Source organism: Manihot esculenta, chromosome 14 (genome assembly GCF_001659605.2).
Source record: "Manihot esculenta cultivar AM560-2 chromosome 14, M.esculenta_v8, whole genome shotgun sequence".
NCBI classification, from domain to species: domain Eukaryota; kingdom Viridiplantae; phylum Streptophyta; class Magnoliopsida; order Malpighiales; family Euphorbiaceae; genus Manihot; species Manihot esculenta.
This window is the reverse complement of record NC_035174.2, coordinates 12,285,849-12,396,637: the sequence shown is the minus strand read 5'-3', so window position 1 is coordinate 12,396,637 and position 110,789 is coordinate 12,285,849. Positions and strand designations below refer to the sequence as shown.

Sequence of the window (110,789 nt, the reverse complement as noted above, 5' to 3'; positions counted from 1 at the left end):
GATGGTAAAAGTCCCTTGGAATCACCTTAAGATGAAAAGTGCACCTGGGAGACCGGGAGTTCATACTCCAGTGGTACCGTGTTTCTTTATAGACTAGAGTTTATGTGTTGTTATGATTGCATTTATGTTAGGTATATGTATGTGCTAGTTGAGGAACATTCGGGGACGAATGTTCTTAAGGGGGGAAGAATGTAATACCCGGCTAGATTCCGGCATCGGAATCCCTATCTTCCGGCGGAGTCTCCGTTGGAATCTGAAATTCTGAAGATGCCAGAGTCTTCTAGAAGGGTAAAGTGAGTTTTTAAAATGTTTTCACATGATTTTATGGTTTTAAATGAAAAAGAAATGAGTTTTGAAAAGATTAGGCCAAGGAGGCATTTGCCAGGTTCGGCCGCCGAAAGTGAAGTTCGGCCGCCGAACATGGGAGGGTTTTGGGAGCACTTTTGGCCTTCGAAAGCTTTGTTTGAACGAACCAAGATTCGGCTGCCGAACATGCATGAGTTTAGGGGGCATGTTAGGCTGCCGAAGGTGGTTCAGCAGGCCACCTATAAAAGAGCCCTCAGATCGGAAATGGGCGAGTTTTCTCCCCATTCTCGAGCTCAGGTGAGTTTTGGTCCTCCTTTGGTCGTTTTCATGCTTTCTTTACCCATCCCTCAAGTTTTCATGAGTTCTACCCTTGTTTTAAAGTTTTGAAGCTTAAATAGAAGTTTTGGAGCTTGGAGGCTTTAAAGCTTGGATCCTCCACACCTCCGAGTTAGGGATCGCACCAACCCTCGATCTTCAAGAGGTAAGTGTAGATCCTTGCTTCCCTTGGTGTTTAATGAAGTTTTAAGAAGTTTTAATGGTTGAGTATGGGTAGATTTGCATGTTAAGATTTATGTGGGTTTTGTGCCCAATGTATGTTTATGTGCTGATTGTTGGGGGCCTGGACTAGTGTTTATGCCCTATATGCATGTGGGAGAGTGTATGCATGATTGGGAGAGGGCAAGTGAGATTATGGGTTGTTTTAATGGTTTTGGCTTATGTGGGTCATAAGCTATTTATGTGTGCTTTTTGATGTTGTTTTAGGAGTTTAATCTAGTTGTTAAAGCTCCTTGATGCATGGTTAAGGATTTATGCATGTTTTTGAGAAGTTGTATGCATATTTAGGATGTTTGGAGGCTTATTTGTGCATGAGGCTGAGTTTTGGATGAACTCAGGTTCGGCAGCCGAAGGGACTTTCGACCGCCGAACCTGCCTGTGGAGGCAGCTTTTGGCTGCCGAACTTTGCCCCTGAAAGTTGGACTTTCGGCTCTGGAGGGGAGGTTCGGCCGCCGAAGGTGCCGCCGAATATGCATGAGTTTCGTCTCTGAGAAGGACTTTCGGCCGCCGAAGGTGCCGCTGAAAGTGGCTGAGTTTCGGCTCTGGAGGGACTTTCGGCCGCCAAACCTGCTGCCGAAAGTGCCCTGTCCAGCCTTTTCTTGGGTATTTTTATGCATGCTTTGATGATGTTTTAGGGGGTTTTTGGAGAGTTGTTTATGAGTTGTTTAGAGTGTGTTTGGTCCCTCATTTGAGTCCACCTGTGTAGGATCGGACCCGAGAAACCGAGGTGTTCAGCAGTGAGTTAGCTGCTTCAGTGTTAGCCCAGAGCTAGTCAGAGGTGAGTAGAACTGAACCTTATGTTTTTATTAAATTTAAAACAATTGATTTAAGCATGTTCATGCATCACGAATACCATGTTATGTAATAGGTTGTTTGCATTAGAATTCACGAATATGATGCATTGCATAATACGATGATGATGATGTGGATGAATATTGAATGATCCTCTAGCCCTCAGTACGATATGATATGATATGATATGACATGGTATGACATGAGATGGAAAGACCAGGTGTGGCCTAATCGCCCCTGGCAATACATTATATGTAAGAAAAGACCAGGTGTGGCCTAATCGCCCCTGGAAATACATTATATGTAAGAAAAGACCAGGTGTGGCCTAATCGCCCCTGGCAATACATTATATGTAAGAAAAGACCAGGTGTGGCCTAATCGCCCCTGGCATGTTGGACATGTTATGATATGAGTTATGTAAGAAAAGACCAGGCGTGGCCTTATCGCCCCTGGCACAGTTGGACATGTTACGATTTGTGGAGGGCTATTGGTGACAAGTTCATCCTTGATGTGATATGTTTGTGATGTGATGCATTTCATGAAAGCATATGTTCAAATGATTTTTTTTATTATCGTTCTGCTCACTGGGCTTTATAGCTCATCCCTCTCCCCTAACCCCAAGTTTGCAGGGTCAGAGATAGTTCAGGAAGTCAACAGGATATGGCTATGGTTATGATATGTAATAGAATAGTAGTGGACATGATGTAATGTAAGGTTATGTAATAATGTAAAAGAGTTGTATTGTAAAATGATATTATGTAATGTGTTCAGAGTTATAGTATTGTGCTTGGCCCGAGTTGGATAATCCCTTTGTACATGAGTTTTATATTATGTTGATATATGTGTTGGACTGAGTTTGATATAGGGTATGCTGACCCTAGGGGTTCTATGAGTTCAGTCATAGTGCATACACAGGTCAAGCTTGATAAAGGTAAAGTTTTAAATGTTTTATGGAAATGTTTGATCATGTTTGGGATTATACCAACTGTACAGGATGCATAGTAGGCTTGCTACGGGTCCCGGCTGCCTTATGCCGATCTGGATCCTAGCGCCGATAGCGGTCTGGTTTCCGGGTCGTTACACTTAAAAATAACCTAAACATGCATTTCTACCCCACAAATCTCATAAAACTTGTTTAAAACATAAAATGAGCTAAGGATCTACTCTTACCTCTTGGAGAACGAGAGAAGAGACGATCCAACTCGGAGATGGGAGAGATCTAGCTCTTTGAACCTCCAAACTCCAAAACTTGCTTTAAACTTCAAATCTCTTCAAAACCAAGTTAAAACTTGTTAAAACTTGAAAGATTGGAGGAAAACATCAAAAATCAACCATGGAAGAGCATGGACTCACCGTTGGCCGAAAATGGGGAGAAAGCTCGCCCGTTTCGGTCATGGAGCCCTTTTATAGGGGCTGGCCAGACCACCTTTCGGCAGCCTAAAGTGCCTCCAAAACTCATGCAAGTTCGGCGGCCGAACCTGAATCACTTTTGGAAGCCTAACTTGCCCTCTAAACTATCCCATGTTCGGCGGCCGAACTTGAGGTTCGGCGGCCGAACCTGGAAATGCCTTCATGGTCTTTTTCAATAAAAACTCAACTTCTTTCTTACTTAAAATCATAAAACACATCAAAACATTTTATGAAAATATGATTTTACCCTTCTAGAGGTTTTCGATATCCGAGATTCCACCGGACGGTAGGAATTCCGATACCAGAGTCTAGCCGGGTATTACATTGTTCCCCCCTTAAGAACATTCGTCCCCGAATGTTCACCAAACAACACATGCATAGCATAAAACATCAACACACATACAAAGCACATAAAACTCACCTTAGAAGAGATGAGGATATTGCTGGAGCATGGACTCCCGTGTCTCCCAGGTACACTCCTCAATATTGTGGTGATTCCAAAAGACTTTCACCATCGAGATTTCCTTATTTCTCAACTTTCTGATCTGGGTGTTAAGGATCCGTACTGGCTGCTCAACATAGGTGAGATCTTCTTAGATCTCCACATCAGGCTCACTAAGAACCTTGCCCGGATCTGACACGAACTTTCTTAACATGGAAACATGGAAAACCGGATGGATTCTTTCCATAGAAGTAGGTAAGTCCAACTTGTACGATATGTTCCCAATCTTCTGCAAGATCTCAAAGGGTCCGATGTACCGTGGAGCTAGCTTACCTTTCTTCCCGAACCGAATCACCCCTTTCATTGGAGACACTTTGAGCAATACCAAATCTCCCTACTGAAACTCCATTTGCCTTCTGCGGATATCTGCATAACTCTTCTGCCTGCTCACAGCAGTCTTGATTCTTTCTCTAATTATGGGCACCACTCTGCTGGTGATCTTTACTAGCTCAGGCCCCGCCAAGGTCCTTTCTCCAACTTTTTCCCAACAGACAGGCGACCTGCACTTCCTTCCATACAAAGCTTCATATGGAGCCATCCCTATGCTAGCATGATGGCTGTTATTGTAGGCAAACTCCACCAAGGGTAGATGCTGCCTCCAAGAATCGCCAAAATCTAGCACACACATTCTGAGCATATCCTCTATTGTCTGGATGGTCCTTTCTGATTGTCCGTCCGTCTGTGGATGGAAAGCAGTGCTAAAATCCAACCTGGTACCCATGGCATTCTGCAGACTCCGCCAAAACTTAGAGGTGAACTGAGGTCCTCTATCAAACACTATTGAAACAGGAACCCCATACAACCTGACAACCTCATCAACATACACCTGCGCCAACTTGTCCACAGAATAGCCGCTCCTGACAGGGATGAAGTGAGCAGATTTGGTCAGTCTGTCCACAATCACCCATATGGAGTCCAATCTGTTGGACGTTTCCGGTAACCCCACTACGAAGTCCATAGCTATATTCTCCCATTTCCACTCTGGAATCGGCAGTGGGTTAAGCATTCCAGCCGGCTTCTGATGTTCCAGCCTCACCCTCTGACATACTTTGCAGGCTGACACGAACTGTGCCACTTTTCTCTTCATAGCTGGCCACCAATAAACTCTTTTCAGATCTTGATACATTTTGGTGGCTCCTGGGTGAACACTGTATCTGGCATTATGAGCTTCCCTCATAATGTCTCCCTTCAGACCCACGTCATCTGGTACACACAATCTATTCCCATAGTGGAGGATCCCTTTGCTGTCAAATCTGAACTCTTTATTCTTGCCTGACTGAACAGTCCTGGCAATCTTCACTAACTTTGGGTCCTCATGCTGTTTCTGAGCCACCTGCTCCAGAAACACAGGTGTTACTCTCATCTGGGCTATCAAAGTACCTGTACCAGACAACTCTAACTGTAGACCTTCATTAATGAGCCTAAGAAACCCCCTCACCACCGGTCTCCTCTCTGCTGTGGTATGGGACAAACTGCCAAGTGATTTCCGGCTTAGGGCGTCTGCCACAACTTTCGCCTTACCCGGATGGTACTGAATCTTGCAATCATAGTCACTAAGCAGTTCTACCCATCTCCTTTGCCTCAGATTCAACTCTCTCTGACTCAAGATGTACTGCAGGCTCTTATGATCTGTAAAGATCTCACATTTAACCCCATAAAGGTAATGCCTCCACATCTTGAGTGCAAAGATCACAGCTGCCATCTCTAGATCATGTGTAGGGTAATTCAACTCGTGCTTCTTCAGCTACCTAGAAGCATAAGTAATCACCCTTTCATTCTGCATTAGCACACAACCCAGTCCCACACGGGACGCATCACAGAAAATCGTGAAGTCTTCATTACTAGTTGGCAGAGCTAACACCGGTGCCGACGTCAACCTCTTCTTTAGCTCTTCAAAGCTCTCTTCACACTAGTCGGTCCACACAAACCTCTGGTTTTTCTTAGTCAGTCTGGTCATAGGAGCTGCAATCTTAGAGAAGTCCTGAACGAACCTCCTGTAGTATCCTGCCAAACCCAAGAAGCTCTTGATCTCTATCACTGTAGTGCGTCTAGGACAGTCAGCTACAGCTTCCACTTTCTTGGGGTCCACCTCTATTCCATTTTCTGACACAACATGCCCCAAGAATGAAATGCTCCTCAGCCAGAATTCACACTTGGAGAACTTGGCATACAAGCCATGTTCCCTCAAGGTCTGCAGAACTAACCTCAGATGATGGGCATGCTCCTCTGCATTCCTGGAATACACTAAGATATCATCTATGAAGACAATAACAAAGTGATCCAGGTATTGACTAAACACTCTATTCATGAGATCCATGAATGCTGCAGGGGAATTGGTTAACCGGAACGGCATCACAAGGAACTCATAGTGCCCATATCTTGTAATACCCGGCTAGACTCCGGTATCGGAATTCCTACCGTCCGTTGGAATCTCGGATGTCGAAAACCTTTAGAAGGGCGAAATCATGTTTTTATAAAATGTTTTAATGTATCTGATGGTTTTAAGAAAGAAAGGAATTGAGTTTTCAATGAAATAGACCATGGAGACTTTTCCATGTTCGGCCGCCGAACCTTATGTTCGGCCGCTGAACGTGGGATAGTTTAGGAGGGCAAGTTAGGCTTCCGAAAGTGGCCAAGGTTCGGCTGCCGAACTTGCATGAGTTTTGGGGACACCTTAGGCTGCCGAAAGGTGGTCTGGCAGCCCCTATAAAAGGGCTCCATGGCCGAAATGGGCGAGCTTTCTCCCCATTTTCGACCAACGGTGAGTCCATGCTCCCCCATGGTTGATTTTTGATGTTTTCCTTCGATCTTTCAAGTTTTAACAAGTTTTATCTTGGTTTGAAGATATTTGAGCAAGTTTTGGAGCTTGGAGACCAAAGAGTTGAGATCTCCCCCATCTCCAAGTTAGGATCATTTCTCCTCTAGATCTTCAAGAGGTAAGCTTCGATCCTACCATTCTTATGTGTTTTAAACGAGTTTTATGAAGTTTTTGGGGTAGAGATGCATGTTTAGGTTTTATTTGAGTTTATGGGTTTATGTTGTATTTATGAGCAATGTGGGTTGTTTATGTGTGTTTGATGTGGTGTAGTTAGGGTTTAGGGTAGTTTGAAGCCCCTAGGGACTTATGTATGTGTGTATGCATGCTTTGGAAGTGGTTTGGTTGAGTTGTGTAGTTTGGGAGGCATTTGTGCATGTAAAGGGCTGGGTTCTGCCACTTTGGAGGACCCAGATTCGGCAGCCGAAGGCCCTTTCGGCCACCGAACCTGCCTATGGTAGCATGTATCGGCTGCCGAACCCTGCCCCCGAAAGAGGACTTTCGGCTCTAGAAGGGACTTTCGGCCGCCGAAGGTTCCGCTGAACATGCATGAGTTTCGTCTTTGGAGAGAACCTTCGGCCGCCGAAAGCGCCGCCGAAGGTGCATGACTTTCGGCTCTAGAGGGACTTTCGGCCGCCGAACCTGCCGCCGAAAGTGCCCTGTCCAGCCTTCCTTTGCATGTTTTCTATGATTGTTTTAAGGTGTTTTAGGGGGTTTTTGGGGAGTATTTTAGAGTCATGTTCATGTATGTTTGGTCCCTCATTTGAGTCCACCTGTGTAGGTTCGGACCCGAGGAACCGAGGACCCCAGCAGTGAGTCAGCTGCTTCAGTGTCTTGTCATAGCTAGCCTAAGGTGAGTTGAATAACTCTTTATGCTTTAAAGTAAATAAATCAGTTTTTAGCATGATTCACACATCATGAATGCCATGAGATATATTAGGATGTTTGCATTAGAATTCACGAATATGTTGCATTGCATAATATGTTGATGATGTGGATGAATGTTGGATGATCCTTTAGCCCTCACTATGATATGATATGGTGATGATACGGTATGGAAGACCAGTGAGGCCCATTCTACGCCCCTGGCATTAATGGAATGTTATGTTATGTTATGCTATGTAAGAGAAAGACCAGAGAGGCCCATTCTATGCCCCTGGCACTATTGGAATGTGTAGAGGGCTATAGGTGACAAATTCATCCTTGATGTGATTTGTTTGTGATATGATGCATTCCATGATATCATATGTTTTAAATATAATGTTTTATTATTCTACTCACTGGCCTCTAGTAGCTCACCCCACTCCCTTAATCCCCCAGGTTTGCAGGTACGGGATAGAGCAGGAAGTCAAGAGTAAAGTTATGTTCTATGTAATAGTTAGCTGTGGACATGAAAATGATGTAATGTAAAGTATAGTACAGTTATGTAATGTAATGATGAGTATTGAGGTTTAGAATTGTGCTTGACCTAGTATGTTGTTAATCCCTTTTTGGTTACATGATCTTTTAATGAAACGTTTTATGATGTTATGTAAACCAAACTTAAAATATGTTATGTTACCCCATTGGAGCATTGATGAGGACTCCAGTGTGGGGGTTTGATACCTATGATTATGAGTTGTGCATGCACAGGTTGAGTTTGGAAATGAATGTGAAAGTTCAAAATTTTTATATCATTGTTGATCATGTATGGGATTAAACAGGTTTACAGGATGTATGTCAGGCTTGCTACGGGTCCCAGCGGCCTTAAGCCGATCTGGATCCTAGCGCCGGTAGCGGTCCGATTTTCAGGTCGTTACATATCTGGTCCTAAATGTTGTCTTCGGCACATCCTCTTCTCTTATCCTTAGCTGATGGTACCCGGATCTCATATCTATTTTGGAGAAACAACTCGTTCCTGCTAGCTGGTCGAATAGATCGTCGATCATCGGCAACAGGTACTTATTCTTGGTAGTGACCTTGTTCAACTGCCTGTAGTCGATACAAAGTCTGAGGGATCCATCCTTCTTTTTTACAAACAGCACTGGAGCACCCCAAGGTGAGATACTCGGTCAGATGAAGCCTTTATCTACCAACTCTTGCAACTGCTCCTTAAGCTCCTTCAATTCTGCTGGTGCCATCCTGTAGGGAGGGATAGAGATCGGTCTAGTTCCAGGCATCAATTCAATTTCGAACTCTATCTCCCTAGCAGGTAGTAAACCTGGCAGCTCATCTGGGAAAACTTCTAAGAACTCGCTGACTACGGGCAGTGAGGCGGGCTATCTGACATGACTATCCAGCTCTCTCACATGAGCTAGAAAACCCTGACAACCCCTCCTGAGTAGCCTACGAGCCTGTAGGGCTGATATCAAACCTTTAGGTGTACCTCTCCTGTCTCCTCTGAAGACAACCTCTGACCCATCCTGACCTCTGAACCTGACTACCTTGTCTCTGCAGTCCAAGGTAGCACCATGGGTATATAGCCAATCCATCCCTATAATGACGTCAAAATCTGTCAAATCTAGAACCACAAGGTCGGTTGAAAGGCATCTCCCCTCAACAAAAACTGGACTACACTGGCAGACTGACTCTGCCACTGACGGGTCACACTTGGGTCCACTGACCCATAGGGGACACTCTAACCCAGAGACCATCAAACCCAACCTCTTGACGGCCCTCGGAGCAATGAAAGAATGAGATGCACTAGGGTCCATTAAGGCATAAACATCTGAACAACCAATGATGAGATTACCTGACACCACAGTGTTAGATGTGTTTGCCTCCTGCTGAGTCATCGTGAAGATCCGTGCTGGAGCTGATGGACCTTCACCCCTGAAACCCGCTGAAGAAGAGGCTGCCCCTCTCCCTCTGCCTCTGCCACTAGCCTGAGTCGCAGCTGGAGCTACTGGCTGAGCCACACTATCAGAAGCTGTCTGCTGAGACGGTGCCACAAAAGCTGCTCTAGGACACTCCCGTGCCATGTGTCCCTCCTACCCACATCTGAAGCAGGCTGTCGTCCCAAACTGACATACTCCCTTGTGCGGCTTCCCACACTTCATGCATACTGTGTTATCTGCACCCGAGCTCGAGCCACTCCCTAATCCCAGACCTGACTTGATCTTGCTCCAGAACTTGTTCTTTTTGGACTTCCTGTGGCCTCTGTCCCACTTCTTACTGCCTGAAGCTGCTGAACTCAAGGAAGAAGAATCCAACTTTCCCCCACCTGGGGTCTTGGAACCAGAAGACTGTGCCACTGACTGCTTAACTCTTCCCTCGATTATTGCACTAGCCTCCATTCTCCGGGCCATATCCACTATCGCATAGAAACTCTCCCTCTCTGCTGACTGGATCAAGGAGGAATACCTGGAATGAAACTTTATGATATACCTCCTTGACTTCTTCTGATCTGTGTCAAGATTCTGCCCAGCAAACGGCAACAGCTCCAAGAATCTGTCTGTGTACTCATCCACACTCATCTCCTCTGTCTGCCTCAACTGCTCAAATTCAATCATCTTCAACTCCCTTGAACTGTCAGGGAAAGCCCATCCTGCAAACTCATTAGCAAACTCTTCCCATGATAGGCTATCCAACCTCGGGTTCACATAGTTTTTAAACCACTCTCGGACCTTCTTACATTTCAATGTGAACCCCGCCATCTGAATGGCTCTACTATCATCAACTCCGATCTCATCTGTAATCATCTTGACCCTCTCTAGGTACACAAACGGGTCATCACCTATTTCAAACTGGGGAGCACCCAGCTTCATGTAATCGGTCATTTTGACCTTGCTCCCTCCAGATGAGCTAGGCTTAGGTACTTGGGTTTCTGGGACCATGGGTTCTGCTGGTGGTGGAGGAGGTGTAACATTCCCCGGAGTAGGGTTTGCTATACCTGGGTAGAAAGATGGGGGTGGATACATAGGGTACTGCGAGTATGGTGGGTAGAAAGGTGGGTATGGCATGTGAGAAGGGTAAGGATTAAAGCTGGGGTAATCCGATGTACCTCCCATCGAATACCCGGGATTCTGTGAAAAAGGTGGGTACTGGGGTGGCTGAACAAATCCCGAGGCCTGAGTGCCTCCTTGGGACTCTCCTATACCCTCTTCCGACATACTCACTCCAAGACTGCCATCCCTCCTTTGATCCACATCCATTTCATCCCCCATATCCTTTGACATTCCTCCTTGTACTGTTCCTCTTCTGCTCACATCAAAAGACCTTCTAGGGTCCCTCGATGTTCTCTCCCTGCTAGACCTGCAGGACATTGCCCTAGGCAATGCAGGAGGACGGACATCCGTGCCCTCGTCCTGGGGTGGTACTCCAATCAATCGTGCAAATCGACGAGTTCCTCTCATCACGCTTACTGAAAAATAGCACACATCACATAAAACATTAGTATCAAATGGTTCATGTGCAAACACATGAACCCGCATCACATACATCACATACATAATATATCATCAATGCACATGTATAAAATCATGGCATTTCACATCAATATTCAAGACATAACTCTATATCCTATCCTAGTGGACATGATTTTCCTATTGTGCTTGACCTTCTAGAACATCTATGAGCCCGACACTCTAGGTCCGACCATATAAACCTAGGGCTCTGATACCAATCTGTAACGACCCGGAAATCGGACCGCTACCGGCGCAAGGATTCAGATTGGCTTAAGGCCGCCGGGACCCGTAGCATACCTATTTAATCCCATACATGACCAACACATACATAAAAAATTTTAACTTTCACATTCAATCACCAAACTCAACCTGTGCATGCACAACTTATGATCATAAGCATCGAACCCCACACTGGAGTCCTCAACAAATACTCCAATGGGATAACATAGCATATAATGAGTTTGGTCTACATAAAACATCATTAAACCATTACATTTGAAAGATCATGTAACAAAAGGGATTAACATGCCAACTAGGGTCAAGCACAACTCTAATCCTCAATGATATCATTATATTACATAACTGTTCAATACTATACTTTACATTACATCATTCTCATGTCCACTTCTAACTATTACATAGACATGACTTTACTCTAGCTGACCTCCTGGTCTAATCCATACCTGCAAACCTGGGGAAATTAGGGAGTGGGGTGAGCTACTAGAGCCCAGTGAGCAGAATAATAAAACATTGTATTTAAAACATATGATATCATGGAATGCATCACAGCACAAACAAATCACATCAAGGATGAACTTGTCACCATTTAGCCCTTTATACAGTCTAATCATGCCAGGGGCATAGTGCAGGCACGCCTGGACTTCCATATCATATCATACATATCCAATCGTGCCGGAGGCGTAGTGCAGGCACGCCCAGACTTTCTCTTACATAGTGCCAGGGGCGTAGAGCAGGCATGCCTGGACTTCCATATCATATCATCATGTCATAACATATGAGGGCTAATGGATCATTCAACATTCATCCACATCAACAACATAATATGCAATGCAACATATTCGTGAATTCTAATGCAATCACCCTAATATATCTCATGGCAATCGTGATGCGTGAATCATGCTAAAACTTTCATTATTTGCTTTGAAACATAGAGAGTTATTCCACTCACCTCTGGCTAGCTTTGACAAGACACTGAAGCAGCTATCTCACTGCTGGGGTCCTTGGTTCCTCAGGTCCAAACCTACACAGGTGGACTCAAATGAGGGACCAAACATACAAGAATATGACTCTAAAATACTCCCCCAAAACCCCCTAAAACACCTTAAAACAATCATAGAAAACATGTAAAGGAAGGCTGGACAGGGCACTTTCGGCGGCAGGTTCGGCGGCTGAAAGTCCCTCCAGAGACGAAAGTCATGTTCCTTTGGCGGCACTTTCGGCAGCCGAAGGTTCCTTCCAGAGACGAAACTCATGCATGTTCGGCGGCACCTTCGGCGGCCGAAACTCCCCTCCAGAGCTGGAAGTCCACTTTTGGGGGCAGGGTTCGGCAGCCAAAGGCTTGTCTCCACAGGCAGGTTCGGCGGCCGAAAGTCCATTCGGCTGCCGAACCTGAGTTCTTCCAAAGGGCAGAACTCAGCCTCAACAATGCACATTTGCCTCCCAAAACATTCAATCATGCATTTACCTATTCTACAACAAGCAAACTCAAGCCAACAAGCATATAGGGGTTTCAAACTATCCTAAACCCCAACTACAACACATCAAACATACATAAACAACCCATATTGCTCAAAAACTCAACATTAACCCATAAACTCAAAAATAACCTAAACATGCATTTCTACCCCACAAATCTCATAAAACTTGTTTAAAACATAAAATGAGCTAAGGATCTACTCTTACCTCTTGGAGAACGAGAGGAGAGACGATCCAACTCGGAGATGGGAGAGATCTAGCTCTTTGAACCTCCAAACTCCAAAACTTGCTCTAAGCTTCAAATCTCTTCAAAACCAAGTTAAAACTTGTTAAAACTCGAAAGATTGGAGGAAAACATAAAAAATCAACCATGGGAGAGAATGGACTCACCGTTGGCCGAAAATAGGGAGAAAGCTCGCCCGTTTCGGTCATGGAGCCCTTTTATAAGGGCTGGCCAGACCACCTTTCGGCAGCCTAAAGTGCCTCCAAAACTCATGCAAGTTCAGCGGCCGAACATGAGGTTCGGCGGCCGAACCTGAATCACTTTCGGAAGCCTAACTTGCCCCCCTAAACTATCCCATGTTCGGCGGCCGAACTTGAGGTTCGGCGGCCGAACTTGAGGTTCGGCGGCCGAACTTGGAAATGCCTCCATGGTCTTTTTCAATAAAAACTCAACTTCTTTCTTACTTAAAATCATAAAACACATCAAAAGATTTTATGAAAACATGATTTTACCCTTCTAGAGATTTTCGATATCCGAGATTCCACCGGACGGTAGGAATTTCGATACCGGAGTCTAGCCAGGTATTACACTAGCGGTTACCCGTCTTGTGGTGCTTTTTAGCAGAAACTTGCATTTGTCTTTTGGGACTAACACCCGAAGACTCGCTTAGCGATTGCCTGCCTTGTGGTGCTTTTTGATATAAAATGCCTTGAAAATTTTTATTAATCGAGACTGACCCTCGGTCATGAGCCTAATAGATACCCGCCTTATGACTTTAGCATAAAATGCTTCAATTAACGGGACTAATACTCTATCATCAGTTTGGCGGATTCTCGCTTTGTGACTTTGGCATAAAATGCCTTAGTTAACGGGACTAGCATCCAATCATCAGCCTGGCGAATATCTGCCAAGTCTTAGCATAAAATGCATCAAAAATTTTTATTAATTGGGACTGACCATCGGTCATGGCATGGCAGATACCGGCCTTGTGATTTTAGCATAAAATACCTCAATTAACAGGACTAACACCCAGTCATAAGCCTGGTGGATACCCGCCTTGTGGCTTTGGCATAAACTGCCTTAGTTAGTGGGACTAATACCCGATCATAAGCCTAGGGGATATGTGCTTTGTGGCCTGGGTAGGCAGATACCCACCTTATGGCCTGAGCATTAAATGACTTAGTTCGCAGGACTAACACTCGGTCATGGACCTGACGAACACCCACCTTATGGCCTGGATATAAAATGCCTTAGTTAGCGGGACTAACACCCAGTCATGGGCCTGATGGATACCCGCCTTATGGCATGAGTATAAAATGTCTTAGTTAACGAGACTAACACCCGGTCATGGGCTTGACAGATACTCGCCTTGTGGCCTGGGTATAAAATGTCTTAGTTAGTGAGATTAATATATGGTCTTAGGCCTAGCAGATACCCACTTTGTGGCGTGGGCATAAAATGTCTTAGTTAGCGGGACTAACACTCGGTCATGTGCCTAAGGGATACACGCCTTATGGCGTTTTTCTTGTCTTCATGCGTTCATCCATCCAATGTTTACGATTTAAACACCATAAAAGTTTAAAGAATACATCATAGTTTTATTTATGACATTTCCATAAAATACAAATATTCTTTCAAGAATAATTTAAAAAACTCGATCATCTAACTTAACCAATTTCAAAAACTCGGGGATTGACTCAAGAGCTAAATATTTGTGTCATTCTACCTCTATAGACCCTTATTGCCACTCAGTCCTCCTGAAATTACGTAAATAACCCCTATATGTTCATTTTTATCAGGATTGACCGGTACTTTTACCTCAGATTCTGACCTCTTTTCTTCTTTATCTTTTATAGCAAACTTTCGGAGTATGCTGTCTCTTATCAGTCTCTCAATTTCATCTTTTAACTGTTAGCATTTTTTTGTACTGTGCCTATGATCCTCATGAAATCGACAATACTTCATTATATCTCGTATGGCTGATTTATTCAGGTTAAGCTTGACGGGACATTTGACCTTTTTGTCATTTTTCCTGATCCATATAAGTATGCGTGTTCATGAGTCATTTAATGGGATATAGTAACTTACCTCAGTCATTCCTACTGTGTAACACTGGATAACTCTTTTCACTTTCATAGTTTTTCTTATATGATTTCTAAGTTTTATTTTGACTCATCCTCTTAGCTTCTCTCAGTGCTTAGACTTCATCATCCAGCCTTATGTATTTCTGGACTTTATCCATTAGTTGTTGATACGTAGTGGTTGAGTTCTTGATTAGAGAATCCGTGAACTTGATGTTATGCGTTCCTTTTTTTTAACGTTTCACATGCTATCTCATGATTTAATTCTTCCATCAGTATTACTTTTGCATTAAACCGTGAGATAAAACTGCTTAAAGACTCGCCCTCTCCTTGGTAGATTTTTTGCAAGTCAAAGGAAAGCTTTTTAAAAGGTATACAAGTAATAAACTTGGATTTAAATAATTTAGAAGGTTTTAAATTGAATCTGAGCTCAGATGTTGGTACCATTTCTTAGCCAAATTTGTGAGTGTTGATGGAAACACTTGGCACAACACAAAATCGTTAATATCTTGAAGCTGTATTATTGTCCTAAAGATCGTCAGGTGACTTTTGGAATCTGTTGTTCTGCCGTATTTGTCCAAACTTGGAAGTTTAAACTTGGCAGGAAATGTCTTTGCCAAGATCTCTTCTAACAGGAGTGAGGCATCGTCCAACCCATAATCCTCCTCCTGCTCCTTTTGGTGCCTTTGCACGGCTTGTATAAGCTTTCAATCGACATCCTTTAGAGCCTTGTCCAACGAATCCTCTTCCTCCAGCTTGGTCTTTCCCTTGGACTGTGTTTGGATTGCCTCTATCCGAGTTCTTATAGTGTTGATGGAAGCCTCCTTCCTTATCCTGGGAGCCATGAAGGAGGCCTCCTCCCGAGCTTTATAATGCTCAAGAGTGGCTTGTAGCCTTTTTATGTATTGAAGCATCTGCTTATTATTTAGGTTACTCAGATCAGCATCATTGACCATCGATGGGGAGTTTTGTCCACTATCAGGAGGGGAGAAAATGATTACGTCCTTGTTGGCAGCAGTCTTAGCAGCAGCTCGTGAATTGTCAGCCATTTTAGAATATAGAAGAGGAAAAACATTGCTTTTTAAGAGAAAATGAAAGATCGATTTCTACTCTAATTGAATAGAGAAAATCCAATGGAATCCCAATAATGGAACCAAATGATGTGGCTGAAATGAAACTGTGTTGCGATTGGTCAATTTGCAGGAAAAAGAAAGTGAAGTGATTGGCACCTATAGCAGCCACTCCGATGCTCAAGTGAGTAAATTGAAAAAGGGCGAGTGTAATGAGATGCTTTGAACTCAAGAGTAGTTGTGTTAGAAGAGTGTACCTTGATCTATGTGGTTATTAGTTTTTATACTGTAAGAAGATGGAGTTAGTTATTGCATTTCCTGAAAATCCGACTGGTACCGGCCAATGATATGGGATCCCGCGATTATAGGTGTAATAGAGATTTGTTGGATTGTTTCCGCTAACGGTAAATTTATATAAAGACTCGACCTATTCAGGAGATGGTGAGTATTGATATTCTGAAAACACCAAGTGTTACGATGCCCTAGCCTTCCTTTTTAGGAGTGAGACTTCTGCAACAACGTGTCATAACTTATTAGGGTCTTGCTACGTGACCCTATTATATAGGGACAACTCCTGACATACTTTATATAAATATTGTGTCATATTAAATATAGTAATAACAATTGATAAATGAGATAAACAGGGGATTTTAAATAAGATAAAAATATATAAAAACAATAAAAAACAAAGTATCAACCCGTCAGTAAGATAATTCTATCTTTTGATATGGTTAAGTTGTTAGACCGCATAAACGAGTTATAAAACTATTATTAAGCCAAAAAAACTTACTTTTCCATTAAAAAAAAACTTATTATCATTTTTATATGATTTAAGAAAATGTAATTTTTTTAAATAATTTTAAAAATAATAATTAATAAATTAATATGAAAATTTTAAGTAAGACCTACGAGCACACCATAAAATTAAATGATTTGATATTTTTACTAGTGTGTGAATCGTGTCGTAATTGATTTATTAATTTAATTTAATATATTTATGACAATTTATTATTCTTATTATTTATTTACCCACATTTAGATATAAACTTATTGTTACTTGCTAACCTACAAATAGCACCATTAAAAAATAAAAAACCAGTAAACATGAATCTAATTTATTTAGTTATTAGAGTTTTACTAATTTGGAATGGTGACCTGAGATTTAGGGTCTTCATCCGAGCCCCTTGATTTTTTCGCTTTCTTCTTTATATCCCTTTCTTTTGTCTTCTAGTCACATGTTATTATCATACATGGTTATACGTATAGACGTCCCCCTTTTTTCATTGTCATACGACTATTTAATTCCCTTATACGCTTGTATGGGCCTGGTTTTAGATGCATTGGAATCAATAGCCTTATTGACCCATCAAATCGAGTAAGCTGGACTTTGACTTCTCGGACCCTGACCGTGTCAGGTTAGACGTGTTAACTTGAGGTATGGGTCGCGCCCAGGAAAGTGAATCGGTGTGCTGGGTTGTCATGAGATTCTGGCATGGCCCTCTCTTATGGGCTTAGTAAGGACTGGGTGTCCAAGGCCCAACCGTTATCAAGTGCCGCCCGCTCGTTAATTATTCCATAATTAATGAGAGGGAAATCCCGATGCCTCAATTATTACCACAAGACCCTATGAACGCTTTTATCAAAACATCTTTTCTCTTCCTTTACTCCTTTTTAAACTTTCACTTCTAATTTCACTCGCTACTCTGCCTCTTACACTGCTTCTGCTATCTTGCTCTCCTTCTTCCCTGTGACCCTTGCTTTTTCAATCTGAGGTACGTCTTACTCCCCTATGGATTCCGCTAGAATTCCTCATGTTGTGGGTCTGGTGTCTTCTGTCACCCCTTCTTTCCTTTCTCGTTATTTCTCTAGCGACTATGCCGATACCACCATCTATAGAATTAGGGCCCCTCTTCCTAATGAGAGGATTGTACTTTCTAATCCCCCTCCGACAGGTCTAATAGACGCCTAATAGGGGCGTAGCTTAGTCTTTTTTGTCAAGCAGTGTGACCTAGGGCTGACCTTCCCCTTCACGCCCTTCTTCATCGAGGTCTTCCATCACTTTAGGGTGACTCCTCAGATGCTCTCTCCAAACTCCATCTTGTTCATTTGTTGCTTCGAGTATATTTGTTTGTGTTGGGTTTTGCCCTCTCCATCGAGTTATTCTATACCTTCTTTCATTTAGTTCGGTCCAATAATGGGTTTTACTACTTTGGTTCTCGAGCTGGGTTATCTATATTTGCGAGGTATAAGGACTCAATCAAAGGCTGGACTGATGCTTTTATGGTAATCGAGTTGAAAGAAAGCTCAAGGATTAGCTGGGATGTCGATCTTTCTTGGGGGGAAATTCCCCAGGGCTATAATGACTTTCCAGATTAACCCTAATGGACCAAATATGCCTCCTTCGACTGACCTCTGCATCAAGGAAGTACAATTTTGAGAATTGTATGTTTATGTCCAGCCTTCGAGACTGTCAGGAAGTTGGTATTGTTATTTCTCTATTTTTCTTTCTTGTCATGTTTTTTCTCTTGTGGCTCTGAATTTTAACTGGGTTGGTGTTTCTTTTTTCAGCTTCTACTGTGTCCATAGATAAGATCAGACTGCCCAAGAATTTTACCTTATCCCGGAAGGGTATGAAGGCGACCCTAGCGACCTTCAAGGCCAACAAGTCCGTGGTCGATGTGACTTGCGAGGTTTTCCACACCATTGACTCTACACCCGCAACTCGCCGTGCTACTCCTGCCTTAGCACCTTCCCGGGCTCTGGTGCCTATTGCCGGGGGCTCTCGCTCCTCCGCGTCTAGGACTTCTATCCCCGCTAAAGCCCAAGCTTCAATCTAGACTCCCCCTGGTCCCAAGAAAGCCATCAGGGAGCCCATTGCACCCAATGAGTCTGTGGGAAGCAACTCGGAAGAAGGCATCAGAGCGGCTCTTTTGGATATCCCGCCTATCCAGGCCATGGGGGCCGTCATAATTGGGGGCCAGGCTGCCAAGCGAGCCCGAACTGCCGAGACTACAATTGAGGGCAGGACTGCTAAACGCACTTACACTTCTGAACCCATAAAGGCAACCCCCTCTCCTTCAGCCAACAAAGGGAAGAAAGTAGTGGAGCACCTAGCGTCTGCCCCAGACACGAGCTGTTAAGTGCTGCCGAGGTGACTGCTGAGTCTACTCTGCCTTCTATGGCTGAGATGCTGCGTGAGAAGATGTTTGGGGGGTCTCTGATGTTTTTGATCCCCGCTTCCTCGTTCTCACCAGCCATCTGGCCTACTCTACTAAATAGTAGGCTACCTTCAGTTTACGGTCTTAGGAGGACCTAAGGGATAGCGTAAGAGAAATGCTCCTCATGGTAAAGTCGTCTGCTTTCCTTAAATGCATTTCTATTTTTTAGTCTCTTTGTAACTTTTTTTGCTACCTTTCCTTGACAGGTGTTGGATGTGTTTATAGAGATTGATGCTTGAGACCAGTCCCTCCAGAGCTCAATGGACCAATGTATTGCTGAAGCGCACCGTGAGGAGAACATTGTGGTCACTGGTGAGGCCTGCGGACATATCATCGAATTTCAGAATCAGATCAAGGACCACACAAAACGACTGGGAGACATGAAGGAAGAGGTCGGCAGTGCTTCTCAACGGGCTTCTGTGGCAGAGTCTCAGCGAGACAAAGTCTGAGCGCAATTGTTTGCTTTGAAGGAGTCATGCCGCCAGCATAATAAGGCAAGGGCTCAGCGCGATGAGACTTTAGCCCATGCTGCTGTCCTCCAACAAAAGCTTAATAAACACATTGAGGATCTGAAAAGTATGGCTTCCGAGACGGAGGAGTCTCGCGTTCAGCAACAACTCCATTGAGAGATTTTTGTCATGGAGGAAAGGTGTACTTTATAATAATACTTAAATTATTTTTGCATTTAATTTTTAAATTTATTAATACTAATTTAATTTTGATAGGGGTAAATTGGAGTGAGTATTGAATTAAATTAATTGAAAATTTTGATTTTATTTTTCTTTTAAAAAATTTTGATTATTTCAGTTTGATTTAATTTTAAACACAAAAAAATTAATAAAATCAAATTGAAATAAATAATAATATTTTTTTAATAATATAAAGATATTAAATCATAATCAATATCTTAACTAAATTTTAAAACAGGAAATAAAAAAGTCTATTAAAGTTAACCGATCAAAATTATTAACTCATTACATAAGCAAGCTGAGAATGCATCCTTATTGTAAGTTAAAAAAATAGGTTGGTTTTATATGGGCCTTACGTCCAGCTTTTGCCAAGCCCACAATTTTGCATAAACCACATCGCAGCCTAATGTTCTAACGTATAAACGGTGTCGTTAAGCCTTTCCTTCCCATAAAAGGACTAAACTTTTCATTCTAGGGTTTCTATCCGCAGGGTTTCCATCCGCAGCTTAGAGCCTGTAGCCTCCGAGCTCCGAAGTCGTGAAAATGGTACTGTCTCCCTCTTTTGCGTCTCATGTATGAACTTAGATCTATGCTTGTTATATTCTGATATGGCGTGTGTGATTGTAGCCGTCACACAAGACCTTCATCATCAAGAAGAAGCTGGCGAAGAAGATGAGGCAGAACAGGCCCATCCCTCACTGGATCCGGATGAGAACCGATAACACGATCAGGTACATAATGTTCTTCGATTCTTGGGTTTTTGTGGCATTGGATATGTTCTTCAATGCTGATTTTTTTGGGGGGTATTCTTTATGCAGGTACAACGCGAAGCGCAGGCACTGGCGCCGCACTAAGCTAGGGTTTTGAGGTGGAAGAGCTGATTTAAGTTTGAACTCTTATGAATTGTTATTATTTTTAAGTTTGATTTGGCAAGACTTGAAACTAGAAATTACGTTTTGGAACTTCTAGAGGAGTTGTTTAGAAGGGATTTTTTATGATATTGTTGTTCAATTTTCAGTTTATTTTGATATTCGAATTGATGGTTTAGGTTTTGTTCTTCTTTAATTTCGTCTTCTTATGCATTTTTGTTGATGGTTTCATCTGGTTGTGATGCCTGTTGAACTTACTTTATACTTGAAGGAATTATGATATTTAATATTGTGGTTTTGGAAGAAAAGCTGTTTCCACATACTGAAGGTATCTTGTTTTTAGCATCTTTGCAGTTTTTGGAGTAGCAGTCAGATGTTACTGTTTCAGGTGTCTAAGAATGTGCTTGTAGGAAAACTTTATTTCCACTTGCGGAGGATAGAAAATAAGTTATTTAATTGATTTATGGGGCTAGAAGAGGTCCTTATAGATAGCTTTAGTGGACAGGTGTAATAGTGGAAAATTTTCTGGTGAATTGGGTGTAAGACTATGTATCCTAGGAAGTTTTTGGAGGCAAGGAATGTGTTTTGGATGGCAGTGGGACCTTTTCTACTAAGGGAATGCTTAGTAAAGGCAAACTTGCAGAGCTTATTCTTTGAAATTCCAATGCATCCAGTTATATATTCTATTGATCAATGGTAAGTTCCATTTATCATGTAGGGTTGGGTTGGATGTAGTCAATGAGGATTAATAGCTTGATGATCACAAAAAATATTGATCTGTTGGGAACTTTTCTGGTATTTGTAGATGGAGAAGAGATTAGCCAAGTTGATGGGAAAGGATCCTTTTAGCTGTGTGCGAGAGTGAATTTTCTTGAATAGTTTGTGGTGGGTGAAAGTTTGTGGAGAGGGGTTTTCTCGCTGTCTCAACATGTTGATGATTTTCGTTTATTTCCCTAATTTGGTGATTTGACAGTCTCTTTTTTTTGTTAAATTCGCTGGAGTCTGGAGAACTCCAGAACAATAGGAGTCTACTGTTTATTTTATCAAATTCGTTGCTTAGCATAAATTTGTTTTAATATTAAATTATTATTTAGTACTGTAGAAAAAAGATGTTAGTATTGTAATTTTAATTAGACACTTTAGTTTGTTAAAATTACATGGATAAATAGTACGAATAATAAAATTGAAGTACTTAATTATATCAAAATTTAAAGTAAAAATAAGTTGATTAGTTTAATTTAAACTTAATTTTAGAATATAATTTTAAGAAATATGAATAGTTAACTTGTCAAAGTGTAACTGTGCAAAGACTTGATAGTTATTTACCTTTTTGGTTTGGTTGCTTTTTCGCAAATGGTTTGGTTGCTTTTTAAGTATTCATAATTCCACTTACCAAATGGTTTGGTTGATTTTTCGCCAATGTGGTGTGTTAAGGTGCGAAAAAAAGGAAAGAAAAAGAAAAATAAGGTAAATTGTGCAACGACAGGCCAAAATTCGAAAATTTTGATCTTAGAATTTTGAAATTCATTGTAAATATGCATTATTGGACAGCATTTTAAATTTAGTATATCGACTTCTCATAGATTATATTGGGTGCTTAAATTGTTGGGAAAAAAAAATGTTACTAGTTCATCTACTGCTTAGCACACTGGATTATGTTAGTAAATGTGTTGCTAAATTACTTCACATTGGATTTTGAATATTTCTCAACAATTTTTTTCTAAAAAAAGAGAACATGTTCTAAGTGGTACGTGTATTGAGGTGCCTCATTTGCAATTGTTATACAATTTATATGTCGGTTAATGTTGGCTATAAAGCCCGATTTATTGTAATACATATCCTTAACACGAAACTCTATCAGGTTATAAAATTTCTTTTTTTTTTTATTAAAAAAAATCATATATTAATATTCTTAAAAGTGGTGACATATTTTGTTTCACTTCCATAAAATTTTAAAATGCAATTAAAAAGGGGAAAAAAAAATCTAAAAAGACACCACGCCCTAAAAAAAAGGTTGGTGATAGAAATTAAAGCAAGAAATTCAGTAGAATAAAAATAAAAAATGGTTAAATAATTTGACAATGTATGTAAATGAGTCAAAAAGGAAGAATCAATAATTGACTACCTTCAGTTTTGAGTTGGCATCCTAATTTTCCTACTAGCAGCCGGAGACTTTGCCAAGCCACAAAAGCAACACGACAACACCCGAACTGCTCGAGCTTTCACTGCTTCCTTTACACAGATTTGTTATAAAAGCAAACTACATCTCAACAATTGACTGCCTTCTTCTAATCTTATTCAGATACAATCTCTCCTCTTTATCCCTTCTTAGGTTGTCTCTATTTAACTTGACCTATGGGCTATGGCAATGCAATAGAGGCCCCCTCTATGCTAAGCTCTCTGTATTCATATTGAGAAAATTACTAACTTTTCTAGGTGCTTTCTAATTATTCGTTCTCGTTTGAGCTTTTCTTGTGTTTAATTATGGTGGACATTTCCTTGAAACACATGAAAAATGAGAATGTTGATTTTGTAAAGATTTTCCTTTAATATTTACACGTAAAAAAATATGAGCTAGTGAGAGTAATTTTACCATTACACCAAGCCATCCTTTGCTTTTTATATGTATGTGTGTGTGAGGAGATGAATTGATGCCATTCATAAAGGTTTAGAACCATAATTTTAGTCCTCAAAATGATTCTACTAATAAGCCAAAGCTTAGTGATTCTTTTGAGCCATATATGAAATTCATTGTATAAATTATTAATTCTCTATTATTTTATAAAAAATACTTTTACCTTTTCTAACATTTAAAACGCTCATAAAAATTAGTAAATTAAAAAAATTTTCCCAAAGAAAAAAATTAAATCAGTTTTAATGAAAATACCTTTTATTTTTAAAAGAGAGCCATTTCATGAATTTTAACAGTTGTCATTTATTTGTAATATTATAATTAAGCAATGAAAAATTAGTTTTCTTAAAAATTAATTTCATGAAAAATATTTTTTTATAATGTCTTTCCTACCTACAAACTATTTTCCAAAAACAAATGGAATCTAAATGTTGTATTTATATGTGTGGTTGTGTAGGAGAAAAACCCTGTTGAAGAAGTATTTCAACAGCTGAAATGTACAAAAGAGGCGTTAACTCCAGATGAAGGTGAGAAGAGACTTCAAATCTTTGGGCCTAACAAGCTTGAAGAATAAAGGAGAACAAATTCCGCAAGTTTTTGGGTTTCATGTGGAATCCAATATCATGGGTTATGGAGTCGGCTGCTATTATGGCTATTGTTTTGGCAAGTGGAGGAGGCAAGCCACCAAATTGGCAAGATTTCCTTGGAATTTTAGTATTGCTTCTCATGAACTCCACCATTAGCTTAATTGAAGAAAATTATGCAGGAAATGCTGCTGCTGCTTTAATGGCTGGTCTAGCCACTAAAACGAAAGTACATTCTTTCTGTGTTTGTTGTTTTGCTCGACCAATTGCTTCTTCATTTTGTTAGCAACTCATGTAATGTGTTCATTCTGTAGGTAATAAGGGATGGAAAATGGAGTGAACAAAAAGCATCAATTTTGGTCCCAGAAGACTTGATTAGCATCAAGTTAGGGGATTTCATCCCTGCTGATGCTCGTTCATGGAAGCAGATCCACTTAAGACACAGCTCTATTTATTTGCACGCGAATACGAAATGATGAATTTAATCTGCAATTGATTTTTTGTCTAAGTCCCGTGCGCGTTCTAAGTCCTGTGCGCGTGAGTCTTGCTTCTATTACTTGCTCTTTACAAGTTCAATTACAAAAAATCATTTATAAATTAAAGGTTCTCTTACTTGCTCTTTTGCAAGATCAATAATAAAAAATTATTTATAAATTAAAAAAAATATTTATATTTTCTCCATGTGAGACAATTCTTTTGAGATATAACTTTTACGACCCAACTTGTAAATAAGGTGAGATTGAGATTGAGGCTGTGTATTGGAACTGGTGTTCATACCTTCTTTGGCAAAGCAGGTCACTTAGTTGACAACACTAATAATGTTGGTCATTTTCAGCAGGTATATCATTATTTGCTTCATTTTTTACTGCAAGCAATCTATATATATTGTTTTGTCAATCTCACTTGAGGCTCAATTTATTGTTAGGTGTTGACTGCCATTGGTAACTTCTGTATATGCTCAATTGCTACAGGCATGATAATTGAAATTGTAGTCATGTACCCAATTCAGCACAGGAACTTTAGAGAGGGTATTAACACCTTTTTGGTACTTCTCATTGGAGGTATCCCAATTGCCATGTCTACGGTCTTGTCGGTGACAATGGCTATTGGGTATCACCGTTTGTCGCAACAAGGTGCCATCACCAAGAGAATGACTGCCATTGAAGAAATGGTAGTGATAAGACTGGTACTCTCACCCTTAACAAGCTTTACAGTCGATAAGAACCTCATTGAGGTCTGTGATTTTTGCCAAGTCTTTCAAGAGGACCAAAGAACATAAAATGTTGTATGATACTGTTGGTGATTGCAGGTGTTTGCTAATGACATGGACAAGGACACTGTTGTATTACTTGCTGCTAGAGCTTCTAGAATTGAAAACCAGGATGCCATTGGTGCTTCAATCGTTGGGATGCTGCGAGATCTTAAGGAGGTGGTTGTTCAATTCTATATGAACACTAGTGATTATGTTAATCCATATTTTCTTATTATAAGATAAATGTTTTTCTAATGAGCTTTTTAGGCAAGAGCAGGATTTACAGAGGTGAATTTTTTGCCTTTCAATCCTGTGGACGCACAGCGATCACTTACATTGATAGTAATGCCTATTGGCATAGATGCAATAAGGGAGACCCTGAGCAGGTGGATTTTTCAGTATTGCATTTCAAGATTAACCCTTAATGAGACAATACTAAACAAGTATTCAAATGCTAGATCATTGACCTATGTGAGCTCACGGGGGAGATGAAGATAAAGGCCCATGAAATCATTGACAACTTTGCCGAGCGTGGCCTTCTTTCTCTTGCTGTTGCTCGTCAGGTAGATACTAATTTGGTGTATATACTGAGGTAGGTAAGAGTTATTTGGTTATAACGTGCTTTTCCTTTCTGTTGTTCAAAAGATTATTCCAGAGAAGACCAAGGAAAGTACTGGAGGACCATGGGAGTTTGTGGGTCTATTGCCTGTGATTTATCCTTCAAGGCATGACAGTGCAGGGACTATTCGTCGAGCCCTCACCAAGGTTAAGATGATAACTGGTGACCAACTTGCTATTGGTAAAGAGACTAGTCGAAGGCTAGGCATGGGCAGTAACATGTACCCAGCGTCCTCCCTTCTTGGTGATAATAAGGATGAGTCAATTGCTAGCATTCCAGTGCATGAGCTCATTAAGCAGGCTGATGGATTTGCTGGAGTCTTTCCTGGTAATGAGATTCCAATTTAGATTTCCTAATTACAAAAAATATACTATGGTGTGAATGATTCCCCTGCATTAAAGAAGGCAGACATTGGTATAGCTGTAGCAGCTGCAACTGATGCCGCTAGGAGTGCTTCAGACATTGTTTTGACAGAAGCAGGATTAAGTGTAATTGTTAGAGCTGTAAAGCAGAGCCATCTTTCAGAGAATGAAGAACTACACAATCTATGTTGTTTCTATTACAATCCGTACTGTAATGGGATTCATGCTTGTTGCACTTATCTGGAAATTCGAGTTCTCGCCATTCATGGTCTTAATCATAGCTATTCTCAATGACGGTACCATTATGACCATCTCCAAAGATAGAGTCAAGCCATCTCCTATGCCTGATTCATGGAAGCTCAAGGAAATTTTTGCCACAGGCATTGTTCTTGGAGCTTAACTAGCAATCATGACTGATATTCTTTTACCATGTTCATGACACTGACTTCTTCCCAGTAAGTGGACTACTCTTAAAGCAAACAGAAAATAGTAGAAATTTGCTCAGTCTTTTGAGTTATCAAGAATAACAATTTGATCTCTTTATTTTAGAAATTAGATGATTTAGTCCCTTGATTCTTCAATAATACTCTTAGGTTCTTCTAGCCATTACTTTGTGAAACTAAATTACTATTTAATCATTGTTATTCTTGATTTTGAGTTATCAAAATCACTAGACCTAACTCCGAGCGAGACCAAAACAAACTTGGGGAAAAGGATGTGGAGGCTCAGATCCGCCTTTCATCAGACAAGAAAAAGGAACACAATGGCTGAGGCTGCAAAAAAGAAGCTCCCTATGAAGTCAGGCAAAGCCATCTCCATAGAATACCTCGATATCGCCATGCCAAACAATCAAAGCGTCCTTTAACGTCCGATTTTCGCACTCACAAATAAAATCATCACAGCCTCTTCCTATTCCGTTTCGCAAATTAAGCAGCAGCAGCAGAGGCAAAAAAAGAAAAAGAAAAAAAAAGAAAATGATGATGATGAAAAAGATATATATATATATACACATACGAACAGATAGGGCGGTTGATTTTACAGAAACGGCAGAGAAATCATCGGCTCCGCAGTCATTCGGAGAGGGAGGCGACCGCCCTACCAAGAAAACCCATCAGCCTCTCCGAGAGCAAAGCCTCATTCTTAAACTAATGAGTGCTTGATCCCTGCATGTGATTCATCTTCCCCTTATAATGGCCTCTTCTTTCCGTTTCATTCCCAAATTACCCTTGTAGGTGCAAATGGTGGTAATTTTCACTCAGGTCACTGAATTTAAATTACTGTACCATTATTATAGTTACTAAACTTTCATTTATTTTATAAAAATTATTACTTCCATTTATTTCATAAAAATTATTTTTTTTTGAATCAAATTTCATAAAAATTATTAACTTTTAAATTTTTTTCTGAAATAGCTAATTCAATAAATTTTCAATTGGTTTTTTGACATAACACACACGTATGATTTAAAATTTTTTATAAAAGAGTACCTCTCCACATCAGATAATATAGTTTTTTTTGCTGCATGTAGCTCTAGGGTCATCTGCACTAAAACTCTCACATCTCCAGCATGTAGCTCTAGGGTCACCCATACTACAACTCTCGTATCTTTTTAGCAAACTAAAAAACTTTCTCACCTTACCTCCTCTCTCTACACCAACCATGAACAATCCCAAAAGTGTACCCAGCCAAGCACCACTCTCTATGCAGCAGTGGAAGAAGAAGCAGCACTTTAACTTTTCCCGAATTTACGTTCTGGATGATCCGTAATTCATTTTTTCGGGAATTCGAACTACAATCTGCGGATGAATTCTTTGTTAACGGAGGAAGATTAGACCCATTATAAGAAACGAAGTTAAGCAGTACAGATAAACAGGTCCAAATCTGACGTGGCTGTGTCGAAACGATAGATAAAGTGGAAGGACGAGAGGAAAAGCAATAAAAAAAGTGAGTATACATACTTAAATGTTCACTATTCATTAAAATTTGTGATGGATAGGTAAAACGTGAATTACCTGAAAGAGATAAAAAAGTAAAACATTTAAGTAACCCCAGCCCAGCTGAAATAGCAATAGGCGACTTATAATCAAACTAATTAATCAGCCCACAGATTTATTGATGAGCAAGAAGCCACCACGCAACACCAAACCACTAATTTTCCAGGAGGAATGACTTACAACGATCAACCGAGTGGGACTCTAGACCAGTTATTTTTATTATTTTCATTTTATGAGATCCTTTAATTATATATTTTTTTTATTAAATCGAATCAAATCAATTCAAATTTAATAATAAATAATGAACAAACTTCAAATTGCACATCCATAACACCCTTATAAATAACATAAAAATTATAAATAATCGATTATGATTCATAAAATTTAACATAATCAATGAATATGATATATCATGTTCAAACGGTGATGTATTTTTCACTATGAGGGTAATCTTCTGATCAAATAGAGAAATGTTCCTTCACCAATTAGACACAGCACATTTTTCCTTATACAAGCAAACAATCCTTCTCTATACATCTATTTCTAGAAAAGGTTTTGTATTTAGACATATTTGTGGGTTATACATTTACATGGTGGTGCCCAAAGTGCACGACAAAAAATGGGTTTATATTTACTTGGCTTACATAACAATCTGCCATTAATGTATAGGCACAAAATTCTCAGCTTTGCAGGGGGCAAAAAATCTCACATCAATTTTGTTTCGCTTTAAAGTATGCGTCTGTTATGTTTTAAGTACCAAAGTGAAAAAGAGAGATATCTTTAGAGACAAATGCACACCAATAAACACAAGCAAGCTTCAGTTGCCCTGCAGGACTGTCAATTTACTAATGGTGGATTTCCACCACTTCTAATAGAAGGCTAATTACACGTTGAGGTGTTCATGTATGTGACAGGAGAGGGAGAGGGAGAGAGATCAGGGCAAAATAATGTAATCTGTTAAAAAATGCCCATTTAATTTCAAAAGATAACTGGGTTTTAGACCCTTCCTCTGAGATTAGTCTCGCCTCCGTTCCGTTTTGGGATCCTTTTGCTCGGCTTTCCTTTCCTTCTTCCTTTTCTATTCTCTTTTCACCTACACCTGTTCTGTCTCCTTTGTCCTCCTTGTTACCTTACCTAATCTTCCCCTACCTTTATGTCGACTTGTGTTGAGCATTTAAATGAATTGATGGCTCTTACAGAGAATCTTAATTGCAATGAACCTTTTTTATCTCTTGAAGAAGATAATGATATGAGCAAGATCTTACAGAAGAAGTGTTTAGTAGGAAAACTTATCACTGCAAGACCGTTCAGTGCCACCACAGTCAAAACATTTCTAACCAAGTCGTGGTCTTTCAAGAATGACTTCTCAGTTGTCTCCAAGCGTAACAACATTTTTCTTTTCTCATTTGAGGATGAAGGAGATGTCCAGTATGTCTTGCAATTTCGACCATGGTCGATCCAGAACATCTTGCTGGTTATCAACAAATGGCCCCATCAAATAGCATTTGATGAAATTAAGTTCCATGACTCTCCTTTTTGGGTACAGGTTTCAGGCCTCTCTCCTAACAAGATCACAACTCAAAATGGCCGTTCTATTGGGAATTTCTTGGGTCATTTTATAGATCTGGATACTGACTTCATGGACAAATCCAGTATGGCTATTCAGATGCGTATTAGAGTTTTGGTATCTATTCAGAAGCCTTTTATAACTGGATTTCATTCCAAAAGCTCAGATGGATCTATTCAATGGGTTTCTATAAAATATGAGCGATTGCCGGATATCTGTTTTAATTGTGGGATGGTGGGGCATTTCAACATTAACTGTTCCAATCCCAGAGATTGCCGGATATCTGTTTTAATTGTGGGATGGTGGGGCATTTCAGCATTAACTGTTCCAATCCCAGAAAGCAGCCGCTACTTCTCTCAGCTGGGAAAAGTGTAACGATCCGAAAATCGGACCGCTACCGGCGCTAGGATCCAGATCGGCTTAAGGCCGCCGGGACCCGTAGCAAGCCTGACACATAACCTGTAAACCTGTATAATCCCATACATGATCAACAACATGCATAAAAATTTAAACTTTTCTTTCATCATACACCAAACTCAACATGTGCATGCACTAAACATAGTATAACTTTAACATTTATCCCTCAGTGGGATCTCATCAATGCCCCAATGGGCGGTACATCATAAGTTGAGTTGGTTAAACATAAATATCAATAGACATTAAGATCATGTATATGACAAAAGGGATTACAACATCTATAGGGTCAAGCACAACTTCTAATCCTCAACATCATTATACATAACATACTGAAATCTCTTACATCATCTTACAATTTATCATAGTACAATTGTCATGTCCACAATCTAACTATTACATAAACATACTTCAAAACTCTGGCTAACCTCCTGGTCTACCCTGTACCTGCACATCTGGGGTTAGGGGAGAGGGGTGAGCTACAAAGCCCAGTGAGCAGAATAGTAGAAAACAATATTTAAAATCTCATGCCATTATGTAATGCAACACATCACAACTAATCACATCTCGGATGATATTGTCACCAATAGTCCTCTACATAGTCCAACTGTGCCGGGACGTAGAATGGGTACAACCGGTCTTTCTCTTATCATAACATATCATAACATACCAATGTGCCAGGGACGTAGAATGGGTACAACCTGGACTTCCATACCATATCATGCCGTAACATCATCATACCATATGAGGACTAAAGGGTCATCCAATAACCAATCCACATCAACATCATAAATGCAATGCAACATATTCGTGAATACTAATGCAAACAACCTACTATATCTCATGGCATTCATGATGCATGGATCATGCTCAAAATTCATATTTCATTTATTTTAAAACTTAAGGTTTATTCCACTCACCTCTGGCTAGCTCCGACAAACTCTGTAGCAGCTGGCTCACTGCTGGGGTCCTCGGTTCCTCGGGTCCGAACCTACACAGGTGGACTCCAATGAGGGACCAAACATACATAAACATAACTCTAATATGCCCCCCAAAAACCCCCTAAAACATCATAAAACAACTATACAAAAACATGCAAGAAATGGCTGGACAGGGCACTTTCGGCGGCAGGTTCGGCGGCACCTTCGGCGGCCGAAACTCCTAGACAGAGGCGAAACTCATGCATGTTCGGCGGCACCTTCGGCGGCCGAAAGTCCCAGACAGAGACGAAAGTCTCTTTTCGGGGGCAACTTCGGCAGCCGAAAGGCCTGCCTCCCCAGCCATGTTCAGCGGCCGAAAGTGCCTTCGGCTGCCGAACCTGGTTTCTGCCAAAGGGCAGAAACTTGGCTCCTTTATGCACATTTGCCTCCTAACTCTTCCAACATGCATATAACTCATCCAAATCATGCAAAAATACATACAATGGTTCCTAGGGGCCTCAAACTAACTTAAACCCCAACTACAACACACAACAACAACACAAACCAACATACATTGCTCAAAACATATCATTAACTCAAAAACCTAACTATGAGCTAAACATGCATTCTACCCCATAGATCTTGCATAAAACTTACTTTAAACATGAAATGAGCTTAAGATCGGCTCTTACCTCTTGAAGATCGAGAGAGAGACGTCCTAAACTCGGAGGTGGGAGATTTTGAGTTCTTGAACCTCAAAGCTCCAAAACTTGCTTTAAACTTGAAAATCTTCAAAACGATGTAAAAGCTTGTGAAAATCTTGAAAGATTTGAAGGAAAGAACTCAAGAATATTGAAGAATGGAGGAAGGACTCACCTTGGCCGAAAATGGGGAAAAAGCTCGCCCATTTTCAGCTAAGGGACCCTTTTATAGTGGCTGGCCAGGCCACGTTCGGGGGCTGAAAGTGGCTCCGCATGCATGCCATGTTCGGCGGCCGAACTTGACTTTCGGCGGCCGAACCTGGACTTCCCTCACTCATGCTTTCGGGGGCCTAACGTGCCTCCAAAACGCATGCATGTTCGGCGGCCGAACTTGACTTTCGGCGGTCGAACCTGGGTTTTCCTCCAAAGACTTTTCATGTAAAAACTCATTAAATTTTCATACTTAAAACCATGAAATACCTTAAAACATTTTATGAAAACATGTTTCTACCCTACTAGAGGCTTCCGACATCCGAGATTCCACCGGACGGTAGGAATTCCGATACCGGAGTCTAGCCGGGTATTACATTCTCCCCCCCTTAAGAACATTCGTCCCCGAATGTACCTCAACTAGCACACATAGCATGGCATAAAACATAACATACTTACATAACACATAAACACATAGAGATCTAACCTTAAAAGAGATGAGGGTACTGCTGGAGCATAGACTCCCGTGTCTCCCAAGTGCATTCTTCCAAATTGTGGTGGTTCCACAGGACTTTCACCATCGGGATTTCCTTGTTTCTTAACTTTCTGATCTGGGTGTCTAGGATCCGTACTGGCTGTTCAACATAGGTGAGATCCTCTTGGACCTCCACATCAGGCTCACTAAGAACCTTGCTCGGATCTGACACAAACTTCCTCAACATTGAAACATGGAAAACCGGATGGATTCTTTCCATTGAAGCAGGTAAATCCAACTTGTACGACACATTCCCAATCTTTTGCAAGATTTCAAAGGGTCCGATGTATCGTGGGGCTAGTTTACCTTTCTTCCCAAAACGAACCACTCCTTTCATTGGAGACACCTTGAGCAATACCAGATCCCCCTCCTGAAACTCTAACTGTCTCCTGCGGACGTCTGCATAGCTCTTCTGCCTGCTGGCAGGAGTCTTGATTCTCTCTCTGATTATGGGTACTACCCTGCTGGTAATCTCTACTAGTTCAGGCCCTGCCAAGGCCTTTTCTCCAACTTCTTCCCAGCAAACAGGTGATCTGCACTTCCTCCCATACAAAGCTTCATATGGAGCCATCCTGATGCTAGCATGATGGCTGTTATTGTAGGCAAACTCCACCAAAGGTAGATGCTGCCTCCAAGAACCGCCAAAGTCCAGCACACACATTCTAAGCATATCCTCGATAGTCTGGATGGTCCTTTCGGACTGTCCGTCCGTCTGGGGGTGGAAGGCAGTACTGAAATCCAACCTAGTACCCATGGCATTCTGCAGACTCCGCCAAAATCTGGAGGTGAACTGGGGCCCTCTATCTGACACTATCGAAACAGGAACCCCATGCAGTCTGACGATCTCATCCACATATACCTGCGCCAACTTGTCCACAGAATAGCCACTCCTGACAGGGATGAAGTGAGCAGATTTGGTGAGTCTGTCCACAATCACCCATATGGAGTCCACTCTGTTGGACGCCGCCGGTAACCCCACTACGAAGTCTATAGCTATATTCTCCCATTTCCACTCTGGAATAGGTAGCGGGTTAAGCAGTCCAGCCGGTTTCTGATGTTCCAGCTTCACCCTCTGACATACTTCGCAGGCGGACACAAACTGTGCCACTTCTTTCTTCATAGCTGGCCACCAATAAACCTTCTTTAGATTTTGATACATCTTGGTGGCTCCGGGGTGAATGCTGTATCTTGCATTATGAGCCTCCCTCATAATGTCTCCTTTTAGCCCTATGTCATCTGGTACACATAGTCTGCTCCCATAGCGGAGGATCCCCTTGCTGTCGAATCTGAACTCACTATCATTGCCTGACTGAACAGTCCTGGCAATCTTCACTAACTCCGAGTCCTCATGCTGTTTCTGAGCTACCTGCTCCAGAAACACGGGTGCCACTCTCATCTGGGCCACCAAGGCACCTGTACCAGATAACTCCATCTGTAGACCTTCCTCAATGAGCTTGTAGAACTCCTTCACCACTGGCCTCCTCTCTGCCATGATGTGGGATAGACTGCCTAGTGACTTCCGGCTTAGGGCGTCTGCCACGACATTTGCCTTACCCGGATGATACTGAATCTTGCAATCATAGTCACTCAGCAGCTCCACCCATCTCCTCTGTCTCAAGTTCAAATCTCTTTGACTCAGGATGTACTGCAGGCTCTTATGATCTGTGAAGATCTCACATTTTACCCCATAGAGGTAGTGCCTCCACATCTTGAGTGCAAAGATTACTGCTGCCATCTCCAGGTCATGTGTGGGGTAATTCAACTCATGCTTCTTCAGCTGCCTAGAAGCATAAGCGATCACCCTCTCATTTTGCATTAGTACACAACCCAGTCCCACACGGGATGCATCACAAAAGACTGTAAAGTCCTCATCACTAGATGGCAGAGCTAAAACTGGTGCTGAAGTCAACCTCTTCTTAAGCTCTTCAAAACTCTCTTCGCACTGGTCGGTCCACACAAACTTCTGATTCTTCCTGGTTAGTCTGGTCAGAGGGGCTGCTATTTTCGAGAAGTCCTGAACGAACCTCCTGTAGTAACCTGCCAAACCCAAGAAACTTCTAATCTCTGTCACTGAAGTGGGTCTAGGCCAGTTAGCCACAGTTTCGGTCTTCTTGGGGTCCACCTCAATCCCATTCTCTGACACTACATGCCCCAAGAACGAAATGCTCCTCAGCCAGAATTCACATTTAGAGAACTTGGCATACAAGCCATGTTCCCTCAAGGTCTGCAAGACCAACCGCAAATGATGGGCATGCTCCTCTGCATTCCTGGAATACACCAAAATATCATCTATGAAGACAATAACGAAGTGATCCAGGTACTGGCTAAACACTCTGTTCATGAGATCCATGAATGCTGCAGGGGCGTTGGTTAACCCGAACGGCATCACAAGGAACTCAAAATGCCCATATCTGGTCCTGAAAGCTGTCTTTGGCACATCCTCCTCCCTTATCCTTAGCTGATGATACCCCGATCTCAGATCTATTTTGGAGAAACAACCTGCTCCGGCTAGCTGGTCAAATAGATCGTCGATCCTTGGCAATGGGTACTTATTCTTGGTAGTGACTTTGTTCAACTGTCTGTAGTCGATACAAAGTCTAAGGGATCCATCCTTTTTTCTTACGAATAAAACTGGTGCACCCCAAGGTGAAGTGCTCGGTCGGATGAAGCCTTTTCTACCAACTCTTGCAACTGTTCTTTCAACACCCTTAACTCGGCTGGGGCCATCCTGTAGGGAGGGATTGAGATCGGTCTAGTTCCAGGCACCAACTCTATCTCGAACTCTATCTCCCTAGCAGGTGGTAAACCTGGAAGCTCATCCGGAAAAACATCCTGAAACTCTCTGACAACTGGCACCGAGGCCGGCTCCCTGACCTGACTGTCTAGCTCTCTCACATGAGCTAAGTACCCCTGACATCCCTTCCTAAGCAACCTACGAGCCTGAAGAGCTGATATCAGACCTCTAGGTGTGCCCCTCATGTCTCCTCTGAAGACGACCTCTGACCCGTTCTGATCTCTGAACCTGACTACCTTGTCCCTGCAGTCCAAGGTAGCACCATGGGTAGATAGCCAATCCATCCCTAGAATGACGTCAAAGTCTGTCAAATCTAGAACCACGAGGTCGGCGGAGAGGCATCTTCCCTCAACAAAAACTGGACTGTACTGGCAGACTGACACTGCCACTGATGGGTCACACTTGGGTCCACTGACCCATAGGGGACACTCTAACCCAGAGACTATCAGACCCAACCTCTCAACGGCTCTCGGAGCAATAAATGAATGAGATGCACCCAGGTCCATTAATGCATACACATCAGAACACCCAATGACGAGATTACCTGACACCACGGTGTTGGATGTGTTAGCCTCCTGCTGTGTCATGGTGAAGATCCTGGCTGGAGCTGATGGACCTTCACCTCGGGAACCAGAAGAAGAGGCTGCCCCTCTCCCTCTACCTCTGCCACTGCCCTGAGTTGTGGCTGGAACTGCTGGTTGTGCCATACTACCAGAAGCTGTCTGCTGGGGCTGGCCCATAAAAGGCGCTCTAGGACACTCCCGAGCTATGTGTCCCTCCTGTCCACATCTGAAACATGTATTAGTCCCAGCTCGACACACTCCCCTGTGCGGTCTTCCACATCTCTGGCATTCTGTACCATCTGAGCCTGAGCTCGAGCCACCGCCAAATCCCAGACCGGACTTCAGCTTATTCCAAAACTTATTCTTCTTCGGCTTCCTGGTGGTGTTATCCCACCTCTTCTTACCTGAGCTCTGAGAAGAGAAACCTGGTCCTCCTCTGCCTGGGGTCTTAACCCCTGAAGACTAGGTCATTGACTGCTTCACTGACCCCTCAACTATAGCACTTGCTTCCATTCTTCGAGCCATATCCACCACAGTGTGGAAACTTTCTCTCTCCGCTGACTGAATCAACGAAGAGTACTTGGAATGCAGCTTCATAACATACCTCTTGGCTTTCTTCGTATCTGTATCTAGAGCTTGCCCTGAAAAAGGCAATAGCTCCAAGAATTTATCTGTGAACTCCTCTACACCCATATGCTCTGACTGCCTCAGTTGCTCAAACTCAATCATCTTCAGTTCTCTGGAACTGTCTGGAAAAGCCCATCCAGCGAACTCATTCGCAAATTCCTCCCATGTCATACCGTCTAGTCTCGGGTCCACATAACACTTGAACCATTCCCGTGCCTTCTTGCACTTTAAAGTGAACCCTGCCATCTGAATGGCCCTGCTGTCATTTGCCCCTAGCTCATCAGTTATTGTCTTCACCACTCTCAGATACTCAAAGGGGTCATCCCCTGACTTGTATTTAGGAGCATCCAGCTTAAGGTAATCTGTCATCTTTACCTTGCTCCCATCAGTTGAGCTAGGTCTGGGAGGTTGAGTAACTGGGGCTGCTGGTTCTGTAGGTGGTGGAGGTGGAGGTGCAGCATTCCCCGAGGTGGGGTTTGCCGGGTTTGGATAGAAGGGTGAGGGTGGATAAGCTGGGTACTGTGTGTAAGGTGGATAGAAAGGTGGATAAGGCATGTAGGTAGGGTAGGGGTTAAAGCTGGAGTAATCCGATGTACCTCCCATCGGATACCCTGAACCCTGCGGGAAGGGTGGATAATGGGGTGGAAAACCAAACCCCGAGGCCTGAACGCCTCCCTGAGACTCCCCTGTCCCTTCTTCCTCCATGCTCACATCCAGGTTCCCATCCCTCCTCTGCTCCTCTTCCATAACCTCCCTCACATCTGAGGAACTTCCTCCTCTATCTGTCCCCCTTCTGCTAGCATCAAAAGACCTTCTAGGGTCCCTTGACACTCTTTCTCTGTTGGCTCTACAAGACATTGCCCTAGGCAATGTAGGAGGACGGGCGCTGGTGCCCTCATCCTCAGGTGGCACTCCAGTCAATCGTGCAGATCGACGAGTTCCTCTCATCCTGTTTTCTGAAAAACAGTACACATCATACAAACATTAGCATCATATGGTTCATGTGGGCACACATGAACCCTCATCACATATACATCATTCATATCATAGCATCAATGCACATATATATAATCATGGCATTTCACATCATCATACAAGACAGGACTCCACATCCTATCCTAGTGGACATGATCTTTCCTATTGTGCTTGACCTTCTATAACATCTATGAGCCCGACACTCTAGGTCCGACCATATGAACCTAGGGCTCTGATACCATTCTGTAACGACCCGAAAATCGGACCGCTACCGGCGCTAGGATCCAGATCGGCTTAAGGCCGCCGGGACCCGTAGCAAGCCTGACACATAACCTGTAAACCTGTATAATCCCATACATGATCAACAACATGCATAAAAATTTAAACTTTTCTTTCATCATACACCAAACTCAACCTGTGCATGCACTAAACATAGTATAACTTTAACATTTATCCCTCAGTGGGATCTCATCAATGCCCCAATGGGCGGTACATCATAAGTTGAGTTGGTTAAACATAAACATCAATAGACATTAAGATCATGTATATGACAAAAGGGATTACAACATCTATAGGGTCAAGCACAACTTCTAATCCTCAACATCATTATACATAACATACTGAAATCTCTTACATCATCTTACAATTTATCATAGTACAATTGTCATGTCCACAATCTAACTATTACATAAACATACTTCAAAACTCTGGCTAACCTCCTGGTCTACCCTGTACCTGCACATCTGGGGTTAGGGGAGAGGGGTGAGCTACAAAGTCCAGTGAGCAGAATAGTAGAAAACAATATTTAAAATCTCATGCTATTATGTAATGCAACACATCACAACTAATCACATCTCGGATGGTATTGTCACCAATAGTCCTCTACATAGTCCAACTGTGCCGGGACGTAGAATGGGTACAACCGGTCTTTCTCTTATCATAACATATCATAACATACCAATGTGCCAGGGACGTAGAATGGGTACAACCTGGACTTCCATACCATATCATGCCGTAACATCATCATACCATATGAGGACTAAAGGGTCATCCAATAACCAATCCACATCAACATCATAAATGCAATGCAACATATTCGTGAATACTAATGCAAACAACCTACTATATCTCATGGCATTCATGATGCATGGATCATGCTCAAAATTCATATTTCATTTATTTTAAAACTTAAGGTTTATTCCACTCACCTCTGGCTAGCTCCGACAAACTCTGTAGCAGCTGGCTCACTGCTGGGGTCCTCGGTTCCTCGGGTCCGAACCTACACAGGTGGACTCCAATGAGGGACCAAACATACATAAACATAACTCTAATATGCCCCCCAAAAATCCCATAAAACATCATAAAACAACTACACAAAAACATGCAAGAAATGGCTGGACAGGGCATTTTCGGCGGCAGGTTCGGCGGCCGAAACTCCTAGACAGAGGCGAAACTCATGCATGTTCGGCGACACCTTCGGCGGCCGAAAGTCCCAGACAGAGACGAAAGTCTCTTTTCGGGGGCAACTTCGGCAGCCGAAAGGCCTGACTCCCCAGCCATGTTCGGCGGCCGAAAGTGCCTTCGGCTGCCGAACCTGGTTTCTGCCAAAGGGCAGAAACTTGGCTCCTTTATGCACATTTGCCTCCTAACTCTTCCAACATGCATATAACTCATCCAAATCATGCAAAAATACATACAATGATTCCTAGGGGCCTCAAACTAACTTAAACCCCAACTACAACACACAACAACAACACAAACCAACATACATTGCTCAAAACATATCATTAACTCAAAAACCTAACTATGAGCTAAACATGCATTCTACCCCATAGATCTTGCATAAAACTTACTTTAAACATGAAATGAGCTTAAGATCGGCTCTTACCTCTTGAAGATCGAGAGAGAGACGTCCTAAACTCGGAGGTGGGAGATTTTGAGTTCTTGAACCTCAAAGCTCCAAAACTTGCTTTAAACTTGAAAATCTTCAAAACAATGTAAAAGCTTGTGAAAATCTTGAAAGATTTGAAGGAAAGAACTCAAGGATGGTGAAGAATGGCGGAAGGACTCACCTTGGCCAAAAATGGGGAAAAAGCTCGCCCGTTTTCGGCTAAGGGACCCTTTTATAGTGGCTGGCCAGGCCACGTTCGGGGGCTGAAAGTGGCTCCGCATGCATGCCATGTTCGGCGGCCGAACTTGACTCTCGGCGGCCGAACCTGGACTTCCCTCACTCATGCTTTCGGGGGCCTAACGTGCCTCCAAAACGCATGCATGTTCGGCGGCCGAACTTGACTTTCGGCGGCCGAACCTGGGTTTTCCTCCAAAGACTTTTCATGTAAAAACTCATTAAATTTTCATACTTAAAACCATGAAATACCTTAAAACATTTTATGAAAACATGTTTCTACCCTACTAGAGGCTTCCGACATCCGAGATTCCACCGGACGGTAGGAATTCTGATACCGGAGTCTAGCCGGGTATTACAAAAAGCATAGCCTTCGGTCCTTGGATGAAAGCATCTTCGCCCAAGAAAAGAACATCAACTCCCATCTCAATCTTGTAATCAATGAATCCCAACAAAGAGCATATTATCTTTAGAGATTCTATAAGTAAGGAAGATAAAGCTTACACAGGGGCTTCATCTAGCCATTCAAAGGTCATATCTGATCTTATTTCTCAGCTCCCTCCATCAAGGCCGATCAGCCGATGCTTACCGGACCACCACCTTGAGCAAATCAGTCAAATCTCCTTTTCTCAGCATTTATTGCCAAGCACTGAAAGTAGTGAAGGGAAGGACACAAGCCAAAGGGAACTTGGTGATGTTATACATTCTGTCATACATCCACAAGTCTCGAGCCATGAGCCATCTTTAACTATGACAAAAGAATGCAATGATGTCCCCTCCAGATCAGAAATCCCACAATTGTTCAAAGATTATTTCTCTTTAGTCCACAACAAGGAGATCAATTCTGAGATGCTTTTTGAGAAGTTTCCATTTTTTTATTGAACATGTACAGTTGGGTATAATTAATGCTCTGGATACCCTAAGACAAGCAGAGATGAAGAGACAACGACAAAAGTGAAATGAGTATGATATTGTGGGTCCAAGTTTAATGAAATGTGGGCCCAAGTGTGCGACATGTCAAAATCAATATATGGGCTTAAATTCCACACTTGAGATAGATCCACAACAAGCCCATCAGACCTTGTTACCACGAATGGATGGGGCTTTAGTAAATCCAGGTAAGAAAGTTGATCTTGATTCTATCTCTCCTTCTCTGGATCCAAAAGCCTTAGACCCAACTCCCTTTTATCCTCCTCTAAAAACTCAAACCTCATCTCCATCTTTAAGCCCAGAAAATAAAAAGCAACCTTCTCCCCAGCTCTCATCCCAACTATCCTTTGAATCTTCCCCGCCCTCTTGGAATAACCGAAAATTAAAACTGAAAGCTCATCTCTCAGCTCTCCAAATTGAAAGGAAGACTCTTGGTCCAGAGGAAATGCTCTCCATGGAAGAATTAATAGAGATAGCGAGCATCATGACTAATAAATATGAAGAATTCAATGAAGCAAAAAGTACAGTACTAGTGCTGGAAACTAGGCCTCAACAAGTGCAACATACTTCATGTCGTACTTGGAAGTGTCTGGCTCGATCCTTAGCTCCTTCGCAGCATCATGTCATCATTCAGGAATTAGCTGATCCAGAAACGGATACAACAAAGGGCTTGAGTGTTTCAAACAGCTTTCGTAAAAGACAGTTCCAAGCTCTTCCAGATGACAACTCTCAAGGAAAAAAATTCCGTCAGTACTCAAGTGACAATTCTGAGGTGGGGTTGGCCAGCCGAGAATGGCCCCAAAGTGAACCATGAAGCTTCTTAGCTGGAATTGTCAGGGGTTGGGGAATCCCCTGACAATTCGGCACCTGAAAGGGATGTGTGCATCCTATTCCCCTGATCTTCTGTTTGTTATGGAGACTAAGTGTAACAGCCCGGCCTTTTCACTGGCACTGTTACCGTTCACGGCCCAGGGCTATCCCTCGCCTGGCCTCGTGCCACCTCGGGCTTTCCACTGGCGTCGTGAACAGCTTTTAACATCCATTCACCCTCACGGGTTCCTGGCAGGATTTGTCCCCTTGGGTTCTTGCATCGCATCCTTCCCCAAGTAGATTTGGCCCAAATTTCCCTTTGGAAATTAGGTCGCCTCCCCCACTACTCGAACCCTTGACCTCCCACTTTAAGGGAATAGTCTGGTGAGAGTGAGTACCAAAAGGGAACCCCACATTTGGTACTCACTCTCACCAGACTATTCCCTTAAAGTGGGAGGTCAAGGGTTCGAGTAGTGGGGGAGGCGACCTAATTTCCAAAGGGAAATTTGGGCCAAATCTACTTGGGGAAGGATGCGATGCAAAAACCCCAGGGGATAAATCCTGCCAGGAACCCGTGAGGGTGAATGGATGTTAAAAGCTGTTCACGACGCCAGTGGAAAGCCCGAGATGGCACGAGGCCAGGCGAGGGATAGCCCTGGGCCGTGAACGGTAACAGTGCCGGTGAAAGGGCCGGGCTGTTACACTAAGAATTCTGATCATTTTGTAAGAAAGAAGCTTCAACCTTGTGGTTTTGTGAACATGCTTTTTGTTTGTAATACCCGGCTCGTTCAGGCATCGGAATTCTTACCGTCCGGTGGAATGTCAGATGTCGGACCCTTTGGTAAGGGTTAAGCAAGGGTTTAACAAAGGTTTTCTAAAAAAACGAGAAACGGTCAAGGAGGTCAAATGCAGGTTCGGCCGCCGAAGGTCAAGTTCGGCCGCCGAAGGTGGCATGGTTTTGGCTTCCGAAGGTCATGTTCGGCTTCCGAACGTTGCATGGTTTTGCCTGCATGTTTGGCCGCCGAATGTGGTTGACCAAGCCAGCCATAAAAGGGGCCTTAGGTCGGTTGAGGAGTAGAGTTTTCTTCCTCTTCTCACCCAAGGTGAGCTCATGTTCTCCTTGACGTGATTTTATGGTTTTTAGAAGTTCTTCCATGATTTTTAATGAGTTTTATCCTTGTTTTGAAGAGTTGTGAGCTTTGAGCAAGGTTTTAGAGGTTGAAGCTTGTGAAGCTTGGTTCTCCACGTTGTGAAGTTGAGGTCACACCAACTGTAGAGGTAAGGGTTGATCTCTATGTTGTATAGTGTTTTAAGCAAGTTTTCTGAAGGGAAAAGGGGTAGATATGCATGTGTTGCATGGTTGTGCATGGGAGGGTTTTATGGACCCTTTATGCACTATGTGTGTATATGTGGTTATGTGTTAGAGTTTAGGGTGTTTTAAGCTCTTTTCGAGGTTTATGCATGGTTTTAAGAAGTGGTATGCATGTTAAGTGGGTTAGGAAGGCTTAGGGAGGTGTGTTGGTGCATGATCTGGGTTCTGGATGAACTCAGGTTCGGCCGCCGAAAGGAGTTTCGGCCGCCGAACCCCTTAAGGAGGTAGTTTCGGCTGCCTAACCTTGCTTCCGGAAGTTGGACTTTCGGATCTGTCATGCACATTCGGCCGCCGAAGGTGCTGCCGAACCTACCCGAGTTTCGTCTCTGGAGGAGACTTTCGGCCGCCGAAAGTGCCGCCGAAGGTGCTCTGTTTTGCCTTCCTTTGCATGTTTTTCCATGCATGCTTATGAAGTTTTAGAGGGGTTTAAAAGAGATGTTTCAGAGTTATGTTAGAGTTGTTTGGCACCTCATGTGAGTCTACCTATGTAGGATCGGACCTGAGGAGAGGTGTTTAGCTCCAGTGTTAGAGATAGCCCAGAGTTAGCTGAGCAGAGGCTTCAGGTGAGTAGAACTAATTATGCATGTTTTAATAGAGGAGGTATAGTGCAGAGGAGGGATATAGGTGTGCAAGTGAATATGGATGAAGAAAGGATGGGCAACTCGGAAGAGGATGTGCAGACGAAGGATTCTCAGACCTCAAGTTCAGGAGAAGTTGAGCCCTCCATTCTGAGCACAGCTGCAAAACGAGAGCAAAAGAAGGGTAGAGGCCGTCGAAAGGCGAAGAAAGACAGGTTGTGGCAGGGACGAAAGGCTAGTCTGGGGTATGGTGTTGGTTCAAGTTCTGGTAGAGGGAGAGTCAACTGTGTGAGCTGTGGAAGGCCGCATAAGGGAGTGTGTCTTGCACGGACAACAGCATGTTTCACGTGTGGACAAGAAGGGCACTTTGCGCGTGACTGTCCTACTTCGCCCAGGGTGGTACAAGCCCAGCGGTTCGCTACAAGGAATGTAGGTCAGGCCAGTCACCAGGGACGTAGAGGAGCAGACACAGCGGACACAGTGATGCCAGGTATGCTCACTTGTTCCTGTTCTGTTGTTTTGTGAGCTCTCGTGTGTGCTCTGCGTTGGTTGCTCTAGGAGCTTTGAGTAGTTGAGTTGATAGCTTCTCGGCTTAGCGTGTCCTCTTTGGGTTAGTAGACCCGGGTAGGATTCATCTGGAACAGAGGTTCCGTCCAGTGTCATTTGCGAGTCGATGCCTTCCACCTGATCTTGAGGTCCTAGACTTGAGTGTCTGGATGTCAATCGGGGGATGGATTGGTTTCTTCTTATGGTGCTGGTGCTCTTTGCGTCTGCAGCGCAAGGTAGCCAGGAACGGAGTTCAGGATGGCTCTGAGGTAGGCTTCAGAGAGGACAGAGTAGGATGCCTAGAAGTTTGATGTCAACTGTCAGGCTCGTAGGGTGTTTAGGAGTGGTTGTTAAAAGGTTCTTGTGCAGGTTCGAGAGGTTAGTAGTCAGGTCTGGGAATCAGTCTTAGTACCGTAGATAGTGAGAGTGTTAGAGGTGTTCACAGGCTAGTGTCAGATTTACCATCGGTCAGGGAGGTAGAGTTTGGTTTAGAAGTGGTACGCGGTACCAGAACCATTTCTATCTTTTCTTACAAGCTGGCACCTACGGAGTTGTGAGAGTTAGAGGAGGAGTGTAGGAGTAGTAGAGTGCGTGATAGATAAAGGTTTTATCTGACTCAGTACCTCACCCTGGAAGGTCCAGTGTTGTGCGGGAAAAGAAGGATAGATCCTTGAACCTTTGTAGCGACTGTAGACAGCGGTTGGACAAGGTCACTACCAAGAGTAGGTAACCTCTACCTTGGATTGAAGATTTATTGGATCAGCTGGAAAAAAAACAGGTGGTTGTTTCCCAAGATAGATCAGAGATTCGGGTTCAGATAAGTGACAGGCTAGAGCAGAGGTTAGGTTAGTACAGAGGAAAAGGAGAGCAGAGAATAGTAAGAGTAGCGAGTATAGCCGAAAAGAAGAGTAAGAGTAGAAAAGAGGGCAGAAGAGAAAAGAGTAGAGAAGGAGGAAGAGGGAAAGGATCAGAGTAGCGCAGCAGAAGCCTGTAAAGTTCAGGAGCTCGGGAGTTCTTACTCCAGCATATCGGTGTCTCTCTTTGGAGAGAAGGTTTAGGTTTCGCTTGCTTGCTTTGCATGTTTGTTTGTTGTTTTAACATTCGGGGACGAATGTTTTTATAAGGGGGGTAGATTGTAATACCCGGCTCGTTCAGGCATCGGAATTCTTACCGTCCGGTGGAATGTCAGATGTCGGACCCTTTGGTAAGGGTTAAGCAAGGGTTTAACAAAGGTTTTCTAAAAAAATGAGAAACGGTCAAGGAGGTCAAATGCAGGTTCGGCCGCCGAAGGTCAAGTTCGGCCGCCGAAGGTGGCATGGTTTTGGCTTCCGAAGGTCATGTTCGGCTTCCGAACGTTGCATGGTTTTGCCTGCATGTTTGGCCGCCGAATGTGGTTGACCAAGCCAGCCATAAAAGGGGCCTTAGGTCGGTTGAGGAGTAGAGTTTTCTTCCTCTTCTCACCCAAGGTGAGCTCATGTTCTCCTTGACGTGATTTTATGGTTTTTAGAAGTTCTTCCATGATTTTTAATGAGTTTTATCCTTGTTTTGAAGAGTTGTGAGCTTTGAGCAAGGTTTTAGAGGTTGAAGCTTGGTTCTCCACGTTGTGAAGTTGAGGTCACACCAACTGTAGAGGTAAGGGTTGATCTCTATGTTGTATAGTGTTTTAAGCAAGTTTTCTGAAGGGAAAAGGGGTAGATATGCATGTGTTGCATGGTTGTGCATGGGAGGGTTTTATGGACCCTTTATGCACTATGTGTGTATATGTGGTTATGTGTTAGAGTTTAGGGTGTTTTAAGCTCTTTTCGAGGTTTATGCATGGTTTTAAGAAGTGGTATGCATGTTAAGTGGGTTAGGAAGGCTTAGGGAGGTGTGTTGGTGCATGATCTGGGTTCTGGATGAACTCAGGTTCGGCCGCCGAAAGGAGTTTCGGCCGCCGAACCCCTTAAGGAGGTAGTTTCGGCTGCCTAACCTTGCTTCCGGAAGTTGGACTTTCGGCTCTGTCATGCACATTCGGCCGCCGAAGGTGCCGCCGAACCTACCCGAGTTTCGTCTCTGGAGGAGACTTTCGGCCGCCGAAAGTGCCGCCGAAGGTGCTCTGTTTTGCCTTCCTTTGCATGTTTTTCCATGCATGCTTATGAAGTTTTAGAGGGGTTTAAAAGAGATGTTTCAGAGTTATGTTAGAGTTGTTTGGCACCTCATGTGAGTCTACCTATGTAGGATCGGACCTGAGGAGAGGTGTTTAGCTCCAGTGTTAGAGATAGCCCAGAGTTAGCTGAGCAGAGGCTTCAGGTGAGTAGAACTAATTATGCATGTTTTAAAGTAAATGTTTAAAGATAATGCCAGTATGAGCATGAGACACGCATCATGGATGCCATGTAATACCATGTTGTATTGCATTAGAGATCACGAGAATGTTGCATTGCATTGCATTATTATTGTTGATAGGGATGGACCAAGGCGACTCCAGTAGCCCGCGACCTGTTATGCCTAGATAAGACCTTTGAGAGCTTCGCAGTAGAAGCCGGGCACTAGAGCATGTAGTGCTTTTGAGAGCTCCTCAGGGAGCCGGGCACCGACAGAGGGAGTTCTGGAGTCATGTCTAATCCGAGATGTGATATGTTTGTGCTGTGATGCATTTCATGAGAGCATGTAAATGAATGAATGAACTGTTTTTATAGTTTCTACTCACTGGGCTTTATAGCTCACCCCATTCCCCTAACCCCAGTGTTACAGGGCCAAAGTGTGATCAGAGTGAGCTATCAGAAAGCAAAGATGATAAAGTAAGGAGAAGTGAAGAAGTTATGTAACAACATAATATGGCTTGATATGTAGGCATGTATAAGTATGTGACGAGTTGGTGTATATGTAATGTAAGAGTTCAAGAGATGTTATGTTATCTTATGTATGCTTGTATAGTATAGTAGTGGACATGATGTATATAAAGGATCTGATATGATGATGTATGTACAGAGTTAATGAAAAGCTAGAGGATGGAAAGTATAGTATGTGCTTTGCCCAGTGTATGCTGCTGAATCCCTAGTGTCTGCATGTGTCCTGTTTTCCGTTTCTTGATGAGAAATGTGTCAAGCTAGGCTTAACATATGCTGTGTTTCTAAAACTCCAGTGATCAGGGAAGAAAGGGTATAAAATCCCTTGACCCATCTGAGAGGGAAGAAAGGGTAAATCCCTTGACCCAGAACAGACATCAAGACTAACCTGTGATATGCTGACCCTGAGAGAGTGGGTTCTATGTTTTCAGACATAGTGCATAGAGGTTGAGTGTGGTAGTAGATCACTGGTGTCGGCCTTGAAGGCTGTGATTTTGCAAGGTAAGCCTGGTAGTTTTACAGAAAAGATTTTCAAAGCTAGTGTTTAGTTGGCTCATGTATGGGATTGAGCAGGTACCCAGAGTTCAGTAGCAGGCTTGCTACGGGTCTAGGCGGCCTTAAGCCGATCTGGATCCTAGCGCCGAGCAGTTTGGAGCCGTTACAGAGGGGTATCGGTGTCCGGGCTGTTACATTGTTAGTCCAATAGGACGTTCAAGAGGGCTAGTAGTGGCTTGGAGAGATCATCTCAATGTTACTATTGAAAAGTACACCTCCTTCCTTGTGCATGTAACAATTTCTGATTAGCTTATTAATAAAACTTGGTCTGCTCTTTTCTGTTATTTTAGTTGTTTGGACATCATTCGTTTTGAGCAATTTAAGTTCCTTTTGGATTATCGTCACAATCTTCGTAAAGCTACCTTATTAGTTGGTGATTTTAATTGTGTTGAATTCTTGGGAAAAGAAGGGAGGCAATGTTGTTAACTGGAATGTTGTTGATTCTTTTCGTTTTCTCATTAACTCTCTGGGACTAACTGATTTGGGCTTTAGAGGTCCCATTTTCACTTGGAATAACCATCGTGATGGCTCACTTAATATTCAAGAGAGGCTGGATCGCTCGCTTGCATCAATCAATTGGATTCATCTCTATCCTAGTGCAGTTGTTGAACATTTAGAGGATAGGGGATCTGATCATCGTCCCTTGTTGGTTAATATCTCTCCATCTATGCCAAAAGCAAAAAAATTATTCTCTTTTGATGCTCGTTGGATATCCAAGCCAGAAACCTTTGGAATCATTGAGCAAGCCTGGTCTTCATCCTTTAGAGGCTCTGCTATGTTTAATGCATATTCAAAATTGAAAGCTTGTAGACAGGCCTTAAGTGCTTGGAGTAAGAAGAACCCATCCAACTCTAAAGCTCGGATTGAATCTCTTCAACAGAATCTTGACAGCTTGAAAGTTGACATGCATACATGGGATTCAGCTTGCATCAAAGCCATTGAAAAAGAGCTGATTGTTGAAATAAAAAATGAAGAGAAATATTGGGAACAGAAAGCAAGGATCAACTGGCTGAAATCAGGGGACAAAAATACATCTTTCTTTCATACAAGGGTGATCCAGAGATGTAAACGGAACTTCATAGCGGGGATTGAAGATGAACAGGGAGTTTGGAAATCGAAGCTGGAGGATATTCAAAGGATTGTTACCGGTTATTTTCAGAATATTTACACATCCTGCAACCCAAGAGATTTTCATTGTATTACTGCAGGATTTACTCCACGGGTCTCGGAGGAGATGAACACTTCCTTAATTTCCCCTTTCACATTCGAAGAAGTTACAAAGGCAGTTTTTTCCATTAACCCCATCAAAAGCTCCAGGGGAAGATGGTTGTCTGCCTTATTCTTTCAGAAATACTGGAACCTCATTAGTAGGGATATTTTTCAAGGGGTTATGGAGTTCTTTAATAATGGTCGAATGTTGAAGAATGCCAACCACACGGTTATTTCTCTTATTCCCAAGGTCAAGTCAGTTAAAACCATGAAAGATTTGCGGCCAATCGGCCTTTGCAATGTTTTCTACAAGATTATTGCTAAATTGCTTACTTTGAGGCTACAACCTTTGATGGACTTTATTGTGGGTTCAGAACAGAATGCCTTCATTAAAGGCCGCCTGATTTCGGACAATGTTCTTATCTGCCATGAGATCATGCATAGCCTTAAATTAAAAAAACATGGCAAGTCTGTGGGAATGGCAATCAAGCTAGATGTGAGTAAAGCATATGAATGTGTGGAGTGGTCTTTTTTACAACACATGCTTTTTTGCTTTGGCTTTCATGAGAAATGGATATCCTGGATTATGCAATGTGTCTCTTCAGTAACCTTCTCTCTTCAGGTTAATGGCCATCGCTTTGGGTATCTAACTCCAACAAGAGGTATTCGACAGGGAGACCCTTTATCCCCTTACCTCTTTCTCTTAGTAGCGGAAGGCTTTTCTCATGCTTTAAATAATTCGGCCATTAGAGGGTTATCTGCTCCTCGACATGGCCCATCTATATCGCATTTATAGTTCGCAGATGACTCCATCTTATTCACAAAAGCAACTATGGAGCAAGCAAATATAATCCAATCCATTTTGCATAACTATTCAAGAGCAAGTGGGCAATCAGTTAACTTGGCTAAATTAACTATCATCTTCAGTCCCAATACTTCTCCAATCTTGAAGCAACAAATTTGTTCTTCTCTGAATATTCATAACTTGGAGGTCAATGATCGTTTTCTAGGTTTACCTGCTCATTTTTACAGATCTAAAACTCAAACATTTGATTATCTCAGAGAACGCATTGAGAAGACATGTGCGGGGTGGAAGGAAAAGCTTCTATCCAAAGGTGGGAAAGAGGTGTTGATCAAAGCAGTATCATCAGCTATCCCTGTTTACACCATGTCCTGTTTTCGGTTTCCCACTGCCTTATGCGATAAAATTAATAGCATTGTGAGCAATTTTTGGTGGGGTCAACAGCAAAATGAAAAGAAGATCCATTGGGTTGCCTGGTCTAAACTCTGTGAATCAAAGGGTGAAGGAGGTTTAGGATTCAGAGATATGGAGAGCTTCAATAGGGCCTTAATTACTAAACAAGGTTGGAGAATTCTCTCTAATCCTAACTCTCTTTTGGCTAGAGTTTTAAAAGGTAAATATTATCCACATTCATCCTTCCTTCAAGCAACCCAAGGGAACAGGGCATCATGGGGATGGAGGAGTGTACTATGGGGAAGAGAAATTCTCAATCAAGGCATTCGCTGGCATGTCGGTAATGGAGAGAACATATTATGCAAAGAAGACATATGGGTTCCACTCCTTTTTCCAGGCAAGCCACATCTTAAAGAGGGACATGATATAGATATAACTCGGGTGGTTCAGCTTATCAATCCATCTTCCAAGCTTTGGGATGCTACTATTTTGTCCCGAAACTTTGAGCCAGCAGATGTTCAGAAAATTAGAGTCATTCCTCTCAGTATTTTTGCTAGGGAAGATTAGTTGGTATAGCACTTTGAGAAAAGCGGAGTTTATTCAGTCAGGTCTGGTTATTGGAAGGCTAAAGATTTAAGTAGACGGGCAGCTATGGAATCTAATGGTAATCCGAGTCCAAGTTCCTCAGCTCACAATTCTTGCTTCTGGAAGTCTTTTTGGAAGACTAATGTTCCAAGTAAACTTCGGATTTTCCTATGGCTTTTTTGCTTGGAGCGGCTACCTTGTAAAGACCTCCTTCATCATTGGATCCAACATATAGACCCAGCCTGCTCTTTTTGCGGAGGGAAAGAATCTATTGATCATATTTTTTTCTCATGCCCTCATGCTATCTCAGTCTGGTTTAATTCTCCATTGCAACTTCGTTCTTCTTACCTTTCGAGCTCAACAATGATGGACAAATGGATAGAAGTTTGTAATGTTCTTTCCCAGGAATCAGATTCAGATAGTCTAATACAACTTTTTGCCTTCCTTCTTTGGCAAATATGGAAAGATAGGAATGCTTTCACATTCAATCATATATCTAAATCAGCTGAAGAGTCTGTTAGCTTGGCAATCAGAAATCGAGACGATTTTAGAGAAGCCACCTCCAACCCTCCACTCCCCTCGCATCAATCAGAAATGGATCAACAACTGTTAGTTCATCAATCTCAACTCTCTTGGCAACCCCCTCATCTCGGTTTTGTAAAGCTTAACTTCGATGCAGCTTGGGATAAGAATTCGAATTCAGGAGCCACCGCAGTTATTGTTCGTAATCCTTTTGGAAGTGTTATTGACTGGTACTGTCATTCGTGGGCCTCGATCTCAAACCCCTTATAATTAGAGAGCATTGCTTGTCGAGAAGCACTTCTTTTTGTCAAAAATAGAGGTTTCTCTCGCTCTATTATAGAAAGAGATTCTCTTATTACAGTTCAAGCCTGTAGGGGTAACCCGGCTCCTCTTAGTATTCAAGATATTATCTCTGACTTGTTAGATATAGCTAAATCCTTCCGGTCTATCTCTTTTTCTTGGGTACGTCGGGCTCACAATCAGACTTCGCATCTCCTTTACAAAAAGTTAATCAAAGATAGTTTTTTTAGAGTTAATCCCTTGTATCATATGAACTTTGTCTTTTCCTTGTCACTTGATGGCCTTTACCAATGATATATATCTTATGAAAAAAAAAATGGTTTTTTCATAACAAATTATATTTCTGATGTTAGGTTTTTTGAGTGAACTGTGTTGGCATTTTCTAAAGTTTGTGAACTGTTGGCGTTTTCTTGTTCTGAATACTGCTTCACAAAAATTTATCATAATTAAGAAATGAGTAAATTACGATTAGGCCCTTATATTTTATTAAATTAGTTATTTAATCTATATTTTTAATCACTCAATCGAATCTTTCATATATCTATAAAATCAAAATCTTCAATTTTTTTTATCAGATAAATATTAGTTCATTTATTTATAAAATCAAACTCTTAATATTAGTATGTATACTTTTTAGTCTATATATTTTAGCTATCTCAATTTTAACTATTGATACTATTTGTTAATAATTGTCTCCAATAACGGTTAAAACTATATAGAATAAATAATAAATATTAAAATTATATAATTAATTTAAATTTCATAGCACTTTTGTCATTTTTTAACAATAAACACAAATCAAACCAATCAATCAGCCAACAGATTCACTGATGAGCCCGAACCACCCCTCTAGCAGAAGCCACCACGCAACATCAAACTACTAATTTTCGAGGATGACCGACTCTAGAACAATTGACTAAGCCGACTCTGGACCAGCTAATTCTATTAATAAATCAAATCAAATCGTTCCGATGAGTATTCGGACCAAATCAAACCCACTCATCTAATTCAATTCAACAATGAATTATCCCAGAAAGAACAACCCCAACAAACTAGCGGAGCGAGAAGAGGTATACTGCACCTTCACAAGTGGCCACACGAAGTGAATCAAATAATTTTTTTAACGGAAAAAGATTAGTAGGTTCTGACATTTTAATTAATAATTTCGTATTTCAAAAAAAGGTTTGATTTAGTTACTTAATATTTTACAAATAATCTAATTTTTAATTTAATTACTTTTGATTAGTAATGTGATTAATTAATTAAATGCAAGTTATAAAAAAAATTATCATTAATAGTGTTATTATTTAAAATTTTTATTAATAATCTTCAATTTATAATATTTTTACTAAAATCATTTTTCATTATTTCCCTAAAATAGGTGTTCTCTTCGCCAATTAGACAAATAATAATAATAATAATATCTTTCGATTCCAATCCTCGAACTTCCAAGACCTAACTCCGAGCGAGACCAAGAGAATTTTGGGGAAAGATTGTGGAGGCTCAGATTCGCCTTTTATCAGACAAGAAAAAGGAACGCAATGGCTGTGGCTGCAACAAAGAAGACTCTATGAAGTCAGGCAAAAGCCATCTCCACAGAATACCTCGATATCGCCATGCCAAACAATCAAAGCATCCTTTAACGTCTGATTGTTGCACTCAGCAAAAAAAAATCATCACAGCCTCTTCCTATTCGGTTTTGTAAATAAAGCAGAAGCAGAAGCAGAAGCAGAAGCAGCAGAGGCAAAAAAAGAAAAAGAAAAAACAAGATGATGATGATGAAAAAAGATGCATATATATAGACACATATACACAGATAGGGCGGTTGACTTTACAGAAACAACAGGGAAATCATCGGCTCCGCAGGCATTCGGAGATGAAGGCGACCGCCCTACCAATAAAACCCATCCGCCTCTCCGAGAGCAAAGCCTCATTCTTAAACTAACGAGTGCTGGATCTGTTCGTTGGCTACCTCTTCCCCTTATATTAGCCTCCTCTTTCCGTTTCATCCCCAAATTACCCTGCGGTAGAAAGATGGGGCAGTGTGTAATAAGGTTATTTTGGTGAATTTATTGATAAACCCGAACCAGCACTCTAGCAGAAGCCACCATTCAACATCAAACCACTCATTTTCGAGGACGAATGACTCTAGAACAACCAATAGCGGACTCTAGACGAGCTATTTGTATTTTTTTTTTTTTTTTTTTAAAGAATAGACAAGCTAATTCTGTTATTTTCGTTGTGGTATTCTTAAATTATGCTAGATTTACATTAAAATATAATGCTTACAATTTAATATGGTCATTTAAAAAAATTCAAATGAAATTATTCTAAAGAGTAATTAAATACCCAGTAAATGAATTGGCAAAACAGGACTCAATTCGTTCTCCCCCTTCCCAGATAAATACTGAAAAAAAAATATCAAATTTTAAGATTTCTTTACTACAAGGGTAATCTTTTGATCAAATAGACATGCTCTTCTTCACCAATTAGACACATCCACATTTTTCGTGATACAAGCAAACGTCTCAAGTCATTGATTATTCTCTATACATCTTAAAGAAAAGGCTTATAATTAGACATATTTGTGGATTTTACATTTACATGGTGGTGCCCAAAGTGCAGGACAAAGAATGGGTTTTCCATTTGCATGGTTTAAATAACAATATCGTTTCGCTTTAAAGTATGCGTCTGCTATGTTTCAAGTACCAAAGTGCCCCTTCGGCTGCATGCTCGGCAGCAGCTTTCTTTTTCATCCTGGGAGCCCCATAACATTCCAGAAGCATATCAGGTGCTTCTATTTCCACAACCACCTTGTAAGTGAAACTGCAAATTCAGCATTTTAAGACACATCCTGATTAGTAGCAGGACTATGTGAAGTTAATTATAAAGGATTTCCACCACTTAACTACCACTTCCCATGAAATATAAACCTTTGAACATTTGAAGCCTCAATATCAATCAAGCTTCAAACTTCAGCCCTAAGTTTAGTCAAGGGAAATACCTATTTAGTTTTTAGATTTTATCACCAGCAATGATTTGATCTCCGTATTTTAGAAATTACACTATTTGGTCCTTGGTTTTGCTTCTGTCATACGTTTAGTGCTTCCATCCATTACTCCATCAGCAATTTCAGATTAAATTACTATTTAGTCACAAGATAATTGTAATTATTTACGTTTCATCCCTTAGTTTTGCAATTCTGATTTTTGAATTTCAGTTAATCAGTCCAAGTTAAGAGTTCATATTAAGTAAACATAAATAGATCAGAGACTTACGACTTCAAGTGGCTTGGTCCTTCCTCGTTGCAGCATTCAAACAAAGGTGGTTTCCAACAGTTAGCATCACATATTTCATGCAAACGTGATTTTGCTGATCCATGATGTGATCCATCTGTAAAAATGAATGTAACGTGAGATCCTCTTTCCGCACATTTTTTCACTCCAGCAAGTATTTCAACTATGACAAACCTGTGGCCGGTGGATCTGTATCAGATCTAGGATAAGCAATAGTTTCATTATGCTGCTCTCCAACACATGCTAAGTGAGATGGGGGCTGTTTACTTGCACCGACAAAGTCAGGCCGACAAATATTGCCTGGTTTACTCATGGAATTAATTTTAGGGTGAAAGTTGCTGCCAACAGGCTCTTGGATCTTCAAGATTTCAACCTTATCACTGGCACAAGAAGCAGTAATATCTATGGGGGTTTCGTCATATCCAATCAATTTGGCTTCCATCTTTTGGCTAGATCTTAAAACTTCCTCCAAATAGTTAGACTTGCGACTGTATCCTCGATCCTGCATCAGAAGTAAATGAGATAAAAAGGGTAAATGGGTATATAACAAACCAAGTTGATGGTTATTAGAAATTGTTAGGATGCAGGTGCATGTAAAATCAATTACAAGTTTTCTTTTTCCTCGTGATATTCTCTGAGAGTGTTTAGCATAACTCAGATATATTTTCAAGCCGTCCGGACAAGCAAAAATAATTAGTTGATATGGGCTTCACATCAGAATTCAAACACCATCTACCAAAATGGCCAATTAAACCGCTTATACAATAAAAGATCATATCACTGGTTTAAGACAATTTTTACGAGTAATGACCAGAGAACTTGAAGGCAGAATATAATCAACTAACAGAATGACCAAACACAGCAAGCTCTTTTCCAGGTGTGGAAAATTAAAAATTGGGTGTATAATAGTTTTGGTACTTATGCAGATTATGTTATAGATTTCAAGAAAATGGGCACAAGACAATAAGCCCATTCATACATAAACCTATTCATTCATGCAGATTATATTAACAAATTCACAACATGGATGCAATTTTCACAGGGAAAATACATTAAATAGATGCACAAGTAAATTTCTACCTTCAACTTCACAAAAATTTGCTCTGAAGCAATTCTAATAGCCTCTTTTTTGTTTGAGTTGCTCGCAGAAGTAGTAAGACATACATCTTTACCATCTACTTTTGCTTCAACGAAAAAACTTTTACCCTTCTTTAATGTGGGAAACCGCAAATCCCAATTATGAGATTGACAAAGTTCTTGTAGTTCTCTAAAAGGATTCAGTCGTACATTGGGGGAATTCAAAACAGGACCCAAGAATGATAGCATTAACTTCCAGATGCAGTTCAGATTGAACCCTGTGTCTATAAGAATGGCACCCATACAAGACTCCACCAAGTCGCCAAGCACCTGTTCAATAAATTTGATTAGATAAAGTTCAAAACTCTCTTTGATACAAAATTACATCAATGAATGCATCATAAATTGCTCTAACATTTTGGCAAGCATTACGATTTCATACTAATAAGTGTCCATATGTTTGTTTGTCCAAGTGCACAAGTCACTCTCTGAATGAAGCAAACTGGATCTATATTTGACCAGCAATGCAATCACAAAGCTATAACATATAGACATATAAACCTTCAATACGTATCACACAACTCTACGACTATATTAACCCGTAGCATATTGTTACATATGCACCAGATCTGCAGAAGAAAGAGAAGGAAGAGGGACATAAGGAAAAGAAGAAGGAAGGAGAGAGAGAGAGAGAGTAGTTATTGTATTATTCACCCGAAATTATTCTTTTCCTCAAGAATGAAAAAGGAAAGCAGCAATACAACCATGAAACTGTTGCCTCCATATGCAATATAATTCCGTGACTTCAGGAAAAACGTATGTTGCAGCTGCTTGGAGTGGCAGCCAGCGAACAAGGTGCTGCAGCAAGGGCCTGATTTTCTTACTCTGTTTTCTCCTCATTTCAAACTCATTTTCTTTTATTAGTAAATGATTGCAGCATCCCAAGGAACCCTATTCTTTCTCTGCCTCCTAAAATCACATTTATCCAAATGAAGAATTTCAGTAAAGTGAAGGATGGAAAAATCTTGAATTGAAGAGTCTACGTCCTCATCAAATATTTGAAAAGAATTTAATTTGGGTGCAAGAATCTTATTACCATTCCTGCCAGAGTCATTTTCTTGAATATTAGAACAACCAAATCCACACAACTTTCTTCATCCACAGCCAGACCATCATTGCCATCAGAATCTAGATTCTCTTTTTCAAGATTGGAATAATCTGAATTATGGTCATCCCTATTATCAAGTTCTTGATAGACCTCATTTACACTAGTCATATCAGCAATAAAATTCTGCTCCATCTCAAGGCCTTGTCTTTCTTTTTGGAAGTTTCATATAAGGTATCTTATTCTTCACTAGGGTTTTCAAAAAGTTGATCTTCATGAACAAGGACTACAACCTTCTCCATTTGACTGAACTGCTCTAATCTTTCCATTTTCTGAATTACTTTTTCAAATCTTTGTTCCAGCAACTCTCATTGTTCCGATATTCTATCTAGAATTTCATGGCCTCTGTTAAGAAACATTTGTACCAAAGATTGTACTTCTATGATTCAAGAATTTCAAGAATAGAGTTTCAGTAGAAAAGAAGAAGAAAGTAATCTTTGGTCAAACCCAAGAAAAGAAATAGATGTCAAAACACTAGAAGGAGACATGGAATACTGGATTGAGATTTTCAAAAATTTCAAGAACAGATTTCTTGAAATGCAGGATATGAAAACCTTCAGAAGGAAAATAAAAGATACAAGCAGAAATCAGCAAAAAGAAAGAATAGAAAGAAATTCAAGGGAGCAAGGAGAAGAAATAAGGAAAAGAAAAAAGAAAAAAAAAAATCCTAAAGAAGAACAAAAGAAGGAATAGAGGGAAAGGAGTGAAAGAGAGAAGAACAGAGAGAAACCTGAGATTCTGGAATTTTGAAAGAATTCCATAAATCTGCCCAAGATTTCAACACCAGCAGAAAGGGTTGGATGAAGACCAGGTCGGAAAAGAGCTCTGACACCACTTGTTACTTATGCACCAGATCTGCAGAAGAAAGAGAAGGAAGAGAGACAGAAGGAAAAGAAGAAGGAAGAGAAAGGAGAGAGAGAATTAGAGAGATTAATCGCTGCATTATTCAATTCCCCTTTTAGAATGTTAAAATGCTATCCTATTTATCCTGTGCCAGGAGAAGGTGATCGTGATAGAGATTATAGCTCCAACTAATCTCAATGAGCTGAAACTTTTGCAAATACAAACCATATTGAAGATTTCTCATAAAATTCACTACCATGGCCTCCAACACAAGACAATTAGAAGTCAAAATGTTTCCTTTTAGACAGCCAATAACGAGAAAACTGAAGAAAGAATCTTGATATTCACATCAATGCAATAATTATTGTTGAATCCCACATCGGTTGTAGAAAGGGGTAATGTGCCTCTTATATGAGCCATAGAAAATCCTCCTCTTTGAGCTAGCTTTTGGAGTGAGTTAGACCTGGCCCAAATTTTACATGGTATCAGAGCCTCCACATCCGATGTTGGGCCTCTCATAAATATGTCACGCACCAGTAAAATTCTGGGCGTGAGGGATCCCACATCGATTATGGAAGGGGGTAATGTGCCCCTTATACGAGTCATAAGCAATCCTCCTCCTTGAGCTAGCTTTTGGAGTGAGTTAGGTCTGGTCCAAATTTTACAATTATTAAGAACATTGGATGGTTTTTCACTTCCTTAAAAGACAGACTACATGTCTTCCTGCCAGTGTATTTTAGCCATCCAAACATGACCTATTATTAGTTAAGCTCGTCACTTACCTTTTTGGTGGGTGTAGTTGAAGAATTTTGAGAGAAATTTTTAATTCTATTCCAATTGAATTGATCTTTACAATGTTCGAGTATTTATATACAAAAAATCAATCTAAATTAGAAATATTTACAAAAAAAATAAAATCACTATAATCAAGCCTAATTAAGATCCCAAAATTCTGAATCCTCCTAATTAGAAATCTTTTATATGGGTCAACACTCCCCTCAAATACATCAACTGGCTGTTAATCAAAAGTTACATGATATAATCTCAAGACATTAACGGTAAAAAGGTAATATTTGATATTTTTTACAATAGAAATTACAACATATTTATACATGAGAGACTGTATCTAGAAAAGAAAGGAAATCAAGACCATGATCATGCAATCCCTATGATTAAGGGAGTAACACATCTATCAATATTTACTTCTTATATTAACATATTTACTTCCTATAACCTACAATACTCCCCCTCAAGTTGGATCATAAATGTTAATCACGTCCAACTTATTACATATATAATCAACTTGAGTCCCATTTAGAGCTTTAGTGAAAATATCTCCTAGTTGTTCTCCAGTTCGGATATGTCCTGTTGAGATTATATTTTGTTGGACCTTCATACGAACAAAATGATAGTATCTAGAAAAGAAAGGAAATCAAAACTATGATCATGCAATCCCTAAGATTAAGGGAGTAATACATCTATCAATATTTACTTCTTATATTAACATATTTACTTCCTATAACCTATAATACTCCCCCTCAAGTTGGATCAAAGATATTAATAATGCCCAACTTGTTATATATATAATCAACTCGAGTCCCATTTAGAGTTTTAGTGAAAATATCTCCTAGTTGTTCTCTGGTTCAGATATGTCCTGTTGAGATTATATTTTGTTAGACCTTTTTATGAACAAAATGACAGTCAATCTCGATGTGTTTAGTCCTCTCATGAAATACTGGGCTGGAGGCAATGTGTATAGTTGCTTGATTATCACACTACAACTTAGCAGACACAGAATGTGCGATGGCTCGTTATTCAGATTCGGCATTAGAACGAGAGACCACATTTTGCTTCTTACTTATCCATGAGACCAGGTTACCTCCCACAAAAAACACAATATCTAGTAGTTGACCTCCTATTAACCTTTGAACCTGCCCAATTAATATTAGAAAAGCATTCAATATTTGAGTGTTTATAGTTACCATAGAAGAGGCCTCGTCCTGGGCACTTTCAAGTAGCAAAGAATCTGTTCCAGAGCATCCCACTGAGCAACAGTAGGAGAGGACATAAACTGACTTACCACACTCACTGTATATGCAATATCAGGACAACTCACCGTCAAATAATTCAGCTTGCCAACTAATCTTCTATACATTTCAAGATCTGCAAATGGCTTACAGTCTTCTGTGGTAAGTTGAAGGTTAGAGGTCATTGGAGCACTACAAAGCTTAGCACCCAATTTTCCAGTTTCTGCCAACAAATCAAGGACATATTTTCTTTGAGATAAGAAGATGCCTTTCTAACACCACATAACTTCGATGCTCAAGAAATATTTCAAGGAGCCCGAATTGTTTGTATGAAACTGTGTTTTAAAAAATTCTTTTAGGGATGTGATGTTAGCAACGTAACTTCCTGTGATAACGATATCATCCATATATACTACAAGCAGAATTACTCCACTATCAGAATTTCTATAAAACACTGAATGATCACACTTACTCATCTTCATTCTAAACTGTTGGACCACCTCATTAAACCTGCCAAACCATGCCCGACGACTCTGTTTCAAGCCATAGAGGGTTTCCCGAAGTCTACAAATCTTGCCTGATACTAAGCAACAAAACCAGGTGGTTGCTCAATATAAATCTCCTCCTGAAGATCACCATGTTGAAAAGTATTTTTAATATCCAGTTGATGCAAAGGCCAATCATATGTAGTTGCTAAGAAAATAAAGAGTCGATCAAATGCGAGCTTAGCAACCGGAGAGAATGTATCGGAATAGTTAACTCCATAAGTTTGAGCATAACCTTTAGCCACTAAGCGGGCCTTGAGGCGAGCAACAGATTCATCAGAGTTTACTTTCACTGCAAACACCCATTTACACCCAATAGCCCGCTTTCCTGGGAGCAAAGACATCAACTCCCAAATACCATTAGCGTCTAGAGCCATCATTTCCTCTTCCATTGCAGGATGCCAACCAGGATGGGATAAAACCTTAATAATAATTTTGGAAACTGAAATAGAATCTAAAGCGGTGGCAAAACAACGAGAAGAATAGGATAATTGACAATAAGAGATAAAAAACGAAATAGGATGAGTGAAAGTACGTTTACCTTTGCGAATAGCAATGGGCAAATCCAAATCAGACGGCGAAGGATCAGAATCTGTCGACGGAGAAGCGGATAGCGGAGCGGATCTAGAATAAACATGAAAGATGGGAGGGCGACCTGACACATGAGTGAAAGGTGCAAGAATAGTCTGAGGAGGAGGGCATGCGATTGATCAAAGATTCGTGGCTCAATAAGAAACAAAGATTTGGTGGAAAACATATTATAAGGGATATCGCCATGAAGGAAGGAGGAGGGCATGCGATTGATCAAAAAACAAGCAGTGGATACAGCATCAACCCATAAACATTTAGGTACTTTCATTCAGAATAAGAGGGCTCTAGCTACTTCAAGAAGATGTCGATTTTTTCTTTCAGCAACTCCATTCTGTGAAGGAGTGTCAACACAATAACAAATAAGATTGAAATTCCCCAGAGAGATACTCTTTAGCATTATCACTTTGCAATATTCGAATAGAAATATTGAATTGAGTTTGAATTTCAGCATAAAAGGTACAAAAAGATAGAGAATAATTCTGAATGACTCTTCATTAAAAATATCCAAGTAGTGCGAATCAACAAAAGTAACAAAGTACTTAAAGTCAGACTTAGACACAATAGGACAAAGACCTCAAACATCAGAATGTACTAACTCAAAAGGGGACGAAACCCATTTATTGACTCGAGATACTATAGGTAAACGGTGATGTTTGGCAAATTGACAAGATTCATAATCTAAAACAGACAAGCAGTGAAATTGTGGATAAAACTTCTTCAAAACCGAGAGAGAAGGATGCCCCAAATGACAATGAACCTTAAAAGGTGTTAAACGCATGGAACATGCAAGAGATCTAAGTAGTTGCTGATCCAAGACGTAAAGACCCCCTGACTCACGCCCTCTACCAATAATCTGCTTCGTCGAAAGACAGTGATTAGGAAAGAATGAAACACAACAATTCAATGCACGAGTGAGTTTACTAAAAGAAAGCAAATTAAATGCGAACTTGGGGAGACATAACATAGAGAATGAAGAAAGAGAAAGGGTTAAGTTGACATGACCAGAACCCATGACAGAAGATTTAGTGCCATCAGCAAGAGTAACATAAGAAGACGATGCATGAGAGTTAAGATTAAACAAAAGGGTAAAATTACCTGACATATGATCGGTAACACCAGAATCAATAAGCCATTTGAAGGATGAAGACACAAGACATACAGTAGAGTTACCTGACTCGACAATTGCAGTGATAGAGGAGTTAAAGGATATCAGAGATGCCTGGTATTGGGTGAATTGTGCATACTCATCTGCAGATATCAAAATTCTCTGATTGAAGAGGCCTCAACTGCCATATGTGCCATTTGTGTGCGCTGATTCTTATTCTTTAGTTTCTAACATGTCTTTTTAGTATGTCCAGGTTCGCGACACTAATAACAAATGATTCCTCTTGAGTCAGAAGTAGGAACTGCTTCTCCAGGACGTTGAGATCCTCTACCACTATTAAAACCTCCCCTATGCCCACCTCTGTTATTCTGTCTGCCACTATCATTGCGATTAACAAGAGCACTAGGGGTGTGTGAAGGACTTGGAGACTCCATACGCAATACCCTAGTGAACACATCATATAACGATGATATTTCAGAATCAGGAAGAATTTGAGATTTAGCTATTTCAAACTCTAAAGGGAGACCTGCAAGAAAACTCATAATAGCCATGTGCTCTCATTGAGCTTGTTGAGTTTTCACATCTATACTAAAAGGCATCAAAACATTAAATTCCTCGTACACTCTTTTAAAATCGGTCAAAATTCTATCATTTTTCTTAACTTGATAAAACGCCTTACACACATTATAAATATGAGAAATATTTCCTTTGCTAGAATATAAAAATTTCAAATACTCCATTAATTCTTTAACAAATTCACAATGATTAATAAGGCTGATTACCTCACAATGAATAGAATTTTGGATCTGCAAAAATAATCAAGTATCATATCTCATCCAATCTCTCCTAGTTTCATCAATTGGAGGATCCTTAGTTAGATGATCATCCATTTCGATACTTCGTAAATAACTACGAATAGTCTTACTCCAATCCAAAAAATTAGATCCATTTAATTTGTATTTCGTAATTTTAGTCATCACAGAAATCACATCAGCTACTATGGTTTTAACTTCAGCAATGAGAACAACCAACCCAAAAAAATAGCAACAAAAGAAACACAATCAGAAAACAGAAGGTGAACAGTACCTGAATGTGAACAGTACCAAAAAAAACCTCTACCCAACACCCAAACAATAAACGAAACACAGATCTGATGAGGGGGCTGCGAGGCGACTCCGGCGATAGTGACTGGAGCAGCGACGACAGGCGACGAGCCTCCGCACGCCGGCGAGTGGGATGGCGGCAGAATTTTATCGCGGCGCGTGTGGCTCACTCGCCAGCCGAATGCCGTCGGCTCTTCAGGAAAGCTTCACCGACGCTCTGGCGTCCTTCCTAGGTGGATGGTGAGATCCAAATGTTATCCTATATGGGTAACCCAAATGAACAAAGCCCTAAGTCTCAAAAAAAAAAAAATGAACAGAGCCCTAAGTCTTCAAAAAAAAATTTAAATTTCTATAGGAGAGGCTCTAATACTATGTAAAAAGATAATATTTAATATCTTTTACAATAGAGATTATAACATATTTATACATGAGAGACTGTATCTAGAAAGGAAAGGAAATCAAGTCTATGATCATGCAATCCCTAAAATTAAGCAACTAATACATCTATCAATATTTACTTCCTACATTAACATATTTACTTCCTATAACCTATAACATTAACTCCTCTTTAATGATGAAGTGTTAATGTGCTTTGTTTGACTACATTGAACCGGATCGTGAGCTACACTAATAGCAGCTTTGTTGTCACAGTACAAGAGGACTTTGTCTCTCTCCAACAGTTTGAATTTCTCCAACAATCTCTGCAACTATTGGAGTTCACAAACACCCTATGCCATCGCTTTATATTTTGCTTCAGCACTTGATTGAGCAACAATACTTTACATTTTGATTTTCCAAGTGACAAGGTTTCCTCTCACAAGTGTGGAGTATCCACTAGTCGACCTTCTATTATCAATGGATCCAATGCAATTTGCATCTGTGAATGCATGTATGCGGAGATAACCGTATTTAGAGAATAGATGACCTTTTTCAGGAGCAGACTTCAAGTATTGCAAAATGCATATGAGGCTCACGAGGATCATACATAAACTGACTGACTAAACTGACTGCATATGCTACTTCTACCAATATCCACTGATTGATTCACCAATACGTGCTTGTAGCTTGTGACTACTCTCAATGGGAGTTTCTGTTAGTTTGCAGCCTAACATACCAGTTTTTTCTAAAAAAATTCAAAATGTACTTCCTCCGAGAAATAAAAATTCCCTTCTTTGATCTGCTAACCTCGATTCCCAAGAAATATTGAAGTTTTCCTAAATCTTTAATTTCAAACTTCTGAATTAAAAGCTTTTTCAGCCGAGTCATCTCTTCAGTGTCATCCCAGTCATTACTATGTCATCAACATAAACTATGGGTAGAGTAATTTTACTCTTGTTTTATCTGATAAATAAAGTATAGTCAGCATTGTCATTGCTCTGTTAATAGCCAAAGGAAATCATAGGTCTGCTGAATCGATCAAACCTAGCTCTGAATGACTGTTTTAACCCATACAAAACCTTTTTTAGTCTGCACACTTTTCCTTGTGTTTTTTCATCAGCAAATCCAGGAAGGATTTCCATATACACTTCTTCCTTTAAATCTCCATGGAAAAATGCATTTTTCATATCAAATTGTTGTAGGTCCCAGTCAAGATTAGGAGCACAAGTTTCACATCAAATTGCTGTAGGTCCCGATTAAGATTGGCAGCACAAAATAGCAATACTTTGAGTGAGTTCATTTTGACAACAAGGGAAAATGTCTACTAAGACTCACTCCGTAGGTTTGAGTCTTGGCAACTAGTCTAGCCTTCAATCTTTCAATTGGTCCATCTGCTTTGTGTTTCACAGTGAACACCAATTTGCTACTAACTGATTTTTTTCCAAGTTGAAGAAATATCAACTCCTAGGTCTCATTTTTAGTCAAAACTTTCATTTCTTCAATCATTGCTCCATTCCAATTACAATCTTTGAAAACTTTCTTTCAATCCTGTGGAGTAGATACAGAGAAAATAGACAAAGCAAAGGCTATGTAGAATGGAGAGAAAAAATCATGAGAGAAAAAGTTAGAAATAGAATGCTTTGTGCAAAATCTAACTCTTTTTTTTTAGCAATTATTTTATTTAGATTATCAATGGACTAAGTCTCAAGGTTTAGGGATGACTAACCAGATGGAGAAGACAAAGATTCATCACACTGAGTAGGTTGTATAATAGCTTTTTCTGTCTGTTTTGTCTCTTTTTGAGTATCTTCTTAAATCTAATCTATCCAAATGCCTAATCTGGTCACCAATAGTCTCTCTTGTATTGTAGTCTCCTCTTGAATAAAATGCCCTAAAGTTATAGGACTAGGAATCATCTCTTTTCTCTCATTATACTCCCCCTGAAAAGGTGATGGAATAGTGCTAAAGTAAGGTTCAATCTCTCTAAATATAACATCCATACTGACAAAATATTTTCTGAATAAAGGTATAACATTTATAACCCTTCTGTGTGGAATAGTACCCAACAAACACACATTTAACTCTCGAATCAAAAGCTTTCCACTTGTCCTAGTATGAACAAAACATGTGCACCCAAACACATTTAGTGAAACAGTATAAGCATTTTTCCCTTTTAGCGTCTCTAAAGGACTTTTAAAGATAAGAGTTTTGAGAGGCATTCGATTAATGAGATAAGCTGCGGCTAAGACTGCATCTCCCCAATAGGTTTTTGAAAGATTCATGGTGAAAAGGATAGATCTGGCTACTTTCAACAGATGCCTATTTTTTCTTTCAGTAACACCATTTTGGACACTAATGTAAGGACTAGTTTGATGAAGTATGCCATTAGACTCTAGATAAGGGAAAAAACCGCCCTTTTCTATAAAAAACAGTGGAAAAGTACTTTTACTGAAGAAAGAATTATTGTTCACTGACAAAGAAAGTACATGTCCACGATGGTCAGAAGCACAACTTGAAGATGAGTGCTGAAAAAAATCGTTGCTTGAAAAAATCACCGGAAAGCATCTCCCATACCAGAAAAAGGTGAACCAAGTCATGAGTCTACACCGGAAAGGATTGCTGCCCAAAAAGACCATCGAAAAACATCACACGCGCCGACGAGTGGGAAAGACGCTGAATCTTGCGACAGCACATGGTTGTACGCGCGTGATCGGATGGCGACGACAACGCCAGAAATAGGTCGGAAATTGGATGGACTTTCCTTTAAGACAGACAAGTGATGTTGAACAACTCCCTTGATATAGTCGTCTAGAAGCTTGACCTATTAGTTAACCTTAACTTTTTTGCGATAGGTTTGAAAGGTTTAAAACTTATGCCAATTAAGGTGGCAAAGCTCATAATTAAATAATCAAGACTAATTAAGATCTCAAAAATTTGAATCCTCCTAATTATGAACCTTTTATATTGGCCAACAATAGTAGAGCCCAATGTAAATCATAGGGAGCCTAATCAAATCTCTATCTTGTTTAGAAAAAGATTGTTAAATTGTGCATTAATGGTGTGAGACAATCAGCTGATCAAGGTTAGGGAAGGACAATAAAACCTTAACCACAACCATAAACCCCTAAGAAAAGAGGTTGTGTATTTGTGCTACAAATGATCCAATCATTTGGATAAATGACACAAATACAGAATGGTAGTAGAGGTTAGGGGTGAGCAGAATTTGGTTATAACCAAAACCAAACCGTATTGATTTAATTCAGTTTTCTTTTTTCAGTTTCAGGTTCAGTTAGAATTTTTAAAAATTTTGGTTTTTCTGTTTGGTTAGGTTAATTCAATAATTAAAGAAGTCCAAAAAACTGAACCGAACAGATGTTTTAGTTTATTGTAAATGCTGCCAATTTAACCAAAAGCCTCCTGCCACCCCCAGTTCACTCCCTTTCTTGCTCTACTTTCTCCGACTGCTCATCGAAAAGCTATCTTGTCCCCATTGGCACTGCTCACCTTCCTCATCAGTGTCAGTCGTCCCTGTCTCTGCTCTGCTCCGCTTTGTTACAGTCTGCAAATCTTCTTTGCAACGGATTTTATCTGGGCTCTTCTTTGGTTTCGAAAAAATTTGATCTACATATGTGCAGAGGATTGGGCAGCTGATACTTGATTTGAATAGACATGTGTTTATTTGCCAAGTCCCTTCTAGATAATCATTCAGTTATAGTTGTACATCATGTAATTTATTTGTATACCATTAGGTTTCTTGTTTGCTTTGAGGGCCTTGTCTACTCTAATTGTTGAGGGATTTTTTGCCCTGTATTTTTCTTGCATGATTTTGAGTTTAAATTGATGAACCAACTAAAGAAAAAAAAAATTTTCTCAATTCAGTTCAATTTGGTTTCTTTATATTTAGGTTCAGTTTTCATAATTTTAAATTTCACTTTTTCAGTTCGATTGCACACGCCTATGTCTCTAAGATGGTTAAAGCAAATGGATTTAATAAGCATGTACACAGACCAAACCAAGTAAGGCAAACAAGCTTTTTCACCAACTTATCCTACAATTGCATGTTGCATGAAAACTGTAAATGGACACAAGTATATCTGTGAGGCTTAGAATCTGCCAGAAACATGAGCCGATACATTCCCAGAGTATCACAGAGGATATCAGTAATTGTAGCACCTAAACCTTTAAATAACAGTTATTACATTATGTAACAGCCGATATTTAAAACAATTTGAGAAATTTCAGTACTATTGGAATATGGATTGTGGCAACTGGAATCACATCAATGACGCATAAAAAAAAAGGGCCTGTAGTGTTAGCAAACCTAGACATTTTGGTCATGGAGAGCCTAGTTTCATAGCCAGTTCAACATGAAGACCTACCTGTTTATAAAATCCACACGACTTGGCCCTTGATTTCATCATGTTACCTATGCAATGAAGCCCAACAGCCATTGACAAGGACCTGAAAGCAGGGCGGGTTATGCCAAGCAAGACAGGCTCGTGGGCTGAGAGAAAACAAGCCAGGCTCGTGACCTGAGTTAAACAAGCCAAGCTTAGGTGGATCCGTGGGCTAGCCAGTGAGCTAAACCTTGAGGGTAGAGCCATGCAGGGCCAAATCCAAGTTAGATAGGCCATCCCATATAATCCCAGAGACAATTGGCTTGTGAAATCTAAGTGAACCCAGTTGCACTTGTAGGTGTTGAGATGTGGCTTGTGGAAACAAGTCTCATATTGGGCATTGTACAGGAAAATTAGAAGGCATATAAGTATTGACAAACTAAAGTGTTGACCAATATAGAAAGTTCCTAATTAAGAGGATTCAGATTTTTGAGATCCTAATTATGCTTGATTATAAGTATTTTATTTTTCTACCTTTATTGTAGATATTCCTAATCAGGTGTATTGTAAATATTCCTAAATTGTGTATAAATACTCAAATTTTATAAAAATCAATTCAATTGGAATAGAATAAAAAATTCCTCCCAAAATTCTTCATAAAACAAAATGGATTAGGCCATTTTGGTGATCAAGAACCAAGATTCAAGCCCAGTTCAACATAAAGACCTTTCTATTTTTTAATCCACGTCTTAGCCCTCAGTTTCAACACCAAAAAGGCAGAGAAGAAGAAGGTCCAATAAAAAAAAAGTCTACCAAACTCCAAATAATTTGAACAACAATGCATGAGGTGCATAGACAAAGCACTCATCATATACCTCAAGAAGAAAACACTCAAAAGTTTCGACCGAGTACCCACGCAAAATAACCATGTACTTTCCCAAGAAATTTCACAAGTCTCCCTAATCTGATAGCCACTCTTTCAAAATTCTCTAGTTTCCATTTAGAATGTGACACTATTTTGGAACCGCTATCATCATATAAACAATCCATGCATATAATATCATTCCTTCACAAAGACCTTAAAATTGCACACAGTGATGCAATTTCCTCCAAACACTTACTCCAAAAATTAATGAGTAAATCCTTAAAAAAGAAGTTTTGATTTAATCACAAACTCTACAGAATAGCCAAAGAACTAACAAAATAATGTATGGTAATCAATTACGGATACATGTTATCAACACAAGGAGGATCTTCTAACAAGTGATTATTTCTTGTTAAATCAACAAAACAGGGAAGAACAAAATGAAAAAAGAAAAAGGGAAAAAATCCAAAATGACAAATTAAAATTTATAAAATATTATTGAAATATGAACTTATACTTTCTAGGAATAAGACTGTGTGTTTAGAAAGCTCATAAAAGCTCACACTTACAAGGTATCATATGATTGGAAGTTGAAGCAAATGTCTAATTGTGATAATTTGATCAACATGAGCCTCCTTTAATCAAAGATACAATTTTCATCTATCATATTCATTATTCCTATAATTTTACCAATTAGGTCTTCAAATTATGAATGGGAAAAGAATGACATCAATAAATTTCTCAAGAAGTCGAGATCAAAACATGTAATATCACATCAACACTTAAAACCTTGTAAAAAGCAACTAAAGAGGCACCTAATCAAAACGCTCAGAAGGATCTAATACAAATTCCTTCAAGGAAAACAAAAAAGATGATAAAATAAGGTTTCCAGTGTTTACCTTGGGACATTTTGGGCCTTCAAGTAAACTTCTTCCTGATGCTGGTGTTTTAACACTATCCGCATAATTTTTTATTGCCTCTGAAAGGTTGCTGGAATCACATATAAGAAACTTGTGGAAAGATCGACCAATTGCAACATTGGCAAAGGCTCTGTTATTCACCAATGCCGATCTCAGATCTGTTAAGTGACCAGGCTTCAACTTGGGATAAACAGAAAAGAGATATGATGTGATTAAGTAATCCAATACAGCATCCCCAAGAAACTCGAGTCTCTGTTTGAAACAATCAAAGTATCAACAAGGTGCAGTATCAGAATAGAAATTGTCCCAACGCGGGTTAGAAGATAAAAGAAATACAATGAAGCGAGGATCAGTTACTGCTTAGTACCTAACTAGAGAAGAATGAACACAGACCTGATAGCAGCCTCCTCCATGCTTGTTGTAGGAAGGATGCACAAATGCTTGTAGAAGCAGACCTCTACGGAGAAATTGATGACCCAATAAATTTTCAAGGGCAACCATGTCTATGGAACGAGCAAGTGGCAGGAAGCTATCACTTGCTAGGCAGACCTTGATAACTTCTGAAGCTTCAAAGTCAACTCTGATTCCCAGCCATTTAAGAAATGCAGTCGCTGCTTTGAAGCCACTATCAACAATAAATGCCCCAACAAGAGCCTCAACTACATCAGCAATTGTTTTCCTATGTAACCAGTGGTGACCTTTACTACATCTGACATCATTAGCATTTGCTTGGCCATGGCCATGGCTTCTGTTTTGAGAATGAATATTTCCTTCTGATTCCTCAGTACAAATTCTACGGCAAGGACGACCCAGGGCAAAAAATTGGCAGGGATCAAAAGGTTGATCACGTATGTATACCTGAAAAAAAAAATGGAAAAAATCATATCCACTTGGGTAATGGAATGAGATGGAACCAAACCATAAAAAGTTCAGTCACATTTTTCCCACTGAGTTTTATATTCTAATCTCTGTGTGAACTGTGAATACATGTGTCTTCTGGAAATTCTAATCCCTGTGATAGATAAAATGGTGTAGGAATTGTTTCTGTTAAAATTGAAGTTTTCTCTTAATTCATGGGATATGACCATGAGAAAATCATGTGATAAGATTAGCAAATTATTGGCTTGATTAATACTTGTAGTTTTAGGAGTGATTTATGGAATTCTGTATATGTCTTGTACTTGCATTATAAATATGGACTTTTTTTCATTATGCTAACACACAAGTGAATAAAATGCAACTCTCTAAGCTATTATGTCCGTCGACCTAATCTCTCGGTAGCCGAACCACGTAAATTTGTTTTCTTGTTATTTTTTCTTCTCTTTTCTATCATTCTTAATTTCAACAATTGCCGACAGCGGGAATCCCACCTAATATTTACAGATGATATCATTTTGTTTTTGGTCCAAGGACAAATTTTAGAAACTATTTTATTCTTCCTACAAACTTTTGAGTGAGTGTTAGGCCTAATGTTATCTATTGTTTATGGTGTTTTCAAGGAAAATGAGTTGTATGAAGACACTAGAGTGCTCCTGCAAATAATATTTAGAGCTTTTGATAGGAGGATAAGGCTTAAAGAACGAGGCATTCTACAGTTTTTGCAGTGTTCTGGAATATTAAATCCATCTTCAATAATAAGTGTCTAGTTCTATAGGACTGTTGGATAAAATAATTTTGCACAACTCGTCGTGGGTTATACTTCAGAAAGATACTGAAGAGTATCTTTAGCTGAAACTCCAGAACACTGGAGAGTGTAAATTCATCTGTTTTATGCTTTTATATGGTTTATTTAGCTTGTATTCTTCATTTTATAATTGTCTTCTTTATTAAGATCTTTTATCAATTATAAAAAGTATAGAAATAATTGAGTGATAGGAAAGTCATAGATAAAAAAAAATTATTTGGAAAATTTACACATAATTTTAAAGGATTTAATCATACCTGCAAGTTTCTGCTTCTTGCTAGCTTTAACAAATTGGAATTATTTACAACATTAGAACGTTTCCTAGTAAGTTCCCCTTCATCAAGAGTATCATGCAAAAGAAAAAGATGTCGACCAACTGCAAATTTGAGAAAAGCATCACCCAGAATTTCAAGTCTTTCAAGAGATAGACGCTCCTGACACTTCTCTGTGGTAAGTGCTTCTAATACCTGATATGAAGAAGCAATTACTGCCAAGAAAAAGTCCGCGCAAGAATCACCAGCACAATTTTACTAATATAATGGCCAACTTAATTTAATTAATTGCTTTTGAAATCCATTAGTTATATAGAAAAAAGAAAAGAAAAAAAAAATAGTTAAAATAATTACTTCTGCAGTATGGCCTTACTCTAAAGGCAGAAACTTCAGCTCCCTCTGAGAATGAAGCTGATAACAAGCTCTTCAATTCAATGGCTACAAGCAAGTTTTCCAAACGATGCATGATTGATGGTAATAGAGAAACTGAACTTCCAATATCTTTAGAGAAGCCTATTATCTTCAACTCACAAAGTTCAGCAGGCATATCAATGAAGTATTCATCCAATTCTTGTGTTTCTGCCCAAAAAAAAGAATCAATATGAAAATTCATTTTTAATACTAAATAAAGCATGTAACTGTATGATTGGTGAGAAAGAAAAATGCTATAGTATTTGAAACTTTTATTTTAATTAACCAAAATTTTCTTAAAAAAATCATAATATCCTCATTAAAGTTTATTAAATAAGGTGACAAAAAACACATGTTACAAATAATTCTTCTTTTAAATTTCTGCAATTCTTCAAAATATTCGTCTTATTTTAGATATTGAAAAGAAAAACTCACTTTTTTACATTTAAAAAAATATTTTTAATAATTTATTCCACACAACAAGCTCTTATTGGCAAATATTTTTCATTAAATAAATTATTTGACTTCTTTTCTTAATTTAAATATTTTTTTGCTCATTTTTTCTTATCTTCTATTCCATGTGACATGACCTTGACATTCCAAATTTATTTTATTCAACTAATAAAACTATTTTTTCAATTTTGATGGTATTTTTTAATTTAATTTCCATTGCACGGCTATAAATGGTCAAAAGATTATTTCTTATTTTTATTTTTTTATTATACATTCAATTTTTATATTTGAAATTGATATATAGTAATTGGTTTTGACTTAATAGTTATTAGTCATGATTTCCATGCAAATGGTAATCTAATTAGAGAAGGCGGAAGAGGGATTGGTTGATTTCCATTTTCCCATTTATTTGGTGGAATCACATTCCAATCCTTACACGAGAAATACTAGGGATCATAATGACCTATTCAAGTTCCCATTCGCACCCTATTTTTTTCACTAACCAAAAGGAGCCTAAATTTCTCTTCTATTTTCTCTTAACTTGGTTGAAGAGCACCTTCATGTTCACCAAAAAGAGGTAAATTCGCTGCATATACGTCAGAATTTTTCTCCACACAACTAGAAGATGGAGAATTATTATGTTAATGAGCAAGTGGACAACTTCAGGTAATAATAATCATGCAATCAGGAAAATGGAAGTTTCAAAAGATTACCAGAATCCTCTTGTCTTCGGTTGTGTAGCAAGTTGTGCAAACAAAAGAGTGGTTTTGCATGAAGAAGAGGTTGTTTAGGATATTTAAGTTGAATGCCAAACCTAATAACGAAAGTATAATCAATCTCTCGCGATAAAATGAAAATCAAATACTATACAGTTGATAAGATGCTTAAAATTCTTTTAACATGTGAATTTTCCTAAAAGCAGAAAGTAGGGAGAAGACAGCATACAACTATTCAGGGGAAACTAAATGGATTATATGAATGGGATATGAAAGTTACCTACATTTCACTTAGGTATTCCAGATGACTTTGAGCGCTTGAACATTTGTGTGGGCTCAGACCATTCTTTCCGTGAACTACGTTAGTGACAAAGTAGAACTGTTTCTTATGTGCCACGTAAACTAAACTATTCTCAATATCCCTTATACTTCTGCAACCATTGGCAAGTTGCAAATGAGAACCTGAAGGAAAATTTTCTTTTTGCATGTTTCCGAAAACAGGAGACAATAAACAACTTCTTATAATATCCCAATCAACTGTCACTCCATTTCCACAGCCCCACAGAATGACAGGAAGCAACAAGTAGAAAGTAAAGCTTGATTTACAAAAAGAATCCTTCCCCAAGGAAACAAATTCTGAAATGAGTTCTGATCGGTCAAGGATGACTTTTAGAAACATTTCTTGAAAATTCATTGCCATTGTGATCTGTCCACATATAATCAGTGAATTCCCGGAAGTTAAGCATTATGAATTCACTAAACTATCAAAGTTTACCTCATCTGTATTAAATTTCACAAGTCCCAACGGGACGAGCTTTGTTGTCACATATCTACCACGAGCAAGATGAAGATCAAGTTGCAATTGTTCAGCCTCTTGGGGTAGAGGTGCCTTGACAAAAAGACCAAACTTTTTATATGTCCTGTCCCGAGGAACAGGACAAAATTCTAAATAGTAAGAATGTAGATAGATCCAGTTCTCTGAAGTAGTCCATGACTCCTTCAATAAAGCAGGAACTAGCATCTCATGCAGTTCACCTCGAGAACCCTCATCTGCAAACAAACAAAACTTATCAAACAGCTTGTCAAATAGAAAGGGACTATAGGGTTGCAAAAGTGAGTTGAACATTTCAACCTTCAAAATTGTCATAATCAGAAGAAGGCAACGCTGACTCTTCATCTGCATCTTCTTGATGTGGCAAAAGAAAATTGCTCAATGCACCCAGCTTATGCAATTGTTCAATTGCCAGCAGACAAGCATCTTTTTTAGCAGCTTCTTGTGAAGGTTGTGGTTTGCCAACAATTTGATGTAGAGGAGCATTGGAGGGAAAAATTATGTGGCATATAGTTCCTCCTAAATCATCAAAATAAAAAAAATTTGGCTTGGGATCAAAATACCTGCAAAAACAAATCATGTCAATATATATATATATATATAATGGTTTGAAATCAGAAGTTAGAAGGAAGTCATACTCATCGTGTGGAAGTTTAGAGCAGTAATGGTGCAGTAATGAGATGCTATATGCAGAACTGACAGAAGCACCAGTTATATCTACTTTATATACTTTTTCCTCAAGACCAATGAATGTCTCCTTAGATGTTCTCGAAGAAATTTCCATATTCATTTGATTTTCATCTTTTCTAAAACTTTCTATCAAGTCTAGCTCCTTCTGGCTGCCACTGAATAGGGAGAAATTATCTGGTTAGGAGATGAGGGGAAAGCAGCAAGACACATGCACTTGCACACATACGAATGCTGTAGAAAATTTACCTGTCCACCAAAAATGCATATTCAGACTGAGGCATACGCGCACGTCCTCTAGATTGTATGAAGCTGGCAACAGTTTCTGGCAGATCAAACCGTATAACAAGGCAGCATGTCTGAATATCAAGTCCTTCTTCACCCACTTTAGTAGCAATCAATAAATTCAACTGTCAAATCAAAATAAACAGGAATTTAATTACTGGCCTCAGTTTATAGAAGCTAGTATTAATACATGCCATATACTTGAATTACATGGACAAACACCACCTACCAATCCAGTGTCTCTAACACCTTAAACAATTAGGGTTCTGCATGGCATTAATGATAAAAATTTGCCGCTTATAATGATTTTGGTTGTCATCTTCACTAGATTTTTATGCAGGTGGTGCTTATGTAGCATGTCACAAGAACACAGCAAGCTTAGAGTTTCGAAATCACATATCAAAGCAGTAACAAGATGAGTATGATGTGAAAATTAACTGTCCAAAGCATTTCCAACGTTTCCCCTTTTATTTCAACGAGATGTGAATATTGATGATGAAACTGGTCTCAAACAGAGCTAAATTGGCAAAAAGGATTCATATAGCAGACCCCAACTAGTTTGGGATTAAGGCTTAGTTAAACTTTCAGCATCAGTTCAGGAAATTATGTAGACATTAACATTCCAGAGATTAGAATCGTACAACGCGAGAATAGGAGGAAAATAAGCCATTTATAAAGCCTACATACCCAGCCACGAAAGTAACCCAAGAAGGATGATGGTAAGCCATTTACACAGCCAAATCTCTAGCCACCAAAGTAACTCAGACACAAACAGTTTGACTTAAGTGGTTTAATCTTCAATGTTATAAGCACAAACAAGGGTGCTAGGCTAGGTAAATATTGTAGGGCCTACAGAATTAGCTCATTTTCCTAAAGAGTTACAAGGGACAGAAAAGGGGCTTGGGCCAAGGTCATTAAAGTAAAATTGGATGCTTCACACATCTGAAAGTGCCCATCTAACATGATATGCAAACAAGACTTGCAAACTCTCTTACAATTATCAGATAGCGCTTGGAAATTTAACATGAAATCAGGCCTGTTTTTTACTTCAAGTGAGATAGGCTATCTTAATTTGCTTAAACTTAAAATGCCACTGTATAAAAATGACCAACACTGACAGAATGCTAGAATGAAGATTAAACATTACCTTTCCAGTTCGAAACTTCTCAAGAATGTCGTTCATGGACTTTCGAGACACACTCCTCAGTCCACAATGGACCCCAACAAGAAAATCACAATTCCAAGAAGTTAAGAACTTAAGATTTTGCAATACGTATGAAAGGGATCTTGCAGTAACGATCCTGTTTACAAAAATTATACACTTCATATTTGGTTGCAACCTGTAAAGGTAAAATAGAAGTTGTCAAAGAGCTGCCCATCAAAGGCCAATGATCCACAGCAAGAAACATCATTGTAGGACAACAAAACTCCCATGACCACAGAGAATGATAACAATGAATAAAAAGAAGCTTTGCATTATACTTCCACAATGGTTTGGGAATTGGGACCTCTTATAAACCCATGGGCACTCTACTCCCATTGCAAGAGCTTTTGGATTCAGTTAAACCCAACCCATTTTCTTAAAATAGTATGGGAGTCTCTTCATTTAACATTGGGAATCCATAAGTGTTACACGCTCCAAGTGTTTGGGTAATGTGGCCCTTACAAAGTTATGGGCCCTCTTCCCCCCTTAAAGCTTTTGGAGGCGAGTAGGTCCAGCCTTTTTTCTCAATACTTTATAAAGTGAGATTGTAGTGTTACCCACAATTTACATAATCAAAACCTATCATTAGAAAATCATTCAGTTACCATCATTGTGAGGATCAAAATAGAAAAGAACATTTTCATGACAAGAAACAAAGAAATAACATACAGCCATTCTTATGTAAATACAAAAATATTCTCTTAGTGGACATTACATGCATTAACCAAGCATAGTTGCAGACCCACAATTGAACAAAAAGGTAATAAGTATGCCAAATGAAAATATGCAAGGGTAGTAAACATTGTCAAACTTGCAAGCAACAAGATAAAACAGAAAGAACAACTCAATAGCCAACTTGATTTTATTAAAGTCCCTAAAAGAATGTTTCACAAAATCCTATGAAAACTAATAACCAACCTGAAGGTGGAAAGGATTCCAATAAGGCGTAAAAGCTTTCTTGAGAAAAAAGGCTCATTCAGAACCTCAACACCAGAGATATCAGATGCCATGCCATCTAAAACAACAGTTAAAACAAGGTCTGAATCAAATTAGAAGAAGATTGATGCAAAATTTTCATATAAAATTTTGATTAACACCATATGCAAGCGCAAAAAAAAAAATTAAATGCATCACAATATCTTAAGTTCCAGTGAGAGAGAAACAAGCAACTAACATAATCTGGGACACAAAATTTGAACTTCTATCCCGTAGTATATTAATAATTTATGATAAAAACCAGAGAGAACTGGAAAGTCTGACCGCTTAACAATATAATAGAGTAGCTCTCATTGTGGCTAGTTTTAGACACGAGTGTAATCCTATGACCTATGCTACATTTTTATATCCAAATCCCTTCTAACCAACCACAATAAATCTTAGTATAGTCCCCAGACAATGAAACTGGAAGTATAGGACAAAGCTTAACAAAAGCACATGTTAGAGACAAGAGGTACTAAGTAATCAACAAGATTTTCATTCGTTGAATGCATTGTGCACAATATATATATATAGTGAAGAGAGAGAGAGAGAGAGAGAGAGAGAGAGAGAGAGAGAGAGAGAGAGAGAGAAAGTTGTATAAAAACAGAAGTAAACACAATCAACAAACTCCAAGAGATGTAAGCAAAAATGCATGCCTACATAAAATGATGCCTTCTTAAATTTTGATGCAATGTACCCAGAGTCACGTATGCATAGCTAAGGTCATAATTATGATCCATTCTCAATATGGGGGTAGGGTCCTATTTGCAAACCTTAAGTTTCTTTTAGGGGATCTGAATTGTTTGAATATTTTGTAATTGGTGTTAAGATAATTGAATTTCTTGTGTATATTTCAAGAAATGGAGATACAAATTTATATGCATCTACCTCTAGCTATTTGAGAAAGTAATCCCTATAATTAATCTAATGTTTAGGAATACAAACAAAAACATTGATACAATAGCTAACTTTTCCACGATACCCCCTCTCCATCAAGTTGGAGAGTGAATATTAATTATGCCCAACTTGTTATAAACATAATCTACCCAAGCTCCATCCAGAGCTTTAGTAAAAATCTCTCTTTGGTGTTGATGAGTCCTATTAACATTATCCTCTATTAAATCTTTTCATGAATAAAATGTAATTAACCTCTGTATATTCAGTTGGATCATGAAACACATAATTAGAAGCAGTGTGAGGAGCAGCTTGATTTTCACAATGCAATTTATATACATCTGTCTCTAGCTATTTAGGAAGTAATCCCTCTAGTTAAGCTACTATGTAGGAATACAAAGAAACATAATAATACAATAGTTGACTTTTCTATAACAATTACAATTAGATGGATATTTTTGATACCATATGACTTGTAGCTGCTGGACGTTGCTAGTACCCCTCAAACAAAAATTAAATGGGTCTAATTTTATGGATTGGAGTAAGACAGTTCGTACTTATCTACGAAGCATTAGAATAGATGATCACTTTACCAAAGATTCCCAGGTAAGATTCCAACTGATGACATTAGATAAACTTGAATATGGAATGATGCTCGATTATTTTTGCAGATCTAAAATTTCATTCATAGCGAGATAATCAATCTTATTAATCACTGTGAATTTGTTAAAGAATTAATGGATTATTTAGAGTTCTTATACTCAGACAAATATAATATTTCTTGCATTTATGAGGTGTATAAGGCATTTTATCGAATTGAAAAATAGGATAGAACACTTATTGCATATTTTATGGATTCTACAAGAGTTTAAGAGGAGCTTAATGTTTTGATGTCCTTTAGCACAGATGTGAAAACTCAACAAGTTCAACGAGCTCCCTCCAGGATTTGAGATGGCTAAATCTCATTTTCTCTTTGGTCCTGAAATTTCATTTTTGCATGATGCTTTCAATAGAGTGTTGCATACAAAATTTTCCTCTCCAATTCCTTCATACAGCACTAGTGTCCTTATTAGCCGTAATATCAATAGCAAACAAAAGAATAAAGATGGGAACAGGGGAAGTTTTGGTAGTAGAGGATCTCAGCGTTCTAGGGAAGCAATTCCTTCTCCCGACTCTGGCAAAATCATTTGCTATTATTGCTATAAATCTAGGCACACTAAAAAGACGTATCTGAAACTTCAAAATAAGAATCAGCGCTCACAAGTGGCGCATATGGCAATTGAAGCTTCCCCTGATCAAGGTATTTTGATATCTGTAAATGAGTATGCACAATTCTCTCAGTATTGACATCTCTAAAATCCTCTAATTCCCTTATCACTGCTATTGTTGAGTCAGGTAAATCTTCTGCATATCTTGTGTCTTCCTCCTCAAAATAGATTATTGATTCTGGTGCTACCGATCATATGCTAGGTAATTCTACTCTTTTGTCTAATCTCGAGTTTCATACATCGTCTTCTTATGTTACTCTTGTTGATGGCTCTAAAACTTACGCCATGGATTCTGCACATGTCAAACTAACACCTTCTCTTTTTGTGTCCTCTATACTATGTTTTCCTAAGTTCTTTTTTAATTTTCTTTCTATTAGTAAGCTCACTCGTGCACTAAATTATTGTCTAATTTTTTCTTGAGCATTGTATGTTTCAGGATCTTTCGACAAAGTAGATTGTTGGTAGAGAATGAGTAAGAGGGTCTTTACATCCTGAATCAACAAATTCCTAAATCTTTTGCATGTTCCACAAGTTTAACTCCCTTTAATATTCATTGTCGATTGGGGCATCCTTCTCTCTCTCTGCTTTAAAGAAGTTATGTCCACAGTTTTAGTCTTTATCTTTGTTGAGATTCTTTCTATAAATAGCTTAGATTTGTAGTGATAATTAGGGACATGATTATGTGATATGATTGACATATGATTAGGCTATAATTAGAGAATTAATTTATTTTCTTACCTAGTATGTACTTTTGTAAGTAGTATATATACCCCAATTGACTTGAGGGGAATAATCAAGTATTTTCTCTCAAAGCTTCTGCTTTCTTCTTCTTTCTTTTTATTATCGGTTTCATGGTATCAGAGCCAAGAAACTTGGTTCACTTGTGAGTGGTAGATCTATCATCTTGCTTTGCAGACTTTCTAGAAATCAGTTGGTCTCACCACCTAGCCCATCCTCCTTGCCGGCTTGATCAGCCGCCCGGTGAAGCATCGCCGCCAGAACTGGTCCCACGTGCCACTCAAAGCAATCTGCCTCCGGAACACGTGCCGGCAGTGAACTGTCCTTCGGCTACCGTTTCACGCCAGCGACTCTTCCTCCAGCATCGCCCGGCGCCTGCGACTCTAGCCCAATGGGTCTGGTCACCTGCCCAGTCCGTCTTCACATGTCCCTTGTGAACAATAATGTCAGATTTACTGTTCACAAGCACATATCCTCCTTTTTTAGCAAATTCAGGTCCCTATTCAGTCCCTTGTTCCATAATCTCTCTCGACACCCTCAATGAGTCTCCTAAATCTTTCTTTTCAATTGCTACGGTGAAGTTGCAAGGAAGTAATAATTATGTGTCTTGAACTACATCCGTAGAATTATGATTTTTAGGACAAGGGTATGATGATCATTTAACAAAAGATGCCATTGATAGAACCAACTAGGTTAAGATTGATGCTCAACTATGTAGTCTTCTATGGTATTCGTTAGATCCAAAATTGTTTGCTTTGTTTCAGTCTTGCAAAACTTGTTGAAAGGTTTGGACTAAGGCCAAAGCATCATATACTAATGACATACAACGCAGCTATAAGGTTGTGTCAGATATGGTTCACTTACAACAGAATCATCAGGATATGGCTAGTTACTTGGGTCAAGCAGAAACACTAAAAGATGAATTTAATTCTCTTATGCCTTTTACTGATGATGTTGATGCAAGAAGAACAACATGATAAATTCTTTATGGTTTTAGTATTAATTGGATTGCGATCTGACCTTTGCTCTGTGAAGATTAAATTTTGACTGGTTCAGTTATTTCAACTTTAGAAGATGTGTCAGCTAGGCTCTTACGTATTTCAAGCGTGACGCTACAGATATAGAATTCTCAGTTTTGGCTGTGCAGCAAGAGAATCAAGGACAATGAGGAAATCGCAAAGGTAAAGGGAAGAAGTTTCATTGCTCCTATTGTGATAAGAAAGGTCACGCACGGGATGCATGTTGGGCATTGCATGGGTGACCATCACGATCCAATCAACCCGATAATACTGGCAAGTCGGCAGCTCATCTTGCTCAATCTAATGAAGAAGGTATGCTTCCACAACCTAGCAATAAATCTCAAGAACTAGATTCAATCACTTTAACTGGAGAAGACTATAAAGAATACTTGTGGTTCCAAACAGCTAAGCAACAATATCTTTTAGTTTGATTCGAGTCAATTTGTCAAACATCATCATTTACCTATAATACCTCGAATCAATAAACAGGCTTAAGTCCCCTTTGAGTTAATATATTAAGATGTTTGGGGTCCTTGTCCTATTGTGACTAAGTTTGGCTTCAAATATTTTGTTACTTTTATCGATGATTTCTCCATACTACTTAGTTATTAATACTTGGTTATTTTTAATGAAGAATCATTCAGAATTATTCTTCATTTTTTGTGCTTTCTCTGCTGAAAGACAAAATCAAAATAATACTTCTATTCAATTGTTGCGAAGTAATAATGCTAAAGATTATCTTTATGGGAAATTTCAACCTTATTTGTCACAAAAAGGGATTATTCATCAAGTCTTCTTGTGTTGACATTCCTTCATAAAATGGGGTCAATCGCACGCTCTCCCCCATTCTTCATGATAATCTCCCTTATAATATTTTGTTTTCCACTAAATCTTTGTTTCCTATTAAATCACATATCTTTTTTGTTGTGCTTGTTTTGTTCATAATGTTCATCCATAGATTACTGAATTAGATCCCAAATCACTAAAATATGTTTTTCTTGGTTACTCTCGACTTAAAAAAGAGTGTCGTTTTTTCTCCTAAACTTAATCGGTCCTGAACTTAATTGGTACCTTGTGTTTGCTGATGCAACATTCCCTAATCTAATCCATTCTTTCTACCATCATCTGTTTATGACACATAGGGGGAGAAAAATCACCTCTTTGGTATACGCTGTTCGCCATTTGTCTCATCCTCAGAATCTTCCTGCTCCTTCAGCATATGTGCTTAGCCACCCTCCTATAGTTCATGTTTATTCGAGACGCCCAGATGACCTTGACTTTGATCCACTACCTGCTTCTTCATTGGCAAATCCTGCTCCCATCATTCCTTCTCAGTCTGACTTAGATTTTCTCATTATGCTTCATAAAGGTAAATGTGCTTGCACCTATCCTATTTCATCTTTTATTTCTTATAATCAGTTTCCTCTTTTTGCTTTAGATTCCATTTTAATCTCTAATACTGTTGTTGAGGCTTTATCCCATCCTGGTTGGAGTGCTGCAACGGAAGAGGAAATGATGGCCCTAGAGACTAATGGCACTTAAGAGTTGGTTTCCTTGCCCTCAAGAAAGCGGACTATTGAGTGTAAATGGGTATTTGCAGTGAAAGTAAACCCTAATGGATCTGTAGATCTGTTGCTCGACTCAAGGCCCGTGTTAAGCTCTCTTTCCAAGTATGGATTGAGGAATTGGCCAATCAATTATTGCAAAAACTTTGTTTTTATCTACGGACACCCTAGCCTTTGAGATAATGTGACCCAAATAGGCTACTTGGGTGATGGCAAAGGAACATTTGGACTGCATTAGAAATAAATGTTGTGACCGCAGCAATGAAAAAACCAATTTGATGCATTCAAGGTGTTCCTCCCAAGTCCTACTATAAATTAAAATATCGTCCAAAACCACAAGAATAAATTGACGGAGGTAAGATTGAAAAACCTCGTTCATCAAAGCCTAAAATGTTGATGGTGCATTTGAGCGCCCCATGGGCATAACAAGAAATTCAAAATGCCCATGGTTAGTTTGGAATGTTGTTTTGTCAATGTCTTCCGGTGCAATTCTGACTTGATGATATCCTGATTTGAGATCTAACTTAGTGAAATATTGTACCCCATGTAATTCGTGCAACAATTTTTCCACTACTAGTATTGAGAATTTATCTTTTATTGTTTTGGCATTCGAGTCCCTATCATCCACACGCATTATCTCGTCGGCCTATTAAGGACCAGCTCTACACCAACTCCTCTTCCTCGATGAGATTAAGGCTGAAATACACCCAATTTGCAGACTTACCCAGCCTCAAAGATCACAATGCAAAAGGACCATTAGGTAATACTTGAGCCATCCGGAATGATCTTATTTTCTACAAAAATAGAATTTATCTTCCCTCCACCTCTCCACTAATTGCTACCATCCTCTCGGGCATCCATGACACTACCCATTAAGGCGTTCAGAAAACCTTACATTGAATGCATCAAGACTCTTATTAGAAGGGCCTGAAGTCATCTGTCTACGATTACATTGCCGCTTAGCCCACCTGCAAGCGCAATAAATCTGAGCATCTCAGCCCAGCAAGATTGCTTCAGCCCCTCGTGTACCCACACAGGTTTGGGCTGACATTACCATGGATTTCATTAATGGTCTCCCCAAATCAAGGGGCAAATCTGTCTTGTTAATTGTGGACCACTTTTCTTCCTCTGGCTCATCCCTACACGGCGACTAGTGTTGCTGACCGCGATGTTCACTAGCCACTTCTGGAAGGAACTTTTTCATTTGTGGTACTAAATTGGCATTCTCTTCTGCTCACTATCCTTAATCCGATGGACAAATAGAAGTGGTACATTGGACAATTGAGATGTATTTGCGTTTCTTTGTGGGTGATTTTCCCAAACGGTGAACAAATTGGCTTCCTTGGCGGAATACTGCAATAACACTTCCTTCCATACGACCCTCCGCACTGCTTTGTTTCCTGTTCTCTATGGGTGCAATCCTCCTCGCCTCCTCTCCTATACCATCGAATCATCCCATATTGAGGCAGTTGACCAAAGATTAATTGACAAAGATGCCATTTTAGCTAACATTTGGGCTCATCTCCAGCAGGCTAAGTAGTGTATAGAGGACTAAGGGACACAGGGATTTGGTTCTTTAGTCTAGTTGCGCCTTCATCCTCATTGTCAAAAGTATGTGACCCCCCCATTACGCCATAAGCTTGCCCCCAACTACTATGGGCCCTTTCCTGTTGTGCGCAAAATTGGCCAAGTTGCATATCAATTGGACTTACCACCAGATAGCAAGGCGCATAATGTCTTTCACATTTCGCTACTCAAAGCTTTTCATGGCCCCCCACCTGCCACTCCTGCTCTTTTACCACCTGTACAAGATGGTTGTATTCTTCCAGAGCCTTGTACAGTTCTGCATAGTTCTGCATGCTCATCTCAATTGTGGCACTTGGAAGTACTGGTACATTGGTGTGGCTTTAATGTTGCTGATGCGTCTTGGGAATCTGTTCTGTGGACCAACTCCGAACAGTCTATCCTGACTTCGAGTTCGAGGACAAGCTCTTTCTCCAGGAGGGAAGAAATGTTACAGATGCATTCATAGGCCAGAGGTACAGCCGACGTGGACAGCATAAACAGGGGAGCTAAATCAGCAATACAGTCAGATCTTTTGGCAGCAATTTAGCACCTGAATTCCAGGCTTGATTTAGCAATTCTGCAATCATTCTAATATTCTGCAATTATCTATTTATAGCTTTCCTATTTTACAAAAGGTCAAATCCTCTCCTGTAATCTCTATTTAAAGAGACTATTAATGCAATAAAGAATAAGCAGAATTTCACAAATTATCTACAGAGTAAAGTTTAAGGCTCTCTCTTTCTCTAATGAGTCTAAGGTCTAAAGTTCCCTTTAAAGAGCTTCCCTGCATCAAACAACATAGGTTACTCAAGGGGAAGAGCAGCCAGCAACACTGTAGATAATAGACATGTCTCCCTTATCTCTCTACTCTCCTCCTCCTCCTCTCCTTTTCTTCTATTCTCTCCAAGCATCCTGCACATCCAGGATCACTCTTTTTTTTCCCTTTTCACGTTTCTCCTCCTCCTCTTCTCTTCTTCTCTTCTCATCTTCCGTATTTTTTCCCCTTTCCAATATGGCAGCCAGCAACACTTAAGGTCTTCGGAGGGCAGAAGTGTTGTTTTTTATAAAAAAAAATAAATTCTGCATTTTTACTATGTTTGATATTTATGTTTAAACTTCAAAATTTCAGCATACATATTTATAATTTGGAATCAATATGCAGCAGTTATATGTTGATAATTTCTGTATCTATATGTTTAGAATGTCAGCATAACTTTTATTTCTTATCATTCCTTGTAATTTTATAATTGGGGTTCTGTTTATTGCTTGTAATTTTATAATTGGAATATTGTTATTGCTGGTAATTGGTGTTATGTTATTGCTTGTGCCTTGTAATTGGTGTTGTGCTATTCCTTTTAATTCTATAATTGGCATATTTTAGATAAGTGTCGTGTTATTGCTTGTAATTTTATAATTTCAGAAATTATAATTGCAATTCCTTGTTTAATTTATTTGCAATTAATTGTTTTAATTAGATTAAATGGGAGACAACAGAACAAGTTAAATCATGTTATGCATTTATGACATTTAGATGTTAACTACTTGACTCAATTCTATTTATTGTAATTTTATTTTTACATTTAGAACTCTTGAAAATGAGTAGTTTTATGCAAATAAAAATATTTTTCCTTCTTTTTTTGTTTTTTTACTCAAAACTAGTTAAAGCATGATTGCCTCTCGCCTAAGGCCACAGGGTACACTGACCTTAATAACGCTGCCCTTGACTAATCATTAAAATTGAAATCAATCAACCACCAAAATTCAAGATATTGACGTTGTTAATAACAGATAAAGTTAGTCTTGGTGATAGAAGATGACAGTGGATGCAACAAAAATTTTCTATTCAAACCTGTTGTGCAGACAGCAGCCAAGAAATTTGCAGACTGAGATAGGTATCTATCACAAACAGAGTCATTACTGATATGTCCTTCCGCTTCTATCAATGCATTCCATTCAGAGGGATCACCACTCAAAAGAATTTGACAAGCCTTCAAAAACAGAAGAGGGAAAATCTAGAGAAGCTAGATTGAAATGTACCAAAAAGCATGCCATCAATAACAGACATCAAACAGAAACTAAAATTTAGGTAGCAGAAATATGTTACAATATAATTCTGTATTCTGATTCCTTTTCATACTCGTCATTCAGTTTTTAAGCAACTGAAGATCACCATCTTCAATTTGGAAGAGCATTACCTAAGAATGTTCCATACCAGGTTGAGCCCACTGGCATAAAACATAGGCATGACATCCCTAATTCACATCTACCAAGCATCCAGATATGGGACCAAGGAATTAGACCAGACAGTTCACTATTCTCATGCAGGCAAGCTCCTATTTTTTCCGTACCAGGGACCAAAGTTACAAATTTCAAATTAGTTCTCATTCTTACAAATCAAAATCGTCATGAAAACCTGCCAGTTCCCCTGTCATTTTTGGCTGACAGAATTTCATTTATAGTGAAGCAATTATCAAAGAAAAGCTTTCTCTTTGGCAGCCAATTAGGGGGGGGGGGGGGGTGATTTGATGCCACAAGGACAACCATCCTACATAAATGGCTACTTTACCTCCCAAGATACATGATGAAGGAACAAGAATTAGTTCTAAGAAATTAAAAACCATTGTTCATGTAGCAGTATTTAAATTAGAACGATTTCTGTCTTTTTAGGTATGCTATTTCCAACTGCTGAGATCAGACAATCTAAAGAGCTACAATATTATTTTGTTACAGTTCTCAAGGACATAAATGAGGGGGGATCTCAACTAGATAGTAGACTTTATATGTTTATTATGCAACTTTTGTTTTATTTTTATTTCATTTTTTAGTTGTTCAACCACAAAGAGCATATGTGTTTTAAGTCGGTTATTAGCTACCTCATAACAGAGAAGTAACAGAACTTAATCTGAAAATGCTAACCTCGCTAATGTGTTGCCAACTCTACAAGTCCCCTAGTACAAAGAAATAAATAAATACTTGGCATGGTTTATGAATATATCACACAACCAAGGAAAGATTCAGTTATAAAGCCCTTCTCTTTCCACAAACTAGCCGCCACTAGTGCTGTGCAAGGTTCATGGGGATTCTAAAATTGAAACGATGCTGAAACTTAAAATGAATCATTATTATATGAATCAAATAAAACTTATATTTATTGGTCTTCATTAAGAACTGAACCAAAATTATGCATGTGTATATGTGTGTGTATAACCTAATTTATCTTTAATAAGAGGCCTATTGGACAAAATATCCAAAGATTTGTGAGAAGTCATATTTATATCCTAAACTTTATTTCTTAGACACTGCCAAAACTTTAAGATTAGTTACAATTTTCACTAATGGACTAAATTGAATTTTAAAAAATTAATGGTAAATTACAAAATGATTTTTGAAGTTTTATTTGATTAATAAAATAATTCTTTAAAATAAATATTTTTATTTTAATTATGTTTATTAAATTTAACAATGTTCTCTTTTGTCTATTATATTATTTTCAGCCCTTCTCAATAATTTAACATATCTTAATTTTTATTAACACATACTAAAATAACAAAATAATATTTTTAAATCAATTTTAACAATATTTAAAATCTCTTTTAGTTACTGAAACTTATGTACATGATTTTTAATATTATTGACTATCAACAAGATAATCTATCAAAAGTTTATAATCAATATTTATGCTCAATAATATTAAAAATTATGTATATAAGTTTCAAGAGTTAAAAAAAAGTTTTATGTACTGTTAAAATTAAATTGAAAATACTATTTTATTATCTTAGTATTTGTTAATAAAAAAAATTAAAATATGTTAAGCGTAGTTTTATAATTAATTTTCACAATTCTTTTATTATTAAAGGGGAAAATAATAAATTAACAAAAGAGGACATGGTTGAATTTAATAATGATAACTAAGAACATAATTAAAATAAAAATATTTATTTTAAATGACTATTTTATTAATAAAATAAAACTTCAAAGACCATATTGTAGTTTACTATTAACTTTTTCAAATTCAATTTAGTCTGTTGGCTAAAAATGTGACTAATCTTAAAGTTTTGACTTTATCGTCTAAAAAATAAAGTTTAGCATATAAATGGGATTTTGCGCAAAATTTTAATATTTTATTTTATTTTTCTACCCTTTTCTTATCATTTCAGACATAAATGCATTAAATCATCTTACATTTCTTAATTACATATCTATATCACATGCTAGTCATACAACATACTTCTTAGTTCTTTACATATGTATCTTTTAGTTAAAGAGTAAAGACCACATAATTAAGTAGGTAGAAGATAATATAAATTACCTATTAAGAATATCTTTTTGTATTAATATTATTATTTTGATGCTAATACTATTGCTTTTATTGTTGTTTGATGTTAGAAGTTTAAAATTCTTTTAACATTTTCTTACACAAACACAAAAGTGTTGTAGTTTTAATCAAGAATCAAGTTGAAATCCAAACTAAAATTGAGATTGAAAATTGAAACTGTACCGAATTGCACATAAGATAGAACTAAATTGGAACCATAACCATAATTTGGTCTAATTCTAGAACCTAAATATCAAGGAACCAAAGGTCTGTTCCTGTTCCAGACTTTAGGAAGAGTAGGAGTCAACACCTGAACCAAACACCCCAAGTTGCAATATCAGCACCGATAATCTCCCTACAGAACTATACAAGCACACACCGATAACCTACCACTTTAACATCTATTAATCACTATGTTTACATGAGCATGTAAGAAGTGTTGTGGGTTTATTGAAGTCATTAGTTGTAATCTGAAAATGTTAGTTATCAGGCATAAGAAACTAGTTGAATAAGCATACTCAAATAACTATGCTTAAATCAACAACCATTACTGCAAAAACCACAATATCTCTACTGTAAGAAATTTATATTAGAAAAGGAGCTAAGATTCCGCACTAATGACTACAGATGACAAATAACTACTAGAAGGCTTGATGAGATGTTGCAAGAGACTACCTGTAGTGCCCCCCAAAGGCCAAGCGTTTCCAAACAAAATACCACATTGTCATGCATTCTACTGAGAACCTTTTTCGTACTTCGAAGACCCTGAAGACTTTGACAATCGTCCACCTTCTTGTGAAGTTCTGATATGCACTGTCCATCCAACAATGAAAGAGCAAGTAAACTAAGGATTCAGGGAAGCAAAATTATTGTAAAAACAAAGAAAAACAACATACAGTGTGTTTTATCTCCTCCAGCTTACTACAATAAGTCATATAGTTAATTGATGTGCCATTTGCAACAGGACCATACAGATATATTTTAACTACAGGAGATGCTACAAAACGTTCCAGCTCTTCATTGTCTTCAACTGAATAAACCTGAAAGATAGGATTGAAACATAATAGAGATCAGCTACTAACGCTGGAACAACAAGCTCAGCACGCCAAGTGTACATCAAGCATACACTTCCATGCAAGCAAAGGAAAATTGGATTTTATTTTTTCTCATTTCATTGACTGTGATTTCTTTATAGAATTTTAGAGGCAGTGGAATAACAGGGTCTCATGAAAAGAGATTCAATATTGAACTACACTTCGCAATAGCCAATAAAGCAGATCATAAGCAAAGAGAACGCTTAACACATTCATCTGCATCACCATTAGCTTTTCAAAGATGCAAAACAAACTTATCTAATAGCTAAGACATTAAAAAACTAAAAAGGGGAGCTAGGTCCATAAAAAAGGGCTTTCTTGCATTGCATCCTAAGCAAAGGATAAGGGCGCTAGTTGCTTATCTAGAGCTCATTTTATTCTGCCTTGCTAAGGCATGTCCATAAAAAAGGGCTTTCTTACATTGCATCCTAAGCAAAGGATATGGGCGCTAGTTGCTTATCTAGAGCTCAATTTATTCTGTACATTTTCAATGATTGGAGAATCCCAGAGGACCCTGACTACTTCTGGATGTTCAATATAGGATCAGGGTAGCACCTTGAGCGAGCATGTGAATGAGAAAAAAAGAAGCAGACATGTATACTTCTGTATATACTAGAGATTCAAGATTCTCTTCAACCACTGTTGTATACAATAAGCCACAATTGTCTATACAATAAGGAAGCAAAAAGATTTTCAAAATATAAACAAATAGTTTGCAGCACAAACAGTCACGCGAGATCTTTGATAAAACTATTCCATCAAAAGGACATGCACATTCACTATCATGAGTCGTGACAGTCCAAGGCATGCATCTGTTGCATATTATGTGCTTCTTTTTCGTACATGCAAACATTTTAATGAGAAAAGGACAATAAAAACCTCCTATAAAATCAATAGACAACTATAACCAAGTTCATAAAAATACAGGCTAAAAAAGTAACATCCCCCAACCAAGTTCGAGAACACACCAAGAAAACTGAAACCCCTAAAAGCTCTGCAAATATAAGCCTATTCAAAAACCAAAAGCACCACCATGTCCAACAGAAAATTTTGACAAAATACTTGATTGTCAACAACATATGCATTTCTATGGATTCAAAGTTTCAAAACAAAACAATAAAGAGCATAATTCCTAAGAACTTGGCATTTATCCTACCACCAAAACCTTTCCACTTCAAAAAAACAAATCTCTAAAGATTCTAGACAAACCAAAAGCTCCTCAAAGATGTCAAAAGGACATTTCCAAAATGCCCAAGCCACCCACAACAAGTGACTGAAACTCACCATGCTTTTATCACATAAAATTTGTAATCAGGAGAGATAAAGCTTCATTACACCACCTTTTCTGAAAAGCCCTTACCTCAACTTTGAGCAATGCTTACACTCTCCATATTTTATTGGGTGAGTTGAAAGGCAGAGGACAAGTAAGGAAAGGAGGAATTTAAAAGAGAATTTTCAATTTTCCGGAGAAGTCCATAGACCAAGTCCACCTTTCTACTCAAGGACAAAACTGAATTGAATCCAATAAGACAAACAGCAAAGGTAATACTAGGTGCTAATAATTTTTCATAACAAATATACTAACATTACAATGAAGGGTAGGGTTGACCGCCGAGTACATTTCCAACTTGATTGAACCCATTTAACTTGCACAACTTGATTCACACTGACATAAGCCATGGCTAGCCCTCCATTTGAGGTGATAAACGATTTTAAATTTTTGAACAAGCCACTTCACTTGTGTCCCAACAGAACAACTCCAGAGCTAATAATCTACTAAAGCTGACTCAAAATCTAAACATTTTCAATGACATGCAAATGCAAATGCAAATACAAACAGAACACTCATAAATCCAATTCATCATGCCTCAACATGGAAAAAAAGCATCTTTAATATGTATTTCCATTGCTTCACTTGTCTCTCTACGCAACATGAAACATTTTTTTAGGAAGAGTTCATCTTACAAAGAATAAAGCTGGAAAAAAGCAGAGTTGCATAATGATTAAATTTAAGAAATGGAAATCAAACAAAGCATAAACCCAATTAGTATCTCAACCTAGCATTTTCCATAACATACCTTAGCATCAAGTAAATTTTCAAGACTGTTGATGCTCTTTGGTAAATTTGTATGATTAGAAGCACCTGAAAGAGAGGCAAATACTGGAAATTAACAAACAGTTTTCAAAACTATGAATGAAGTCCAAGGAATTACAAATTTTGGTAGTTTTTCATTCTTAGACTTGAGGAAATCGTTTATCCAACTATAGAAAATTGATGCAATCAAGGAAAAGGAAATTTGAAAAAGTGCTATTTGATTAGTAGTCTTAAGTATTAGTTTTTTCTTCAAATTGAATATTTAAATTATTAGGCATTGTTTATTATGAGCATTTTCTTAGTAAAAGAAGATATTTTGATTGATGACAAAGAACTATGAAGGATGTGATGTCCACCACCTTTCCATAGGTAAAGGCAACTAAGAGGGTGAAATTAAAGTATTGCAATAAATATTTTTCATTGTGCTGCATTCAGCATGTCAGCTACAAAACCCCCTTTAAGTATTAGAGAAATCCATATTCCATAAAGAAGTCTAACCGAAGTTTGAATCATGAGGGTTTAGGGCTATAGGCATTAACCAAATCAATGCAAAATCAGTGCAGATACCAAACTATGGCCTCCATAAAACTTCATCAAAACCATACAAGTAAGCAGCTCAATGAAAACTATCTATGCAATAGGTAAGTTTCATTTAGCAACAATAGAACTAGAACACCCGTTGACTGATAAAAGATTTACCTTTCCCCACAACTGGAGATGCAGTCATGCCAAATATACGGGGAAGTTTTCCATCATTAGCATTGTAGAATACCTACAGAATTGTCAGGATGCTAAATCAGGCCAATTAAAAACAGAAGTTTAACAGTCCATGTGCATGTGCTTCTGTGGCTTTTGTGCACCAGTACAATTCAACCAGGTCTTTACTCTCATGATTTCAGCATAAGGATGATTGCTTTTGAGTTGAGCATGATGGCACTCATCAAATATCAAAAGAGAAATTAACTCCATCTTGATGAAGCTATGACTTAAGTTATGCAGTAGTATCTGAGGAGTCATTACAAGAACCTGCACAAAAATATTCACATTATATATCATCCAAGGTTCACTAATACTAGCAGAAGAAATGCCCTTTCTGTGGGATAAAAATTTTTTGCTTTTCTACTTTTAATATTCCTTTCCATTTTCAGTTTTCATCTCCATCAGAAAACAAGAACATGTTTGCTTTTCTTAGTTTCCAATTGTTTTATTACTCATTTAGATTACCTAAAGCAAGAGATTGACAAAATGATAATGAAAGTTAAATGAGTAGTAATAATTATTATTCATAAACATAGTGGCCATGGAGATGACATGGTTGAGGCTGCAGAAACAGCACCTGCAATGCTGATGATGGTGGCAGTGGCAAACAATGATATAACTATGGTTATGATGATGGCCTTGTGTTTGCAATAGTAATGGTGGTGCAACATTTTCTATAGTGGCTAAAGTGGTGGTGCCAACATTGCTAATAGCAGTGCTTCTATAATGGCACTGGTCTGGTGGTCTAATACCAGTAGCACTGGCTGCCGAGAGGTGTGTCATTAGTGATTCGGGCAGTAAAAGATGATGTCAACAGAATGGCATGGTTTGACTTGTTGTGCCATGTTGATACTGAATGGAAGGGGGGAAATAAATGTATGTGTCATTCAATGGATAAGGACCAGATATTTATAAAGGAAAAGTGAAAATAATATAATGCAAATTTGCAACCTACTATATTAAATATTGAAAAAAAACATTTTTCAGTTTTCCATTTGATAAATCATAACATCTGAATGATAAGAGTCCATTCCTGTCTTCAGTGAAGGAACTTCCAAAAACAACCCCCATTTCCTATAATGCATATCCCAAATGTCTATAACTCAAATATTGGAAAATAAGATTTTACTGTTTTCCATATGACAAATTATGACATCTGAACTGTGAAATCCCATCCCTTTTTTTGCTTGCGAAATCACTTTCCAAAAGAACTTTTATCTCTATAACTGCACATCTCAAAAATCCTAGCTAAAGAAGCAAATTTCTTCTCTGATAAACATTTTCTCTTCATATTAAAATATTGCATATACCCTTCATAATAACTTTTGTCAAATTCAAACTTTGATTTCTAAATGAATTAGAACAATAAAATGCATAATTTACAATCAGAGAAATGGAAAAAAAAAAAAAAGTTTATAACAAAAATAGCAAGAAGTTCCTGGTCTAGCAAAGTATGGAGAAAATAATGATGAAATTCACTAATTGGTATGGCTACCTCATATTGTTCAATCTCTTTTTCCCAATCGTAGTGATTCTTTGAGTGCTTGGAGCTCCCACAATATATCCCGACCTTGAAATCAATAGATTCTTCTATAACCTTGGCTTGCTACAAATTAATACATAATTGATCAGACCATGCATATTCTACAGGCTAACTTTTAATATTAGCCTTGAGATATTTGAAGCTAGGCAACTAAATTTGTCTTTAGACGTGGACACCAATCTAAAAGAAAATTAATTAAACTTGTCAAGCCTTGTGCATCAACAAAATCATATAGATAGAAAAAATAATAATAAAACTGACAGCATTAAAAAATGTCATGCCTAAGAACTCCACAAGCAGGATAATTAAGATAGAAATAGAGTAGACAAACAAATTACTACTAGAACTTAGATCATAAGAAATTATATTGTGACAGATAAATTGTTTCAAAGCCATGATAACTAAATTAAAAGCACTGTAAGTGTCAAAGAGAGCAAATGCAACCGCATTATGCAATGTTTAGTGATAAAGGCATTATTATCCTTCCCAAAGTATTCCCTCAAGCTCCTTTATCTTCAGAATATAAGCAAATCTCCGTGCTCAAATCACTTCTTCTTTTTATCTTCTAAAGCACTTCAATTTTGTCATATTATTGAGCCATCTTTGTACCTACTTAAAATTTGTAGGTCTTTTGGAAGTCTGCAATATGCTCTAATATCTGATAACCCATCCTCCATCCCAGTCTCCACTATTAGAGACAACTCTCTTTTCTTCCAGCTTGGAAATTATGTAGTTTACCTAGCCTTCAACACTTTAGTTAATATCGGTTTACAAAAATATTAACAAAACCAGTCTTGCTTAGTTTCAAGTTATCAACTTGAAAACTCTAGCGCCACTACCCACCTTAAATTAGCCTTAGAAAATGATTGACCATGCAAACTTAAGTTGCAGAAACTAAATCAACACTACTCTTCAACAGGAACGAGAAAACTACAACTAAACTGAATTGCTTCACTTTTATGTCGCATTAGTTCATTCATTATCCCAATTACACAATACTCAAAACCTCAAGAACAACCCGAAATGCACCCCAGCCGTGGAGAATATAAATACATCAAGCACATAAAGTATAGCATTCTATCAGAAATTGAACATAGTCTAAAATTGAGTATCAAATTTGACAAAATCCACAAGGCACACAAACTCACCTGATGAACAAGGGCAACAGTGGGTGCAAGAAAAACACATACACTCTTCTGAGGTTTTCTTATCAAGTGACCCAACTCATAAATAAGCAACACAGCAATGTGGGTCTTGCCACAACCTGTTCCCAAATAAACAATTATGTTCTCCTCCAAAGCTTTCTTGCATAATTCCAACTGATACCTAAAAGACAAAAAATAACGGTCACATTTGAATTAAAAATACCAAACGAAAAAATCTTTCCTATGAAAATAAAGACAGTATCTTTAGAACGAAAATAAAGAATCTTTAGAATGAAAATATTGGTAATTAGAGAACAAAAGGAAAATCGCTTATATTTCCCCGTTTCAAACCAACAAAAAGAAAAAGAAAACTTTATCGCCCCATCTCCAGCGCAAAAACTTCATTAAATTAAAACAAGAAAATAACCAAAACCCATTAAAGAAAAGCAGCAAACTCATACTTTCTAGCAATCTTTCTGGGATCTTTATGAGGTTTTTGAGGTACGGAGGTGGAATCCTCTCCATGATCAGTACTAATCCGCAAGACAGCACTGGTGGTAGTACTGTCAGGGGAGGACGGAAGATCATCTCCGCAGGTGCCTTCACAGTCGGGCATGTGTGCGACGAAGTGTACGTGAAGGATTGAAAAGAGTTAATGGAAAGATGATCGAAGAGGTTGTGGTTCCGTTTTGCTCGGGCTCTCTTCAGGGTCTAGTGAGTTATTACAGGAGATAGACAGAGGACAGAGAGAAGGAAAATGAAACGGGACTTGAGTGAGATGTTTGGTATAAAATCTTTGGATGGATTCTCAAGCGAATGCTCTCTTTATACAAAGGCGATGTTTGCGTGTTATATTGACATCACACAGAAAACCATTGACCTCACTGGTCAAGACCCACTTCATATTGAATTTAAGAATACAAAAATGCATTTTTAGAAAAATAAAAATTATTTTATTATTTAGATAATTACTATTGAATCTTTGATTTTTTTAAAAATTCATTAATTTATTTTTATTTTAAAATTATTTTATTAAAATATTCATATAATTTATAAATATTTAAGAAACAAGTAAATAAATTTTAAAATATAATCTTCAGCAAAGAAGCATCAAAATTTGCTTTTATCTTTTTGTTTAGAGAAAGTTGCCCCATGTGAGGTATCTCAGATATATTATAATTTCAATTATGTATATTATTTAATTTTTATAGTTTTAATATTTATATTATTCCGTTCTCAAATTAAAATTAAAATAATTTTATTAACAGTTTCTTTAACCGAAGAATTATATAATTTAATTTTATAAAATATAAAAATATTTTAATTAAATAAATTTTAAAATATAATAAAATAATTAATTTCTTAAAAATTTAGCAATTAAATAATATTTTTATTAGTATTTTTAATTTTAATTAACTTTTAATATTTTTTAATTAATGTCTAAAAAAATACTTTTTGACGATAAAACCGATGAATCGAAATTTTTTTTTTTAATTTTATAGAAGTTTATCGCGTCTCAGTTAGAAAGAGCACCAATCCGATTAATCGAAATATTCTATTTGGTTTAATTAATATTTTTTTTTAATTTATTCAATTTTTTTCGATTTGGTTTAAACATGTTAAATAATCGACAAACTGAATAATCGATTTTATATATAGTAAAACACTGATTTTATATGTGCTTTTAAAATTCATATGAATTTATATAGATTTTTTAAATATTATCATTATGTATTCAGATAATATTTATTCATAAATTTATATAAAATATTTATTAAATTATTCTACTGAAATTAAAAGTAAAAAATTAAAAAATATTATAAATATCGGTTTGAAATAACCAAACCAAATCAAATCAATTTTTATCGATTCGATTCGATTTGATTATATCTTCATAATCGATTTTTTCAGTTTTTAATATTTTTACAATTCAATTTCTGATTTTTTCGATTCAATTCGATTTAAAATTAAATCGACCGATTCCACAATCCTAATCTAAATTGACTCTAAAAGTGGTAATTATATTTTAATTTGAAAAATGAAATTTAATTACTTATTTTAAAATTTAATAAAATTAAATTAAATTGAAGTATGAGATTAATAAAAGTTAATTTAACCTATATTTTTAAAGTAATAAAAATAGTAAATAAAACGTAAAAAATAAAATAAAATGATAAGGCATTCCATCATTTTCTTGTTTAAAAGATGAAGGAAAATATGAAAAATGAAAATTTTGAGTAAAAGGATTATGTTCTTTTTAAAATTAAGGAATTTTCAATTTAATTTAAAAAAATAAATAAATATATGAATTTTGCTAACTGTTGGGATTTTTCTTTTTTAGTAAAGTTCCCGAAACATAAGGGGCAAAATTAGGTTAATTACTAAAACAATAATAAAAAAGGTATCTACTAAAATAATATCAAATGATAATTAATGACTTAAATATTAACCAAAGAGGTGTTTTGTTAAATTTATTGAAAAAATATTAAAATAAAATTTTGTTTGAAATTGTTCGAATTATATTTTTAAAAATTTACATTATTTTGTAAGTTTTTTTTTTAAATAAAAATTGAGATTCAGAGAAATAAAACTTGAAATCTTTCAAATTTACTCAGATCGAATGCATTTACCATCAGATTAAGCCTATGAATAAATATTATTTTTTAAGATTAAAACTTAAGAAAAATTATTAATTGTTATAAAATATTTATCTCATATTGTTATAATTATTACCAAAATTTTATTTAAAATTAGTTTAGAAATTTCTTATTTTATATTGATAAAAATATTATAATATAATATGAAAAATTCATTAATTATTTTTTTATTTTAAAAAATATATTGATATATTCTTAATATTTTAAAAGTTAATTAATTAATTTTTTGTTAATTTTATCGATTAAATATTATAAAAAAATTTAAAATATCTTTAATATAAATGAATTAAATAGTATATTTTTAAAAAATTTGAGAAATTGACTAATAAATTTTTTAACATTATAAGATTAAATAGTAAAATAATTAATAATAAAATTAATAAAAAAAATTATTTTAATATATTTTTTAAAATTAAGTGATTAATTAATAAATTTTTTTAATTAATTTTCTCCTTCATATATTTAGGACACGTACATTATTATTTATGGCTGAATCTAATTTAGTAAATAGTTTTGTTTATTTTGATGGCAAAATATGTTGAGAAAACTAAATGCTTCCCTATTTTGTCAATTATAATCAATATTTTTAATTTAATTTAATTTATTATTTTAAAAATTATTGTTAATTATAATCAGAACTTAATTGAGACATGAATTTTTGCTATAAAGTACAATTCAGTCCATATCAAAAGGTAATTTTTTATACTGATTGGACTTTACTGATTAATAAAATTTATGTCCAAATAAATTTATGCTATAATTAATACTAATTTTTAAAATTAAATTCAATTACATAAAATTAAAAATAATAACTATAATGCACAAAAATATGGAAAATGTTTAACTATTTCTATCCATTTTACCTATTTCAATTGTTATTCTAATTTTTTTTTATTTTTTTAATTTTAACAATTAAATTTAAAAATATAGACTTTTATCTTCCATTTAATATCAAAAATTTTACAATAATTTAATTGAATTGATTTTTTTTATATAATTCTCTTGTTTGGAGTAAAATAATTTTATTTTTTAACTTTAAAAAATTTATTTAAAATAAAATTTTTATATAATTTTGTAAAAATTATTTGAATTCTTTTATTAATGAAAATAAATTTAAATATACCCTACCCATGTACTTTTTATTAAGGGCAAAATAAAGTTAATTTTAATTTTTTAAAAATATTAATTTTTTAAAAGATTTTTGGATGGTGGTTTTTTTTCATTTTTCATAATTTATTTTTGTTCAATTAAAAATAATATAAAAGATTTAATTTAAAACTAGATAAATAATATTTTAATATTAAAAATTAATATGCACTCACAGATTTATTCTGATGGTAAGTGCATTTCAGTAAATCTGAGAAATCTAATATTTACTCTTCCAATGCTTATTTCAAAAAAAAAATTAAAAATTAATATTTTAACCTATTAAAATATTTGGTGCTTTAAAATTAAAATTATAGATTTATTTGGTTAAAAATAAAAATAAAAATATTTAATTTTTACACTTTATTTTTAATATTCTAAAATTTAATTAAAATATTTCAATATTAATTATAATGTAATCAATATAAAAAACTTATTTGATTCTATTTAATTCAATTTGATTTAATTAATTAAATTTTTTAATAATTTTTTATTTTTTACACTTTATTTTTAATATTTTAAAATTTAATTAAAATATCTCAATATTAATTATAATGTAATCTCTTTATATTATAAAAAAATAATATATTATGTTGAATGACCGGTTTAATTCAATTTTATTAATTTTTTAATTAAAATTAAATTAAATTAAAATAATTCAAAATTTTTGAAAATAAAAATAAAAAAATAAAAAATTAAACTAAAATTTTAAATTAATTCAATTCAATTGATTTTTTCAAATTGAATTAAATATTACTCCCTTCTAATTATATATTAAATTCTAATAATACGAATTTAGATAATTATAAATAGGTTTATAATGGATTCAAAGTTTAAAAATTAATATATGTGATGGATTGAGTTTTATATATTGAGTATGTATTAAATAATTAATTTAATATAAAAATATATTTATAATAATATTTATGATTTGTACATGCTTGCATTTAAAATTAAAACTTAAATATTTTTTAAAATTTAAGCGAAACTTATTAGTGGAAAAATTTTATAATTAAAATATGTAAAATTAAATAATTTTAGGTAATTTATGATAATTTTTAATTGAATGTAAAATGAATTTAAATATACCCTACCCATGTACTTTTTATTAAGGGCAAAATAAAGTTAATTTTAATTTTTTACATCAAATAAATTTATAACTTTAAATTTAAGATTAAATATATTATAACATACTAAAATATTAATTTTTAAAAGATTTTTGGATGGTGGTTTTTTTTCATTTTTCATAATTTATTTTTGTTCAATTAAAAATAATATAAAAGATTTAATTTAAAATTAGAGAAATAATATTTTAATACTAAAAATTAATATACACTCAGACTTAATTTAATAGTATGTATATCTAAATAAATTTAAGAGGTTTCTGATTTATTTTTTTGATTTTTATTTTTAAAAAAATATTAAAAATTAATATTTTTATTAAAAATTTTTGCACACGTCAGTTATATACTATATATGTCTGGGAACGGCAACATGCGGACTATAGATATATATAGGAATCATTGTTCATTATGTTTGATTTAAATTAAAAATTAAAATTTTAATATTTATAAAAATTAAATTAATTTTTAGATAATAATCAATTTAAATTAAATTATTTTGGTTCGATTTTATTCAATTCGATTTAATTAGTTAAATTTTTAATAAATTTTTATTATTTATACTTTATTTTTAACATTTTAAAATTTAATTAAATTATCTCAACATTAATTATAGTGTAATCTCTTTATATTATAAAAATAATATATTATGATCAATAACCAGTTTAATTCAATTTTATTAATTTTTTAATTAAAATCAAACTAAATTGAAATAATTTAATATTTTTAAAAATAAAAATAAAAAAATAAAAAATTAAATTAAAATTTTAAATTAATTTGATTCGATTGATTTTTTTTAATTTAAATTGAATATTACTCACTTCTAATTATATATTAAATTCTAATAATACGGATTTAGATAGTTATTAATAAATTTATAATGGATTAAGTTTAAAAATTAATATACGTGATGGATTGAGTTTTATATATTGAGTTCGTATTAAATAATTAATTTAATATAAAAATATATTTATAATAATATTTATGATTTGTACATGCTTGCATTTAAAATTAAAACTTAAATATTTTTAAAATTTAAGCGAAACTTATTAGTGGAAAAATTTTGTAATTAAAATATGTAAAATTAAATAATTTTAGGTAATTTATGATAATTTTTAATTGAATTTAAAATGAATTAAAATATTAATAATATTAATTGAATTCAAATTTAAATTGAGTAATTTTCACATAAACCTTTCCAATTTATATTCCTATGCCTTTTACATTATACATTATATATGAAATTAACAAAATAAGGTTGATAGTTAATGGTCTAGATTTAAAATATCTTTCTCTACCATCAACTCTAAAGAAAAACATATTTTTTAACCAATAAAAACAAGTTTCAAGCGCTGATTGAGGGAGGCACTCATGGAGGAGAGATTTGCATAGCAACCATTCTAAGCACCACAATCATAGGAAGATTTTAATCTTACTCGGAAAATTTAATTTCCATAATTTTTTCCTGAAAGATGAATTCCTCATCGAAAAGATGGCCCTGGGTCCCAGCGCTTGAAGAAGTGTCACGTTATGGCATTATGGCTGTTATCTGAAAGGATATAGGATATATGATTTAAATATTTTGTAACAATTTGTATTTATTTCTTATAACTACTCAACTGTTTGTATACTCCTATTTAAATATATTTAATTATCGAATACAATCATATTAAAAATTCAAAAGAATATCAACCATTTTATAGTTTTAGAGTTTGCAAAGTTCTAGCCGATTTCAACCCCTTTCTTTAAATCAAAATATATTTACAGAACAAAGTTTGATTTCTTTGTCCTTTGCGTCTTCTTTATCTTTTTCTTTTTCTCTATCCGTTTTTCAGATTTTAAATGTAACGCAATTTTTATCAATTAAATTGAGTTCGACTAATTATCTATTATGAAAAGTACAAATATTGTCACTCTTTTATGGCTATCGATTAACTTCATATGTTGATGGATCAACTCCCTCTCTAAATCTTCCATCTGGTGAATCTAATCCAAAGTACTTAGACTAATTTTGCCAAGATTAAATTGTTCAGAGTTGGATCAATTGTTCGATCTCCAAATCAATTACGCATCAAATGGTGCAGTGTTCAATGGCAAAAAAAGCCTGAATAAGCTAGCTGTAATATACTCCACTGGATTGAAGATGCAAGTACTACAGCTTTATAAATAGTTGAAGCATCTATCTCGTGGACAAGATAGCATTGATAAATACATACATAAAGCACGTTCAATTTCTAATTAGCTTAGTGCCTTGCAAAGCGCAATCCTAGATGAAACTCTTGTTTGTGATGTTATTGAAGAGCTGGGAATTGAATATAGACCCTTCACGCGTGCTATTAAAGCATGCAACACCCCTAGCGGATGGATTCTCTCACTCTTAGTTCTGTATTGCCTACTGCTCACTATGTTAACATTGGGCATAGTAATGGCGGACGCTCTCACCGAGGACGGGTAGTCGTGGAGGATGATAGCCTTCCTCTCAAGGATGTGGATATTCCCAACCATATAGTTCTGGTCGTGGTGGTCAGTTGAATGATTCAAGTACTCTGTTGTCTATTGTGTTAAAATTGTAATAGAAATGGACACATTGCTCGCCAATTCTCTCCACTCGCTCATCTCCTCAAGCTCATGTTGCCAAAAATGAAATCGATCCTTCTCAAACATGGGATGCTAACTATCATCTCTTTGTTAATAAAGAGAAAACATCACTCATCCTGTTGCCATGCATAACAATCTTGGCCTCATAATAAAAATTAATGTTAGCTTATAATTTTTAAAGTGAAAAAAATTAAAATTAAAATTTTTTTTTGTAATTTTATTAATTTTTTATCTAAAATTTATAATTTATTTTAGGGTAAACTGTAATTTAGTCCCTCTAATTTAGTGAAATGCAACTTTTTGTCCCTCTATTTTAAAAAATCTTCAATTTAGTCACTGTGATTTTTAAAAACTATGACATTAGTCCCTCCCATTAGATTTTCAATTAAATCACCGTTAATTTTACTTGAAAACACTAAAATACCCATTCTCTCTCCTTCCTTCCTCCTCTTCTTCTTCTTCTTCTCTTTTCCGATCTCCTCCTCCTTCTTCTTCTTCTTCTTCTCTTTTTCGATCTCCTTCTTCTTCTTCTTCTTCTTCTCTTTTCTGATCAATGTGCTTTTTTGCTGCAACTGAACATGTTGGGAGCTTATAAGCAAATGTTTTCTCAAATTCTCGTACGTGGTACTTCACATATCGATCCAATGTCGTGACTTGCAGCAGCTTATTAGCATCAACTTCTCCCAATTTCTCAATGTAAACAGGTCTTCCTTCCTTATCAATTCCATGGTATCCTTGTGGATAGTATTTCACAACTTCATCTAATTCCTGGAACTCAAAGTCCTAAAAAACAGCCAAATGAAGTCAGAACTATATGGTTCCTGGCACAATAATATTCCATGTCTACGTTTTGAACTTATTTTTCTGATTATTACCTCCATTAATGTGTCGGTGCCAAATTCTTTCCTCCACTGGAGCATATCAGACCACATTTGCTTTGCTTTTTCCAGATCAAATTTCCTGGCCCTCAAAAATCTGCATCAAGATGGAGTATGTTAAGAACCTGGGTCATTTTCTACATTATCCAAACAAGTGAACAACTACCATCCAATTAAATTCAAGGAAATAAATCTTAATACAAAAATTTCCTGATTTAATTATCTATAAAACCTCTAAATGTTTCCATTTGAAGCTTTCTTTTGAAATGTCCTCGATGAGAAAGGTCTTAACACAAGAAAATATCCTTTCCCTGTAAAATTTTCCAAAAATATCATCTCCTAGCATTTACAACAATGGGAAATGACATTGGAAACAATTGAACTCATGCCCTTTTCAGTTGAAATAAGAATTCATAGAAAATGCAAGGAATCTAATGACATTTTTGTTGCTTTCTCCAAGAGAAAGAGGAAGAATTTCAAGTCTTTTCGTTTGGTAGAATTAAAAATTAAAAGAGAAGAAGAAGAAGAAGAAGGAGGAGGAGATCAGAAAAGAGAAGAAAAAGAAGAAGAAGAAGAAGGAGAAGAAGGAGATTGGAGAGGAGGAAGAAGAAGAAGAAGAAGAAGAGGAGGAAGAAGAAGAAGAAGAAGAAGAAGAAGAAGAAGAAGAAGAAGAAGAAGAAGAAGAAGAAGAAGAAGAAGAAGAAGAAGGAGAGAGAATGAGTATTTTAGTCTTTTCAAGTAAAATTAACGGTGATTTAACTGAAAATCTAACGGAGGGACTAATGTCATAGTTTTTAAAAATCACAGTGACTAAATTGAAAATTTTTTAAAACAGAGGGATAAAATATTGCATTTCACTAAATCAGAGGGACTAAATTACAGTTTACCCTTTATTTTATATTAAAATAAAACTCATAATATCACATTATTAATAAATAATAATAACTGTTAAATGTGATAAAATATTTATTAATATAAATTAAATAATAAATTTTAAAATAAAGGTGAGTTAATTATATAGTATATTTTATATATTTTTTAATTAATAATTATATTTTATTTATCATGTGCAATTTTTTCATATTTTTTCGGAAAAAAAAGGCCAAAAAAAAAAAAAAATCTCTAATATGATAGGTATTGCGGGACAGATGGTCATTTCCATTTTGTGTAGCTCTGTCCGTTTACTCCGATGATTCGGCCATAATGGCTACGTTAACAACGACCACCGCCCACAGCTCCATCGCCGCCGCCAAGCCCACCGTATCCTTCACCACTCCACAAAATTACGCTACCAGACTGTCTCATCTCCTTACTCTCAAGTCCTTCACTCCCCTATGGTGTCCCACCATCATTACTGAACCCACGCTGCAAACCCTCTCCTCTCTAGCTCTCCACCTCGCTCCCTCTGCCATTTCTCCTGTCTCCGCCATTGTCTTACCTTCTCGCACAGCAATCACCGCCTTCTCGACCGCCATACTCTCACTCACAACTCCTCTGCTACCTCCGCTGGGTGACACATTCATCATCGGCGCCCTCGGCAAAGATGCAGAACTTATTGACTCTAAATTTTTGCTTAGTATTTGTTCTAATATTGATAGGATTAAGGTTTTAGTTCCTCCAACGGCGACGCCAAACGGGATGGTGCAATCTCTCGGGGATGGACGCGGTCGTAGTGTGATGTGCCTAGTACCGCGGGTAGTGGGACTGGAGGAGCCTCCGGTTGTTGCAAACTTTCTCCGGGATCTGCAGACGGCGGGGTGGGCTCCTGTTAGGGTGGATGCTTACGAGACTCGATGGCTGGGACCCACCTGCGCGGAGGGAATAGTGGAAAAGAGTGAGGAGGAGGGAAATGGATTGGACGCTATCGTGTTCACAAGTAGCGCAGAAGTGGAAGGGTTGTTGAAGAGTTTGAGAGAATTTGGGTGGGATTGGAGAATGGTAAGGCGGAGATGGCCGGATTTGGTGGTGGCGGCACATGGGCCGGTCACGGCAGCTGGTGCTGAGAGGCTAAGCGTGGATGTTGACGTGGTGAGTGGCAGGTTTGAGAGTTTTGCTGGCGTTGTGGATGCTTTGCATGGTAGGCTGCGAGGTTAGAGGTTTGAATTCTAGTTGTATGTGAATTTGTCTGAATGAAGATAAACAAAGAATTTGTGTTTTTTTCTCAGTTAATCTATTTGTTCATATTTAAATATTTGTGGGCTGCTAATGCTAATTGTAATTGCTAAATCCTGAACTTACAATACAATTGCGAATGATTAAAAAACCAAAATCAATAGCTTTAGCTCAGCGATGGTCTTTAATCTGTAGAGAAACTAGAGAGCACAAAATTATAAAATGTATGGTCTTTGTAAAGTTTTTTTGAACCATATTCGAGCTAATCCTAGTTTAACGTACTTTCAAGTTTAGGGGTAACAAAACATACAAAAGATTGGATGATAGAAAGTTTACTAATTGTGGTGGGGAATTTTAGATTAGGCGCATTAATGAAATGAACAACAGTAGAAGGCTAAAATGGGAAGAAAATGGAGTCATGTTCTTCCTTTTACTGCTTAAGCAAGACTGTGGAAACTATTCCTAATTATGAAAACCTTTACATTCATCTGTTTCCTGAACTTTTCCTGCTCTTTTCATTATTAATATTATTGTGTTATTACTTACGACTATTGGAAAGAGTAGTTTGAGGCTCTTCTCTCTTAGACGAGGTATACTCGTCGGGAAATTCATCAACAGCATATTTATCTCCAAAACTCAACTATTTAATCTAGGGAAAAAAAACCATCTTATTACTCTTCTAAAATAAATTCAACTGTGCATTGCCTGTGATTTTGCACCAAACATTCTAAATGAAAAAGACTGATAAGAAATATACAAGCAATTAAATTTTGCATAAAAAAAAATCTTAAAGAAATATATAAATACCAACTTATAGGCCTGTATATTACAGCAAAACAATTCTGGTAATCACTATAAAAGCAGACTATGATCCATATCAAACGGAACTCACTCCAATCAGCTAGCTACTTTTTATGTCCATAAGATTATCCATTAATATGACAATGTGAAATTGACAGTATTACTCTACGGCCTCATCAAGATTTCTATAATAATCTCTCCAAAATTGTAGCTATCCATGTAGAGGTCCTTTTTACTGGTGCTATTGAATTGACCTGTTAGAAAATTTTGATGTTAATTATTGCTTACGCTGCCTCAAATATATTAAATAAATTATAAGTATTGTCAAGTGACAAGTTTGCTAATCTTGTTTGTAAGGAATAATCACAAAGGAATACAAACTATCCGTTCTATGTATTTAAGTTTGTGCAGATATTGACTGTAATTCTGTGTAATTAGACAAGTGATGAGTTTCTTGGTTGCACTTTTGTAATCTGTCCAGAAAGTTCTGTCCTTTGCTACTTCCATTTGGTTTCGAGGCATTCCGAAAAATTTCACCAACTCAGGAAGGTTGAAATTTGAAAATAAGATGATTAAAAAACATGAAGTCATAGCACAAAATATCCTGTGCATGTATAAATAATATAGGCATAATATATATTTGATCCTTGAATGTTATCTAAAAATCAATTGACACTCTAATATTTTCATGTTAACTTTTAATGCATGACATTTATAAAAATGTAACTATTTAACCCTTAAATTTTATAAAATGTAACCATTTAACTCTAAAAATTCAGAATGTATAGAAGTCATGTAAGCAAATAGGGGTTGAATAGTTATATTTTATAAACTATATATATTCAGTAATTCTATTTTTATAAAATTAAGTGTTAAAAGTTAATAACAAAAGGTACAGATTTGTGTAAAGATTAGAAGTATCCTATTTATATATGTACAACACTATGGTTTATAACGAGAAATATATATTTTTTCTTTTTCCCTCAAAGCAAGGAATGCCTGTGTCTCTCATGCAAAATTGATGCCGGATATGAGGCTTCAGTCATTTCTGCAAGGCATTTAATCCCAAAATCTGCCAAATGTGGTTCCATATTTTCGTTCAATAGTATGTTGCCCGACCTCAAATCTCCATGGGGCATTGTTGGATAGCAGTCATATTGAAGAAAGCAAACTCCCCTTGCAGTGCCATATCACAAGTTTGTACTTGGCTGCCCAATTCCCTCGTCACATTAGTTTTCTCGGCCAAATTTCCATTAGGCAAGTAATCATATAAAAGGTAAGCTAATTGTTTGTTGTAGCAAAATCCCAGTAATCTATTCAAATTTTTGTGCCTTGCATTTCCCATTGGTGTTACAAATTCTGTCACAATATTTGTTCTCGTTGCTTAGATTAGATATGTTTCACTGAAACAACTATTCCTATGGGCACAGCTGCTTTGCAAACTAAAGCTGAGAGAGGCCGCACGACTTTCACCGACTTTGTGGGACTAAGAGCTTGTTTGGATTGAATTTGAAAATCAGAAAAGTGCTTTTTTTTTTTTTTAAGAAGAAAACACCGTTTAAAATGTTGCTTAAAAAAACAGTTTAGGAAAATTATTTTGTTGTTTTGGTGTTCTTATAACTAAATTATGTTACATAATTTTAAATTATTTTTTAAATAACATTTTTAAAAAAGTTTTTTCTTCTTCTCACTAGTAGTCCTAATATCAATACCAAAAAAACCCTAAATCACCTCAAAACATTGTTTGCTATAAATTGAGGAAGTCCACTGAACGAGGAGTATCCATTTTCTTTTTTTTTCAATTTTATCCTTATTGATGTTTGCTGAAACAAAAAAAAAAATGATATGGTCGAAATGGAATTATGACGTGATTGGCTAATTATGTAAGATAGAGAAAGTGAGGTGGTGTTGAAGAGAAAGTTGAGTATAATATTTAAAATTTTAGTGTAATAGAATAGTATACTTTTATTTCTGTCATTATTCTCCTTTTATATTATAAGAAAATAAAACTACATATTTTATCTATCTCATAAGTATTATACCAAATCCCATCAATCGAATCACTTTTTTAAAAAATACGAGACATAGCATTTTTCAATAATCCGACGATAATATGGCTGACTCATTAGTAAGATATTTTTACCAGCTAATTAGTAAGGAATCTCGTGATCATAGATGTAAAGGGATATAATAGATTGTAGTTATTTAACGGTAACTTCCTTATATAGCCTTACCTTGAAGTTGAGAGGGCGAGTCTATATGTCCTGAATTCGACCTATTTTTAGCCAGACCTAAAGCGTCCAAATCTTCTTTTTATGAGTGGGACCGCTTATAGGATTATTAGATCCTTGTCAAATGGCCTTATATTATGGTGACAACTCATTGCCTACTTTAAGCGAATCTTATGTAGTATCAGAGGTCCCCATTGACCTTCGATTCTTTAGATTCGAAAATGACAGTTGTCTTCATGATCTGGCACATGTGGTTTGTTTGTTCGAGCTGTGCGCACGATGTCCTTATTTTCTTTTTACTTGCTCTACCAATCGGTCAGTTTCAAGATCTTATTTGGCAAAAAGTGATCCAAATGATATAATAATACTTTGACAAGTTTTCGGGCTTTCTCTAGCCCTGGAGATCATTCGGGCATGTTCTAACCCTTACGAGTCTCTTGGCATTTTTCAGCCTTATCGAGTTTTCCAATATTTTTTAGTCCTAGCCTATTTCCAAGTATTTTCTTGTCTCGACCAGCCCTAACGAGTTTTTGGACATTTTTTAACCTTTACGAGCTCCTTAACTTTTTACAGCCATGAGTCTCAGGCCTGTGCTTTTCTTCTGGACCAGGCCAGGCCTCTAGGTGTGGGAAACCAGTGGTCATCAAAACTCTTAAGGGAGATTAAAGAGTGAATAGAACAAACATTTATGTAAAAATCGGTTCAAACCAAAAAAATTAATTGAACTCAATTAATTTAAAATTTTAATTCAATTTTTTATTATTTTAGTTCAATTTAATTTTTAATTTCAATAACTAAATTAATAATTTATCTACCTCAAAAGTGAAATGGGATAAAGCGAGTTTTTCTTCCTTAATTAAAAATCTCAAATTTAAACTCGAGATTTTGAATATCTTTAAAACTTTGGGAGGGAACACTTTCTCCCTTAATATTAATGAGACGGTCCTACGTCAATCCAAATTTTAAATATCAAATAGTTTATAAAAAAAATTAATGATTTGTTAATTAGATTCTAAATTTTGAGTAATTTATTTATTTTATAAAAAAATATATAATATAATAAACAAAATTTAGAATATAATTAACAATAAATATGATAAATTAATAACAAAGTTTCTTCACTCTATAAGGCAAGTACATATTTGTAAACTGTCAATTCTATGTAACAAATTAGTGAAATGCTAATTATTAGAATATCGTTAATGACAAATTAATGACTACATATCTTTTTACACATATAAATAAAAATAAAAAATCATATATAATATCAGCCTATATATAAACATTTTATTGTAATAAAAATAAGGGATAATTTTAAAAAATTACTTTATAGTTGATGATTTGTTTTAAATAGTGTTTTATAATTTAATTTATGATAAAAAAATTCATTATAGTTTTCTCTAGACTTTTCTATTTAATATCGTTAATAAATACATGGTGATATTTAAAATTAATTTTTAATTAGAATAAATTATATTTTAATTTTAAAAATTTTATAAAACATATAATTTAGTTAAAATATCTATAAATTTAATTATAAAGTTTTGTTTTATAATAAAATTAGAATAAATTATATAAATAAATGATAAATGACATATTAATTTAGTATATAATTATAATATTTTAATATATATATATTTAATTTTTATATTTTTATATTTATTTAATATATTTAAATTAAATAAAAAATAAATTATATATTTCTATTTAAAAAGAAAATAAACAAGAAATTTTTTTTATCTAAATAGAAAAAAATTATTTTGAATTGATTCTAAATTGAAGAAAGGGTTGAATATTAAATCATTCATTACGTATTATTAATTTTTTATATTAACATAAAATCAATAAAATTAAAAATTCTTTATATATTTAACTAACATCAAATCATAAAAGTTTGAGGTAACTATATATTCAACTAAGTAGAAATGAATAAGGAAATATCAAGCTGGCTTTAAATTTTAAAAAAAATTACATAAATAATAATATATAACTTATTATAAACATTTTTTTGTTGCAAAAATTCAAAAAAAAAAAGTTAAAATTGAAATTTAGAAATTTTGTCATGCAAATTCAAATGACGGAATAATTATGATATATTCTTTTATGTGTAGATATAGTGAATGATATTTAGACATAATAGAACTTGTAAACTGATGATAATATTTTATATGGACTTTAATGATATCTAAATTAAATTTTAAAGGCTGATTGATAGAAAATCCTCATTTATGTTATTTTACATTTTAATTTTGATTTTTATTAATTTTTAATAATTAAGAATTTAAATGATATGTTAAATAAAATATTTTATTATTAATTTCACATATAATAATAATTTTATTCACACTTAATTATAATAAAATAATATATTTAATTCTCCAAACAATAATAATACAACTATACTATTAAATACGCAATATATATAACAATAGTTATTAAAATTTTATAATAAATATATTATTTTTAATTATTTTATATATACTATTATTTTAAATTAAATAATATATATCTTATAAAATATTTATAATTATTATT

At 37.2% G+C, this 110,789-nt stretch overlaps 5 protein-coding genes and 1 pseudogene across 6 annotated transcripts; 4 read left to right on the top strand and 2 right to left on the bottom strand.

Annotated features, from left to right (window-relative positions):
- Positions 1 to 20,167: 20,167 nt before the first annotated feature.
- LOC110631206 (60S ribosomal protein L39) lies at positions 20,168 to 20,827 on the top strand. The gene is made up of 3 exons (XM_021778951.2): positions 20,168 to 20,308; positions 20,390 to 20,493; positions 20,581 to 20,827. The coding sequence occupies exons 1-3, from the start codon at positions 20,306 to 20,308 to the stop codon at positions 20,627 to 20,629; spliced, it is 156 nt and encodes a 51-aa protein (XP_021634643.1). The 5' UTR covers positions 20,168 to 20,305; the 3' UTR covers positions 20,630 to 20,827.
- A 3,002-nt stretch (positions 20,828 to 23,829) lies between these two features.
- On the top strand, positions 23,830 to 26,686 carry LOC110631179 (annotated as a pseudogene).
- Positions 26,687 to 50,479: 23,793 nt separating this feature from the next.
- Positions 50,480 to 51,301, top strand: LOC122721791. The gene is made up of 2 exons (XM_043950705.1): positions 50,480 to 50,865; positions 51,289 to 51,301. The coding sequence occupies exons 1-2, from the start codon at positions 50,480 to 50,482 to the stop codon at positions 51,299 to 51,301; spliced, it is 399 nt and encodes a 132-aa protein (XP_043806640.1).
- A 1,407-nt stretch (positions 51,302 to 52,708) lies between these two features.
- On the bottom strand, positions 52,709 to 95,525 carry LOC110631208 (dicer-like protein 4). Of its 2 annotated transcripts, none has more exons than XM_021778954.2 (25): positions 95,172 to 95,525; positions 94,714 to 94,891; positions 93,518 to 93,628; positions 92,149 to 92,289; positions 91,963 to 92,035; positions 91,247 to 91,311; positions 88,971 to 89,114; positions 88,750 to 88,887; positions 85,609 to 85,747; positions 76,650 to 76,746; positions 75,675 to 75,867; positions 74,492 to 74,652; positions 74,194 to 74,400; positions 73,856 to 74,118; positions 73,499 to 73,773; positions 73,008 to 73,429; positions 72,721 to 72,821; positions 71,498 to 71,722; positions 71,129 to 71,358; positions 69,581 to 70,045; positions 69,167 to 69,439; positions 55,312 to 55,638; positions 54,406 to 54,733; positions 54,214 to 54,328; positions 52,709 to 53,761 (listed from the first exon to the last, which is right to left on the bottom strand). In XM_021778954.2, exons 1-25 carry the CDS (start codon positions 95,324 to 95,326, stop codon positions 53,614 to 53,616), a joined length of 4,974 nt encoding a protein of 1,657 aa, XP_021634646.1. In that variant the 5' UTR covers positions 95,327 to 95,525; the 3' UTR covers positions 52,709 to 53,613. The 2 variants fall into 2 exon arrangements, with proteins under 2 accessions (XP_021634646.1, XP_021634647.1); XM_021778955.2 differs by having other exon boundaries at positions 71,129 to 71,338; positions 71,517 to 71,722; positions 95,172 to 95,524.
- A 6,347-nt stretch (positions 95,526 to 101,872) lies between these two features.
- On the bottom strand, positions 101,873 to 103,113 carry LOC122721790. Its single transcript, XM_043950704.1, has 3 exons — positions 103,108 to 103,113; positions 102,854 to 103,015; positions 101,873 to 102,187 (listed from the first exon to the last, which is right to left on the bottom strand). The coding sequence occupies exons 1-3, from the start codon at positions 103,111 to 103,113 to the stop codon at positions 101,873 to 101,875; spliced, it is 483 nt and encodes a 160-aa protein (XP_043806639.1).
- Positions 103,114 to 104,313: 1,200 nt separating this feature from the next.
- On the top strand, positions 104,314 to 105,204 carry LOC110600517. The gene has a single exon (XM_021737375.1). The coding sequence runs from the start codon at positions 104,314 to 104,316 to the stop codon at positions 105,202 to 105,204; it is 891 nt and encodes a 296-aa protein (XP_021593067.1).
- Positions 105,205 to 110,789: the final 5,585 nt, after the last annotated feature.

Coding starts and splice junctions, on each gene's coding strand:
- LOC110631206 (XM_021778951.2), top strand. Junction 20,494..20,580: donor AGAACCGATAACACGATCAG/GTACATAATGTT, acceptor TTCTTTATGCAG/GTACAACGCGAAGCGCAGGC.
- LOC122721791 (XM_043950705.1), top strand. CDS start 50,480: ATGGACAAATGGATAGAAGTTTGTAATGTTCTTTCCCAGGAATCAGAT.
- LOC110631208 (XM_021778954.2), bottom strand. CDS start 95,326: ATGCCCGACTGTGAAGGCACCTGCGGAGATGATCTTCCGTCCTCCCCT. Junction 92,290..93,517: donor AAGAGATTGAACAATATGAG/GTAGCCATACCA, acceptor ATTTTTGTGCAG/GTTCTTGTAATGACTCCTCA. Junction 55,639..69,166: donor AAGGCCCAAAATGTCCCAAG/GTAAACACTGGA, acceptor TTTATTGAACAG/GTGCTTGGCGACTTGGTGGA.
- LOC122721790 (XM_043950704.1), bottom strand. Junction 102,188..102,853: donor ATCGATATGTGAAGTACCAC/GTACGAGAATTT, acceptor TTAACACAATAG/ACAACAGAGTACTTGAATCA.
- LOC110600517 (XM_021737375.1), top strand. CDS start 104,314: ATGGCTACGTTAACAACGACCACCGCCCACAGCTCCATCGCCGCCGCC.